This window comes from Colius striatus, chromosome 2, assembly GCF_028858725.1.
Source record: "Colius striatus isolate bColStr4 chromosome 2, bColStr4.1.hap1, whole genome shotgun sequence".
Classification (NCBI taxonomy): Eukaryota; Metazoa; Chordata; class Aves; order Coliiformes; family Coliidae; genus Colius; species Colius striatus.
The window spans coordinates 107,604,510-107,726,405 of NC_084760.1; the positions used below are offsets into that span (position 1 = coordinate 107,604,510).

The 121,896-nt window shown below is 37.9% G+C and overlaps 1 protein-coding gene across 4 annotated transcripts; it reads left to right on the plus strand.

The window, feature by feature from the left end:
- The first annotated feature begins 4,663 nt into the window (after nucleotides 1–4,663).
- On the plus strand, nucleotides 4,664–98,806 carry SCAF8 (SR-related CTD associated factor 8). 4 transcript variants are annotated; one of them, XM_061989011.1, is made up of 21 exons: nucleotides 4,664–5,267; nucleotides 25,231–25,314; nucleotides 26,102–26,146; nucleotides 29,622–29,783; nucleotides 32,779–32,935; nucleotides 34,674–34,804; nucleotides 38,118–38,294; nucleotides 41,455–41,534; nucleotides 41,942–42,059; nucleotides 44,417–44,548; nucleotides 44,706–44,818; nucleotides 45,304–45,497; nucleotides 47,807–47,907; nucleotides 49,693–49,806; nucleotides 50,456–50,612; nucleotides 51,766–51,896; nucleotides 53,497–53,641; nucleotides 54,277–54,357; nucleotides 54,877–55,098; nucleotides 55,705–57,418; nucleotides 98,551–98,806. In XM_061989011.1, the coding sequence occupies exons 1-20, from the start codon at nucleotides 5,238–5,240 to the stop codon at nucleotides 57,402–57,404; spliced, it is 4,074 nt and encodes a 1,357-aa protein (XP_061844995.1). In that variant the 5' UTR covers nucleotides 4,664–5,237; the 3' UTR covers nucleotides 57,405–57,418; nucleotides 98,551–98,806. The 4 variants fall into 4 exon arrangements, 3 of the variants coding, with proteins under 3 accessions (XP_061844995.1, XP_061844996.1, XP_061844997.1); XR_009818102.1 differs by having other exon boundaries at nucleotides 4,665–5,267; nucleotides 55,705–58,841; XM_061989012.1 differs by lacking the exon at nucleotides 98,551–98,806 and having other exon boundaries at nucleotides 4,665–5,267; nucleotides 41,458–41,534; nucleotides 55,705–63,816.
- The last annotated feature ends 23,090 nt before the right edge of the window (nucleotides 98,807–121,896 follow it).

Consider the following 121,896-nt stretch of genomic DNA (forward strand, 5'->3'; position numbering starts at 1 on the left):
TGAGATTGTCATAGTTGATTGGGAGAAAGAACTCTGGTTTTGCAGACTTATCGTTACAAGTTGGAGATTTGGTATGTGTGGGCAGGATCAAGAAGGTAACATAATGTGAAAGAATGATCTCAATTGCTGCTCAAGGTCTTTTCTCCTCGCTGTCAGCCTGTACATCAAAAGGGATGTGAGCCAGTTGGTAAACACTGTTTTCCTTTTTATTAATTAAAAAAAATTCTCAGCCCATTTCTTGTGTATTCACCTGAGGCTTTTTGACTTTAGGTTTGCTTGTTGCTCTACAAACAGCACCATCTCAAATAAGTAGCCTTTTGTTATTTATAATATCTGAAATTTACCAATGAATTGTCCTTGCATTTTCCTTGAAATATTTAAATATAATTTTAAAAGCTTTATGTTTTAGTGCTGGAATTAAACTATTGAAGATTTCGATACATATATTTATACATCTATTGAAAAACTGCCTATAGTTTGTCTTAGTTTGAGCTTCCCTAAGCAAAAAAAGGGATATGCTTGTAGTTGGAATTTGCTGTAAAAAATTAGTTACATCTTTTACAGTATTTCAAGCTGAGGCTATAAGGATGTTCTATCCTTGTAGTTCTGCTGTTACATTAAAATGAGATAAGCATGTTATAATTGCTGTTGCAAAACCGTTGTCTGACCTTTATGTTAAAAGAACTGTCTTGTTAGAAGCAGAACTAGATGGTGACTGCGCAGCTATAGGAAACAATGATTACTCTACCTTGTAATTGTACACTATAATCAGAAAAAGGATGGCACAAAGTTCAAACTTCAAGACTAGAACCCCGTACAGGAAATGCTTCCAGGCTGAGCTTATTTTAGCAATGTTGGAAAAGACAGGGATGTCACTTGCATTGCCAGCACACTTGCATCAGGTTATCCAAACTTCTTACAAGAAAGTCTGAGTCATGTAACTTGAAGGTAATTTCTAAGTCTCTTTCTTATGCTTTCCTGATAAAAGCACTTCTCTTTGAAATCAACACAGCCTTACAGAGCAGCATGTGAGAGCAGAAGCTGGCCTGTAAATTAAAGCTTCAGTTGCATTTGAATGTGTTTTTCCAATTTCTGTGGTGGTGTGCTGACAGTGTCTAACATCAGCATGCTAGGGCAAGCACAAGATATTCAGAGTAAGTCAAGCTTGACCAGAAGGAGTAGCATAGAAAACTAACTAGAGTTTCCAATTATCAGGTCATCACGAGCAACATGTAGTTACAAATACAATGGCTCAAAATTCCTCTTACAGTCTCCAAAATGCATAAGCACTTGAAAAAAAGAGCTCCTTATGTGAACATATGTAATAAAATCAGGAACAGCTCAATAGAAGACTTCCTTCTATACTTTTATTTACAAATTAAGAGCTTTTATAATGGTTATAGTGAAGAAGGAAGGACAACTGAAAATGTAAATGGCAGTGGAAGTAGAGTTAGCATAGAAGGACAGAAGACAGAAATGGGCTAAAGCTCAGTCTAAAATGTAAATAGCTCTTTGAAAACACACTGAAAGAACAAGTAGAGACTGGTGGTGTGTATGGAAGAGAACATATATCTGTGCATTCAAAAAAAAAAGTGTAGAAAGAGTTATTGTGAAGAAAACAGCAACATCCTCTTACTTGAAGCTACAAGTGGCTAGTAACAGATCTAGTTGCCTCTGTGCTTACTGGAACACCAGCTCTCTCTCCTGACACAAGTGGTTTTGAATCTAACTCTTGCATGTGGTTTCCTCTGCTAAGAGGAAGCAATAGGCAATTGCTCACTTGGATGATTTCTTAAGGGCATTTGTCAGTATGATACCTGTTAGATTGAGTCTATATTTGGACTTCACAGAAGTAGGAAACAGACATATCTTTGCCTTCTCTTATGGAATAAATCTCTAAATAGCAGATTAAAGATCTATTCAGTCTTAATATTCTCTCAGAATTGTAAAGCTAAGTGTTTGCATCCACACAGGAAGTGTGCCCTATCATTGCAAATTCCAAATACAATACATTGACATGTTGGAGATCTTTTCTGCAAAACTCAAGTTTCTGTTATGAATTTCAGCAGTTGTGAAGAGCACTGGAACTGTAGAAAGCTTGTGTTGCACACCAAACTGTCACTTATTCTGCCTCACAACACAATGGGAAATATCCCAGCTTTGGTATGAGTAGTAGTGCAAGTCATTGAATTAGACAGCCTCATTGGAGCAAAGTGGCCTTGCCCCAGAAGGAGGCAATGTTTCTGCATTAATACTGTTTTGATATTACTTCATTTGTATGCTTGCTTAATTTAGAACATTTAGTTATAATCAGAGATGTATTACAGTATTAATTCTGTAGCCTATTCTTCGAGTAGAGCTGATATGAGATGTACCACAATCATATGCTTTTTTTTTTCTACTGCTGGAATTAAATAAGGTTGTTAAAAGTCTTTGTGTTTGTTTAAATGTTTATTACAGATCTACAGGAAACTGGAAAAATATAGCAGAACGAGAACAACTTTGTTACAAATTAAGGCTCTGTGCTTTTGAGGTTAAGGCTTTGTAAATATATCTCTAAGTGTAAATCCTACCTTTCTTCCTTTGTTTTCTCATTTATTCACTCTTCCCCTTCCTTCACTGGAATAACTTACGATTCTGGAATAAATATTCTGGAAAAGCAACTGTGTGGGAGTTTTGTGGTCACTTCAAGGTCAGTATCAAAATAATCTCTGCAAAACTTTTTATTGTGCAGTGTGGTATTCCATCCATTTTAAGAAGGAAAACTAGACTTGCTTCAATTTCACCTAAAATGAAAGCTATCAGATTCTAGAGAACTGTAACTAAGAGTATTTTGATAAGTTTTCCAAAGGAGTACAAAGCCAATAGTTTTATTGATTACTCTCATACTACAATGAATCCCATGTAAAGCCTCCACAATAATTTGAATAGAATTGTCACTTCTTGTTTTATTTACTCCTAATGCGAACAGGAAAGTAAAAAACAAAAGAGAGTCAAAGGCCTTGACCATCTTAGTAAGCACAATGTGCTTCTCGTAAATCGTCTATGAAAGGAGACCACTTCTGGCAGAAAACTGCCAGAAGGTTGCACTTAACTAAGCAGTTCACACAGTAACAGTGTTACTCAGCTTGGAAGGGACCTCAGGAGCTCTTTAGTCTAACCTCTGGCTCAAAGTGCGAACAACTGTGAGCTCTGAGTGGGTTTCTAAGGTGGTTATCCCATGGGGCCTTGGAAAGAGATGGAGACTGCACAGCTTCTCTGGGGAACCTGTTCCATTGTTTAGCCATCTTCACAATGAAAAAGGTTTTCTTTCAGAGCCTTCACTGCTTCAGTTAAAGACCATTGTCTTTTGACCTCCCACTGCGTACTTCTGTTAAAGAGCCTTATTCAATTGTTTCAGAATGATAAAGTGTTAAGGAGTCTATTTCAGTCATTTTACTGGGTGCCCTCCCTACCCCATGGCCATCTTTTTTTTCAATCTGAAGGATCTAATCCTCTTACCTTCTAACAGTGCATTTGCTCTAGCCTACTGACTCCCTTAGTGGCCTGATACTGCAACAGCAGCAGTTGCTAGAGATGGTTTTTCTCTCTCAGCACGTTGGAGGTGAGAAACTTCCAATTCTGATTGTAACAAGACTAAATACTATCTTGTCTTTCTGTAAGAATGGAGCTGTAGGACTCCAGGTCTGTGTCAAATACTAGGTTTATCTTATGTTACCTTGTGTAAAGCCACTTTAGGTCATAAGTCCCTGACTCCATCTAGCTTGTGGTGGGAGTATCCATGAAGAGGTCTCGTGGCTCCAGTTAGAGCGGCATTTGTGAGGATATGAGGGTATAGTCTATCCAGAGCGTGGCCTAGTCTTGACTGGAAAATGATGAAATGAAATTCAAGTCACAGATTAATTCATACTGCCATAGCTCTACTGTGTCGATAGAGTTTAAAAAACCTAACAAAGCTCTTGAAAAACAGCAGCTAAAGGCAGTCCCAAGGTTCCATCCTCAGTGCCTCAGTCCTCATCCTTCTGAGTTCTTTGAGCTTGCCCTGATGGCGAGTCACATGAGAGTCTTTGTGTTTGAGAGAATGAAAATCTATGTCCTGAGAGCAAGTTTACCTGTTAGATACAGCTGCTGTGATTTCTCAGCTGAATGAGGTTTTTGTGCTTCAGGGAGAGGCAGGTGCTCTGCTGGGCTGGCACAGGGGTGTGAGATGTGGGTAGCACCACTGTTCACAGAGAAATAGAACCTGCCAGAAACTGAACTTAGCTGAATATACCCTGGGTACTGAAAATGGTAATGTCTAGTTCTGGATTTGGAGTCTTTGCTGTCAGACTGTCAAGTTATGTTCATGTAGTAAGTACATGGGGCTAGATTGACTTGCAATATGATTTTGGTTTTGTTGGGTTTTTTTTCCTTTTCTCTTGATAAATAATAGCCTTTGGTAAATGCTTGTGATTCTTTTTTGTTGGAATTTTCTTTTTCCCCTTTCTCTGTCCGTCTGACTGTTTTACCTGTTGTTTTCCCTCAGTACTGCATGCTGTTTGCGGTGTCCCCGGCGGGCTTTGCTATGAGGTGCGGTTCTGCAGGCAAGGTGTGAGGAGAAAAACGGCCGCCTCCCTCCGAGGATCCGGCCTTCGGCTGCAAAGGGCGACAAGGGCGTCTCCAGCTCCTGGATTCGTCCTCGGTGATGGAACACCGCGGCATTTAACACCTTGCTCCCGTAACCCTTCGCTGGGCCGAGTCGGGCGCGGAGCAGGGAGCACAGGCGTACAGGGCGGGGCGGGCCTGACCGGGCCGCCATCCCGACAGCGCCTCAGTGGCGAGGTCCGGCGGGCGGGCGCTGCCCGGCAGGCGGCGCTGTGGCCGCCTGCGCGCCTCTCGGCTCCTCTCGGAGCTGCGCTGCGAGGAGCCTCCGTGTGACCGCCATATTGGTGCCCGCGCCGCAGCCTCTGCGCGTTGTTCCTCCATCTCCTGCCGGCGCAGCCGAGCGGGGGAGGGGACGTCGGCGCCGCCGGGCGGGAAGCGGGGCGAGGAGGCCGCGCGCTGCCGGGAGGAGACGGAAACAAGTAGGGCTCGCGTCTCTCCACGCCCGCCTCCTGCGCCACCCGCCATGGCGAGGAGGCCCGGCGGCCCCTGAGCGAGGCGCACACGCACACACAGACCGAGACTCGCTGTCTCCTGGCTGCGGCCCGGCCGCCATCAGCGGAGAGAAGCCGCCCGGCTCCCGCCTCTGCCGCGACATGGAGGCCGTGAAAGCCTTTAATAGCGAGGTGTGTAACCCTACCCCCCACCGCCCCGCTTCTTCCCCTCGGGGTCGGGATGCGGACAGGCCCTCGGGGCTCGGCGCCTTCCCTGCCCCCTCCTGCTGCGCGCGCCTCAGGGAGGGAGCGGGCGTGGGGGGGAGTGGGGGGGTGGTGCTTGGCGCGGCCGAGATCGGGGAGCGCTCCCGCAGGTAGCCCCGGGACCCGGGGAGCACTCCCTTAGGCAGGCCCGGGGACTTCCCCCAATGTCGGGTGAGAGCGGGCCGTTGTCATCGTCCCTGGGAAACAGGAGTGGGGAGAGGGTAGTAGAGACACCCCCCCACCACCCCCATTCCTCTTCCTTCCGCCCCGAGCCTGAGGCTGGGGGAGATTGAACGGAGAAGAATAGATCCGGCGGCGGGCTGAGGGGGGAGCAAGAGGAGGCCGAGGAGGAGGCCTTCTTCCCTGCGCCTGGCGGGCAGTAGGGCGGGTGATGCCCGGCCAACTTCACGCAGCTGCCGGAGGGTTTCCTAGCGCGGGGTCTAGACTCTTCACTCATCTCTTCTGCCACCTTCTTCCTCCTCGCTTGTTAAATGCGTGCCTGCACCCCGCCAGCGTGCACTTCGGCACCTCGTGGATCTATGTTTTAAATCTAGGCATGGGACTACAAAGGCCCGGAGGCTTGTGTCTGTGTTTGAGAATACTATATTCGCAGTAGTCAAGATGGAAACAGACGTTCCCTGCGTGCTGCACAGACCTCAGGTCCTGCACCAAAGCTCTGTGCCGAGGGTACTGCACCCACAAACACACGTTTACAGGCTCAGGCATTGCTATGGCACCTGGCTTCTCTTTTGTGCTGATAAGTTAATGGTTATTTTATTGCAAGATAATTCATCTGGTAATACCACTTTATTCCTCATTGTGGGAATTTGTATCTTTTATATTTTGAAGTTAATGTAAGAGCAAGGGAAATAAATACATGTTGCTTAGGAAGCAGTCTGTCTTAAAAATGTTTTTTTACTTAATGACTATAGAAAGTATCAGCTCTGGTCACAATGTATGCTTCTACAGACAGCTCATGTATTGGAGCTCCACGTTGCCCTGTTGTTACCCCCACTGGGGATGTAATATGTTTTTAACGATTTTAGGTGAGAACTGTACTGAAGACAAAAGCTTTATAGAGTATGCCCTGTATCATCTCAGTGCTTAAACACCAGTAAACTTTGACATGTCAGAAAATGCAGAAGATCAGTCAATGACATTTTAACCAACTTATCTCCTGCGGTATAAATAGTATGTATGAATAGACCTGTTTTTATGACTTCTCATTCAGTTTTGTTTTAACTTACATCTGTATTTGAATGCAGGGCTATACAAATGGGAAAGTTTTAAAGATGTTATGACTATCCCCCTGATCCTGGAAGTTAAATGATACAAAAGTTGCCATGTTTAGAGAATCCTGAGTGTCATTACAAGCCCCTCTTAAGACCTCTGTACCCAGTACAGAACTTGACTTGTCTCTGATCTAGCCAATCTGTACATGTTTTATATTTTTAGAACTGTGAAATGATTAATAAATATTTAAAATTGCTAAAATTTATGAGTCCATAAATTGTAGATGTGCTGTGCCTAAATGCTTTTGGTTAACTTACAGAATATTTGTACTTCACTCCTAAAAATCCTTTTCTTTGTTTATGTTATGTTTTAAGGTCATGTTATAATCCAGAAATGACGTCAGAGTTCTGTTCTAGAGCATTGACTTTGCATTTAATTAGTAATTTTACAACAGTTTATATAACTTCCTGGTGAAATCCAGATTAGAAGGAATATTCCAAATAAATTTAAACACTTAAGTCTGAAGGTTGGGTATTTCTGAAGTTGATTGTTTCGGGTTGGTTGGTTGATTGGTTCTATTTTTAAATAAAAGAGTTGTGTTTGGATTCTGCAGTGAAGGTAAAATAAAGTTAGCTGCCCAACTAGATAGTATAGCATATTCTAAAGGTACACGAGCTAAGCAGTATCTTGTGTTACGGCTATCCTGTCTGATAGTCTGAATTTAAGTGATTAACATAGACTTGTTATTAATTTGATTAGAAAGAAATAGCTCAAGATTATTTGAACTCTGACTTCTGGAAATAATGCTGGCTAATAGGAGAAAGCTGTTCCATGTCTAGCGAGAACACTCGGCATTATCAGTTCTATACCTAATCGTATATATAAGATTACCTCTAATATTTTGAAGTCTTGGGAAAAAGAAATTTGAAGATGAGAAATAGCGATACTTCTAAACAAAACATGCTCAGTATTGTTTTCATGTAATAGTTGAAGTTTTACTATTTGATTAAAACTGTTTGGTCACTGAAAAATAAATATTATCCAGGTGACTTAGTATACCATTGAGGTAACTAGCGATACCATTCTGTGATTCTGTGCCTGCTTTATTGCACATAGTTTATTATTTGCTACAGTCGACATCATGAAGGCCAACCATTGCAGAATCATTTTCCTGTAGATCTCAGTTCAGGCATGAAGTTTTTTTCTGAAAAGCACATCAAAGTCAAGAACAGGTCTTGACAGAAGAAAGTGTCTGAAATGTTTCAAATTCTTTTTATACGTCCTGTACAATGTATTTTGTTAAAAAAGAATTAAAATGACTAGAGGCAAGCACATGTATTATCATAGTTCCAGCACTCATGTTAATGTTTTAATTGCAGAGTTATATAATAAAAATTCAATATTTATTATATAGTCATATCAGAGTTAAAGTCTTGCTGTCAACTTCAAATCTAGCCATTGTACCTGAACTTAACTGTATATGCTATACTCTCCAGAGTTGTTTTTTTAATAATACTTGTGCTTTTTATAGTGCCAAGCTTTGTATTTCCAAATTGTTTTTCATTTCATGACGTGAAGAATGCACATAAACAATTTTGAAAGGAGACCAACAGATGCTTTAATTCTCAAGCACAAATTATTTTGTAATTTATTTTTGTATGAACCTGTGCAATGCAAGTAAATTGTTTTACAGCTGTGTAAGTACTCATAGGGCTGGAATGTATTTTCAAGGAAATGGAGATCACAAATGAGTTTTCTCAAGTATTACACAAATATGATATTTGAATGAAGTAAAACTTTGTTTAGCCATGTTAACTACATCTTTAAGTGTAGAATAACAGGAATCTTGAACAGATGTTTTAAGTTTTAAAGGGCAAATTCAGCTTAGATGCTTATGTCTTTAAAAACTGCAATAGTAATTTACTGATCTAGTTCAATTAAACATAGCATTTCTAGTAATTTAGAAGTTTAACAATGTTTTTAGTCACATACAGATACATATGTCTTCATGTATGAGCTTCATTATGCTGTCCCTAGTGCTCTTTGCATACTCTTTTACTTAAAAACAAAACAAACATATTTCATGTATAAGCTGTGCACGCTTCAGTCGGATCACTTCTACTTCGTGAGTTACTGAGACTGGCACCTGAAGTTTTGAACTACAGCCGGATTAACAGTGGTGTAAAACCTGTTTGAGGCAGTTTGATAGTTTGAAGAGATCTGAAGACATACCTAGTGGTAGAATTTGCATTGTTGAATCCAGTGAATAACAGTTTTTATCATCCAATGCTGCAAAGTTGAGCTCAAATGTAGTGGGGAAATTGCAGTTTTTGTATTTGTCAGGCAACACAGTATATTGTGATATTGGAGAGGCAATGTGAAAAGGGCAATTCTTATTATTTTTAAAAAATATATAATAAGTCAAAGCTACTCTTGGAGCATAGGAATGAGAAAGTCACATATCTTCTTATTCCTTTCAAAAATGCCATTTTCATTTGTGTATGTTTTGTATAAAAATTCCCGTTCTCTGTACAATTGAGTGTTGATCTTTTCATATACAAGGGAATTGAGTGGAAAGCCAAGTGTCATCATGGAGATGTGGAATATGCTCCATGTGAAAGTGTTTCAAGATGAGGATAAAACACTGTTAGGTTAAGGTAGTGATTACAGTTCGCTTGAAGTGTGATGTGGATTCCTGTGCCTTTTCTCTTGTTAATTTAAATGTCTTCTAGGATGTGAGAGTCACAATTAAATCTTGGGTTTAATAGCTGAGTTTAGTAACAATGAAAATTATTTTCCTCACATAGCTCATCATAAAGCGGAGTCCCTGTGAGCATTTAGTTGAGCCATGTTAGATGATGAGAAATGATACGTTGTCATTGCTACTTCTGGGTTAACTGTTTTTTCTGAAATTTGTTAGTGGTAGGGACATAACAGTCACTGTTTGCTGGCACTGTGGTTGTCTACGTACTGTTTGTGCTTCATTGTTTCTGGGTCACCTTTATCATGGTGTTTCTTTAGAAGATACGTTTTAAGTGGCAGTGGGGAGCAGTTCAGTTGACTACAGTTTCAGAGATGTGACTCTTGGAAATGACCCACATTTTAATTACTGAGCATTGGAGTACAGATGTACAAAAGTATAGAAATGTAAATCAAATATTCTGTTTCGGACTACTTTATTTAAATGGTGTATTCTGAGTTGTCAAGGCAGCTTTTTCATGAAAGAGTGCCGATAGATGCTAAAAAAAGTTAAATTATATGCCTTATGAAGTTGCTAAATAGAGATTGATGCTGAATGACTGGGAAGAGTTAAACAAAATTAAAAAAGGATGCATTTTGAAGTTAAGAGCCAGGGCAGTTGAGTATGAGGAACAGTGAAAGGGCATGTAAGCTACTCTGTGTCACTAATATATTAACAGTTACCAAAAAAATGCAACCTTCTTTCATATCCTGTGCTTTTTTGAAGGATTCTGCAACCATGACAGATTTAAGCATTCTTTTTTGTTTATCTGATACCACACTTATAGCCTGATACTCGCAAATTTTGTTGTAGCAAACTGGGATGAAAGCTTTTGATTTACCTCTAATCTTGTTTTTCAAAAGAAAGAATTAACGCGGTGGTATTTGTGAGTGCTTGTGGACACACATAGATCATCTGAAAAGTTGTCTCTATCATTCTTAACCTCTGGGGTGGATGCAAAAAAAGTCTTTCGTTTTATTTTGCTTTATAATTCCTCAGTGCTCCACAGAGAAAGCACACTGAGTCTTTATAAATGGCACAAATTCCCTTAAGATACAGCAAAATATATAAGAATTTGTTAATTTCCCTTTTGCTGTCAGGAACATTAAGAGTAGTATCTGTGAAATGTAAATATTTCACTCTGCTGCATCCCTGCAAGACTTGAACTTTACTGACTCTTAACTATTTGCTTTCTGTTGAAAGGGCATAGGGAAAGAAAGTTCTTTCCTCTTCAAGATACAGTAAATATTAAATAGATGTTCACCTGATTAAATGTCTCTGTGCGTGCTGGATAAATATTTACAGTTGTAATATTACATTTTCAAAGACTGATCTGACCTTCTACTAGCCACAGAATCTTGACTTCTGGCCTGGTAAAGAGATGATCAGGCAAGGCTGTGTTAAGGGCACAAAATGTTAGGGGATTTTTTGTGCATGTCTTGTTCAAGGACCTACTTTCTTTCACAAAGTAGAATAGGACAGACGTTGACTATTTTTCTGACTTTGATATGTACACTGTAAATTTCTTCTTAAACTGTGTTCTTGATCAGATCCCTGTGAACCTGGAAGAGTAATGTAGATCTCTGGATTCTGCTAACACTCTTGAATTGTAACTGGATAGTTACGAGTATTGATCATGCTTACCACTCATTTAGAGAGCAATGGACCATTTTGTAGTTGAAAACAAAAGCACTTCTGAACTCTCATGGCTTCAAATCCTTTGATTTTTCACCTGCCCAGTACGACTATGCCTGGGGCTACAATCTTTGGCAAAGTACTTGAAGTTATCTTAACAAATCTTATTTGAGTTTGCCATCAGCAGTCTGTTTTCCTGTGACAGTTGTAGAAGTGGAGTCTAGTAATCCACATGGCTTTCTTGCAGCAAAAACCAAAAAAGGCATTCAGGGCAAAATAGTTGATAAAGCAGGTCTTAAAATATAGTCTAGACACTTGACTAGTTTCATGAGGATTTTTTTTTTTTTTTTTTACCTTGGGAAGAGGCCCACTCTTTTATTCTTTGTTAAATTGGTCCACCCTTCTACCCTCAGATAGCCACAAAAATTTTATCCTGAGTGGCTCATCCAGCCTCTATTAGAGCTGATGTTCCTGGCATCAGAAACAGCTGGTGTAACTCAATTGTGAGGCCTGGGACAATGGTTCATAATTGTCTGTTAACTTGTGTATCCAGAGCTTAGCAAGTTTGGCTTTGAACTCAATAAATAATATTAATCCTTGTTCTCCCATCAGAACTTTTCATGAATTGCCTGTGAATTATTTGGAGCTACTATTCTGCAGTATTTTTCAGGGAGCACTGACAGCAGCAGCAATGAGATAGGTAGATTTATTAACTTTGTGCAGCAGTTTCTTCTACATTGTAGCATACATGCTCTTTAAAAGAAAAAAGATCTTCAGCTACAGCTGTGCTAGTGCTTGTCTTCCATCTGTTCTTGCCAGTTGTACTGACAAAAAAAAAGACATAAAAAAAATTAAAGGAATTGTTAAAATTTAGAGAAAGTAAGAGGAAATGAGTGCATTGCCACCATAACCATCCTCACCATCAACATGTCTTTTTTGTAATAGGATGCTCTTTGTACTGTTGTGCTTTTGTCAAGTGAGCTACTCTTTGTACAAAAAAATGGCAACTATGGATGTACAACAATTTATCATTTTTCTTTCCACCTTTTCCTCAAGCGTTTTCCTACAGAGTTTGTCTTACTGAGTAGTTTTTGATTGTATGAGACTTTAAAATAAATAAAAAAAAAGAATAATACTGGATTGGTGTATTTTCTCCTGGCTTTGTAATTAAACAAACGGGTAGTAAATGAGCATTTTTCTGATGCTTTGACTTTTGGAAATATAGTGCATTTGTTTAATAAAATCCAACACATTTGAAAGGTAAGGCTTGCTAGCTTTGTTACTGTGTTTACTGTTGATGGTTTTTGATTGTCAGAGAGTGCTCTGATTCTTGTTTATAATGAGAGCACAAAAGATGATGTGTAGAAGTGGAGGGGGCAGAACTGAGATCCAGGAGGCAGTAGTAGCAAGAAGTGGTGGTTTGGGTGAATGGTGACTGAGCAATAAAACAGTGTAGGGTAGCAATGCCGGAGAGATTGAAGGCATCTGTTTTGATTGCCTTAATCTTGTTTATTGTGAAGTTCTGTCTATAACATTTATTTTGAAAGACTAAATATTCTTTTATAAACACAACTGTACAAGGTGTTTGATGCAAGGCAGTGAACAACTATTTTACATGTTTGAATTGGAATTTATAATTGAAATAGCATGCATTTAAAAAAGAAGAATCTCAGACCCATCTTACTATGTTATTTCCAAATACTTATTCACCTGGAGTTGAATGTTAAGGTTTTCCTTGTATTTTTGGTTTCTGTTGTCAGTATTTATTAGTTACTTTCAAAAACTGAAGATTAATTTATTACATGCACACTTTGCTTTCCATCCCTGTTATTCTATAGCTTGTTTTTTTTTCTTTAAATGAGTACAAAATATTGTCAATTGCACCTCAATATAAAACTTGGTTTAAAAGTCTTGGTCTCATGACATGACTTTATGGAGCTCTCTTAACAAGTAATTTAGAATTTACATGGTAGAAAAAAACTGCAGTTCCATGTTTTGCTCTTATGTGATGGCAGTTTTAAAAAGAGAAATAATTATACTTAGAATTGCCTTTGGATTTTCCAGAGGTTAAGTCCAAAGAGCTTAGAACCTATTAACCAAATTGTTGGAAGCCTATGGAAAGATCTGATTGATCAGACTGAAGATTTTCAGAATATCAAATATCCTATAAATATTACCAAAACAAAACTGGTTCAAATGAAAAGGAATAGGTTATTCTCTGAATCTGCTCTAAATTACAGCTTCAGATAACATGTTGATCTTCGTAACTTGGTTACCAGGTATGTTGTAGTAGCACCTGCTGCTCGTTTTTCAGGAAACTGTAGTGGAACACTTCACAGGAAAGGAGGAACTTTTATGTAACATGTATATTGATTGGAGAAATGCAACCTACTATAAACCATGATTTAAAAGAAATTTTAAATCCTGAAATTTCATTGCAAATGCAGAGGGTTTTTAAACCATATCTAAGGAGAAAAGATTTTGAAATCACTATGACAGGACAGTTTTTGTTGTGAGCCCCAGAAACAGTTGGCAGAGAACATGTGTGAGTCTTTGATTTCATAATGTTTAGGATCTGTCCCTATATTTCAAATCTCACATTTGTAGAGGTGAGATTGTATTTAGACTTCTCAAAGGCATTTAAACTCCATACTGCGCCTCATTTTGCCACACTGCTGCATTGCAACTAGAACAAAGGGCACTTCTGCAGTGCAGACAGCCCACAGGCTCACCTCTGGAAATCTACAGGGGCTGTTGGTGATCTAGGATTAGTGAGAAAATCATGGTAAAATGTTAAAGGTGAAAATTAGTGATATGGAAGGAACGATGAGAAAATTGCAGAAAGTTAAATACCCTAGTTGTATTTCTTGTTTTCTTGTGTAATATTCTTTCAAAGATCCCCTTGGACTTTTTGATGCCTTTCCTTTCCGTTGTTGGGAGTTTGGGCTTTGGTAAAGTGCTCAGTCTTGCCTAAGCTGTTTTATGATGTCCATTTAGATTTTTCTAAGCTTTTTGTTTCCATACAGTAAACATTTTAAGTTATTAGGAAGATAAAAAGGGGGATTCTTTTTGTAAAGGGCTTTTTCTTTTATTTACAATTCTATTTGTAAAGGGTAAGAATTGAAAATTCTATTTAAAAGGCTGGGAGCAAACGAAGTGTGTTCTAGAGACTATTCTGAACTACGCATCTGTTTCCTAGGTGCATGCTGTTCAGGACACTAGAGTTGAATCTGGGTGATTACTTTAAATTCCAGATCTGTGTACATAGTCTTATTTGTAGAAAGCAGGCTGTACCATCAGAAGTTGGAAGCTTGCTTTGAAGGTAGTAATGAAGAGGATTTAAAGGAAATTGTAAGTAGGTAGTAATATGCCTATTGGCTCAAATATGCAGGAACTAAAATAGAATTTTGGCATTCCATCTCATTGTTCAGGTTCAGTAAATCTAAAGTTGTGATTGTGCCTCAAAATGGAAGGAGTAGGAGAAGGACTGAGCAAAGACAGTGATGGTAACACCTAACTTCTTTACGCTATGAAATGTAATAGGCTGGAGAGATTGATGTATTACCTTTGTATCTCATTTCACTTAATTGCTTATACAGTCAGGATGAATATTCACATGTCCTCTTTAACCATAAATATGTGAAGAGTGATGTATAATACAAATGACATGGAGGGGGTAAGCTTTTCATGTGAATGTTCTTGGGTTTTATATTTTTTTTAGATCAATGAAGTGCAACAGTAAAAGAAAGGCACAGACTAGGATATCAAACATACCAACCTTGTGAATTTAAACTATATATCGTGCATTGTAAATGTTTGAAAATATTTATATTAAGATTGTTGCAACCTTTCTTGTCATGTGCTTTTCTTAATTTTGAATAAGAGTGATAAAAGATCTTGGAATTAAGTACTGGGCTTTTTAGAAGTATATGCTGTTGCCTTCCATGGAGATGCAGTAACTTGTTCTGTAAGTGACAGAACTGGCCATCCACAGAGGATGTGGTTCACGTGTGTGTTACCTGGTCTTTACTTGAGAAACTTGAGACTGTAGCTTAGCATTGTGTAGTATACTGCCTTGCAGATTACAGTGGAATTAAGTTTTAACAAAGATTTTTCAATAGAACTAACTTCTTAAGCACTTTCTGAATTACAGTTAATTTACAATGATAAAAATGTTGTTTGCATTACTGAACAATCAAAATTTGAAATGCCCTGGTGAATTCCCAGACTTTCAGTAATCCTTCTCCTGAAAACTACTTTTTTTTAAACAGAATAAAAGAAAAAAATACAGAGCAGAAATTCAGTGCATTATCGGCAGCATCAACCTGACCTTTTGTCTTTCCTCTATTCCTGAAGTATAATTTATATAGCTCATTAAGTCTTTGAGCAAGCCCATGTTTTTTTCCGCAAAGGTTGGGGTTTCTTAAGGTTGTTTTTTTTTTTTAATTTGGTTTTGTTTTCACAAATGTAAGAAAAAAAGATTCCTCAATTGGAAATGAGAAGTTGCAGAATTTGAGTTTAATTGAAACAACATACAGGTGAATATTACAAAATGAGGAAGGATTGGTGGTACTTTTATGAAAGAAAACACTATGTCACTGTGTAGTTAGAGAGAATTAGGAGGGGCATGAACAGGGAAGAACTGGATGATGTAACTTAAATTTGCAAAAAGTAGTTGGGAAGATTCATCCCCAAAAGCTTGAAAAGAGGTTGAGTTGTCATGGAGAGTGCATTGATAGATGACAACTAGAAGGGAAATGGGTGAAAAGTCTGTGTGTAGAAATAAATTGTCTTTTTTTTAATGATGGATTCTTACATGGGCATGTTCTAGGAGTCTGTGCATTTCAATGTATCTTATCAATGCTATGTAAAAGGAGTAGAACAATGAGGAAAAAAAAAAAATTGTTGACAGTATTAAGTTATTCAGGATGTTGATATTGAAGGGGTAGCCGTGATGGATTGCAAAGGGGCAATGCTATACTGATTCGTAGATGGCATCCTGCAATTTCCTAAAGTTAAATATGGTAATGCAGGTTGGGTAGATAGTACAGAAAAGGCAACCATTGCTTTGTGAACAGTGATAGGCACTGAAATTGTTTTATTTGGTCATAATTAAAATCTTGCAACTGAAATGAAAAGGCTTTTTCAAAGTTCTGTGGTAGTCAAAATAGCAGTCGGGGTCCTGGAAATTAGGAAAGAAATGAAGACTCATTACACTGCTGTTACATCTTTATCTTATACCGTGTGCAGTCTACTTTGCACCTCACGGGACCATCTTGGCAGAAGTGCATGCAGGGCAGAAAGGACAGTGAAAGGAGTGGAACAGATCTGTGTGATAAATTACTAAATTTTCGGTCTAGAAAAAAGATGAGTGGAAGATGGTGAGATGAGAATCGATAGTACTGGGGATACAAAAGAGGTAAGTCTGTTTTTTCCAAAGCAGAAGCTAGGTAAACCTAGTGCCGCCGATGAGCATGGGTTCAAATGAAGAAAAAGGTGTCTCTTTACACAAGTTTCGCTTAAGCTATGTACTTTTGCCAAAAAATGTTAGGTAAGCTAAAGATTTACATGTATTAATAAGTAAATAAATTTGAATTCCCTATATAGAAGGAATTCAGAGATTTTGTGAAAAGATCAGTTGGTGCTGGCTCAGGAATTAATGAGCTGTGGGTTGCTGGTGGCTAAAATAATATGCAGAGAAAGTATCACTAAAAAGGCAACTGAATACCTTCTGCAAATATCAACTGTTGAATGCCGTTTCTACTGGTTTTCTCAGACCATGTGGTATGCATCAGTAAGTAACACATATTGAACCATGCCTTAGCTCAAACAAAAGGGGAAGAGGTAAGGAGGAAAAAAAAACCCCAAAAGAATAGGAGAAAAGGAGGACATAACAATGAATTATTAAGAGAAGGTAGAAAGATGTTGGAATAAAAACAATTTTAAAAGAGTGAACCAGAAAAGGACAGAATAATCCTGACAGTAACCATCACTTATTGATGGGGTTTAAGTAGGAGTGGTTGCGCCTTGGTGATGATCAGCTTGGAGGCATGATTAGTTGGTGAGCTTGAAATGGCTGTCAGATGTCTGTTGTCTAACTTATTGATCTTCCTGCCACTTGAAAGGGCCAAACTGGCTACAGTTGGGTTCAGTTTGACAAGATCACGCCAGAATTTGGTGAGGCTTTAGATGTGGAGAGTGAATTAAAAAAGGGTGTGTATATGCGATTTCAGGAGATTCTGGAGGAACTGGAAAAGGAACGTGGCACATCTGTATGGGATGGGGGGGTCTTCCTATCACCATTAAATGGGCATCAGTCAAAGTCTCATGAGCATACCTGAGTCTATTGCTCAAGTCCTCCACTGAGACTTTTCTAACTTGCATTCCTGTTAAGCAGTAGACTTGCTTAACAATATAACCAACCACACTGGAGTTTTTTACCTTCCTATGGGAATAAGTCATGCTACTGAATGTTTTGGTGTGATAAAAGGTCAACAATTTAGAGGAATGAGGTGCAGTTGGATAAGGATGATTTTTGAGATGTGATTTCAAGGTGAATTGGTTAGCTGTTACCCTACCGAAGAGATGTGGTGTAATTGCAAATGGGTTTGGAAATGTGGTTTGACCCTCTGTGTGTCTGTTACATTTCTATACGGTTGAGTTATAAAATAACAACATTATTTTTACAACTTTGTAACTGAACAGGTTTAGAGATAGTCTTATAAAACCAGGAAAAAAATCCAGACTTAAAACTACCTCCTTTCAATACTATCTGTCTAATAACTGTTATGTGCTTACATGGCCTTTTAGTTAGCATGTGATTCTTATTTTGCCAAGATCATTACCCTGGGAGTTGCTTTCATTGAGACAGATCAGGCTTTGGTTGTAAGCTTATCTTTGTGGACTGATTTTTGTCCCTGGAGTGGCATTCAGATTCCAACCTCCCCATTCAGGTTTTTCTATGATTTATATTAAATGTTTAATAAGACATGCATGCTTACATCAAAGGCTTATTAATTTTCCCCACCTCATTATGAAAGTGGGGATGTCTTTTAGGGAAGGACTGGATGGAATCATCACACAGAAAAGCAGTAAAAGAACTTAACCTGCAAGCAAATTCACTTCAAATTGGTTTCATGTTTTCTGAAGCTATACATGGCATAGGAAGATTAAGGTTCATTTGTATTTTGTAGCTTCCAGTATTGTTTGTAATATATTTGGGGCTGAGCATGTTCAGTCATCTAGAATATTTGAGATAAGCAGTTATCTTTGCTTCTTCTATGCTTGTTCTCATAGAGGGAAATTAAATTATTCCCAAAAGGTCATATGGGAAGTCTGCATTTAATGTTCTAACTTGATTATTTAACACTTCCCCCTCCCCATTATGTAAAAGTTGAATGTTTGTTCCTTCTTAATATTTATGTCTTTTGGAAGTCATGAATTTTGTTTTCTTCAGCATCAAATATACAGTTTATTTCTGTTGCTTTGTTCATTTTATATGTGGTAATGCCATCTGCCTTTATAGAAGGAATGTCTCACCTTTAGTTTTCTGAGTGATGTGCCATTCAAGAATGGACATTACAAACTAAAGCTTTTTATCATTTTGTAATGGACTTTTATAGACTTTTTTTTTTTTTAAATCAGGCTTTAACCTTTAAATTTATTCAAGTCCTTGGGTCTTACTGAGGCAGCACTCACCAAAATGCTGCATTTGTGGCGATGTGATTTTGCTCATTAAAGCCTGTGTCAGAATGAGCCTTGGGTGAATACAGAGCTCTTTGTAGCACTGCTGTTTTCAGGGCAAGTATCAGGATATTGTTTTTCCCTCTTAGATATTAGGAGAGCTGGGATATGAATATTGGTTTTGTTTCAATAAGCACATTCTTTTTAGTTTCTTGTGCAAAGTAAATTGCTAAATGAATGGAAAAAATAAATTGATCCGACAACATGTATCATTGTTTTGAGTTGAACTTGGATATGTGTTACAAACTGGTGAAAGATGTACATGTGTTTGGAGAGAAATTTTGAGTATATTTGAAAAAGAGACTCCAATCTGTGGTGCTTAGTACAGCAGCGCCTCAGATTACAGCAGCAAGTTTCTGTACTTACTGATTTTTTTCACATAAGAAAAGATGCAAATGCTTTCACTATACAAGTGCTTTCAACTGTGAACTTACAAAAATAACTAGAGAAAACGGATTTGGTGTGTGGTCAGATACCTATCAATAGTGATCAGACTCTTAAAGAACTACTGATCAGTTTTTGGGCAAGTGTTTTGTATGAGTTGATATTTATCCAGAAAAGCAGGCAAATGGCTAATGAAGAGGATTAGGCATATTTTCTTTATCATTTGCAGAATTGGGGATAGCTCAACTCTAAAGCATGTTTTTTGAAATTTGCATAATAGTTCATGTGCTTGCTTTTTTATGTTTCTCTTTCGACTTGTATTATACACCTTACTAGTGTACTGTGAAAACCACTGAAACTTCTGGTTTTGTCTGCCACTTGAAGATTACAGTGTTTCACTTGACCCTCTTAAATGAGCTGTATTTCTGTTGTGGAAAAAATCCATCTACCCAATGTGATAAAGCTCAAAATTAATTTGAATAAGTTCTTTTAAACTGAGGATCTGCATTTTATACTAGCATACAGATAGCTAACTGAATTTCATGAAGTTACTTAAAAGAATAGGTGTGTTTCATTATGATATCGGGGCATAGACTTAGCCTGATTGGTGATAACAGTTCAAAAGTGAGTAAGGTTGCTCCAAGGCACAACAGAACTGCACAGCTCTGAATCTAAAGGAAACCACATCAGGCAGTCTAGAGCCTCATCTACCAGCCTGGCTCTCACTCCCTGCTGAATGGATTTGATGTTCTTCTCCAGTCCTATACTTCCCAGTTATCTCCACTACTCAGAATGTATTGACATGTGCCATCTTGTTAGTAATCCCGTTTGCAGGCTGAAGAGTCCTAGCCAACTTTGTTTTTCACTTAAAAGCTTCTCCATAGGTTTAATTATCCCTAATGATTTCCTGACAGCCCTGGACATTAAAGGGGAGGTCAGAAATTCCAGAAGGATGGAGAGGTTGAGAATGGCCTGTAGATTAGTGCAGTTGCCGAAATGATGTTGAGCTTCTAAAAGTCCATTTGCTGCATTTACTACTGAGATTTTTCTGGTTTACTGTTGAGTCGATGCTTTCAAAGAAATGTGTCATGTATCAGCACATCCCATTGCTGAATGGCAGTAGTCAGCTTCAAAGCCAATGTCCACTACTTCATGTGTACTCATGCTCAATTTGTCTGGCTTTTAGTACTTGTTAGTATCACAGATATTCCTTTGCAGTTTTTTAATAGTCTGACTTTGTCCTATCTGGAATATACATGATGGCACAAGTGTGGTCCCTAGCTTAAGGACTTGTTTAGGACAGCTTAGTTTCTGTGGAGCTGTTTGAGAGTGCTGTGTTAAATGTCTTTAGGTAGTCCTGGTGTATCACCGATTTCTTAGTGTGCTCACTGAAACCTTCACTGTGGTATCTGCGCATAGACAAAGGCATGGCTTTTCCTAACAATAAAAACATGGAATTGCCTGTGTGCCTACTTCTTCTCTTCTTTCAAGTAATTTCTATTTTTTTTTCTGCTACAAATACTGAAGCTAACTCCTCCATTGTTTCCTGATTTTCCTCTTGAACCTATGTCAGAAATTCATGTTGCTTTTCCCATCTCTTAGAGCTACAAGATTGAGAGTGTTTCAAGTGGGAATTTGTGAATCACACATAGTAGGTCTTTCTTGTATTCTAGCTCTTCAGTGATTTTCACATTGTGAGCTTGTTCTTTACCTTCTTATAAACACACTTGGGAAGGATTCTGGTGTGGGAAGTCTCCACAGTTTTTCCTCAGTTGTATAGATCTAAAAAGAGAAAGGGAATGTGGTTCTCTTTCTGTAGGACTTTTTCTCCTGTGAGTCCTTTATGTGCTTACTGTCTTCTGGTCCTAGAGGAGTACTGTAACAGAGCTACTGTTTGTTTTCTTTTCTGAAAAGGATTTATATTCTTGCTTTCTCCTGTTTCTATAACTTGTTTGCTGTGTTTTTTTACATGTATATTACCTGTTAAAGCTTATGGTCACTTTTTTTCCCCCTCCCTCTTTACATACTACTTCTGATTTTCTGAAATGTATCACAAAATCACAGAGTGATAGTGGTTGGAAGGAACCTCTAGTGATCATCTAGTCGGACCTCTTCCTAAAGCAGGTTCACCTACATCAGGTCACACGGGAACACGTCCAGGTGGGTTTGGAAAACCTCCTGAGAGGAAGACTCCATGCCATCCCTGGGCAGTCTATGCCAGGGCTCCATCACCCTCACAGGAGAGAAGTTTCTCCTCATGTTCAAGGGGAACTTCCTGTGTTTCAGGTTGTGCCCATTACTCCATGTCCTGTCACTTGGCACTACCAAAAAAAGACTCACCCTGTCTTCTCAACACTGGCCCTTTAGGTATTTTAAAGTGTTGATAAAGTCCCTTCTCAGTTTTCTCCAGGCTACTGTCTCAGATGTCTCAGCCTTTACCTGTAAGAGGGATGTTCCAATGCAGCCTTGTCATTTTACTTCAGGTAGTTTTCCTGACTTTACTATGTAGCCATATTGCCATTTTTTCCTACTGTTTTTAAAAGACTTCTTTTATGTGAGAACAGGCGGTTATCTTCTGTCACTGTGGATGAATGCCTTTCAAAAGTAGAATCAGGAAATAAATATAGCAAACTTCTCTGGTGAAGCATTTGTACAAAAGAGTATACAGGAAAAAATGAGCTAGAACATAAGCACAAATTTAAAAGGATTTTTTTTTAACTCTTTAATTTCATTGCTTATAATACTAAATAAATAGTGATTATTTTGCTGTAACTGGATTTGAAGAATATCTGAGGGATAACAGTTTTAAACTAAAGGGGAGTAGATGTAGAGTGATTTAAGGAACAAATTATTTACAGTGAAAGTGAGGCAGTGTAACAGGTTGCCAGAGAAGTTGTGGATGTCTCATCCCTGGAAGTGTTCAAGGCCAGATTGGATAGGGCTCTTGGCATCCTAATCTAGTGAAAGATGCCCTTGTGAATGGCAGGGGGCTTGGAACTAGGTGATTTTTAAAGGTCACTCTGACCCAAACCCTTTTAGGATTCTAAGACAGAGAGGTTCTTGGTTGTCCATTAATAAAAATAATGTGAGAATTTGCTGAAGATAGAGCAAAGAACTTGTGTGCAGTCAGTAGATATTTGGATATTTGTACATGTTAGCATGTCTATTCAGAAGAGTGGATTGGTGTGTTTTTTTTAGCCCTCTGTGTGCTGGAGATGCCTATGTTTTATGTAGTTAAATACGAAAAAAAGATTGAGCTAAGAAATTTTTAATAATGTCACATTTCTTAATTTTATAAGCAAAACTTAGTATTAATTTTTCCCAAAGCAAATGTGGCATTAAACATTGCTAAATTACTAGTAGATATGTCATACCAGGCCCTCGCTTTGTCCCTAGTACATATGCTGCTGCTTTGGGCTGACAGACCTATATATATCACTAGTTTTCCAAGTGAATGTTCTTTTCTAAATAAAATGTATTTATACACAATTAAAAGCTTCTTAAAGACAATTAAGGAAAAATAATTCAGGAGATTATTTTTCCCCTTGGTTTCTTCCAGGTACAAACACTGGGATTTGTGTTTTCCTTTATGTAGCTGTTAAAATCTGCAACAACTGTATCCATTGTCCAAAAAGCCTATCTCTACAGAAGTATGTTCAGAATTTTGCCATTTCTTGTGGTTCATTTTTTCTTTTTCTCAGTTAAATTATCTGTCTTTAATGCTAAATTTGTCTCTCTGCTACCTGGAATAAAGTAATGGGATGTTAGCCACAACCCATATAATCATACTGGGTTTTGGCATACTCCAGGTGTGTGGTGCTAGAATACATAACTGCATGCAGTTGATGCTTCAGAATCAGTTGTGTGCAACTTTTCTGTGTTTCCTAGCACTGAGTTTGTAGCTTTCGTGATGCTTTGAACCACACCAGCATTGTTTTACCCCGATCATTTAAAAGCTGATGATGCTGGTCAGGAGTGGTCCCAGCATGTCTGTGTGAGTCAGGAGTTCTGCCCCCTAATAACTGTGCATGTCATAGGTAAAGGAGCTACTCTTCCTGTCTATTCTGGGACTATTTTCGGATTGATAAGATGGCTTCTTGAATCTAGGCTGATTTCACATTCACTTACATACCTGTGAATTGGTTTTAACATGTTTTGAGCTTTGACAGTGCTGACCAGGAATACCCAAACTGACTTTGCCGAGGCACTGCCTGAATGTAAGCAGAATGTTTAAGGCACTGTAATGGCCCCAGAAGTAGTTTAGCTTCAGTTGCACGCCATGGAGTGAAACCAATAGGCAGGATGAATGATACATAATCACCTATGAGTAACTGGAAGTTGAGCAGCGAACTGTTGAGTATAAAACAGAGAAGAAGCTTCTGGGAGACTCTTGATTTTCTGCCTCTTCTCCCTTTACCTGATGGTGGTGAAGAACATTTATGTATTTCAATTGTAGAAGCATATTTCTTTTTGTTGTGTTAGAAGCATGCAAGTAATTCAGAGTGTTCTGCAACAGCAATTAGCATTAGTGAGAAGTAGTAACAGTTGTCTAGCTGTGAAACTGGTTATAATTTCATTGTTTTAATGGAAACCTTTTCAAGGTGAGAAGACTGATACTTATGTTTGGATAAACCAATTTTTAGTCAATTTGTCTTTTGACTGCTAGGCAAGTTTTAGTTAAAACTGGTTTTGACAGGAAAGGATAGGAAAAAAACTTCTTCCATTTCAGGTAGAAGAAATCCTTGTCTAGTGGAAACACAAATCTGGAGAATACCTGCATGTTGGCTTCAGAGCAATAAATTATTGTAAGCAACTTCAGGAGCATGACCTATATTTAAGATGTCTAATCCTTTCCACTGTGTGTTCCTTTTTACTGTTGCATTTTACTTTGTTAAATGTAAACAATTCTGAATTATGTTTTCTGACCTAGTAGTTTACTGAAAGTTGAATGAATCTTTGAAACTTAAAGATGTTTTTAATATCTTGATGGATATGAATCTAGTTCAATATATTACAGAGTGTAGTAGGAGAGAAGAAGGATCTTTTAGTTTTTTTTTGAGCTAACACGCACCTAAGCATGTTATAAACTAAAAAACCAGTATGAGTCAAGAATATCCTTAGAAGTGGTTTGGCATTTTGGTCTTTTTATGTATGGAACCAGCAAATATTGTCTGTTAACACCTAGAGTTGAAGGAGAAAAGAGCAGCATTTTGTTCAAAGACATATATTGTGAAATAATCAGAGGTTTTCACAGCAAGTAAATATTCTTGAATGATAGAGTCCTGACTCATAATGTGAAAGAAGTTGTTTCCAATTATCATATATCAATCATAGCTATGAAGTTAGTTAAAGTACAATTCTCTCTGTGCAGCAAATTTCTGACAAATATCTGTGATGCTGGATTGCTGCTGCTGGGAGATGTATGGATAAGTAAAAGGAACAGTTGTTACTATGTCTTGGGGGAAAACTGTTGCAGAGTTCTGCTCCTTGCTTATCATGGCTGCTTTGGTGATCAGATAGTAATGAAGTTACAAAGCTGTGTTAAAATTGAGAACCCAGATGGATTTTTGCTTAAGTGTTTGTAGTACTTCTGATGCACTATTTCTCTTGAGTTAACACAGGGAATTAAGGAAGTCTGTGCTTCTTCCAAATCTGCTGTTTTAAGTGGCAAAATCACTAGATGTTTTCTCGCTGGGTTGGATTTTTTTTTGTTTGTTTAATGGAGAATAAAAAGAAATTGATTCAGCAGGCATATGATGATGAATATAGTAAGTATGGGGATAAGCATGTTATGCTTCCATAAATGTAGTTTTCCTCAGAAAGAAGAGCTTAGTAAGAACTATGATTTTTTGCATATTGTATGCATTTCCTTTGTAACTTCTCCTGCAGGCATCTGCTGTATTTAGTAGTAGTAAAGCTAGGTATATAGTGACCATTGCAAAGAGTAACCTGTTATCTTTTAAGCATTGTGGATCTTACATTATGTTTTATTGGGCTTTTTAATTTTTTCTTAAATGAAGATGTCTTTTCTGGTTTAATATGTACTTACAATTCAATGAACAGTAAAAGTGGCATTTTCTTATGGAAAAAGGATGTATTTTTATACTACTTGAAACTTCAGAATGTATTTTTGAGAACTTTTTTTTTTTTTGGCAGCTGTACTCGCTAAATGATTATAAGCCACCCATTTCTAAAGCTAAAATGACACAGATCACCAAGGCAGCAATCAAGGCTATAAAGGTAAGAAATGGTTAAGTTCTTTTGACTTCTTTTCAGTTTCTTTGTCAAAATAACTGAGAACTTGCTGCAGAAATTTCCACCTCCCTTACTCTGTCTACAATTTCCAAGTTGTGATCAAATGTTACAGCTATGGGATTTTGCAGAGTGTAACAGAAGGTTTAATTTGTTGTGTGACTTCCATTTGCTGGTTGTCATAGGTAAGAGAGAATTATAACAGTTGTAACTTGAATCTTCAGTCAGATCTGAAAGGTAGATTTTTTTTTTTCCCTACTTCCACTCTTATCATTTCAATAACAACATTAATTGTTTAGGGCAGTTATTAAGATTATATAAAGCCATTGTGAAGCAGATGAATTTTAAATAAAAAGTGTACAGTAGATGTTATAATGTCTTCATATACTCTTGTTTTTAGGTTAGTAAAGTGATCACTTGGAAAGTACTTGAAATACAGGAACTTGCTTGGTAACTTTAGGCTAACATCTTCAGTCAACTACAATGAAATGCTATTGTATTGTTGAAGGAGTAATTATAGTATTCTCTTAGCTCTTCCTAAATAAATGCATGTTGTTTAGAAAAATTCAATGTAGAAAACCTTTGTAAGGCAAGAAAAAGTGGGATAGCGTGTTAAATATTTGAAGGAAGACAGTATTTCAGCTGTACCTATTGGATTGCTGATTAATCAACCAAAGTTTTTCTAATTGTGATTTTATTGTCAGTATTGCATGACTTGAACAAGTATAAAACCTTCAGATTTTCTTCTCTATTGAAATATTATTTTATTTTCTAGTTCTACAAGCACGTTGTACAGAGTGTTGAGAAATTCATTCAAAAGGTAAGTCAATCGTGGGTATTTTGTTAGCACTGATAAAAATGTCCTCATTTTGAATTAGATTATTGAAGACCATAAGGTTTTAGATACACATACAGATTAATGTTTTTTTCACACACTAGTTCATTTCGATTTTTAGTCACATTCGATTTCTGTGAATAATCAGTAGCTGATTGTAACCCATGTTTCAGAAAACAGGTATTTTGTCCCCATTTTGTAGTTACAATAAATTTGATGTGAATGGCTGTGAATAATACCTTCTTAGGACTTACTTCTCTGTATGTAATCATTAAAGGTTAGAGTAGGCTGTCAGTGTAGCCTATGTGAACAGCTAACAGCGAAAGAATTGACAATGGTGATCCCTGCTAGTAATTTAAACCAAAAAATATTTATGTGGCTAGACTTGAATTATTTTTGGGGAAGATACAGTATTAATTTAAAGATTTTGAACAACAAAGAATTTTATTGCGTTTTGTTTTCTTGCAACAGTTATTTTTTCTTGGGTAAAACTGCATTTTATCTCCAGTTGGAAATTCATGGGATTTCCAATTTGTGAGTCTTACCTCCTTGTCTGCATTGCACTTGATTGTTCAATTGATCGTTTTGGTACTGGATTTCTTCTGCTTTTGTAAATAGGAGTAAATTATTATGAAACTATCTTTCTATTTTGACAAATAATCTAAAGGAGTTAGTTCTTAAATTGCATCCAACACTGAAAAATTATTCTTCTGTTGTCCGTTTTACAAAGCAGTCTAGATTGCTCTACGTCAGTAACCTATCATCTTCATTATCTTCGTTGATACCTTTTCTTTGTTGGTGACTCGATGGTGTAAATGTGGTTCAGCTTCAGCCTATTTTTTTTTAACTGTCTCAGAACAGTTAATGAACAAATTATTTAGGTATTAGAACATTAATCTTATGTGAAAAAGGTGTCATATGTATGTTTCACAACACTAGTAAAGATTAGTAGTATGCTTTTATCATCACTGCTGGTGTTTTGTCAAGCAATTGTCATTTGGGGCATTGCCTCTGACTTATTGCAGCATCTAACAAACATGATCAGTATCTTCTGATCCCTGTTTAATACTGCAGGTGGACATCTTATCGGTATGATCAGTAGCATTCTGCTGTTTCATGTCCTGAAATTAATCCTGAATTGCCTGAGTTCCAACTACTGCTTTTTTTTAGTTGCAGTGACTGTAATGGGCAATTCTGTGTTCAGAGGCATAAGAGAAGGTTTTTACTCTGAATGACAGTGTGGTAGTTTGTCAGGAATTGACCTGCTTGTTTGTGACTCTTCGACAAGCGGCTAAGAGTATGGACTGTCTTTGCACATTTAAGTTCCATGTCCAGTACGACTTGATAAGGGTGTTCTGTGCTGTTCATTGCTGGTTGGAGAAGGTAGATGTATATTGCGTAGATATGCTTTTGTTAAGTATTTCATGAAATAATTTGTGTGTTTGACTACATCTTAATAACATGAAATAGTAAGTTCTTACTTCAGTAGAATAAGAGATAAGCAGATGAAAGCTCTTTTCTAGCCATTTGATATTTTTGGACTTAAATTGTATGTTTGGAAGATAATTGGATAATTTTTCTGAAAGCAGTCACTTCCAATTAAAGCTCAAAACTACTGAATCTTCCTTTAAAATATGCCATAGACTTGTCCAGAATTCTGTTAGTGTCATCTCAATTGGTTTACTGTTGGTTCTTTCCTACTTCAATATTTTCTTACTTCAAAATTAATCTCAGGAGGTTACTGAAACTTCAGGTGAACTAATTGTCCATGACATTCTTTGTTTTGTGACAACTCACTGGTCATTGTTTTGATTGATTGTTTTATTCTCTGGCAAAACATCACTTCAGGGATAAATGATCACATGCCATTTATGTAAGGATATTCCACTGTGAAGGCAAGACTTGAATAATTTCTTTGAGTAATCTAATTATCCTATTGCTTAGAGTCAATAGGAAAATAAGTGAATATTTTTTTGTATAAAAACTTACCTCATCTCAGGTTTGAGATACAGTGGCTTACTACCTTAGCTGTCATTCTTCTTTATTTTTTTAATTTATATTTTATTATATTTTCCTTTTTTATCATGTTTATTATATTAAATTATAACCTTTTATTGCTTTCTTTATGTGCCCTGTTTTTACATATCCCACTTAGCATATTTGCTGAATTTTTTATTAAACATATGTAGCAGTTTATTAATTTCAATGTTGTGAAAAGTCATCTATCTGTTCTATATATACAATACACTTTAATAATTTAGCTAAAGTTTGAGTAGTTACAATATATTGAAGTAATTTTCTGTAGATAGTGTATGACATGAAATCAGATTTAATTTTGTAATTGTAATAATGCACATTTATGTTTAAAAGGATGCTACACACATTCTTAAAAATAAAGAATGCCATACTTAAAAACACTGGATCATGTTTAGAGCCTAAATAAATGCTTTATTGAGTTTGCAAATGTTAGCACTTTTCAAAATTTGAAGTTTGTATCTAATCTATGATGAAATTAGTAGTCTGAACAGTTCTGAAGAGTTTTGCTTGGGACTGTATTAGACATGATGAATTTAGTGTGTTACATAGTTAGCCTCTCTGGTCCAAATAATCTATAAGCAGTGGGTGTACGTTCCCATGTTTTCCATAGTACCTTGTGTGATAAGTGTGTACAACTAATACTCATTAATTGCATCCATGTCATAGTATATTCCAGTGATTACTTCATTATACTTTTGTACCAATTTTCATTATGTCTTAAAACTGATTGGACTAGTCTGGTACAATTATTTTGCAATAAAAAGGCAAAAAATGTAGCTTTTATTGCTAAGTTGGTGAAATTACCTAAATAATTAGTATTGTAGTTGTCAGACATGCTTTATAAATACAACACTATTTGTAAATTATGCAAATTTTCCAATTTTAAAATGAGTATCACTGATACTTTCAACCAAGCAGATGTCCACTAAATATGCTCTCCTGTCAAGAGCAGGATGTACCACATGGTACATACAAAAATATAAAATAAACAAATGTTAACTTTAATACTGACTTCAACCATAAAGAAGGACAAAACCACTTTGAATTATATTTACAGCTATGCCCAATGTACCATAAAGAATTTGGTCAATGCTTTATGCTGTTCTATTAAAATAGGAATGTGCATTTTAAAAAGATATGTGGTTCATGTAGTACCTATATTCTAAAATGTTTTTTTTAGTGGTAGTTTACTGATTTTAAAATTATTTGTATATTTACAGGCTACATACAAATGTGATCATTTGAACATCAAAATTTACCCATATTTGAGAGAGTTTCATTTTTCAAGACAATTTGATAAATAGAGAACATTTTGTTAATACTATAACCCATTTAAAAATTAGAGAGGCCTTTTCATGTTTACTCTGCCGTTGTTTTTTGGTATTTTTCACATACACACCTTTAAAATTACTATTCTTTGTAGTGCAAACCGGAATACAAGGTACCCGGGCTGTATGTCATTGACTCCATTGTAAGACAGTCCCGACATCAGTTTGGGCAAGAAAAGGATGTGTTTGCTCCAAGATTCAGCAATAACATCATCAGCACTTTCCAGAACTTGTACCGTTGTCCTGGAGATGACAAGGTAAACCACTTACAGGTTTTTGTTTTGGATTAAAACAATCTTTAGTATGTTATCTCTAAAGAAGAAAGATTCTGATCTCGCTTTTTGCTTGCTACATCTAATTATAGACTTGTGTATTTATATGTACATATTTTAATTGTGCTTGTTTGAGTATAGAGACAGAGGAAGACACATGCAGTTATATTAATTAGAATTTCAAAAAAGTTTTTGGGAAGACTAGGTGGATTTGAGTTAAAGTTTTTTACAGGAGAAAAAATTAAGAATTTGGTAGGACAGGGAATTGTAGTCAGTCTTTTATTGTCATCTTTTCCTCTTCAGTGAGAGGATGATAAGCAGGTTTTGTATACTGTAAAGGAACAAGTATTCTTTCTTGGTAGCAATGTTGTTTTGGACTGAAGGAGCAATAGAAAACCAAAATATCTTAAAAATTACTTGTTTTTTGAAGACTGAATCAACCAGCAGCTGAATAAGGCCTAACTTTTGAGCAGTTGAACCCAATCATTCATCAATTTCCTTTTGCAATAGTAGTAAAGATTACTACTAAATTATTATCAAATAGATTGACTGGAAGTAGTGATGGGTACAGGCAGCTTAATTTCCTTTATGCTTATCACTCATAATAACTGGAGTTCTTATTATTGAATTGAAAAATTACAAAAAAGATGTGAAATGCCATGGGCTTTATCTACACCAGTTTGTGTAATAGAGTCATTAAGTCAAGTAGTAAGTGAGACAGAGTGCTGCAGGAAGAGGATTACAGATTGAATAGTTGCATACTGTCCTATGGCTGCATTGTTCAACAAAAGGTCTGAAAACCTAAGATTCGTGAAAAGTGATTAAGGCAAGTTCAGACGTTGCATGTATTTAGTTGTCTTATAATTCCTGCCTTTTTAGAGAAGTTTGGATCTCTGTGGGAAAATATACTGGGATCTGCAAATTTCAAGTGGCTGAAAACCTATGCCATGCATGTCTGTCTTCTCTTCTGCAACTTAGTTCTGAGGTGCTGCTGAACAAGCTATTTTAAGTTAAATGACATCTTTCCACTCTGGTTTTAGATTCTCTGCATAATCAACTTGTGCGACTTCACAGTGGGTTTTTTTATATATGTAGGCATGATAGTTAACATATTTTTCTTCATGTAGCTGTATTCCTTAGCCAGCATTAGTTTGTATAATCATTTAACTTGCTATTTCTGGAAATACATTAACACAGAAATAGTCTGACTTGAAGAAGGGGAGCTGGCACAAGGATGAGAGCAAATGCTCAGTTTGTGTCTGGCTTTAAAAAAGTATCCTAAATTTGTTGTAGGTTAAGAAGTAGTGCCACTTTCTCTGTGACATTTCAATGCATGGCAGTTAATGTATCACGTTAGACTGGTTTGACGTGAAAGGAGGATAGTAGAACATAGTTTATTTATGATCTGTAGAGCTCCTTTCAGGTTCATTTATAGGATATTTTTCACCTCGGATAAAATGTCAGTCTTGGTGCTGTGTTGCATATGGATTCAGGAAAGTCTTTGTGCTGTGAAAGTAGTTATATCTTACACAAAAAATGTGCTATCAAAGATACCAAGGTTATGTACCCGTTTTCTAGCGTTTTGATGTTTAATCCGATTAAAAGGCATAATGGAGTAATACATCAGGTTTTTGCTTGTTTAAAAGTCAAGCTGAAGTGTAGTAGCATTTCTTTTAATGTAGCAAAAAAACCATTAATGACTCCTTCATCTGGCTGAGCCATGGAAATAATGGAGATAAATATTGAGGAGCATAAATAGTTTTATATTCCTGTTCTGGATAGAGAAAGGAAAGCTGGAGCCTCTGATGGACTTGTGAGGGGCTACCTTACAAAGCAAACTCTCAAAGAAGAAAGGTTCACGTACCATAATGCTGAGTGGAAGCCTTCAGGTATTTCTTTAAAGGAACGCTAAATTACATCTTCTGTCCAGTGAGAAGTCATCACTTCCCTGTATTAAATTTATGTATCCTCTGGAATTCTGGGCAAACAGACATTTTTTTTCTTTGGTTTAAACGTATTGTAGTTAAGCTCTCTATGTTCATGTTTTGTAGAATTTAAATGACTAAACCATCGTTGTGACAGCAAACACAAGATCCTGTGAAGAGCTTTCTGTTCTTTATAACACAACATTTATTTTTTTCAAATAAGCAAGATGTCTTTTTTCATCACATATATTACTATCCAGCATTTCAAGATCAAACAAAGTCGTGATTCTGGGTAGAAGTGAAACTTAGAAAAGACTTGGGAGCAGACGAAAACACTGGAGTAGAAATGGATTTGCAAGCTGAACAATGAGTTACATCTGATGGAATTTACTAAGTCTTAATTTCCCCCCCCCCCCGTGATCCACATTTATAATATTACAATTATAAATAATAGATCTAATTATAATGCTATGTGATCTTAGTAGGCAGGGAATTATGTTCCAGTTTGAACACCTCAACTCATCAAGAGAGCTTGCAGATTATTTATCTACTTTCCTAATAAAGTATTTAGCAGTTTTATTAGTATATGCCCATTTTTTAATAGACATAAGTAATTTTGATCCATAGGAAGATCAGAATTGCATTAATATATTTTTGACTATAAAATATAGAGGGCTAATAATTCCTTGCTTCACTCATTCTTAATATTTTAAAATGTTTCCTGAAAAATAGTTTTCCTTCTATACTGTCTTCCAAGAGTCTGAAAGTGTTAGATATATTTGTTTGATTTTATTTTACTATTTTTCATTTTCTATTGAAACAGTGCTGTTACTATGTGGATAATATGTCTTTACTGTTGTGTAGACATCTTACATAGCTCAGCCTCAGGTTTATAAGTTAGATTTCCTCTGTGTGATGTAGGGTTCTTACTGTTTGTAAATCTAAAAGGGCTTTATTCTAGATGGAATGACATTGCTTTTTAAGAATTTCGTAATCGAAAATAACAAGAAAGTTACACATGACTTGGGTCTTCTATTACCTTTTCTTCATTTTAGAGTAAAATTGTTAGAGTGCTAAATTTATGGCAGAAGAATAATGTATTCAAGAGTGAAATTATTCAGCCTCTCCTGGATATGGCAGCAGGAATTCCTCCTCCAGTTGTGACCCCTGTCTTGCCCGGCACTACAGCTGCTATGAGCAACAATACACCAGGTAAACAAAAATAGGTTAAAATCTTGCTTGAATCAAAACACTTGTGTGGACTTTCATATGTTGGTTATTAAATCTCACAGGTTTTCTTTAGACAGATGAAATGAATGCTGAAAAGAAATATAGCCAGCATCCAAATACGGGGAATGACAAAACCAAGAAACAGCTTGTTGTGTTTACTGTCCAAGTGTATACTATAAATATATTTACATTGACTAATAGTGCATTAAGACCTAGTTTTGCAACGAGCAGTCAAGACAGTAAATCACTGACAATTAAAAATTGAATGCAGGACTTAATGCCGTGGTTGAGAGAAATGATACAGCAGTATCATTTTGCTATCCATAGAACTGACTTATGTCAGATAGTGAGACAGTGATTTGGAAGGGGAGAAAAAAGAACACATTGACAAATTAGCTGCAGCTAGTGACATACTACCCTCTAATTCAGGACTGAATTATGTGGGCCAGAAATCATACTGGAGAATCACATGGACAAAAAATTGCTGGTAGGGTATTTCCCAAGTTAACAAACACTAATGTTGTAAACTCATTGACCACTTTGTGCTCTAAAGCATTTTTGTTACTTATGTAGGTAGATGATGAGGAAGTGTATTTTCAACTTTTTTTTAAGTGGAGATTTTTCCATTCAATATTGGCATGTATGGAATGTATATTTTACATATAGAAATTGTTTTTTGACAACATGGTAACCTGCTTCGGTCACTCATCTTTTGCTGATCCTGTGCTGAAAAGCAGTGAAGTGGACAAATCCATCTTATTTTTTACTGATGTCTGTAAACATGTAAAAGTTCCAGCTCTTAGATTGGACGTACTGCATCTTCTAGATTCATATTTTTTTATTTTCATTGTTTAATTACTTTAGATTGTTGAAACCATAGCTTTACTATAATGCTTTTTTGAATTCTGATGCAAATAGTGTTTTAAAACAGTAGTCATTTACGTTTGGTCTTCGTTGGTATATCTCTACTTCTGAACAAAAACTTAGGAGTATTTTGGAAGTTGGATGGTTCTTATGGATTATGGCATAAAACTAGTTCTCAGATTGCTGGTTTAGTCCTAGTGTTTCTTGGGGGCAATGGGGAAGGAATATTAAAATAGACAATCCTCATGAATCCAACTCCTACAGGTTGAAATCTTTAATAAATCCTTAAGGTTCCTGCTGGGGATAAAGAGCAATTCCAGTAAGTTCTGGACGATCAGACATTTATGAGTCGCTTGTAATTATAATTTGATATATATTACTTCTACTAAATGTTTTGGATTACTGTGTGAAATCTATTTATTTTGCAACCCCTACCATTCTATGATTCTATGATTTGTTTTTGTTAGTAATTCCCATAAGTCAATAGTAGGAAGAGCTGTGTACTACACTTACAAAGAGCAATCCTGCTACTTGAGTACTGTTGATGTGAGTCTGTGTTATTTCTGTGTGCTCTATGTCTATGTTAGAAACTTTAAATTGATGTTAATACAGTGCTTCCTCAGCATTTAATAACTGGTTTTGATGTCCTAGGAGTAGGACATATATATAGTCTTTATGATTTGAGTTCTTGCAGTCCATAAATCTTTGCTGTAGGAAATAAGCAGGAAAGTTCATGTCTGGTTTCTATTTTTTTTTTTTTGTTTGCAACAGGATGGGGGTTTTTTCCTTTCTTTAGCACTATTTCTATGTTTGTATGTTAAAAGTATTTTGGCATATCAGAGTTTCTCTTTTTTAGGAACACCTGTGACTCCAGTTACTCCAGCCAATGTGGTGCAGAGTTTACCTGATCCTTGGGTATCTCAGATTGCTAATACAGATACCCTTGCTGCTGTTGCCCAGATTTTACAGAGTCCTCAAGGCCAACAGGTAAATATTTTGAGGACAACTACACTGTACACTATTTGATATTTTGTGTCTTTAAGGCACACTTACTTTATTAATGAATACTACTTTCCTGAGTATCTCTTTTGTGTCTGTTATCCATCCATGTTAACTATCCTAGTGAAGTTGTTCATCACAAGTAAGTTCCAGGTAAACTAAAATTTACTGTTAACTTATAAGCAACCCTGTTTGTTTCTTAAAAGTATTGCAGTATGTCACCAGATAAGGTGGTCTTTTATATAGACTTTTCTGTATAGCATTACAGATCATTAAATCAAGAGTTGACGTTAAGATTTCATGGATACAGGTATGAAATAGAATACCAGTTTAAACATATTTCTCTGCAGGATGGCCCAAGAAGCTAAATACTATACAGAATTATGAAATGGGCATGTACTTATTCTGGGAATTGTATGTTGATTCTTTATCTTTTCATCAGCTAAATATAGTCTTTATTTTGCAACATTCAAAAATAAAGTCTTAGAAGTGACTTTGTTCTTCAGTTTCTAAATACTCAACTCCTAAAAAGTAGTTCGATACTCAGACAGCCCCATAAGTTGAGCACATACAAGCAACTTTCTGTAAAAATGTAGGTCATTGGTTTTCAGTTTATGGTAGAGCTCTAGCACCAGCATAACCAACGTTAGGATTTTTTATTTGGACTGAAGAATAGGATGCTTTGGCATGCAAATGAATGAAAAGTAGGCACCAGTAAGCTTTTACAAAGCACTGATGCTGACAGTAACAACAGCTTTACTTACTAAGATTATTTTACAGTATTCAGCCAAGCAGAGGCATTTGTAATTGTTCATAAGTCTAATGACACTCAAAGAAATTGGTGCAAAATGAGTTTGTGGGATACTTTGTGAAATGTGGAGAAAAGATAGTGGAATAGCTTTTAAGCAAGGAAAAGATGTGAAAAAAAGAGAGGAAATAAACAAAAGAAAAATACTATGAAGATGAGAAAGGAATTAAAGTCTTAAAGACAGCAGATTCAAAGAAATAGCATTTAGATCTTTATCTCAAAATGGTAAAATGAGGAAGAGAATGGATTCTGGAAGAGAGAAAAGGTAGCCTAAGACAGAAGTATGGAGATAGGCTGGATATGCAATAAATATGTACATACAGATCTCTAGGATTGGTAGATGAAATGCAACAGTTGCTTCTGTCCTGTGTATCTCTTTTCTTCCTGTTCTCCAAGCCACTCCACCCACTCCCCACCCCACAAGCTCTAAAGTCCTTGATTTCATCCTGTGTTTTATGAGTGAGAATGTGTGCAGGTAATTGTGACCCGAGACATAGGAGAGGGCAGAGTAAAAAAGATGTGACCAACAATAAATATGAATGAAGAAGCTAGAATGATGACCACGCAGGACATTCTCACTCTAGGGTTTCCATCTCTGCTTCTTCAGTTTCATAATCAGAGCAACACACAGGGTGGAGCAGCTGTGTTTGCTCATCATTTGTCGACTGGTCTAGAAGGAATGGGGGTGCTTTGTCTATGGCAACAATCAGTGAAAGATCTTGGTGAGGTAGAACAATAACTGAAATATTTTCAGAGGCTGTAGTGTATATAAAATCTATATAACTGTTTTTAAACAGTAAAAAGAGTTGGTTTACATCATCAGAAGGTAACTCTAAAACAATCTCGAAAAAGGAGCATACGTTTTTGATGCATTGTGCAAAAGAAGATCAACTTAATCAGCTTATGCAGAATTTCTAGTGTGTCCTAGTAAGAAGAGAGGAGTTGAAATTTGTAAGAGTTTAGTGGTGAATTCCAGATGAAGGTAGACTATGAAAGTAAAGATAACTAGAGACATATATCAGCATAATTTCAACTACCTGATGAAAGTAAAGATAACTAGAGACATATATCAGCATAATTTCAACTACCTGGATTTGTTCAACCTTTTTTCCAGAAATAGCCAAAGATAACACTCCAGAAGTTTACATCATGGAAGGTAAAAGTATTGCTTCCTTTAATTCCTTGGTACTTTGGAAGGACTTCTTTCCATAGGGATAGTATTTTTTCTTTTTATGTTAGAGTTTCATGGGCGCATTTCTATTTAACAGATGAGTAGATCTGCACATGAGAAAGCTTTTTATTATTAACTTTTATTTTTACTTTAAAAAAATTATAGACAAATAGGAAGTTGGAGTAAAAAAACTAAGATACACCAGCCAACTGAATTGTGCATTTGTGCTAAACAAAACAAGGAAGCTGCTGTATTTTTATTTGTCTCTAAATTTGAAGGAGGAGATTCGTAGGATATCCTGATACACTTTGATTAAATGTCGTTGGTCTGTTTATCACACTTCTAAAGGTTCTTTGTCTGATAGTATTTAGTACTCATACCATTATGTTCTAGTCTTCTCCTGGGTTGTAAAGTGGAATTGTTTAAAAAAAACCAACCAACCCAACAACCACCTTGCCTCTCCAAACTGTATCAAAATAATATTTGAAATGCCCAACACTGTTTTCAAATAATACTTTTTAACATCTGTCTTTTGGCTTTACTCATACTTTGTTTTTACTGTAACATACTTTGTTGTTACTGTACGTCTGTTGCCTCAGAACTGCAGCTTCTGGCTCAACCTTGCATCTATACAATTTTTATCCTAAGATTGTGCTATAAAGAGCCCAGAGTCTGGGCCATTAAAGAAAACCGAATTATATTCCCAGTTCCTAGTTAATTTGCTCATTATATTTCATTAACATGGCAAGGGAATTGCATTCTGTTGGCATGTAGCTGTGTTCAGCATGAGATTTTCCTTGTGGCTAATTCAGAGACACTAGTTCAAGCTTTTTATATAGACAAGTTGATTCAGCTTCAAGTAGAGTTTGCAACAGTGCAGTTATTTTCTCTACACATACATTGTCATAGAACATACAGATTTTCCGAATATAGATGGGCTCTTAAGAAGCTGGAGTAGGCTAACAGACTTTTTTCAAGTCAGAAGGAATCAAACTGGAGAATCAGAAGAGAGGGAACCCTAGAAAGCAGGAAATCCTGAGTGGTGACTGGTCATCATGCAACTTGTCAGAGTAAGTTAGGAGGAAGAAGCATCTACATGTCTTGTCAGCCACAGAAAACAAATTAGCTCATTAAGTGGGAGCAAAATTTGTTGTAAATAAAAACAAATTAAGATGAAACTATAGCCATAGGTTAGATGATACTGCATTCTTGAGGTTGGTTGGCTTTGTTTTTCCTAGTTGGAAGGGGAAAAGAATATTTAGGTTTTTGCTTTTTAAATAAATTTTCTTTTTTTAATGCAATTATTATCTTTTCTCTTTTAGCTTCAGCAGTTGATACAGACACTGCAGATACAGCAGCAGAAACCTCAGCCTTCACTTCTTCAAGCCCTGGATGCTGGTCTTGTCGTTCAGTTACAGGCCCTCACAGCACAACTTACAGCTGCAGCTGCTGCTGCTAACACACTTAATCCACTGGAACAGAGTGTCTCTTTTAATAAGGTAGAAGGAAAATAATAGAAATTTGAAGAATTGTTTATTGTCTTCTTTTGGATTTTACTGTTTGACTTTAGAGATTTAAAAAACATACCACTATCTCATGAAGTGCTTTATCTTGAACATTTTAAAAAATGTCCAGAGAGAGCAGTATAAATAAAAATACTAGCCTTGTATGAGTTTTGAGCTAAGTGGCATTTCATAGAATATCTTGTGTTGGAAAAGGCACATAGGGGTCATCAAGGGTGAAGATGGATTTGATTTAGCAAAGTTAAGCCATTGTCCTATGGTTTTCTTCACCTTCTGTAACACAGCAGTAAGACTCAACTGGATAAATCCCTGAGTAACCTGATACGAGCTCACAGCTAAACTTGCTTTGAGCAAGAAGTTGGAGTGAGACCTGTTGGTAGATCCTTTTCAACCTGGACTGTCTTGTGATTTTGGAAGAATATGGCAGAAGAGATATTGTCATCTAGTGAAAATTTATGGAGTGTTCTTACCTGAAATCCAGTAACAAATCCTGAATGTCTTAAGCCACAGCAGCAAAATTGGAGAATCTAGCAATTCCTGAAAGCAATAATTATAAATATTGAGTAGTTTCTGTAGAAGGTAGTAAACAGCCTTGTGATGGAGTTCAGAGAATGGAGGATAGGGCCATGATGTGGGTATAGAAATACAAGGCTGAAGACAGTGTCCAAAAGGCAAATGTTCTGAGTTGGCAGACATGAAAATGAAAAGACAGCTTTTATGATAAACAGTAAGCATGATATAATGATGGTGAATAGGATAACAAATATAAAAAGCACGAGAGAATTTTTTCTCATGAATACATAACTATCCACAGTTTTCTAAAAAAATCACTATTTAAAATAAATTTGACCAATCTTCCAATTCTTTGTTTTCAAAATCTTTAGTTTCCACAGCATCTTGTGCTAGTAAGTTATGGAAATGAATATGCATTATCTGAAAGGTTTATTTCCTTTGTCAGCATCAAATGTGCTTGTTTTGTAATTTTACTACATGACCATATCCTTGTGCTATGACAAAGAAAGATTTTCTTTTTTATCAACATTTCTGGTTTCCTGTGGAATAAAAAGTTTTCTTCATGTCTTATATCATTCCCATTCCTAGGTGGATTAACCTAGAAATCCTGATATCTAATTTGTTGTAATTTCTTTTGTTATGGAGAGTATTCTACTACTTTTAATATAAAAGTCACAGAATCACAGATTCTTCAGGGTTGGAAGGGACCTCGGAAGATCATCCAGTCCAACCCCACTGCCAGAGCAGGACCACCTAGAGTAGGTCACACAGGAAATTGTCCAGGTGGGTTTTGAATGTCCCCAGAGAAGGAGACTCCACGACCTATCTGGGCAGCCTGTTCCAGTGCTCCATCACCCTCACAGTGAAGAAATTATACCCTGTATTTCTTTGGAACCTCATATGTTTCTGCTATGTTTTTGTAGAGATACAATCAGTCTTGCTTTCATATATATTAGGTTGTTGCATTTTGAAAAAAGTCCTTGATCCTTCAGTTACTGAAGTCACCTGCTGGAGAGCAGCTCTGCAGAGAGAGACCTGGGACTCCTGGTTGACAGTAAACTAAATGTGAGCCAGCAGTGTGCCAGTGGCATTCTGGGATACATCAAGAAGAGTGTGGTCAGCAAGTCAAGGGAGGTTCTGCTCCTCCTCTACTCTGCCTTGATGAGACCTCATCTGGAGTCCTGTATCCAGTTTTGTGCTCCCCAGCTCAAGAGGGACAGGGAACTGCTGGAGAGAGTCCAGCACAGGGCCAACCAAGATGATCAAGGGACTGGAGCATCTTCCTGATGAGGAAAGGCTGTGGGAACTGGAGCTGTTTAGTCTAGAGGAGACTTAGGGGGGATCTCATTAATATTTATAAGTATATAAATGGTGGATATCAGGAGGTTGGGACATCCCTGTTTTCTGTTGTATCTAGCAACAGGACAAGGGATAATGGGATGGAACTGGAACACAAAAAGGAAAAACTATTTCACCATGAGGATGAGGGAGCCCTGGCACAGGCTGCCCAGAGGGGTTGTAGAATGTCCTTCCTTGGAGGTCTTCAAGATCCAGCTGGATACGTTCTTGTGCAACCTGGTCTAGGTGGACCTGCTTCTGCATGGGGGTTGGACTACATGATGTCTATCCAACCCCTTCCATTCTATAATTCTGGGAGACTAAAAAGAGCACACTGAGAAAGAAAACATGCTTCTGAGTCATCATGGCTTGTAACTGGAGACATTTTTTTCCTTGGTATTTTGAAATTACTGTTGTATGTTCTCATCCTCTTCCTTTTTTCTCCTGAGACTGGGGCTTGAGATGGAGTTATGGCAGTTTGTAGTACAGGATTAACTCTATTTTACAGAAATCTTCCAAGTGTCAAGATGCATGAATGTGGGTTTCATAGCACTGCACTATCGATGATTAGTTACTGAAAAAAGACAATTTCAGCAACAAATAATGTTTGTTGTATATCTTCCTGCTTGTTCTTTAGTTTTATCTTCAAGACAATATAATACTACTGAAATGCTTCTGAGCTGTTTAAATAAACAAACTAAACCTTTTTATATTCAGCAGAACTACAGCATAAACATCTTTTGAAAGTTTTATTTTTCCTTCTGATACATTTCTTTTTATCTCTCTGGTGGTTTATTCCTGCTTGATTTGATTTTTTTGAGAAATTATTTTCAAGGAACAGTGTATTTAAAGGAATTCAGGGTGTCTAAATGACATGTGTGAAAATACAGTACTTCTTTGCAAAGTTATGAAGCTGTAGGTCCTCTTTATACGAACAGAGCGGTTTGCTGATTGCCAAGGGATTGAAGAGTTGGCTTCTTTGTAGTAATTTCTTCTAATTAAAGGTACCATCACATAAAATTTACTTAAGCCAAATTATCTGTTATTCACTCTGCAAATAACACGTGGTTATATTTCTAATGACAGTCAGAGCTATAGAAAACCATGCCCAAAATTTTGCATTTGATATATAGGAATAGCAGTATGACATGTAATTTTCAATTCAGGTTATTTGACAAACTTTTATTTTAAGTTTAGAAATCAGGGCATTTCTATTTTGAGAAGTAAGTATACATAAAAGGACATATGAGAAGCACTCAATAATGCTTATTTTGCTTTCTCCTAGAAGCTGATGGACAGATTTGAATTTGGTGAAGAGTCTGAACAAAATGAAGAGCCTAAAAAGGAAACTCCCACTTCTCAACTGTAAGATGAAGCTATGTTTCTTATGGAAAATGATAAAATTTGCCTGATACTAGTTGTACATTAGGATTAACTAGTAAGGAAAATGTTTCATTCAGAGCACAAGTATACTAGAACAGTACGAAGAGAAAAGACAGTTTATTAAATTAATAAAACATACATTTAGTAAATATTTAATAACATTCTGGTGGCATAAGTTTTGTTGACTTAAAGTTGTCATGTTCTTTGCTTTATTAATCATATTCATAGCAATAATGTGATGATGATAACAGAAGGTGGAACTAGCTAGGTAGTCTTTATTATTTTGCGTTTGTAGTTAAACTTGAAACTCAGTTGTGAAGACCTATTTATCACTGTTTAAACCAAGAGAAGAACGGTTGTGGGTTTTAATGTAAATTATTTCATTCTAGGCCTTTAGTACCAGAATCTGTGAACAACTCACTTTTTCATCAACTAGCTGAACAGCTACAGCAACAAAATTTAGAACATCTCAGACAACAGCTTCTGGAGCAACAGCAGCCTCAAAAAGTAAGAACTCCACCTTGTGGCTGTTACAGTAATTATATTTTCCACTGATTTAAAAAATTCATACTCCAAGACAAAAGAATTGTCTTCTTACTGACACCTCTCTTTTTAATTAAAGTCTTTGTGACTAGCTGATCACCTAACAGAAGCTTGCAGTGTAAGTGGAATAAGTGGAAGAAAGGGCTTAAAGCAGGGGGAAAAAAAGTACCCAATGTGTGGGGTATACATTTTGCTTCTCTTAGGAAACAATTCCCTTTAGTGGAGTTACAGACTGATTGTGCTTGGGTGTTTAGCTCTATATGGGGAGTAAAAGCATTTTCCTTGCTGTCAGAGGGAAGGTGTTGAGCAATGAAGTGATTATGCTCCTATCTGTGATGGGAGAGCAACATGCAAGCTACTGCTGCAGAAGCATCAAGAGGACAGAATAGAGATTGCATAAAACTTAATTTACCCTACCAAGCTTTAAATCTTGGCTAATAAACCTCTAATTCTGTTGAAGAATCTAAGCTAAAGAATAGTCACATATGTCCTGGGAAATAATTAATTAAGAACTGATACACGAGACAATCGATATTCTTTCTTAACTATGTGAACTGAATCCTCTGTACTCTACATAGAAGTAAATGGTCTATTCTTCAGAGATTAGTCTGTGGTATTTAGCTGTTCTTTTCACCTCTGGATCCCAGTTCCTGATCACATCAGAAAAAGAAATCCAAATGTTTGTTCTGTCTTGATACTGAGCAGATATAAATGGGCTTTCTGTGAAGTATCTCATTCTAGTTTCACAGTAAACCAGAAATCTTAGATTGACAGAACACAAACTTAACAAATATGTTGGGGATTTTGGTTTAACCTGTTCAAAGGTGCAGTTACACAATTTTCCATCAAGAATATCACTTGCATTTTGAATTTATGACTTTTCATTGTTTAGAAAAATAATAACATATTTTTACTAGATATTATTTTCTTATTCTACAGCTTTATTTTACTGTGATTTACCTTCATTTCTCATTTAAGTGCAGTAACTGAGGAAGTTTGTACCACATATTTACAGACTAAATAGCTTTGTATGTTAGTGGATATCTAGCAATTTCTGGCTTTAATCACTGAAAAATGTTGTAAGAGAATATAACTTTGAAGAGCACCTCTGTTTTAGGAACTTTTGATGTGATGCATCTCAAAGCAACTTTCTAATTTGAAAATAAAGATGCTGAATAACTTATTGTAAAATAAGCAGAATTAAAGTTTCATTTCATCTCTGAAATTGAATTACCGTACATTTATGCATAGAATGTTCAGATGACTCATCCTTGATTATTCGATCTTCTGTTCAAAGTCCAGGAGGTTTTTCCTCTGAGGTCTGCTCAGCTTCTTGTCTTATCAGTAAGAAAGGAATTTTCATTTTCACCTTAAAGCAGCTAAAAGAGATAAAATTCTACTGGAACTACTTTGTAATGATTGCAGTGTATTATGAAGATGATTTTCTTTAATTCCTCGTTTAAGCATCAGTGAGAAAGATTGAGGCAAGAGAAGGAAAGATCGAATACCACACAAAATTATCAAGCATCTGATTAGAGCAGAGAGAGAAAAGACAGAGACAGAAGGAGCGACAAGAAATATAGGAATTGATATCAAGAAACAGACTGATGAAGAATAATTAAATAAAAGGAAAATGATATGAAACAGATAATGTTAGAAGGAAGATACATTAACTCAATTACAGTAGAATTTTTTTTCCTGCAAACTGTCATGATAAGCTGTTTAAGAATGTGAAGGTAAGACAAAAAATGTCATTTTGCTAACTTTCTACCATTCTCCTGGCAGATAGATTAGCTAGGATTTGTTTTATTAAAGTGAAAATGTAATGAGAATCACTGAAATGTTTACCTGCTATATTGGATTACAGGTTTAAAATTACTTTATAAAAATTGACCTGATGAGATTTCTGAGGACTATACATTGCATTTCCTGAATTTCTAAAATTTCTTTCATATCTTACAGGTATTTATTCCAAATCTGTACTTTCAGTCCAATGTACAGGCCATTATAGTTTTTCCCCTAGCAAGTCAGCAATTTGTTTGATTGTTTATGGTTTTGAATTTTGAAATTTTTTCAGAACTTCAGAAATAATACTCAAGAATATTGTTTCAAAGTTTTGCAATTGAGAGCTATATAAAAAATGAATCAAGTATAGTTTCATCTAGTTAAACTTTCTCATTAATGGGAAGTGGGAAAATAAGAGAAACTTGGTAAAGAGTTTTTCAGAGAGACTCAAACAATTGTTTTGCGTAGTACTACATTTTGACACAGTTAGCATTTTGAATTATGAAGCTTTTAATGATATATTATTTGTTATTTAGGCAAGCCCTGAGGAGAATCAAGAAGGAAATTTTGGTTCAGAACACTCTGCCTCACCATCACAAGGGAGTAGTCAGCAGCAGTTTTTAGAAGTGGAAGCAAATGTAGATGATTCAATGGATATTCAACAGCAGGTAAAACTTATTTTGAATTTAATTACAGAAGTTGAACAGAAAATGGATACTAAAATAATTTCAAAATGAGCAATATGGATATATGCTTTAATATACACAAATATATTTTATAATTGTATTTATTGACTGTTACTGAACATGTTATATCTCACCTCAGGACATGGATATAGATGAAGGACAGGATGTTGCCGAAGAGGAGATTTTTGAACAAGAAGAAAAGAAATCAGCTGTTCGTTCAAGATCAAGAACTCGTTCAAGATCTCGTTCAAGGTTTCATAATTAACTTGTATTAAGTAAATGAAGGTTTTCTCAAACAATGTTGCAATTTATTGTCATTCTCAATTCTGTATTTTCCAAAATTAGCGTAAACAGTTTTTGCCAATGAAAAGAAATCATTTAATGTGTGTGTGTTAGATGCAGACTTTCTGCATGGCAGTTCATTTTTACATGGCTATGGTCTACTTCAAATTTTTTTAAGACCTGTTCAGGAAACGAAAATAACTAACACTAGCAGCTAGTCAGGTTTTCTATGCCAGAAAAAATAGATACTGTTACAGAACTTAGAAAATATTGAGGTCTTTTCGATTTAAGTTTGAAGTGTATTTTCTACTCCTGACACTACTGGCATTTATTTCCTGAAACAGTTTGAGTGATATAACAGGAATGTCTGTATCATGCTTAGAGTTTGTAGTTAAAAGGTAACTATATTAGAGGGAATTCTTTAACTCAGTGTACTGAAATTAAGTATTTTGTAGGTCACCAAGAAAACGAAGGTCTAGATCACGGTCTGGTTCTCGTAAGCGTAAACACAGAAAACGTTCACGCTCAAGATCGAGAGAAAGGAAGAGAAAGTCGTCTCGGTCATATTCCAGTGAAAGAAGGGCTAGGGAAAGGGAAAAAGAACGTCAGAAAAAGGGATTACCTCCTATACGGTCAAAAACACTAAGTGGTAAGTCACAGCTGCTTACTATTTTAATAATATAGGCTTCAAGGGAAAAAAGGCTTTGTTTTCATTGAAAGAAGAAGAAGTTAAGTACTTTTAGAAAATATATTCAACATAATAGTTTTTTAATAAGTTTCATTTTTGACGTTTCTTACAACTTCACTCTGTTTTTTCATTATAGAGGAAAGCAAATATCCTACCATTCATTTTACTCGTACTGTTGCACCAATGATTTTTGCCTCTGAACAGAGAGTAGCAATGGCTGTCCTTAAGTTACAATCTGCTTTCTCTTTAATGCTGTCTTCTTTGGGGCATTTGAAGATGATCAGCGCTTGATCTGAAAATTGGTATGCTGATAAGATTTAAATTTGTGGTACACACTTCAGACACTTTTCTGAATACCTTAAATAGAGGCCAGTTTTGTTAAACTCTTAGCTTTTTAAATAACTTTTCACAGGAACATAGAGCCAAAGCAGGTGGAAACATGAAAAAAGTAATTTGCTATTATAAGGTAGACAGTAATAACTGTGTCTTAAGAAGATATCCGAAACTTGAATGGATTTCAGCTTCTGCAAAATACTGCTATGCACTGCTGTCATTTCTATGGAGAATTTACATACTAAAAAGAAGGGAGATAGCAGAGGAGAACATTCTCTGCACATTTGCTTAGATAAAAGGAAATGTATTTTGAGATGAGTGCTTAAAAACAGTGAAGTTGGATGTAGTCATCTGCTTCTGTATCACTATATCACGTTATTGTTGTTAGCAGGACTCTAGATTCTCTGGATACTTATTTTTACTTGATATTTGTAATTAATTTGTAGTTCCAAATTTAATTTAATTTAGATAGTTTATACACAATTTCTGATATAATTTTACGTTTAGTTTGTGTTTTAAAATTTGTCTGACAAGTTGAGTAGTTCAAAATCAATTTTTACAAAGAAAAGTGTATTCTATTACATTAATATTTTACATAATTCCAAGATGGCTTTAAACTCAGGACTGTACTACAGATGAGAGACGTATTTTTTCTTGTCTAGATTCTCACATGATTTTTATAGTGGAGCTTTCTCCCATTATTCCATAAAGCAGGGAGCTATAATCAGAATGGATTGGAACTGGGAGGCAGGGATGTTAAGTAACCTGATGAACAGCAACTGAGGTCCTATAAAGTGACACAGCTCATGGAAAGGAGATATTAAGAAGGCTAAGTGAAGTGTGGAAACTTAGGAGGATGTATAAATAAATAAATAGGTAATTCACCTGCCAGGCATTTTGCTTTGTAACCTTTTTTCAATGACAGCCACTGTTCTTATTTGCTGAGTTCTGAAGAATGGTTTTGTAGAGTTTAATATTGTAAGAGACAAAAAGGCTGTTTACAAAGCATGTGAGGAACAAGTTTTGTTCAAGAGAAATCTTAAAGCTAGTTATTCTCAGTACTGCTGTCAGTTGTAAATGTCAGTTGACAGAGGAACACACACGGCTAGTTTCCATTTTGGTGCACCAAGATTGATTTGGGAAGGTTATGAATTCCCAAAAAAAAAGCACCATATTGACCTAATCTGTTGCTGATTTAGATCACTCTGTTAAGTGGAAACAACCGCTATGAGTTACACACATAGATTGAGTAATATTTAGGAGATAAAAGATTTGAAACCACAAACATATGGGGGAGGGAAGTTTTAGTTCACATGTCAGTGAGTGTTTATACTGGGCGAGGGGGATAGAGTAAGGCATTTGGGAGACAATCCCAGGCATCTGGGCTTGTGGTGGAATTGATAAGAATTAGAAGCCTCATGGATGTCTTTAGCTCAGTAGTGGGCGTCAGCCAAGTTTTTCTTTCTGGGATATTCCCCAAGTTCAAGTATAGTTTCCATTTCTTTCAGATGAAAATGCAGTGTGTAATAGTGCAATTAAGTTCTTTCTGTAATACACTTCTAACTGGCTTTGTTAAATCTGACTTTAAATCCTAGAGGCATGTTTTTCATGGAATATGAAGTAGAAATGACTTTCTACTGCAGTGTGTCTTGACTAATCATTACAGATTTTTTTTCATTTCTTTTAAAAACTATTTTGTTTGAAAAAATGGAACAAGAAGAATGAACACTTGTACTGAATATCTGTTTGATGTCTTTCAACCCTTTAACATTTTTGTTAATATATTTAGTTTCTGTATAGTAAGTAATAGGTTTAGTATCCTTACGTTTTGATCAGTGATTTCTGTGTAATTGTGAAGCCTTTTATACCCATGCTATAGAGCATTTTATAAGGTAACATTGCAGTATTTTGATTGATGTGAATGTGTCTCTTGACAGTTTGCAGTACTACTCTTTGGGTAGGTCAAGTAGACAAGAAGGCTACGCAGCAAGATTTAACTAACTTGTTTGAAGAATTTGGACAAATAGAGTCAATTAATGTAAGTAAGCATGTTTTCATGCATTTTCAGGGATGACAGACCAACAACTTAAACATGCTTATGCCTCTGAATTCCATTTAGCAGATTAAGGTTGTATTTCGGAGACTAGTTTTCATAACTGTTTGAATATTCTGTTTGACGTTTGACGTACTGTCTTTTAAAATTGTAAAGACACTACACTTCGTGGTAAAATGACTTTTGCCAAGCACTAACAATTTACACGGTTTTTTAAGCCACAATATCTTAATAAACAAGAAGTTATGTTTTTCTCTTTCTGTGATGTGGCATGGGACAGGTATCAATTTTCCTTGAACTAATTAACAGACTGATGTGTATCCATATTGGTCTTGGTTATGTTCCACACACAGGATTTCTTATCAATGTGGATGAAACATTTAGAATATGTTGTACTGTAAACAAGTGTTTATTCTAAAACATGACAAAAAGATACTTAAGATCCGAAGATAAATTTCTCATGATTTAGAATAATTTAGAATTAGATATTTTGAGTTGTACTTCAGTGTTACTTAGAATTCAGCTTCAAGAGAAACTATTTTTCTCCTAAAATAACATGTCTACATGAGAGAAATTTGGATTTTTGTCTTTTGCTCGAGCACTTTTGTAGTGGGTCTGGGACGGTAGTGATTTTCCACAGCAGCTCCTGCAGTGCTGTGCTTACTGTTGATATCAATATTATGACTACCGCTTGCACAACATCAGGGCACCTGGCATCCAGCCAGGCTCAAACTACCACAACTTTTAAAATGCTTCTTGTGCAATTGTTTCCAGTTAATATTTTTTACTATTTTTCCTATCACCTTAATATATTAAAATATATAATAAGGAATAGTTTTAATGACATTACAGAACCTAAAGACTTCACAAGTCAAAAAACCCCAGAACTTTGCATATAAGCCTTCTTTTGATTTGCAAAGACTAGCATTTGAGACACCTTACTTTCCTTAAAGCTAACAACCATGATGTCCCAGTGCCTTTTACATTTGAGGCAAACCTTGTTGCAGAACATTCATTCTCCACATTCCACAAAGCCTTAAGTACCTAGAGTAACATTGCTGTATGTCTTAAATATGTTTTTATAAGATTTTTTTAAATGGTGTTATTATTATTACAGCTGTATATTTTCATAAGCATTAAAATAATAAAAATATTTCTTTTTGTACATAATGCGTAATGTAACTGTGTGCTCCTAAACAGCATTAAAAACACACCCATATTTTTGACTAAAACTAAAATAAGCAGTTGTCATGTATGATTTGCAAACTTTCAAAAATTACTTTGCACATCATACTTCTGTTTCCTAAATAAAACATGAAGGCTGGTGAAAATGACACTTCAGGAGTGAGGATTCTTCTAAAATGCAAGATACTTTTCATCACTAGTTTACACCTCTCTGAAAGATTGTTGCTCAGCTCACAGTGAATTTGGAGCTTAATAAGAGGTAGCAACTTCTGCTTTTCTGAAGTTGTTGTAGTATAATTCCCAGTTCTCAGCTGCTCCATGTTGTTCAGATCTTTCATGTAATTTTTAGCACCCATTCTTCAACTTGTTGCTGCTGCTTGAAAATGATAGAACTGAAGTACCAATATCACTCCTGCCAATAAAATTCTTTTAAGTTTTGCTGATGCTCAAACTTGTTAATATTGCTGATTAATATGATGATTGTTTACCATGTAAGTCTTTCCTATTTTAGTATTAATAGTGTAGTTATATAATTTGAAGTGCTGGTTTTTCAACTTTGTTATATCCCATCGCTTTTTTCAATAGATGATTCCCCCAAGAGGTTGTGCTTACGTCTGTATGGTTCATAGACAAGATGCGTATCGTGCTCTTCAGAAACTTAGTTCTGGGTCCTATAAGATTGGATCTAAAATTATTAAGGTAAGTTGATTTTAATCTAAGGATGGTGTCCATTTCAAATACATTACAGTTTTAGTATGATGACTTTACATTTAGCAATTGTTCATTCAAATGTACGATATGACGAATAAGAATGAAGCGATAAGGTGCAAATTGCTTCCTCTCTGTGTCAAATGCAGCTTTTAACAGGCATTGTGAAAGACAGTAGAATGAAATTATGACTTGATACTTAGGAAATACTTGGAGTATGTGCTAGCGGTAAGAGTGCAAGACTGTAAACAGCCTAAGCCTTGTGCATGACCATGTGGATCCCTTAATATTAAATTTGATAGTAGTATTATAGAGTTAAGTATACAATTAAATGTTGTGGGATTTTGTCTGTCTTCAAAACTTTAGGTTGAGTCCTTGAAATACTGCATTTTTATTTTCCCTGTATAAATGTTAGAATTAATGTAGAGCAAATTTAAGCTTTCTGATGTCATTAATCTTGCACATACTTGTTGCAGAAGACAAGTAAACTTCCTACAGGTTCATTTAAAATTAAAAACTTGTTGAAACTTTAATAAGTAGATGCATCTTCAGTGACAGAAACATAAAGGAAATTATTTGAAATATTCTGTTCACAGGTTATATGTTATAACCAGATTATCTGGTTGGGTTTTATTTTCAGATTGCCTGGGCTTTGAATAAAGGTGTGAAAACAGAATACAAGCAATTCTGGGATGTGGATCTGGGAGTTTCATATATTCCTTGGGAGAAAGTAAAATTGGATGATTTAGAGGGCTTTGCTGAAGGTGGCATGATTGATCAGGAAACAGTAAATACAGGTACAGACATTAACAGTGATTTTGATAGTTAGAAAATGCATTTATTTTGGTAATTGCAAATTCTCAAAAAGTTTGTTGTTTTAGGTAATATATGTTCTTTTTAAGTTTACATAAGTTTTGCTAGTTACTTCTTTACAATATAAATGGCGCTGTCATGAAATCTAGATTGTCTTTGTAGATGAGAAACTAATTGATTCTGATGACAGTGAGGAATTGGTGACAAAGGGGAGTTAATTACTTAATAAAGGTTAACATTTTGAATAACAGTTATGAATTTGCTGTGTTCTTGTTTCCAAGTATATAAAATACTAATCTGTGTAGAAGTTCTACTTTTGGTTGTGGAAAGCCTCGTATTCAGGTAGAAGGCTTCACTTGGAACTTGTCCAAATAGGCACAGCTTAACTGACCCTTAAGGTATTTCCTTCATAAAGTTGGAGAGTATGGAAAGCCAGTAATCTTAGACCTTGCTCTGAAACCCAGTTAGTTGAGAGGTTTGTTAGGTCTGTAAAAGATTCATGAGTACTGTGTTTTCTTGAAACGAATCTAGCACCAAGTGACTGGACTATACTAAACAGTAGATTAAGACTGTTTTATAACAGTGACAATAATTTTTCAGGTCAAAATGCTGTCTTGCTTTCAATAAAAACTTAATATAAATGACAGAAAAATTAAAACATAAACCTTTATTGAAATATATTCACTATTTTCTACATAAACTACAAAACTTTTTGAGGAAGTGGCGAAACGAAGAAATGGGGATTGGGTTGAGGATTGTTTAACATGAGGTTTCTTTGTCATTGTACAGTAGGCAGTGGATAAAACTGGTAAGTAGACAACAGCAATTTTTGAAAAAATGGAGTATACTCCATCTTACAAGTTATTAGCATAATAATTGGTGAAAAACTTGACAAGTTCTGAAAAATCATACAGCTGTAATTAAAAAGAGTATTGCAGGTCATTAAATATATTTTACATTCTTTAAAACATGTAATAATAAATAATTACACTTTTTTAATCATAAGTTTTGGGGCTATTTGTAGTGAATCTATATAGATACCAGATGAAAATTTGTTTAAGAGGTCTTTGTAGTATTTAAACAAAAATAACATATTTATTATCTTTCTATATTAAAAGTATACCTTTTCTTTTTAAGAATGGGAAACAGCCAGAAGCTCTGAAGCTGCTAAAGAGAGTACTCAAACTACACAGAGTGCAGCAGTTGATAAGAGTACTGTTATTACAACACAGACAGAAGCTTACACGCAACCAGTCACTATGCTGCAGGTTTGTATTGATCTGAGGTTGCAAAAATACCACAGAACTGGAGGACAAACTTCTTATTCAATACAGATTAATGCTGAGTTAAAGTACCTAAAAAATACTTAAGTCCTTCATCCATGTGTGTTTATCTCTGAAGTATCTTAGAGTAGAATCAGTTGCTGAGGGCGAACAAAGCCTTTAGTTTCATGCACAACATTTTGAAATGCTGTGTTGTTCAAATGAAGGCTTAAATGTTAAAGACGGGAGTAGTTTTCAATGAAAAATAAATAATGGCACATTAGTTTTTTAAGGAGTAATTAAAATAATAGAATCATAGAATGGTAGGTGTTGGAAGGGACCTTTACAGATCATGTAGTCCATCCCCCCTGCAGAAGCAGCTCAATCTAGATAGGTCGCATAGGAACATGTCCAGGTGGGTCTTGAAGACCTCCAAGGAAGGAGACTCCACAACCCCTCTGAGCAGCCTGTTCCACTGCTCCATCACCCACACAGTAAAATAGTATTTTCTTATACAGCAAGTATTTTGCCTATAAAGCAATGCATCTTTCTGTAAGCTAAGCAATGCAATAATCTTTCACCTGCACTTGTTTTTTTCTCTACCTATGTGCTTTTCCCTATATGAGCTTTGAATATAAGTTTGATTACTTTCTCTGTAATTTTTGGCAGGATTTCATAGGGACAGTCTCATCTTTGAAAGATCTAATTATTAAATAGTGTGCAGTTGCACTTCTATATACAGTAATTCTTTGATCCTCTGTTTTATTTTTGTTCCTTCTACTAAACCAGAGATGTTTTATTAACATCCAGTCACTAGCAAAGTGTATAAGACTAGAAGAACGCAATGCGATTTTTCTTGAGTATACTACACTAAACATATTTATCAAGTATAAATACAATTGCTTTTTGTCAAACTCTTTAAATCCTTTTAATGACAACTATATGAAATTGTAAAATGAGAATCAGTTGCTTAGTATCATATTTTGTTGGTATTCATGTTATTACTACCTTATCTTTCCTAATATGAGACATTTCCAACATTTGAGCTGACCTACAGGTACTATGAAAGTTAATGTATTTGCATTTACTTCCATTGAATTTTGAACTGTCTTCAAAAACATAATCTTCAGTCTTCTTACGTCAACTGCCTCCTAGTGTATGCTGTGATTGGTGTATATTTCAATATATATATGTATATTACTTTTATTCTAATTGCCTGTAATTATGCTGCACTGTATCAAAACATGTAGGTCAAACAAAAGTTTGAGAAAATTAAAGTGATTTTCAGGGTTTCACAAGGATTATTAGCCTTACAGTTACATAAACTAAAGTCAACTTCCTCGTACTGTGTTAAAAAATGTAATTTTTTCTAATGGGAATAGAATCACTGTTTTCTAAGTGCTCTCAAATTGCCACACTGCCTATATTTTCCTTTCTTTTCTGTGTCCATTTCTGCATTCACCTCTTCAGGCTGTTCACAATATGTATGAAGCCTTTGGTATATTAAGTGCTTAACATGAATTACAGTCATAATTTCATCTCTCTTTAGTGTAGTTGAATACTATTAAGTATTGAAGTTGCTTGTTTTTTATTTCCATGAAAAAAGATTCCAGTAGCTCCAGCTGTGCCTGCTGTTAGCTTGGTTCCACCTGCATTTCCTGTCACAATGTCTGTCCCTCCTCCTGGTTATAGTGCAATTCCTCCTCCACCCTTCTTGCGAGCAAGTTTCAACCCTTCACAGCCACCTCCAGGTAAGTTAGTAAAAACAAGGTTGGGTATGTAATGAGTATACTCAGTTTTTTGCTTCTGTGTACATCATGCTGTATAATAGTTTTCCATCAACTGCTGGTTGCTGTTTGAGCCAGTTGACTTTTGAATCTTTAATTTTAATCTAGTATGAATTTTCTTATGTATATGTCTTAGTTTTGACTGGGATAGAGTTATTTTTTACCCTAGTGTACCCACTGGTGGGGTGGGGAGAGATTGAGAGTCTGTGTGGTGCTCAGTTGCTGGCTGGGGATAAAGCACCAGAGTCTAATTTACCAGTGTGCTCTCTCAAGAATAGGAATTACAGCAGAATTTTTTCTGAACTTTGATAAAAATGAAAATTCAGAAATCCTCAAGGTTAGTCTTTATTTGGAAAATTTTGAAACACATTTCTTTGAATATTGCTGGTAGAAAACAGTTTTCAAGGTGCACATCCAGATCATCTACAGTAAAGATGGGGTTGGTTTTGAAAACAATAATCACTGATGCCTCTTTCCATATATTTGTTGTTTACTGGTCTTCAGTGATGTAGCTTTTCAGGATGAATAACGTAGGCAAGCTTTTACTGCAAAATTTTATTTACTTGCCTGGTAGTAATTTATCATTTCTACCTGTCTAGGTTATATGCCTCCCCCAGTTCCACCTGTGGTCCCGCCACCTGTGGTCCCACCACCTGTTGTCCCACCAGTTGTTCCAACACGTAAGTTTGATTGTTCTAATAGTTGTTTGTGTGTTAGTGTATCATCATCAGCTTAATTGTTTGATACACAACTTGTTATTTAATGAAAATTAAGTTAATCCTGTGTAAGGGAAGATAACAACACAGAATTTATTGCTTACATAGTTTAAGCAGGTATTGAGAAAAACATTTATTTACTCTAGACAAGGAAATAATTATTTTTTATTTGTATGTATAGTTAAAAATATAAACCTGCCTATAACAGATGTATCTGTTACTTGAGCTCTTTAATGATTGAATAATTTATTTTTTTGTTTAGCCTTTTAAATGTATTCATTTAATGATTCAAAAAAGAGTACTGATTGCTTAGGTTGCCTGCAGTTCATGGTCTGTACAAAACTATATTACAGCACTGATATCGAAACTGGTAACATTTAGAGTAATTGACTTATTTTAATTTATCAACCTGACCTCTGCCAAACTAATCTTGAAGGCTTGACTATGTGATTACTGTGGTACACTTCTGTTATTTCTCTACAGCTTTAGTACAGCCTCCATTACCAATTGCACAAGAGACGATGAAGGATGTTCCTTTTACTAGCCTTGTTCTACCAGTTGGCACAGTGGCTAGCAATCTAGTTACTCCAACGTTATCTGCTGGAAGTGTTTTTAATCCTCTGCCAATCAGCAAACCAGAATCAGATGAAAAGGGATCACATCTTGCAGACCTTCAGATTTCTTCCAGTGAAAACAATAGATCTGGTAAGAAATGTCTTTATTGTCTGATATGATTGCATGCAGGAAACATCGTATTTCTGAGGGTTTTTTTTTTTTCAGATTATAGTTCATTTTGCTAATAACTACAGAGTAGGAAGTTTTAGGCTGGATATCTTATTCAGCTTAAGTTGAAGGAGTGGTGGAAACTGTCTTTGTCATCATCTGATCATTAGTTTCTATCAGCTTATGCTCGGGGATGTTTTGTTTGTAGACTCAAGAAGTAAAGCTGAGACTAGGAGCCATTTAGAAAAGTTCTTAAGTGCACTCTTACTACAAAAGTGGTAACAGAAAGGAGCAGGAGGGTAGGATAGCATAATGTTTACAGAATTATAGAAGAGGTTTTAATTCTTCCCTTGCATAAATGGAGTGATGGCCATACGTCCTTTACTGTGTAGAGATATTAATTTCTGTGGCACGTCTGTTTATCACAAATGTGATTAAAACAATGTATGTTCATTATAGACACAGACCTTACCAATGGTGTCATCACTGAATGTGTTAACTGAATATGGACTAAACTGCATTTTATTTTGAATGCCACGTTTACGTGGGCATTTTCTGTTAACTGTTGTTCTTGTTGCTGCATTTTAGTGCAAAATGATGTCTCAAGCAGCTCTGGACTTGTTGGAGGAGTTCAACCGCCCAATGTCTCAAGCAGTTCTGGACTTACTGGAGAAGGGCAACCACCTAGTGTCTCAAGTAACTCTGGACTTGCAGGGGGAGTACAGCCACCCAATGTTTCAAGCAGCTCTGGACTTGTAGGAGGAGTGCAACCGCCAACTGTTTCAAGCAGTTCTGGTCTTGCAGGAGGAGTACAGCTGCCTACTGTCTCCAGTAACACTTCTCTTGCTGGTGGAGTTCAGCCAGCCAGTGTCTCAAGTAGTTCTGGACTTATTGCTGGAGTGCAACCACCAAATGTCTCAAGTAGCTCAGGACTTCTAGCTGGAGTGCATCCACCAAGTGTCTCAAGCAGCCCTGGCCTTTTGACGGGAATGCAGCCACCCATTGTCTCAAGCAGCTCAGGAGTTCTGTCAGGAGTACAGCCACCTAGTGTCTCAAGCAACTCTGGGCTTCTTATAATGCCACCTCCCAATGTTTCAAATAATTCTGGACTTATGGGAGTGCCACCACCAAATATTTCAAGTAGTTCTGGACTTCTGGCAATGCAGCATCCAGCTGGGGTTCAAAACATGCCTCATTTGAATATTAATAGTCAAAGGATGCCAGGGATGCCTCTCATAGATATCCGTCCAGGTCTAATACCTCATTCACCTGGACCAAGGTTTCCATTAATGCAACCAGGAATGCCACCACAGCGTAGTATTCCTCCTCCAACCATCCTCGATCCATCTCTGCACCCACCGCCTCGAGGCCCTTTTCCTCCAGGAGATATTTTTAATCAAACAGAAAGACCATTTGGAACACCAGGAAGACAGAATATCGATAGCATTTCTAACCCGGAGAAAAGACTACAACTTGGAGGTGATAATATTCAGCAGGAAGGAGACAGAGATTATCGCTTTCCTCCAGTGGAAAATAGAGATAATCTTAACAGACCACCTTCAGTGGATGTCAGAGATTCTGTTGGACGACCCCCAGTTGATCCAAGAGAGGGTATAGGAAGGTCTCCAGTAGACGGAAGAGAACATTTTGCAAGACCACATGTAGACATGAGAGAAAATTTTGGAAGACCAGGTATAGATAACCTTGGTCGAAGAGAGCATTTTGGTTTCAATTCAGACAAGCACTGGGGACAGAGAGGGGATTATGATGAAAGAGAGCATCATCCCTTCCCTATTTACAGTGGCCCTAAAGGCTTCCAGGAAGACAGAGAGAGGTTTCGGCATGTAAACTATAGGTTTGATAGCAGAAGTGGTCCCAATTGGAACAGAGGATTTGAACAAGATACTCACAGAGATTTTGATGACCGCAGAAGACCTTGGGAAAGACAGAGGGATAGGGATGACAGAGATTTTAACTTTTGCAGAGAAATTAACGGGAACAGGTTTGGGAGAGACAGAATGTCAAACAACTGGATCCCCCCTCCACATCCACGGGTTTTTGAATATTTTGATGGGGCCACTTCCCAACGCAAAGCTGATAATATGCCCCAGGTAAACGGTGAAAATGCAGAGACAGAAGGTCAGCCACCAACTGCACAAGTGCAGGACGATCCAGAACTTTATGAAAAACTGACATCTTCCGTCGAGATAAACAAAGAGAAGAGTGACACAGAAGCTGATATAGAAAGTGAACCAGTGGTAGAAAGCACAGAAACTGAGGGGACATAATCATCACTCAGTAGGTAAAAGATACCTTTTGTAAAGTTGTCATCTCTCTGTAATAGATAAATGGCTGACTGGACCGTAGCAGTTCACTTTTGTCTGCCAGAATTAAGTTAATCTGACGTTCATCTTCATCTTTCACTTAAATAACTGTACAACTGACTTGTATAGAACACTGTTCTTAATTTGAAGATGGTAGGTAAACTTTTTTTTTAATTTCTCTGGTAAAGCATAAACTTTCCCCCACTTGCTTTTAATTTCACAAAGATAAAACAACAGCTTGTCAAACAAAGACTTCCTATGGAAGAAAATGGAATTTTTTTAGATACTACCCTTAGGCTGGCTATTGAAATTGTTATACTTGAAAACAGGTGCTGGTGTATCTTGTCCATGTTTTTAGGCTGCTGCAGATTTTAAAGTACAGACAAAGCTGTGATATTTTATGTTCCTACAATTCGGCAGAAAAAGAAATGGCCCATGTTATTTAAGGAGCATAACACAGAGATTAAAAGTGATTTTGTAAAATCTACACTATAGTCTCTGTTTTCTCTAAAATAAGTGTTTGTGATTTGTTCCTCGTACTGCAGTGGGTTTAAAAAAAACTGAAAAAGTACATTTTAATGTTGGGTGCATTTTGTTTTTAGATGCCAATAAAGCATATTTGTTTGATAACAGTGTTCTAGGTATTGTATTTTTTTAAAAAACCTGCAAGCTCTAAAAACTTGGAATCGGCAATGAAATGTTCTTAGCTAGTTGTTGCAAAAGGTTTCTATTACTTTTGTAAGACCAATGCAACAATTACATGTGCAAGAAGCATATGGTTTTTACATTGAAAATCATGCAGTCATACTAGTTGATGTAAATAACATATGTATGTAAATATTTGTGTAAACTGTTTTGTAGATACCACTTTTTCTGTGCGTGCCTGTGTATGTGCACACACTCACAGAATACTGTAGACAGTTCAATAAAATTGAAATGAAATTAGGTTGCAAAAATTTGTCTTTCACCTTCATTAGGTAGTAAGATAACAAAACTTAATTCACTGCAGTACTGTCCAGCTTATATGTACCTTCTCATGCTCATTGTTTTGATATTCTTACTACTTCTGGAAGGTGGAACGTGATATACTGTAAGAATGTACAGTTGGATTTTAGCTTACTTTTAAGAATGCAGATATGCATGAAACCAAAACTTAAGCAAATTGTCTTATTTTGTAATATAATTGATATTCTTGCTAGATAGTGGTAGTATTCCAGTACTTCGTGGTTATTTGTTTTTAGTGACTCAAATCCAGAAGTGTTGCACGAAAAGTAAAAAGCTGTTGTTGGTCTAAAAACCCCTATGTGTTTTTAACAGAAATAAGGAGGAGCTTCGTGTTTTGATGGCTTAATATTGAAGTAGAACCTCTTGTTAAATTGCCGAGATGAATTGGCTGTTTAGGTAAATTAATAGTGCTATTCTTTTCTGTTTCACCTACTTTGCTGCTTATGTGTCTTTTAAATCAGTGGTGAAAGATTTGGCTATAGGGTAATGCCAGTTTTTCAATTTGTTCAGCTCCAGTGCATTTCACCAACTTCTTTCAACGTAACTTTTGTTAAAATTCTGTCTGAAATCATCTTTTCACTCAGTTTTGAGAAAATTGTTTTGCATATGGCACCCGGGGTAGATTCTGTTACATGAATGCCCCTTTGATAGAAGAAACATTTTTGCTCAGTTTTGATCTTCAACATTAAAGTGTTAATATGCAAGTTTTGATTCCCTTTCTGCTTCCCCCAAAAGGATGAAAGTATGAGAATGTCACATGAGTGAAAAGCTTAAGCATGCCTTTGAACGTAGAGGCAGGTTACGCATGGGTGTGTTGCCCTTACCCTCTGAGAGGTAGGGTGTTTTTTCATGCTGTATCATGGTTCAGTTTTCCAATTGCAGGGACTTTTATTCTGGAGAGTAAACAAACTGTCAGCTTAATGAAGGTAGCCCTTTGAAAGAGTGGACTTGAATGACTGATTCTTCACTGTGCTAGTAGTAGTCATTAGGATGTAGTGAGGTATGCATTAAATAACTATTGCTTTGTAATAGACCTTCCTGATGTGTTTATTACTAGAACGTGTCTCAGGGGATTGAGATGAACAATGTTTAAAGTAGAAGAACCTTCATGAGCAGACTCTGGCTCAAAGAACTTGATTGATGCTGCTGCACCACCTAATAGTAGTATTTGGGTCTGGCAGATATGGTTGCGTGAACATCTAAATGCACAGAATAGCTATCAAGGATACTTTATGAACCAGAAGAATTTTCTTTATTTCATTTCAATATATGCAGTTTGAAAAGGCTTCAGTCATAGACCACATAAATACTAGGAATCCCAACACATATGGCAGTAGCTGTTCTTGCAAACATTTTGTTAAATGTCTCTAAAACTGAAAGTTAACCTGCGTTTGTTTTTCTAAACTGAGACTGGCAGTATGCTAAATTGCTCATAAGTGACAGTTTTAGCTAAATTAGCAGGTGATAAATGTTAAGCAATTTGGTTGGTAGTGGTATAAAACAATGTATTTTTGATTTTTGATCTTTGTTAATCTTTTTGAAGCATTAATAAATTGGCTACTGTGCATATGTGTTACACCATCACTTCCTAACAGGTATTTTATTTTTTTTGTAGAATAAAATTTTGTTGACAGTCTTCAGTTGCATCATGGTTATAGCTAGAACTGTTCCACTTTTTATGTTATTAATGTAGTGTGCAGACAAATATTACCAAAATAACTGTATTCAGAAACTCAGAAGGGGACTGGGTTACCAAAAGAGTATGGTTTCTTTATCTTGCCAGTAGGAATGTTTAAATCTTTCAGAGTTTGAATGCAGACTCTCTTTCTCACTGTACATTAAGTCATTGTAAGCCAACAGGTGCACTGAAAGGAGCTGTTTTGAGATCCAGATCAGTTCTCTGATGCAAATCACGGTAGTGACATGTGACTTGGCGGATGCAAAGGAAAGAGTGAGAATTGGATAGAAGGAAGATAGAGGCCAGGCATTTGGGCAGCAGTTCTGGCTTATGCCTGTTTAAAGCTTTGTCTAGTGATGAAATGTGTTGATTCTAGCAACTGGAGAAGCTGATCTACTACTTACATAAGTAACATACATATTGAAAAATACTTCAAGTAGCTTTGCAGGCAACAGTATATTTAGGCATGTACATATACTTGAAAACCTTATGCATTAGTAAGTTATTTGATGTATTTAAACAGACTGTGATTCTGATCTTCCACTGTACTGTATTTGAGCAGAATGCTACATCCACAAAAATAACAAAGGTTGAAACATAGCCTTTGTTTGCTATAAGGATATGATTTCTTTGCTGAAGCCTTGTTCTATGACATACTGGCACACTTTCCTTTTTATATGTAGTACTTCATATTATTATTACAAACTAAGGAATAGATACTGTTTGATTCCTTTGCTTCAGTAGAGTACTATAGCAATCTTCAAGCCATTTCACTGATTTTTAAATGGCTTTATTTATGAAGTTAAGGTACTCTTACCCTGAATAAGGCAAGACTGAATACTATAATCAAGCCTGTAGTGTGGCATGCACAGACACTACTTAAACACAGTTGGAAGATTATAAAATAAATGGTCCATAGGATGTATTTATAAAATAAGCCAATTTATTGCAGAATTGTCTCAAAATACAACGTCAGCAGTTTTGAACACATGCAAGGAGACATTATGCCAGTCAACACTTAAAGTAGCTCTTTTCTTGATTTATATTTTGCTAACTCAAATCTTTAAGTCATTTCACAGAATCACAGAATCTTGAGGGTTGGAAGAGACCTTGAAAGATCATCTAGGTTTGAGTTGAAACTGGTAAAAATGGATCCCAAATTTCATTATTTGTGCTTTCAGTAATGCATTTTAAAATAACTTAATAATAAGGGTGACTTTTTTTGTCTCTTAATGGGAGCTGAACAGATTTAATTTTTATACATGTTCAAAGTATCGGAAATCATCAAGATTAACTAGGAAAATTTTTTATTATTATTAACTCAGGTAATGAGAGGATCTTTCTGTCAACAGCTGTTGGCTGCTTCTTGGAATTTTGCATTAGTCACATTTTCCTTTCAAGTGCTGAGTGTCCACAAGTAAGCATGTTCTGCAGAGCGATCTACTCATGTAGATAAGAAATTGATTTAAAAGACATAATGACAGGATAGTCTTTTTTAATTTGAAGCTGTTTGTTTGAAGAATGGCAAAAGTATCTTTCCACCATGTCATTTTACGATATCCATTTGCACCAGCAGAAACTTTGCAGGGGCAGAGAACATCATATTGGAAAGGTTTCTTAGTTGTAACTAGTCTTAACGTTTCTCCTTGAAGGGTCTTCCTCATGGTGTTTTTCACTGCACCTAGTCTTTGTATGTGTTCTTTAGGTACTCAGTAAACATTTTGATTTTTATTAAGATATGTACATGATACTTTAGAGTAAAAACAAGTCGAGGAGAGCTACCTAAAAGAAAATTCGTGACATCTCTTTGAGAGTAGTAACTTCCAGCAAAACGGTATAGCATCTAAAAAGTGGTTCCTGTCAGGATGGTGTGAAAGTCTGTTAGTAGCATTTTTATTGAAGTTCTTGTATTCATTTGTTATGCACAAACTTGGTGAAAAAGAGTGGTCTCATTGAATATCCTGCTCTTACTGTCTTTTAGATGCTCTGCTGCAAAAGTTAGAGAGATTGTTAAGATAGGTTTTACAGTTGAATATATTTTTCTCTCTAAGAAGTTTAAAATGCATGTTTCAGCACTTGCATAGTAACAGGGATATTAGTGGTGTCCCCAGTTTACTAATCTTATTCTGTACTTCATCATTTTTCTTTTAAAGTTAACTCACTAATCCTAATTTCACATTTTCTCCTCTTCCTCTCAGATGAAATCATACTAGTGCCTTCAAACAAGGACTATTTTGAACTTTAAAAGAAAAAATCTGGTGATAGAGTATCTCAAGCTGTCAATGAGATAGTTGAACATTTATTCTTTCCTGATCCCATGATTTAATGCTGCGATCTTCCTCTTGAATATTCTCCTATATGCATATCTCTGTTATAGTGTGTATGTGTTCACTTTAACATGTATCAATCTCTCTCTTGATATGAGGAAAAAATGTGAGTGTTTCCAAATGCAATTGTGTGCAAGCCAGTGCAAAAAATCATTAATAGGTGAAAAATACCGAGTGGATAAAGAATTAGTTACTCAGACATAGGTTAGTAGAATTCACGTAGGCCACAGACCCAGGGAATTTGGATCTCTAAGGGAAAGGTTATATTATAGAAACGTAGAATGATTTGGGTTGGAAAAGACCTGAAAGATCATCTACTTCCAACCTGCCTACTACGAGCAGAGACACCTTCCACAGGACTAAGTTGGTCAAAGCCCCATCCAGCCAGGCCTTGAACATTGCCAGGTATGGGGCATCCACAGCCTGTCTGGGCAGCCTGAGCCAGTGCCATGCCACCCTCACAGGGAAGAACTTCTTCCTTACATCTAATCTAAGTCTACTGTCTTTCAGATTAAAGCCATTTCCCTATGCTGTATCTCTACATGCCCTTGTAAAAAGTCCCTCTCTGACTTTCTTGTAGACTCTCTAAGTACTGGAAGGCTGTAATTACAATTCTATCTGGGAAAATAAGAAATACAGCCTTTTCTTGATGACAACAGGATTTAAATGGAAATCATCTTAGTGTTTAAACTCCTTTTAAAAAACCCATTTGCCTTCATGTAATCAAAGGAAGTTCTGTCATTGTCATTTTTCTTGATCATAGGAAACAGCATAAATCTAATAAAATCTTATTCAGCAATGCAGTGAAATGCAGTTTTAAGTGTGCCTTAAGTTTTTCCATCTGAGAAGGAGCATTTATTTCAAACTGAAGACAAAAATGTCTGAAGACATGCATTTTTTCCATTGCAGGCAATACATTTTTGTCTGTAGAATTTGAAATGTAATTTTGGGTTCAGTGATTTTGTTCAAGAAAATCTTTTTAATTTCAGTAAGTACAGAAATACTAAATGGACACTTAGCTTTGAAAATGTTTACTGGAAGTTATGCTAGTCTGTCCATTTCCTCCTTCATTTATTTTCACCTGCTTGCAATACATTACTTTGTCAAGTGGTGCCATCACGGAATTCCTCTTACCACAAGTTAGAAATACCTTTGAAATAAGCAATTCAATTGCATGATGGAGTTATTTAAATGAAGGACAATCATAAGGCTTTCTTTTGAAACTCATGGATTTCTTGTGCAGTATGACTACCAATGTAGGAATTTCATGACTCAGAACCTTACTTTTCCAGCTATTTGTGATTAAAAAGTCAAATACTGAAAACAAATTTAAATGCTTACTGACTAATTTGGAAATTTGTTATTTATTAAAAGCAAAATAGTGACATCTTCTCAGATTCCATGTTGATTTTTAAAATCACCATATCAAAAATATGAAATTGATGAGATGTAGTTCTATGAACTGACCAAATAAGTGGGGCATACATTATTTCTACTAGAGTTTGAAATCCTAAAGTGATCAAGGATGCAAAATATTTAAATGCATTTTCAAGTTTTTGGTACATACTGTGTGCAGTTTCTGTGTGTACACTTTATTTGTCCTTTACACCTGCAGTCCTTGTTGCATAATCAGAACCACTGTGGAAAACGGGAAAGTGGCATGAAATGATAAATTCTAGCAGACACTAAAAATTCTGTACAAATGGGATCTATATGCTAAAACAATGGATAGGTAATGTTTCAGAGGCAATAGCTTGTTAGCCTAATTTGAAGTAGGGTAAAACCTTGGTTACAAAGCATGAATAATCTTGTTTTTAATCTAATAAAAGTTACTGCACACATTAAGTATTTGCTAAGAAACATCCAAAGAATTTAAGTATCCTGAGCATTTTTCTTAATATTGTTTGTACCTTAATTAAAAACAAACAAAAAAAACCCCAACAACAAAGCACTAGACCCCAAAATCCAGGAAGGTGTGTTTGTAAGATTATAAGGTTCTTGGAGAAGTAACTTGATACAAATGTTAATATATTTACTTTGGTGTTTTTAATTGAGTATTAGGTACTGCAGAACCCAGGTAAAAGCATGATAAAGGACTGTCTCGCAAGGAATGTGTCGAACTGAAATGTCAGAGTAAATCCGTTTTTTTTTTTTTTTTGTTCTTCATTTATCCTGTCTCCTACTCTGAATCTGGCCTTGTTCAGGGTTCCACTCTGTGAACACTGATTAGAGGATCATCTGATTAATGCATATATATATTTTCCCTAGTATTCAATACATCATATGTGTTACATCACTGTAACACACAGAATGCTACCAAGAAGTTGCAAGTGATGTTTTTTGGGGCAAAACCATCAGAGAAATCAGGACATAACTGAATTGTTTGAACCACCAGTTTGAAACATCTCTGTCGAGGAGTGTCTACTTAGTGCAGAGTTAATTACTGATTACTTTTAAGTATCTTGGTAGTTAAAACAGTAGTAGCCCTCTCAATAGCTACAATATCGTTTGCTTCCTGCTATCTGTAGAAAATGATGAAATGTATTACATTTACCTTTCATGTTGTTTCTAGAGACTTTTAAATTAAAAGTCTCAAATGCTGGTCAGTCTTAGTACTAAAACTGTGTGTGATATACAGCCTCACTTGTTTAGCACTGGGATATTGCCACTGACTTCATTGGATCCAGAATTTCAAATCCTTTGTCTTGTGTGTCACAGTTTCTCCAGCAGCTTTTAGAAACGTAGATGGTAGAAGATTACCTGGTTCTAGTTTCGTTGATTTTTTTTTTCTCTACTGCTTTTAAGCCTAAAACCTTCAAGGGGATTTTTTTTGTTTTCTTTCAAATCCTGTTCCCCTGCGTAAGTATTTATGAGCAGGCAGCCCTAATAAAGATTGTATGGAGATTCTGAGAGTATGATGTAATAGATGGCACAAAATGGCTGAAAAATATTGCTAGTGCTGTACTTGTGTAGTCCTATACTAGGAAATCCATGGAGTGAAAGAAAGCAAGCAAACTCAAACTACTCAAATGCATTGACCTTATCTTCTGACTCTTCTAAAATTATCATACTTTCTAAGTAGGTCTTTTCAATACAGCATGTAGAACAGCCCTGTAATCCATGATCACTGTTCATTGTTGAGAATCTGCTATGTCCTCTATCTTTCTTTTCCCCATCTGCTTCTGCTTCTTTAAAAGGTTGTGTTGAACTTAAATAGGATTTTTTTTTTCTTTGAACGATTTAAAGAAAAATGAATACACTAGTTTAATAAAGCTTTCTTACTTCATTTTAGAATGTGCTGCCTAACTCTCCTCAATAAATTTCCTTCTGCAACAAAAAGTTTTGACATTTGTGTATTAACTAGAATAGAAGAATGGATGACATGTAAAACAAACAAAAAAAAGAAATAAAACTTTTATCCAAAATTATATATTTGTCATGATAGTCTGGTTCCAGCATATTCAAGAACATAACTAAAATAGCATTTTTCACACCACTCAGCAGTTCATGCTGTTTCTGATACGCAACTTGAGAAGTTAATCACAAGTTAGAGTGGCATGAGAAGTTCTGCTGCATAATGCTCGCTCACTGTAGTGAATGCCATCGTCTTACATTTCACTTGTCCATTCTGTACCTTGTTACTGGATATTTTAGACTTGCTTATGGAGAAGAAATTTAACCAGGAAATTGTCTGGAAATGATGAAGAATTTCACTTTTCCCAACTCTGAGAATTAATTTGTTTTAAATGTTAAATCTTGTGGCATGAAGGCCAGCAAACATACGTCCCAAAGGACCAAATATGCCAAAGCCATTAGTTTCAGCATTTTTGTGGGTAAGAAAAGGAAAGTCTGCTAGAGAACTGGAAAGATTTTTGTTCCTGGTTTGTTTTGCCAACTGATTATCTTTTTTTGAAAGCCTTCTCTTTGAAAATCATATTTTCTTAGAGGTCATTCCCAAGAAACTTCATTGTTGTCCTTTTATCTCATTAACATTTTTCATAACTGGGACCTATTAAGCATCATAACACAGCTTTGAAATTACACATCTTGTCTTTCAGTAATTACCCAACATTGCTTAGAGGTACATACCACAAGATACCAAATACATCAGAATTTTTTTATTGTTCAACTTGATGTGTGTATATCCATTTTCTAGAAGCTCCTGGAAAGCTTAGCCATGGTATTTACAGTCTATACCATACGAAACTAAACACACAGTGTACAGTATGAACTCTTCCTCTTGCTGTACATGTTAACAGTTGTGTTTTCCTAGCTGAAGCGTCTTTGTTTTGTCTTCACTCTTACTGTGTTAAAGGAGTCAGATACAGGTGTGTTCACATACATACTGAAGTGCACATCATCTCTGATAATCAGATGAATATTTAAAATTCTTAGGGATCTAAATTTAGCTTCCTATAAAATACTTGATTCCATCTGGTTTTTACACCATTTGATGGCTAGGATCTTGTTTTTCAAAGTAAAATAAAGGAAAATACAGTTGCATATGTAGGAAAGGTTAAGTATTGTTGGTGATCGATTTTATTATGTGTAAGTCTAAAGTTCCCAGCCCTATACTATAGAAAATGGTGCTCTGGTGGACTGCAAGAAGCAAAGCCTTCAGACTGTGGCACTTGTCTGGAAGAAAAACCTACTAGTTTTCATCTCAGACCAGGCAAGCAAACCACTGTGCCTCACAGATAATGCAGGCGTTGAGAGTGGACTAGTGTTGATAAAAACATATAGACACAAGGCTGTCAGTCACCTGGGGATCAAGGTTTTCTTTTCTGCCTGAGCCACAGTAATGGCATTACTACAGCAGGCAGCAGAATCTACTTTTTATACTGAACTTTGCCATGTGATTAAAATTTATAAATAGGAGAGGTATTTAAAGTTAGCTAATAAATTTTTCAAGCTAATCATTGCTAGCAAGTTGGATTTGTGAACCACATGCTCCAAACAAGAACAATGAGAGAGGATTAAAGTATCGTAGGTACTTGTTTGGATGGTTCTGAAGTAGAATTGTATCTGAAGATGTTATAGGCTTGTGATCTGTACTTCCAGGTCCCACTTTGTGGGAAAAGACCCAGGGTCTTTTCAGGATTTTGCTGTTCTGAAATATTAGTATTATGCAGATGCCTCAAATATACCATTCACTTACATTTGCTTTCCCATTCCTCATGTAGTCTTGACCATGCTTGGTAACAGCTGGCACAAGTGCTACCTTGTCATCACTGTTCCTAATCAATGTTCTCAAGTCTCCTCCAGCGGATTTTTGTCTCCTTCTGATGCCATTGTTGTCCATTTCTAAAGAGTTTGACATAAGAAATGTGTGTTTTGGCACAAAATCTCTACTGGAGTGACAAAACACTTCCGTAGTTTGCATTTTCACCCTCGTTTCTTTGGCAAAAGGTCTTTACAGTAAGCATTTCAAAGCTGGTTATTACAGCATGGTTTCCAGCCATTGTCTCCACTCTGGAAGTAGTAGTTTTTATGAGTTTTGAAGGAACCGTTTCCATACAGTCTCACTGTTCCTTTGTTTTCCCCACCTCCATAAAGCAGTGGTGTTCAGACAGCCACTGCAGCCTACTTTCTCAATAGGGAAGGTCCAGTGCATCCCCAAAAGATATTTGCAGCTTCTGTGAAGAGCAGCTCCTCAGGGATGTGGAGTGAAAGGACTATGCAAAAAGAGTGAGCCTGCCTTGTCAGAACACCGTGTCTATCTTAAAACCTTTTTTTGCAGCAAGACTTTGGATATTGGAAGAAAGGAATGGCAGCTGGATGTTTTGCTCCCCTAATTAAATCTACTATTACCAATGAATTATGTAGATAATGAGTATTGTTAGGTCTTGGCTGTGGTATGAGGCAAATACTCCTTTCAACATGTACCTTTCTCTGTTTCTTCTTCAAAAACAAAACTATTGCTCTTCCTTAGTAATCCTTCTCTGCATAAAATAAAGCTAGTGGCAAGAAGAGTGGCATATCCCTGCTCTCAGAAGTAATGCTTGTTTTCAGGTAGTGGTTAAATCTTCTATAGATCACAAAAGTGTTCCTATAAATGAGCGTATATGTTCTGGCTCTTTAGATTGGAGTATAAGAATATTGAATTAGTTTTTGTTCTTTTGCTTTTTATCCTTTATTCTTTATATCCTGTGTCCCTGTACATTGTTTCTATGTACAGTTTTGCTCCTTGAAAAAAAGAAATAATTTAACTTTCCTCTCAAGAATGATGTTTTCTTTATGTATTTCCATCTGAGCGTATCACAGCATCATGAAGGGAGGATGCAAAAATGAGCAGCCAGGCAACATCAGAATAGAACAGAGAAGTATATTCTATCTAGCAGCACTGAGGAGCAAGTTGTGTGTAGGAACAGGAGAGATCTTTGAAGCTCAGTCACAATTCCTGCTGTTAACAATGTAGTATTTTATTCTGTGCTATGAACTGATGAGTGCCTTCATAATGAAATCTATAGGCAGTAGTAAGCTGTCATGTATCATGGGATTTTTCTTTCAAGAGATCCTAGTTTTGTGAAAATTATACAGTATAGAAGCTCTTCTCACAAAAGTGCTGATTTTGTTAGCGATGCAATGGAGTTGATTTGATATTCCTTTTTTGAGAGTTTTTGTACTGATTAAATACATTTTTAGAAGTGGCAGCAGTGACCAAAAGGAGATTACTGTGGTTCTGAAGAATTGTGAAATTAACAGTTGGGAGAGATATTAAGTGAAGTTGTCAGAGCGTATCTATGTTCTCACTCAGTTATAAAGTAGAATTGATGCCTAACTAGCTGGCTGCTCTTGAGACTTAACACTGCTATGCTTTGGCATTTTGCTTTGCTTTAGATTTTGATAATTTCAGGCATGCAAGGTTTGAGTTATGTCAGCTTGACAGACCGTGGAGATTCAGTTGTATCCCTGTGAACAGGCAAGAGGAGTCTTGTAAACCTAGGAGAAATTATCGTTGCAAGCCATCACGTTTGTAAAAGCTATGTTAAAGGGAAAACCAAAGTGATTCTGAAAACAAGACATGCTGAATCCTGTGAGAGTAGTGTCAATCTCAGTTTGATAGATGCTATAATGAAAAACAGATGAAATAGCTGGTAGGAAAATATCTACCTTCAAAAAAATAAAATGTAATTACAGACTTCAGTTTCTTTGTGAAGACCTTTAAGATTAGTCTATTTGACTTGTTCTTTTGAAAATAAGCAGAGTACTGAAATCTATAACCAAATACTCATTTTAGAGTCTTTTTGAAAAATGCAAGTGAACTTAAGCAACTATTAAGAAGTGACAGTAGAAACATAGGGCCAGTAATTTGCAACCTGTAACAAATGTCTTTGAGAAAGGGACAAAATCTAGAAGTAACTTTTTTTTTTTTGTAGTTTCAAGATAAAAAGATTTTGCATTTTGTTTTACTTCTTTTAAATTTTGAAAGTAATTTTAGTATCTCCTCTTCCTGTTGCTTGCAGTTAAGATGTCTTTTTTCCCCCAGATTTTGCTTTTACTTTATCAAATTTCTTTCCCGAGACAGGGTTGCTTCCTGTTGTGATACCAGCAGAGGGGGCACAGCACACACATAGTCGTAGCTGTTTCTTCTCAGTCCACTATGGTGTTGATACATGGGAACCAAATAGCTGCCCTCTTAAGCCCCAGTCAAGTGAGATACCACATGACTTGAATACAGTTCTCAAAATTATTTACTGTTGTGCTTCGATGCACTGTTTTCTATTCAATTTGTGTATGTATGTGGTAACTGGCCATAGCTCCTCTGTTGTATGCCAGGTTCAAGTTCCTACACACCTGTCTTTAAACACCTGCTATAATTAATAGGGATTAATTTTCATAGTCATCATTTTCACAGATCAAAGCCTGCCTTAAAAATGTTGCTGGATCTTGGTTCTTTATCACCGTGATATTTTATTAGATATTTCTCTGTTTTCTTCACTGACCATAACATAAGGTACTCCTGACACTAACCTGTGTTAGCACAGAGGCTCTGCTGGTGGCTGCTGCCCTCCCTCCCCACTCCCACCATCTAGCATTGCCTACTAACTCTTTTTCTATCTCAGCTGGCCTGTTACAAGGACTTGGATAACTTTTAAAAGTTGGTTTCCTTTTACAAGTCCCAGATTCCTTTTGCTCTGAGTGCTTCTGCTCTGCTTGATCCTGAAGGGGTTTTTTTTACTTCATTTGTCAGAGAAGCACGGTGAGAGGAGCTCAGTTAAGAAATGAAGCTGAGGGAATCTTCTTTTCATTAGATTTTTTTTCCCCCCACATGTAGAAGTGCTGTATTTAATTCCTGTTTAGTAGGTTTCATTATGTTGAATGCTCTTTTTTTTTTCCATGTGGTGTCTGGAAGGGGACCTGCCAAGTACATCTCTGGAAAGAACTGGTTAAAGACTTCTTACTTAAAACTATCTGCTCTAGTGCTGGAGGTTATGGTTTGAGGTGCTTTGTAGGTTTATCATCTACTTCTAATAGGATTATTTTGACCCTTACATCTTTTGTATTTTGTTACATAGACTCTCAATGAAATCAGTTTTCTTCATAGAGTAACTTCCATGGGCTTGCATGTATTTAAAGTGATCATAGTATCATTTAGGTTCGGAAAAGACCTTTAATATCAGAGTCCAACTGTAGTGTATCTGATCCTTCTCTGACACAATTATAGGAATGTTCTAACCCAGTAAAATACTGAAAAAATTTGTTTCCAGACTAGGAACGTTGTAAGTGTGTTCATACATTTTTTATATTTCTCGATGACTCTGGTGAATTACACGTTTCAGTAGATGAGCACTTCCATCATTTTTAGACTGCTTATATTGTTCTGTTATCAGTTGTGTAAGAAAGTGAGTGTGCTGGCAGATAATCAAATACAACTCCAGAGGAGACTGGCAGCTCTCAGAAGCAGCCCCCTTTCAAGTCCTGTCTCTCCGACAGGGATTCTCTTTCTCCTACAGCCATCTCCTGCATCCTGACAGGACTGTGGGTGTCTCAACATTCTTCAAGAGCTGTTGCAGCACTTGTTTTTGCAGTCACATTTATGTCTTCAATTTTTATATCCATCTACATATCCTACCAATTGCAGCAGTTAAAAAATAGGAAACCAGCCATCATCTTCCATTTTCACCTCTAAACCAGTCTCTAACATCAGTCCTGTCAAAAATGCTGTGAATGCTTAAGAAATTTTATTGCATAGTGTTTGGTCATTTATGTGATGAAATCTAATGAATAAGACAGTCCTTTGGCTTTCATCAGTTACAAATTTGCCCAACATGGATAGTTTTTATTTTACTACACTCATCTGAAAGATTTCTTAATGAAACCATTGCCATTATACACTCTATTTTAATAAATAATGAATGTATCATGATAGTGGATATATCATACAGTGTGAAAAGTATATATGTATTAGTATTTAATAATATTAAATACTTCGAGTTTATTGAAAACATAATCACATTTTATATACAGTTTCATAGAGTCATAGAATTGTTATAGTTGGAAAAGACCTTTAAGATCATCAAGTCCAACTGCTGAGCTCACACTGCCAAGCCTGTCGCTAAACTAAACCATATCCTTCAGCATCTTATCTACACATCTTTTAAATACCTCCACCACCTTCCTGGGCAGCCCATTGCAATGCTTAGTAAGCATTTTGGTGAAAATGTTCTTCCTAATGTCCAATCTAAACTTCCTGTGGTGCAACTTGAGCCCATTTTCTTGTGTTCTGTCATTCATTACTGGAGAGAAGAGATCAACACCTCACTACAACTGCCCTTCTTATAGTTGTAAAAAGTGATTGTATCTCCTCTCAGACCCTTCTTCTCTAGGCTAAACATCCACAGCTCCCTCATCTGCTCCTTGTCAGACCTGTTCTCTAGACTATTCACCAGCTTTGTTGCTCATCTCTGGACATGCTCCAGCACCTCAGTGTCCTTCTTGTAGTGAGAGGCCCAAAACTGAACATAGTATTCAAGGTGCAGCCTCAGCAGACCTAAGTACAAGGACACAATCACCTCCTAGGTCCTGCTGGACACACTGTTTCTAATACCAACCAGGATGTCATTGGCCTTCTTGGCTACCTGGGTACACTGCTGTCTGAGATTCAGATGGCTGTCAGTTAACACCCCAAGTTCCTTTTCCTCCAGGCAGATTTCTCCCCATACATCCCCAAGCCTGTGTCATTGCATGGGATTGTTGTGGCCTAAGTGCAGGACCCAGCATCTTGCCTTTTTGAAACTCTTGCAATTGGCCTTTGCCCATCACTCCAGCCTGTCCATGTCCCTCTGAAGAGCCTTGATTTAGTAGCTTGACATAAAAATATAGCTTAATGTAAAATATGACATAGGTACTATTTGCTAAGACATAAAAGAGTCTTTACAAGTTTAACATGTAGCTGTGGCACTAGGTGGCCCTAATGTAAGGACCATCTTAAGGAAGGGAAGGGAAAAAATCTAGTTGAATTTCAAAATGTAAACATTAATATACATTTATCATTAGTATGATACAGTTCCATAATACCACTTTGAAGGATACTTTTTGTGTCCCATAGTCAAGTACTTTTATCCTATGTTTGATTTTACTCTTATATCTGGCTATCGGGGTTTCTTGTACTTGTTTGTTAGAGTAAGTGCCTAATTCTGTGACTTAGCCTGCCATAAATCACTGAAATACAGTTATTAGCTCAATTTCCTATTAACATGTTTCTGCTTTGTAATTTCTCCTATTTGTAACTTCTTTCAAGAACATGTTTTTCCAGCATCTTGTTGGAATCAAGATCATTGTATCAAATGTAACTTGATTTTCGCTTATTTGTAGCAGGCCAAGCTCATTTCTAGCTGAGTTACATTGTAATTAAATTTCTTACTTTGGATCATAAGGATTTAAAAGAATGAATCTTTGTATTATTACTTGTAAGAAAAATCTTTCATCATTCTAGCTGAGTCTTATTTTCGTAGGTCTTGGGTAAAATCAGAAACCCAAAACTGCAGTTGCTGTAAAAACCTTTTCTTGCGGATTTACAGGCATTGTCCTATGCTCTTCCTTTCACCCCTCAGCTGATTGTCCTTGTAGAGATAGGAAAACATCAAACCAGCCCTAGAGAACCTTGATTTTGATAGCTGGTGTAGACTCAAGTTTTGAAGCCTCTTCAGCCCAGTGAGATCACTCTAAATATTTTTAAGTTAATTGTTCTCTTTAATGCCAGACAGCATATTTCAGTCTACTTGTGGTGATGTTCACTTCCCTTAGATGCTTTCTTCCTCACTCTAAATCATAATCCACTGGTGTCTGAGATGCACAAGGTGGAAACGAATGACTTAGGTAGCTCATGAGCTATGTAATGCTGTCTGCTTTTTGCCTTCCCCCCCCCCCCCCGATAAACACCTTTTCAGCCTCAAAGAAGGCTCTGATGCTGGTAAGGTAGCTGAAGCCCATGATGTCTTTAACTGGGGGATATTCTCACAGAACAACGTGACTTCTGCAAGGAAATGCAACATCTAGTTGCAAGTACACTGCATTTAACATGTAATGTTATTTCTACCAACTTACTGTTAGTCTCATTTTTACCAGCCTGCAGTGGTTGGGAGGAGGGGTGATAGAAGGGGGTGATTGCATCTAAGGGGGCAAGTGATTTGAGGTCTGCTATCATATAATCATAGAATGGTAGGGATTGGAAGGGACCTTTAGAGATCATCTAGTCCAATCCCCCTGCAGAAGCAGGTCCACCTAGATCAGGTCTCACAGGAACGCATCCAGGTGACTCTTGAAAACCTCCAGGGAAGGAGGCTCCACATCCTCCCTGGGAAGCCTGTACCAGGACTCTGTCACCCTCACAGTGAAATAGATTTTTCTTATGTTTAAGTGGAACTTTTTGTGTTCCAGCTTCATCCCATTACCCCTTGCTAGATACCATAGAAAAGGGGGATGCCCCAACCTCCTGACATTCGCTGTTTAGATATTTGTAAATATTAATAAGATCCCCCCTCAGTCTTCTCTTCTGTATACTAAACAGCCCCAGTTCCCGCAGCCTCTCCTCATAAGGAAGATGCTCATTGCTTTGCTTTACTAAAATCTTAATCTCATTTGTAATGAAATCAATATGAGTAGAGTTTGAGTCAGTTGAGATTTGCCTTCATAAGAGTGTTGTTATCAACACTAGTTTGCTTATTCCAGTGTTACTGGAGTGCTATTTGGATTTTGTATTTCTGTTTTTCACAGTGTGTTGTATTCAGTGCATCAAGAGCAACTCATAGTTTGACTCTTACAATATTGAAATGTGAAAGAGATTTTCATATTATAATCTTAGTTGTGACTAATTTCTTATTTATCTTTTTATCAAGACATTTCACTGTTCTTCCCTAAAGCTTTAGTTGTTTCTGTTCCTACTGCTCCCCACCCCCCCAATACTGCAGTGAATGTCTTCTCAGTCTGTTCAAGAACAAAGTAGTTATAATATTCTCTGCAGCTACACAGTAGGGATTAAATTATGTTTTTTACTATGAATGTAAGGAAGGAAGTAAAAGAGACTCTGGTTTTACACCTCTTTGGACTTTTAAACACACTTTCAGTTTGGTCAAATATACATTCAATAAGATATATTTTACAACTGTTGCTTAAAAAAAACCCAAATTAGTAGACTTTTTTTTCAGTGAATCTATTAACAGAAATCCTAATTTATCCTTAACAATAGGAGAAAGACATTTTTTCAGTTTTATTTATATTGGCAGAAGAGGAAACTTATGTAAGTCCTTTTACTCTTGCTAGAATCACTTATGTGAAAGATGCAAAGAGTACTTCCCACGCAGCAATGCCCAGTTTTGATCTGGTAGAGGTTATGCTATTTGATTGCTGCTTGAATTACCTGTATCAGAGTAATGCAGTATGTCCAGCATGCACATCTGGATAGGTCTCCCTGTGTGTAGAGCTGAAGGTGGCAGCTGTGCCATTTGTAACTTTACAGTGTCACTTGTCTGTGTGGGATTCTTCTACACCTTTACAGTCTTACCACTGTGTTACTGAAGGCATGTCAGTGTGGTGAAATCTCACATGATCCCTTCCTCCTGTCAAGAGCTATACTTCCACACTCCTCTTGTAGCCGAGAGAAGGAAAAGTCTCTCAACTTCGTATTTCCTAGATCAGGTTATCCAGCTCCTGTTGTGACAAAACAGAAGCAGCAGTTGAATATTTAGTGAATAGTAGCTGGAAAGGTGGCAAGTGGGATGACTTCAGAGACAGCTTGGGTGGAGAAGCACAGCAGCAACATATGTAACAGGAGAGCATAAAGGCCACTCTGCACAACAGAGTCAGGGGAATAAAGAGATGGATGCACTTTTTTACAGTTACTTTGTTCATATGGCAGAGGAAGGAATACTTACAGATGTACCAAAGGAAAACTCTGTTACCTGTGTGAAGCAAAAGGAAAACTTCATTGCATAGATGACTACAAAGCAAATAGAAATTTGATTGGGTCTTCCAATATCATTTGCAAATAATGACTGTACAGCAATGCAAAGTCTGAGACTTGAAGGTAACTAAAAATTAACATCTTGAAAATCAGATACATGGTATTTATAATTCTCTTGGATATATAAAATCAGTTTCTGAATATGTATTAAACTTGTATCATTGCTAAACAAATTTATGTTGATATACCAGCAATGATTCTATTTAATTCCAAATCAGGATGTTTAGGTGGTTATTTTAGTAAGAGTAAGCCTGGCTACAGAGGGGGGGGAAAAAAAAAAAGCCAAAACCAACAAAGACAAATGGAAAAAAAAGTTCAAAAATAATAAAAATACTCTTCTGATTTGCTGATTTAAACAGTTTAACTTAAAAACTAAAGAAATTTCAACCTAAACAGTGTTGCTAAAAGTAGTTTTACTTCATTATGTTTTACGTTGCTGTTGTAAGTGCTAGACCTGAGGTTCCCATGTCCCTGTGTCAGGTCACAGCACCAGAGGAGCACTTTCAACACAGTGACTCCTTTCCTGCTCCATGTGCCTATGCTGTGGGTGTGGCAGCTCAGCAGCTCTGTCACCCATATTTGATATGTGGGCTATCGCGGGAAAGTCGCAGGTTGCCATATTGGCAGGGTGGGAAGGAACGAGGAAGTCATCTGTCTACCTCTTTGCTCACCAAGTAAATGTGAGTACAGGAAGTTCTCATTCATGTTAGAATAAATGGCAAGTTTTCCCTGGGGTTTTCCAGGGGAGGGTGTACTTCTAACTGAGCAATATCAGTTTTCAAAGGTCAACTTACTTAAAAAATACTTCAAGTATCAAGAAAATACTTCTTCACATGCTTGTGTCATGTGGTTACAAGCCACTGCCCCTACTGCTGTTCATGGCCAGTGGGCATGCCTGTAACAAAAGCCCCGGCAAGGCTGTGTTTCTCAAAGGAGTTTCAAAGAAACACAAAATCCCAGAGTGGTCCTGCTGAGAAACAGCTCTCCTGGCAATTGACGAACCTTGAAAAAACTACGGCTTCTCATTTTATTTTACAGCCCTTCTATCTTTCTTTTAAGATGCTTATAAAAATCTGACAGACCCAGGAGAAATCATACTATCATTCGGAAGGAGTCAACAAAATTACTCATTGTTGTATCCAATTCTCAATCTCCAACATGGCGAACTTTTTACTGCCTAGAAAAGGAATGAGATTTTGAGAGCAGGAGCAATGTATGTCTTCTATAAAATGTGTGTATTTTATACTGCTAATCTGAAAATGTGATCTTGTATTTGTATTTTGAAAGTACAAAAGCAACTTACACAGAAAAGGATCTGCATTACTTGTTGTGGCTATCAGGGCACTGTGGCTCCCTATTGTTGCTCCAGGCTTGTTCTATATCCCTAACCACAACAACAAAAACTATTCTAAAGTTAGTTTAAATACTTAATACCAACATGACTGGAGACACTAACTTAAAAAAAAAAGGCACTCAGTAATCTCCTGTGATGAACTGGCCTGTCAGCACTACTCTCAGGAGCAGATGCTTATGCAGCCCCTCAGGACAGTGAGGAAGGCACTTTTTAAACTGCCCAGGGAGCTGAGTCTAAGCTGTTGCCTCTGCCTCATGATCAGCATCCATCCATACTCACTTCAAGAGAGTTTGTTTCAATAACTGGAAAAAGGCTATACTGCCCAAGTATATGAACAGGTAGATAAGGAAATAACCTTGGGGTAGAATTTAGTCTAAGTGAAGTATTTACAGTTAGATTAGATTCTCCCCTAGTAATGATGGTTTAAAAATTATTAGTACATTCCCTGTCAAAGGGCACGTCAATGAACTGAAGATAATTTATTGCTCGTTCCTGTGAGTTCAAATTATGCTACTGTTGTAGAGCAGGTAGTATGTTTTTTCCTTCATTCTTATGTGTTAAGCTGATGGTGGATGGGATGGATATTGTTGTGGTAGCTATTGATTGCACAGTTGCTTTCTGCATCTAATGTTTCAGTAATGACCATCTGAAAACAATGATTATGTATTACTTAAATACTGTATGTAATTTAAAGCTGTCCTGCCTTCTTTTCTACATTTTTATTTCATCCTTGGTTGTTTCCAAGATCAAATCACATTTGAAAAGGTTATAGAACAATGCTGACAAAAAGAGAGAGCATAAAAATAATGCAGTAGAATATGTCCATTGGAAACATGATCAGCTGCGAGAGTGCTCATTTAGACATAGAATCACAGAATGGTAGGGGTTGGAAGGGACCTTTAGAGATCATCTAGACCACCCCCCCTGCAGAGGCAGGTCAGCCTAGATCAGGTCACATAGGAACATGTCCAAGCGGGTCTTGAAGACCTCCAAGAAAGGAGACTCTACAACCTCTCTGGGCAGCCTGTGCCGCTACTCCATCACCCTCACAGTAATGCATTTGATTTCTCATTAATACTTTGAAAAGTGCTTTGGACTGCTTTCGTCACTGATTGTGTTGTTTGCTTTAACCACTCCTTTTTACGATTCCTATGAAATTTAAGCATCTGGATACTAATCCAGCAGAGCACATGAAAATATGACTTGTCTGATTAGAATAACTGGAATTTCTTACGTGCCTAAATTTAAACAAATGTGAGGGTATGGTTGCAGTTGTAGCTACATGAAAAGGTATAAATAAGGTAAATATGGAGAAACAGAAAATAATGTAAACAACAGTTGTAAAGATAATGAGTTTAAAAACCATACGTAAACTCAATAATTTACTTACTTGATGTAAGCATGATTGATAAAGCTAGTTTAATCAAGTTTTAACGCTAGTGTGTTAAAATACAGCACTAGTTTGTCCTTTTGTTCAGTTCGTGCTTCTGCTTCCCAGGTTTCTGTTTTCCTGACATTGTGGTTCAAAGTAGATGAGCTTGTGAGACTTCTTGTTTGGTTTTGTTTTTCTAATGAAATAATTTTTTTCATGCTATAATGAGCAATGCTGTTCTCATTTTTAAAAAGCCTGACAATTCATGAAACTGGGTTGGTTTCCCAGAGTCTGATGTTAAAAGTTAGGAAAATGTTACACAGAAGCCACCCTCTCACCAGCGAGCTTATATTTGATGGAGTTACCTTTGGTGAATTTTGAAGTATTTCACATAAAGGAGTTAAATCCTCTGAAATATTCTGTGCGTTATCTTTCAAAAATCATTCCTTGAGATTCTCCTTCCTCCCATCAGCAGCACTTCAAATTTTAGATAGAAGCATTAAGGCAGATTTTTCATTAGTGAAATATAAGAACTTGCTGGGCTTTTAATTAGGTTTTCATAAGACAAGTATGTATTCTAGGCTACAAGATTTTTAACTGAGACAGGTTTTAGGTTTTTTTAGTTATTTTTGTGTATTAAACCATCTTTTATTACCTATAAATGAGTGTTTATCAGCTCGGGTTACTACCCAGATCCTGAACTTTTAATTACAGTTTTCCTAGTGTCTGACTGCTTTTAGTTCAGTATGATACATAGCTTGACTCCTTTAAACAGAGTAAAATTTACAGCACTTTTAAGTGTCTATTGGACATTCAGGATTTAGATGTAAGTAGCTACGCATCCTTAATTTGTCTCCTTATCTGATTTTATTTTATATGAACTTTGAAACTATTATTGAATTACTGCACTGTTTAAGCAAAAGAGGACGCAAAGAAAGACATGGTTTGTATGGAAGTTGCTACACAAAATAAAGCTGCATTGTAATTGTCTCCAAAAATCAATGTGTCATCACATTAAAAAAGGACTCTTCTGCCGTAATAGTTTAATTTTGCCTTGCAGGATATGAAAATGGCTTTGTATTCTTCACTCTTGACAAATCTTTTTTTCAGCACAGGAAAAAAAAAATGCTCCTACCTTTATCAAGTTTCTTTAGTTTATAATTGTATAACTATGAAAAGTAATGAATTACAAGACATGGCAATCTGGCCTTCAGTACTAAAAATAATAATTTCAGTCTCAGAGGTTATGCAAGTCCATTTTTCCTGTCCTTTGAGGCATCTCTTCATCCGGAGTGTGATACAGAACACAGTATAAAACCACAAGTTTTGTTCACCATCTGGTGGGTGTAAATCCTGATGGAATTGCACCTGGGAAGTAAAGCAGTTTTGAATCAAAATGTTTGATAGCTCCTGGTATATATGCCCCTCAGTTCAAGAAGGACAAGGAGCTGCTGGAGAGAGTTCAGTGCAGGGCCACCAAGATGAAGAAGGGAGTGGAGTGTCTCCCCTATGATGAAAGGCTGAGGGAGCTGGGGCTCTTCAGCTTGGAGAAGAGGAGATTAGGGGCTTATCTCATTAATATTTACAAATATGTAAAGGGTGGGTGTCAGGAGGATGGAACCAGCCTGTTCTCAATGATTTCCAATGATAGGTCAAGGGGCAATAGGTATAAGCTGGAACACAAGAGGTTCCAAAGAAATACAAGGAAGAATTTTTTTCCCTGTGAGGGTGGTGGACCACTGGCACAGGCTGCCCAGATGGATTATTGAGTCTCCTTCTCTGAAGACATTCAAAACCCACCTGGACGAGTTCCTCTGTGACCTACTCTAGGTGGTCCTGCTCTGGCAGGGGTTTGGACTGGGTGATCTTTCAAATTCCCTTCCAGCCCTTGAGATTCTGTGTAATTCTGTGTAAGATTCTGTGTATTTGGGCTGAAATCAGCCTATATATGATTAGATTATCACAGAATAAGCATTCCATGTGTGCCTATAAATATGCACTTACATAACCTTTCATATTGGATTTTCCTGTCTCTTCCCACAAAGTATAATGTCTCTTATGTTCAAGCTTCTCTTTCTTCTAGAACTGCCCAACTGTTTCGCACACCATCACCTCAGTTCTCAGGGCATTTAAGCCAGTACTTAACTGTATGTCGAAAGATTTTCACTTGAAATAGTTGAAGTACAATGCTAAAAAAGGCTGCGTTTGAATCATGGCCAGTTATACAAATGTACTATTTCAAGCTGTCATGCTAATATATTTGTAAAATAAACCAGCAAAAATAATGGATTTTATGGTGATGGTTAGAATGTTATGCCTGCTGAGTTTTTGCAGATTCCTTCTTTCTCCTTGGTTTGCAGAGATCAGGGTAAAGTACATTAACTTCCATAAATCTTGATCCCCTGTGGCATCTTTTTTTTCTCCTTCCTACTATATCTCATCACCTGGGTATTTTGACTAATGTGCTCTTGTTTCTATGCTATACACTTCACATGTTAGATGAGAATCATTCCCACTATATTTCTTGTTAGAAAGGATCTCAGGCTCTCTTTTAAACACATCAATGACATTATTTCAGAAAAGTCAGGGGATTCACACATTTCTCCCTGTGTTGACACCCTGTCATATATATCACTAATTCACAGGAAAATATCCATTATATGAGTTGTAGTTGAATGTCAGCTGGATTGAGTACTCTGAAGTTCTTCAGAGATCTCGTGTGCCTCACTGTAGGCTTTTGGTGCTATAGCAAACTGACTGCATCTTGTCTCAGTGCCTTGGGTTTCCATTCATGATAAAGGACTAATGGTAGTATTTCCTTTTTAAAAATTCTTTCTCTTACCTGTTTTGAGTGTGATCTTTTAGCTGAAGAATGCGTATATTAGATTTCATAACAGAAATGCTAGGAACAGACCTGGGCCCTGCTACCACTGTTTTTAATGGGAAGCTTTGTAATGCCTTCTCGTTTAACATCTGTGCTTTCAGAGAGATTTTCACTGAACCGTTTAAGAAAGACAAGGATGTAATTTGGAAAGTTACAGGCAACTTTTCTGTCCTTGGAAGCTCATGTTTCTTTTCTGTATTCTCAGTCCCTAGTTAGCGTAGTTTCTTCTGTGTTTATGCCTCCATAAAGTCTGTAGTAATTGCTCAACTTGCAGCAATCTAAAAGTGACATGATACATAGCAGAAAGAGGAATATTTGCTACTTTGACAGCATTTAGCTGGTGCCAGCATTCAGTGATGAGGCTGAAGTGGATGCCCAGTAGGGCAATCTTACAAAATGAAGAAAAGGAGATATTTTCTGGAAATTGACAATGGCTCACTTGGCTACATCATTTTATAGATAACTCACCTTCAGATTTATTGTTGTTAATGAGTCATCGTTACCCATGCAAACGTGATCCATAGAGGCTCTAGAGTGACTGAGGAATCAAAGGAGGAAATAAATTCTTAGGAGTGTTGTTTTGCTGGTGTTTCTAGAATTAAAGTGCATCTCTCAGAAGGGAATTAGGCAATCAAATGTTAATGTGCCTCAGTACATTTGAAAAGGAATAGAAGGTAATCAGGATGTTGTGTTACAAACATTTCTGTATCAATATTGTACTATTTCTTTTACATTGTGTTATTTTGGGTTTTTTTTTCCATGCAGAGACAATTAAAACACTCAAATCTGATTCTGTAAACTATATAGTCTGCTTAGTTATCTGCATTTGTAAGTGAAAACTAATGTTAATTACAGTTATTTTGGTGTCATACCAGGAATTTCATGTAAATCATCATTAAAAGTACTTAAAGTATGAACTTATTTATTCTAACCTGAGGAAGTTTTTCAGAAAGTTGTTAGAGTGGACAGAAAAGGAGAAAGAACAGTTAAGTAATTGACAGCATCTGTTAAAGCCCATTTATCTATGAATTTGATTTTCCCAGGGCAAGAGCTATAGTCTGTGTTGTCATGTGAGAAGAAAATTTCAGTGTACACAGCACATCATCCAGTCTTTACAAGCAGTCAAGCATAAGAGCAGACCTTTGTCTATGTTTGCATTGATCTCCGTTTTATTTTATTTTTTAATGGAGATTAATTTGGTTTTATAGATAATTTTCTTTGAGGTTAAGATACTGACAAGAAAAGTGGATATGTTTCACTCTGCACTTTGATTTCACATGCTGTAGTTTGGAAAAGGGATTTGCTCCACTAGGAAAGCTTCAAGTTCATGTCCTGTTGTCACTGCACAAGGCTTCTGTACACATACACCAATGGCACCTTCTGACCCTGAGGCCTCTTCCTCTGTGAATCAATGAGTCCTGCTCACTAGCTTATGTCTGGAATTCTTTTGGAAAATCCCTGTTAACTTCAGTTGAATTTTACACTTCTTAACAAAAAAACATTAATAGTAATAAGAGACATGTGAATCCACCAGCACACTGGGTGGTGAAGCTGCTTTGAGGGTCTGTGTGCTCAGACTCGCCATTCTGTGAGCAGATAGGACCTTTTGTGCCCCATTTCCCTGATCATTGCTTCTCAGATTCCTCTAGAGGCCACGAAACTGAAGGACTTCACCCTTATGTTCCCCCAATAAAGGCTGTCCTTCCATCTTCCTATCATACTGAAGATTCTGGCCTTATTTTCCCAAGCAGCCATGAACAGGTCCTGCTGGTGGCCAGGGCGGCTGGCCCGTGCCAGCCTTGCGCTGCAGAACAGCTCACCCACCCTGGTGCAAATTCGACACGTGTGGCTGCCTACTGTCCCTGCGTAGTGGGACTCTCCATGGCACAAGCTCGTGGTTTATCACCCTTTTGCCTCTGCAAACCATTTGCCTATGTAGCTATCACCTTCATGACCAGCCTGATCCCTGCCAGGCATCACTAGGGCCTCAGCACTGTGTATTTTAGAGCTTGTTCAACTCATTTCTCTAATGGCTACACAGGGATGTTTACCTAATTACTCTGTAACAGTGCCTGTAAACCAGTGAAAAGGGCTGTTGGCAGCAAAAGTGGAGCAAATAAAGGTAGAACTGATCCATAAGCATGTTAAACAAGTAAAAGAGGATGCAGCAGTAACTGAGCTGATGCGCTCTGCTGCTTCCAGACAATTAAGTTAATTAGCTAAATGGATTTCGGAGATCCATCCCTTGTCCTGCAGGCTCCATCCTTCCTGGCAAGCGTCTCAAGACAAATGACAGTTGTGTGTGTATCATTGTATTTAGTCTCTTTGATGGAAAGCTCTGATCTGTGCCTTGTTTCTGTGTCTAAGCATGAGATGTAAGGCTGGATGGGATCACCTGGGCTGTTCACCTACACTCAGGGAGAATCAAGGATACCTCTCCTCATCTTGACAGGTGTCGAAATTTCAAGTGTTTCCACCGCTTCTTCATAGAATCATAGAATGGTGGGGTTGGAAGGGAACTTTAGAGATCATCTAGTCCAACCACTCTGCAGAAGCAGAGCCACCTAGATAAAGTTGCATAGGAACAAGTCCAGGTGAGTCTTGAAGACCTCCAAGGAAGGAGACTCCACAACCCCTCTGGGCAGCCTGTGCCACTGCTCCGTCACCCTCACAGTAAAATAGTTTTTTCTTATATTTAAGTGGAACTTTTTATGTTCCAGCTTCATCCCATTACCCCTTGTCCTGTTGCTAGCTGCCATAGAAAAAAGGGATGTCCCAACCTCCTGACACCCACCCTTTAGGTATTTGTAAATATTAATAAGATCCCCCCTCAGTCTCCTCTTCTCCAGACTGAACAGCCCCAGTTCCTGCAGCCTTTCCTTATATGAAAAATGCTCACATTCCCTGATCATCTTGGTGGCCCTGGGCTGGACTCTCTCCAGCAGTTCTCTGTCCCTCTTGAGCTGAGGAGCCCAGAACTGAACACAGGACTCCAGATGAGGCCTCATCAGGGCAGAGTAGAGGGGGAGAAGAACCTCCCTTGACCTGCTGGCCACACTCTTCTTGATGCATCCCAGGATGCCATTGACCTTCTTGGCCACGAGGGCACGTTGCTGGCTCATGGTTAGTTTATTATCAAGCCGGACTCCCAGGTGTCTCTCTGCAGAGCTGTTCCCCAGCAGGTCAATCCCCAGCCTGTACTGGTGCATGGGGTTGTTCCTCCTCAGATGCAGGACTCTGCACTTGTCCTTGTTGAACCTCATGAGGTTCCTCTCTGCCCAACTCTCAAGCTGGTCGAGATCCCGCTGAATGGCAGCTCAGCCTTCTGGGGAATCAGCCAGTCCTCCCAGTTTGGTGTCATCAGCCAACTTGCTGAGGGTACACTCTGTCCCCTCATCCAGGTTGTTGATGAAGATGTTGAACAAGACTGGCCCCAGAATTGATCCCTGTGGAACTCCACTGGCCACAGGCCTCCAACTCGATTCTGTGCCATTGATCACCACCCTCTGGGCTCTGTCATTCAGCCAGCTCTTGATCCACCTCACTGTCCACTCATCCAAGCCACACTGCCTGAGCTTTCTGATGAGGATGTTATGGGAGACAGTGTTAAAAGCCTTGCTGAAGACAAGGTAGATGACATCCACTGCTCTCCCCTCATCTAGCCAGTCGGTTATGCACTCACAGAAGGCTGTCAGGTTGGTCAAACAGGATTTCTTATGGCAGCATTAGATGTAATACTTGTAGATAACCTGCTTCTGGGCTGATTTTCCTTGCATTAGAAAGCTTTTCTACACAACTGCATAAGTCTTGTCTTACACATGGTAGACATGGAGAACAATTAGTCACTGTCCTTTACTCATAACAAACTTTTACATATTTTAAATATGTTATCATGTCGTCTCTTAGTCTTTGCTTTTTCTAGACTAAACTGTCTTATTCTTTCAACCTTCTCTTGTTATACATCTGTTGTCATTTTTTGTGGCTTTTACCTGGACTCCCTCCAACAGTCTTCTTCCTCCAACAGCCTGGTTGGCAGAACTGGACACAGTAATGCAGTCAAGTCCTTACCACTGCTGGTAGGGGAGAAGGAATTACTTCATTGCTTATAGTATTACTATGAATATATATCAGGCTGCCTTTTTTTTTGCAGCTGGATCTCATCCTGATTTATAATTTGCTTACAGACAGCTTCTAACTCCCCTGCAGATCCTCTTCTGCAGTACAGCTGCCTAGCAAGTCTCTTTTCTGTACTTGTGCACTTGAGTTATCCTTCTATGGTAATTTACACTGAATTTCAGAACTTTCATCCAAGTTAATGCGATCATGGTGAATTCTAATCCAGTCTTGTAAAGTGCATGCAACCTCAACTAGTTTCATATCACATCAGATTTTACAAATCTCTTATCATCAAAGTACCAGATGCTTAAAGACATGAGAATTACAACTAGCTTGTTTTGAGAAAGGTCTTTGGTTGTGCTCACCTATCTGGTGAGCAAGCAGCAGTTAAGTTGTAAGATCTAGCCAAACTTTTCTCTGCTTGTCCTTGTGGCAGCCTACAATTCAAGGTAGCCAACATTTCAGCCACCAAATGCAACACTCAGATGCTAAATTGGCCTGCAAAGAGCTGCAGGCCGCAGGAACAGTTCTCTCAGGCAGAGCATATTTTGAACTGGCAAGGTTTTTCTGTGCTGCATTTCTTTTTCTGACACACTTCCAGGGTTTTTTCTTACATTTCATATTCTTTCATTTCCCCATGTCTTTTCATAGTGAGTTCTTTGCAGTTCTCCCAACATGCTAAGCCATTTGTACTTACTGATGTTTTAAACTACTCCTTTGGGATTTTAAGATAATTAAATATCTCCTGGTATAGTGTGCTCCTTACTTACTCTGCACTGGATTAATTTCCAACTGTGCCTTCAACACTGCCCTTTTGTAAACTTGTCCTTTCTTCTGAACTTTTCACCCCTTAGATTGTCTTTGCCTGGGGGCATCCTGGATTATTCCCTGGAGCTGGCTGTGGCTGCATTCCCTGCACTCCCCTAGAATTTACTGTTCTTTGTTTTCTAGGAATCATAAAATCTGTTGGATTGTAATCACTTTCATTTACTTTTCACCACTACATTAACAGTTCCACAAAACTGAAGTTAAAGCTAGAACACCACTAGGTCTGTAGTGTCCTTTATCACCTTATGGTCTGCCAAATTGCTTCTTCAGCAGATAACTGACTACCTTTTTCTCCAGGAGAAGTAAAATACCACACTTTGTCCGTATTCTAATTTTGAAAGCCTTTTGAATTTTTGTGTGCTTTCGTAGAGGAGTTCTTCCAACCAGGAAGTCACCAGAAGACTATTTCAGAGGTTGCCTTTGCTTCTTGAAGTAGCTAGGGAAATATTTTTATGAGCTAGTAATCTAATCCTTTTTGCAAAGCAATTGCAACTCCAAAGCACAACCTTTGCTCACTTCAGAAGCCTAACATTCTTTTAAATGCATTCTGCCACTTTAAAAAATACATCTGAAAGAAACTTCCTGATGAAACTTCAAGGAGTCCTGTGTCTCATCAGTATAATGGCAAACACAAAGAAATGAGGCACTACCAGCTACCATGTCACCCTTGTGACAAGTAGTCAATATGCAGTGTTAATAAATATAATCTTCCCTGAGCAGCAAACAAAGCAGAGCTAAGTCTCACAGGGACTTCTACAACCTATATGGATGTAAAAAAAAAGAGGTTAACGTGATAAATCCAATATTGGTAGAGCACCCAATGAAAGCGTTGTTTTCAGAGTGAAAACTTTATGGTTGATCTGTCTCTTATGAGCCAAACTGCAACTCTACTTCTGCAGCATTTTTTTCCTTTAGGAAAAAAAATTGCATGTGTGCAGTTCAGCTGTTTGAGCTTGTTTCTTGTTTTCCTTGTTTAAAAAAAGAGTCCTGTAGTAGTTATTTCAGACCTCTGTAAATGGATGACAAATGGCCACATTTTAGTTAAACCAGAACTTTATAGCCATTTCTTACTCTGCTATCACTGCTATTTCCGTAGTTCTGTGGGTAACAACCACGTTTTTCTTTCTTTGGAGGCTCCAAGTATTAGAATTACTTTAGGATAGTGGTTTTGGATTCGGTTTGTATTCGTACTGATGCGTTATATATCATGGATATTATATAATGGCTGAAATTTCAGAGTCCGTAAAGAAAACAAATCATTTATTATATTCTCAGGCATTTCCAGGGAGTGAATAACTATGATTAACTGAATAGGCCATTAGCTACCACTATTACTCTGCTCAAATGCAGCTGAAATAGCATTTCTTTAGTGGTAAAAATATTTGGCAGCACTTGAACTCACCAAAAAAAACCCAAAAAACCTTTACAAATGACATTTTTGGAAATTCTTCTATGCTCTTAAGAATCTCCAAAGTCATTGTATTTAAAGGCACCAGACTCAATTTTCCTGTTTAAGAAATATAATAAGTATATATTTTAGGTGAATATTATATCTCACCAGCCTTATGCCCACATATGTAGGAACTCAACAATTAAAGTAACTATGGTTATAAAGTTCTCTTTGGATTGATTAAGCCTTGTCACTGAAGAATCTCCATTATTTTGTATGTATTTACTTCTGGTCAGATGCATTTTTCTCTGCAGTATATGTATTTTTCCAGCTGTTTGGATCGCTGCAGAAACATCTTCTGCAATTAGAAAAAAGATATATAATGGTTCCTTTTCTAAAAGCAGAATTACTAATGAAGTACAGATAGCAAGATTTTTCTATCCCATTTGTTTTTTGAAAAATGTTATTTTGTCACTGAGATTGTTCTTTTTAATACATCCTAAAAAAATGCCTTGTTTTGTTTACTAAAAGCTTTGCTTACATTAAAGGAATTTTCCTTTTTGCTGAATTTTTGTTCAAAAGAAGAAATAGAATACGTCTTCAGGGTAAAATTTAGGTCCTTCAGCTTCTTTTTGAATTTAATATTCTTGACATCTTAATCTAATTAGAAACCAACTATTCTCCAAAGTTTATCTGCCTCAAACAACTTGTTAATATATTTGCATGCTTTGCATAAGGTCAGATCTCTTCAGAAATGCTGGTGGTAGTTACAGTAAGAAAAGATTATAGTAATTAACGAGAATATTTCTGGTTTCAATCCTTCGGTGAACAGGAATTATATGAATTTGGCTGTGTTGCTCTCTGGAGAAATTTGGCATCCAGAGCAGGCTGCGTTCCTTTGCTGACTGGAGCTGATAGATAACTTTCTGTAGATTGGGTGGTCTGTTATGGAGCAGAGGAACAAAGACTGTAGCTCTTGTGATTGTCTTTTTTAGGAAAAAAAAATGTCTTCGGACAACTGTCATTCAGTTTACTTTACTTTCACATTTCTTGAAAAAATGGTGTCGACTGATAATAGTATGTTTGAAAAAGATGAAGATTTTTAAGGACCTATTATTGAATGCCTGACGACTTTGGAACTTCACAAGATTTTAGAAGTGAGCATGCACAAAAGGGATCATTTTAAAAGCAGTGATATCAAGTGAATGCAACTACCATTGTTTGAAAACACATCAAAGTCTTTAGCAGAGTTAATGCAAAAGAATAGCGGTGATGAAGATGTTTCTGTGTTGACATGAAGAGTGCCTGGGTCTGTATTTCAGAAAAATGGGCTCAGTAGCTGATAAAATAATAAATTCTCTTGCCTTTCCCATTAATATTTCTTTCGGTTCTTGCAGTAGTATGAATCATACTGCTTATTTAAGTATTTTTCTAATTATCATAATTATTTATACAGAAGGTATTTCAATTGTTTTTTAAGAAGGATATTAAAGATTTGGGTGTTTTCTTAAGAGCTACATTTAGGTGTTATAAGATGTAATATAAGTGAATGTAAAAACAAAACTGATTCAACAGTTCATCCACTTAAACCTCCAGTGTGGATTTAATAGTAAATTGCTGAGAGATGGTAGGTGACATAAAAGCAGCCGATAGTCTTCAACAAGTGCAAGAGCTTTGCCTATGCCCTGAGACTCTGTTGCATCATAATGATTATCTGAGGCATTTGTAATGTGTTGTGGTATTTGATTGGAATAACTGCAATGGATGCGTGGTAACACCAATAGAGAGTCAATCAGTGCTTTTAAAATTTGCAGAGACAGCTGACTGGAAAATGGAGTTAATGATCTGAAAGATCTGAAAAGATCTACAGAAAGAATGTCTTTTGCTTATTTTAGTTCTGGATGGATCTACCATCAATACAGAGATATTTATAGAATAACAAGAGTATGGGAGTAAGAGACGTTCTGTTTACGTAATTTCTGAATTGTAATTAGAGTTGCCAGAATATTTTTAGTGCCAGGCCTGACACAGAATCAGTGCTGGAATTGGCTTTCTGATCACTAGCAGCTAAGGTCACAGAGAAACCACAAGTAACGACAGATTGTAACTTGGACCTAAAATAAAGTTGTTTAAAGATAAATGTAAGGAATGACATTTAAATGTAGACTAGTGTTTTCAAGCAATTTTCAGGATCTTTGAGAGAAGCTCTAGGCTGCGAAGTTCACTTTTCATAGTTATTAATACAAATCTAATTGACTAGGGAAGCAATTCCTGCACTGCAGCTGTTGGAAGTTGTACTTCCACTTAAGAGTGGCAACTGCAAAGGGCACGTGGAAAGGAAGGTGATGGTCTCCACAACATGGCTGAAGCCAAGTAGAAGACACAATTCTTAAACACTAGGAGGGCATGTAGACACCACAAACACATTGGTTCTGCAGACTGGTAAAACTCTAGCGGGTAGCTGTAGATGAGTACCTTTCCACATCAAGCAAGGTATTTCTGGTAGATATAGTGAAGTTATCAGTGCCTTTATCATTAAAGAGAACAGGCCCCAGCACCGTGCCCTGGGGAACACCACTGGTGACTACCCACCAATTGGATTTAACTTCATTGACTACGACTCTCTGGGCTCGGCCATGCAGCTATGGTCCATTCAAGCCATGGACAGCCAGTTTCTCCAGGAGGATGCTGTGGGAGACAGTGTTGAAGGTTTAAGTTCAGGAAGACCACATCCACAGCCTTTCCCTCATCCACTGATGGGTCACCTTGTTGTAGAAGTCCCAGTGCAACTAATTATGGGAACACACCAGCCTCACAGCTAGGAGACAGCAGCACCTGACCTGCTTGTCATAGAACTCATAGAATTGTTTTGGTTGGAAAAGACCTTTAAGATCATTGAGTCCAACCACTAACCTAACATTACCAAGCCCACCATTAAATCACATCCCTTGGCACCTTATCTACACATCTTTTAAATATCTCCAGGGATAGTTACTCCAACACCTCCCTGGGCAGCCTGTTCCAGTGACTTAACAACCGTCTCAGTGAAAAAGGTCTTCCTAATCTCCAATCAAAACCTCCAGCTACAATGAGTGATCGTGTTTCCCCTCAGCCTCCTCCAGGCTAAATAACCCCAGTTCCCTCAGCCACTAGTTATAAGACTTGTGCTCTAGACCTTTCACCAGCTTCATTGCCAGGCTCTGGACATGCTCCAGCACCTCAATGTCCTTCTTGTAGACAGGGGCCCAAAACTGAACACATATTGAGATGCACTAGCGCTTAGTACAAGGTGACAATCACTTCCCTGGTCCTGCTAGCCACACTATTTCTGATATAAGCCAGGATGTTAATGGCCTTGTTGGCCACCTGGGCACACAACTGGCTCACATTCAGCTGGCTGTCAACCAATACCCCAAGATCCTTTCTCACCAGGAAAAGACATAATCTCTTTCTCAGGCAAGAGAGATGCCAGCAGAGAGTGCTCGTGCCCCCCCTCCCCTCTGACTCATAGAGGGAAAGCAGCAGTTTGGGACAAATTACATTCACCTCAACCCTGGTGGTAAACAGCTCCCTAAATCAGTCACAATCACCTGTAGGCTGCTCCAACTCCTGCAAGGCAAAGAGGTCCAGGTTGGTTTAAGGATGTCCCACAGGCCTGATGCAGGAGCAGTCGTGCTATTGAATCCCAGCTCTCCTCCAGACACATGTGGCTGTGTGGTGAGGATGCTCTCACCATGTACGCCAGCTCTTGACACCATCCTCACTGCTTCAGTGCAGTGCAAAAGCATTCGACTGAACTGCCCCTGCTGTCTTCATGGATATGCCTTTGACTTGAAGCAAACCAGAAGCATTCCCATAGTCAAGCACAGCTGAGGAGAGATTAAGGCTGCTCTTCATTAACACCTTGAAGGGTTGTTTGCAGTTTCCAACTCACATACTCTGCCATATTGTAGCCACTCCGATGAGCACTGTTTGGCTTGAACATAGATGAAGTATTCTAGCAAGTATGTCAAAAGTTGGCTCGTGGTCAAAATGTAGTCACGTAACTGTGCAGACATACCCTAAAATGAACATAAATCTCTGTCTCACTCATGGCAAGGCAGAGCAGGATAACTGCTTCAGCATGCAAGGCTGGAAAACATCAGATTTGGATGTTTCCTGCCTTGCAAATGTCAAACATTCAAAAATTCTGGGTTCAAAAATTCTGAGACTGGCTTTAAAATCTTAAAATTAAGGCTCTGGAAATCTCTTTTATTTTGCCTTCTGTTTTTGTCAGCCTCTTCTTAGCCTGTCAGCACCTAAAATCATAATTTACACCTTTTCTTCGTGTCTGTGAGCATATGAAAATAAACTAAAAGATGAAAACTCAGATTCCTGCATGAGCAGCTCTCTTCAGAAGGAACAGCTTTACAGAAAAACACCACATCATGGAGCTCACAAGAAACTCTCCAGAGTTGACAACGCTGGATTTGATAAAGCCAAGGACTGAGTTTGGCTGGAGTTTGCACAGCTGCAATGAGGATATTGTTTGGATTACAGAATTCTTGCTGAAGGAAGGTTGTATAGAGTGAAAAAGTACAGGCACAGATTACCTGAAAGCAGGGAAAGAAAGTGGTCAGAGGTGGCTACAGTTGTTGGTTTATGCAGTGCAATACATACCATTTCAGTCACACACCAGGGAAACCAGCTGCAAGGTTGTGAAATTCACTTTCCAGTGCAGAACTCGCACCACTCCCTTAAAACTTTTCTGGGTCTCAGCCTGTATTTTGCAGGACTGGCAACTGGATTATCACTTTGTACCCTTTACTACACTTGGTATCTTTAAAGATACTTGGTATCTTTACTACAGAGCGCAGTGTACCACTGGATTCGTCATTTGTAATTGGTACCACACGCAACACCACATTCAATGCAGCAAAGGTTTTAAAGTTAAGCAAATTTGAAAAACATGTTATATAGGATTGCTTCTAATGACTGAAAATTGTTTTAAAGAATAGTATATACTACTATTTCTGTCTAGTCTAGAGTTTTCTCATATTTTAAGCTGTTTCATGTAATTGTTAAACTGGCAGATCCTTGATAGTTATTTCAAAATATAGAATCATAGAATGGTAGGGGCTGGAAGGGACCTTTAGAGATCATCTAGTCCAACAACCCTGCCAAAGCAGGTGCACCTAGATCAGGTCACACTATATATTTCTAAATAAATTCTTTGAAAGTGTAGAGATTTTGTTATCCATTGTAATTAAGTGTCACATGAATTTGGCACATAGTAACTTCCCTTTATCCTTATATCCCTGATATCTTTATGATATCAGCACTCTTTCTTAGGTGTATTCTTATACTTAATGTTCACCTATTGATTTGCTTTTATAAATTAACAATAATACAGAAATTCAGAAATGGAACATCACTGCTCACTTTTTCACAAAAAAAACAACCCGTTAGATTGAGTCATATAAAACACCATCATAATTTTCAGATTTCCTACTGCTTCTTTAGATATGACACCAACATATATAACTTCACATGAAATTCCAAATATTATTATTACCTTGATCATGTCTTCTCTAACATCAGGGACAGGAGCTACATAATTTAATGCAGGTATATGCAATCATCAGCATTTCCTTACTGTAAAGGCTAAGACATTTGACTTCAAGGAACTGAGGTATTTAATTATCAATCATCTACTCTCTACCCATAAACTTTCACTGAAATTTAAAGGCCGTTAAATTATGTAGGTTTTATGCTGCTTGCTGACATCAGGAAAAGTTTTGCATTTGTGATTAATCTCTGTTCAGTAACTTCAGTCTTAATTACACAGAGTGTTACCAGTTTTCCTTCTGTCAATCAACGCACTAATGTTACACTGTTTTATATACAGACTCCTATTTCTGCTTTTGAAAAAAAAAAAAACCCACAAAAAAAGCTGGGACTCTTCTTACTTAACTTTACCCTTGCAAAACACACTGCAAAGCTGACTGGTTTGTTTCTATAATACAGAACAAGTGCTAAATAGTGGGAGTGGGACACCCACACACCTCTTATGGCTGCTCCTGCTGCTTGTGTTAGATACCTAGGCGAGCATGGCATAAATTCTCCTTCCATCATTGACTGGCTCTAGATGACTCCAGCTAGGTACATGACAGTTATTGCAGGTTTCCTTGCCTGAACAGTTGTGTCTAGTGCTGTTAAAGATGTCCTGATGGTTCCCATGCTAGGGCATCTGAAAAAGCACTAGACAGCTATACATAGATACCGAGTCCAATCCTTGGGTATGGAAGCCAGGTAAAGTGAGTGACCCCTCACCACATTCCAGATGACTGGAATGACTAACATTCCACACATCTGAAGTGCAAGAAGAGATTTTCTGTGCATTGGAACCGCATCTCTGTATACAACTTCAGCTACTGTAGAAAAGCAGCAGTCACTCAGGAAAAAAATGTTTCAAAACCATGCAGCGGTTTTGTACAAGGGTTTGGACCACTGTAGAATTACTGCAGAGGAATTGTCTTGATTTCCAGCCTAGATGGTTTTGTGTCCCAGTAATATCAACTCATCCTCTTCATCTCTTTTACTCGCAGGTGGGATGTACCTCTGATATCACGTGTACAGCTTTCCCTCACACATTGCAGACTTTGGCTGTGCTCGGCCTGGCCTACATTTGGGCCTCTGAGATGCCTCTCACTCTGTTTGCAGGACCAAGACAGTGCCAACAGGCCAATGCCTCTCCCCTCCCTCCCTTTTCCACAGAAGGATATCATCAGATCTGTGTCTCTGATTTGGGAAGCTCTCTCAGATGACCTCATATACAGATTTCAGTGGTCTTGAAGGAACAAAGCAGTATGCCTTCCACGTGTTAGAGCTCAGGGCTTTTCGAAGCACATGCTTCTCATTCCCATATCATAGAACAGATTTGCTTATCCACACGGAGATGAGACAGCTCAACCACCAAGAGGGACAATACAGTCCCTTTTGTCCTCTTTTCTCTACCAGGGAATGACCATGTCATGATGCCAATGCACAGAAAGCAGAGTCCTATTCTTGGCAGTTCGTCTTTCCTTGCCTACAAAGTAGACAAGCTGAGCAGATTTTATTTCTGGACTGCAAAGAGAACGATGACCTTTCAAGAGAGAAGTTGCCATGGCATGTCTATCTTTCCATGTCAACAGGGTATCAGTTTTCTGCTCCTAAGCAAGCTGCTGCCTGGGTTTTCTCTCAGCTATGTTTCTGACTAAGCATTTGTCTTTCTTTTTCATTGTTAGCAAAAGTCTTGATCCCAGAAAAGGTTGGAAATCCTAACCCTGACTCTGACGAAAAGACAAAGGTAATGCTGGCATCTGGATGTCTGTGTATCTCAGTGAAGTCTCTTAGATTTTTGTAATTTAAAATCCCTAGAGGTGTTCTCAGAGAGGCACAGACATCTGGTTTATCTCAGCCTCAGGACTTTCGACTTCCTGTAACATGAGAGTTTTTTGTGGGAGTACTTCTCTGCCTCAGTAATTGGACAACAAGCTGTACGTCACAGGCGGTCCTAGGTCAGGGTGGATCATCCGTCTTTCCTTCTCCCGTTTCCTTCTCTTCCACTGGAGAAAGTCAAAAGTATTTGTGTGTTCTTTTTATTCTGCTATCTCTCTGTAACTGTGTATTTTTCAGAAGTCAGCTTCTCTCTTCTTTTCACTGCAAATCCAATCAGATACTTCCCTAAATATTAATCAAATAATATTCTTGTTAACTGAAGGAGAGCTTTGTGTTTTATTTACTGACTAAGCTTGTATTTCAGCTTCTGCTGGCCTCCAATTCTTCCAGTCCAGAACTGAAAAGACAGTATTGCATATCACTGGAAGGAACTGGAGGCTCTGTCTTCACCTCCAGAAACAAGTTATTTCACATTTGTGAGTAGTTCAGATAAAATAAACAGAATATATCATAGAGTGAGGAGTAGATAATGTCTGCCAAATAACCCAAATTAGGTAAGAAGAGTCATCTGTGCCTCTTGTGTTTGTCAACTTCTCTTGTATCTTGATAAAGATTAATGGAAATGGTAATTCTTTCTTTGAAAGGCTCAGTACGGTCAGTCCTGTTTGTGTCAGCAGTCCTCATTCAGTTTCTGATCAAGAACTTATGCAAGATAAATAGTAAACAGCAGTTTTCTAGCTTGGAGTGTTGTGAAGCTGTGCAAATTATTTATTTCCAAAGGAGGTATTGTAGTGGTATGTCTTTATTACTTTGTCAGTATTGCTTTGTTACTGAAAAAAACCACAATTTTAAGAGGCTGCAAAAGGCTTCCATTAAGCCTAAATGGAAGACTTCCACTGGCCTAAATTGACCAATATTCCAGTAGAAAACATACTTCATAAAAGTAGCCATATGGATGTAAAATAGATTGTCAGCAAGACTCTGTTCTCACTGGAAATCTTTCTCCATAATGCTTTCATTTTCAAAGTGTATACAATACTTCAAAAGATATTTACTAGAATTATCTGCTTTATTTGAACAAGACTGTATGACAAAGTATTTTGTTTGTTGCTATTCTCATGTGTACTGGGAAAACTGAGCTGGCATAAATTATTATTATGTGAGGGCATAAATGATTTGGAAACCATATGCAGAGAGCAGCTCTTAATGATACACCATTAAGCGCCATTCTGCAAGTGTTTTTCCTTGTTCTAGTATTATTCAGTATTCTCACTGACAGCTTGGATGAAAAGTTAGAAAGCACACTTAATAAATACACAGAGCAGAATAAGCATGTTGGAAGCAAGGCAGTTGAAAAACGACCTTGATAAAGTAATGGAGTAGTCTAAAAAATACTAGCTTTCCAGCAGTTAAATCACAGCAAGTGCAGAGTTGTACATACAGCCCAACATAATCTGCTGCACCTAAGCACAGATGGAAAGAAACTGGCCAAGCAGAAGTTCTGCAAAGACCTGGTGTCATAGTGATCCCAAGCTGAGCATGCACCAGTGGTGTTCTGCTGCTGCAAATAAGGCCAATACTATTGTAAGCTACAGAAAGCAGAGTAATAAAGCATAGAATGTAATTATTTTACTCCGCTCAGCACTGATAAGGCCTATTTGAAAGAGCTTTACTCATTTGCAGAAGCTACAGTTCAACAAGTATCCAACAAGAGAGCAAACTGGACTCAAAGATCTGAAACACATGGGCCTTCAGGGAAAGGTTGAAAGGTTATTTAGTCTAGAGATGGGAGGAAAAATGGAAGACATGATAACAGCCTTCACATAGCAATGGATGACTAAAGAGGAAGGGATTTTGCTGCCATGAATGCTGTCGGTAAAGGAAAGCAGTAATAGGCTTAGATCTCAGCAAGGATGATTATGTATAAGTGTCAGGAAGAAAATGGAAGTGTCAAGGAAAGTTGAGTCCTGGAATAGGTTGTTTAGGAAGAATTAATGGAAACTTCATCCTTGCAGATGTTTAAAAACAGGTTAGACAAACATCAGCAGGCATGACATAGGTCAGGCACAGGTGAAGCGATCTCTCGAATTAGCTGCTAACCCTGTTCCTTTAATGATTTCCAGCTATGTGGTAGTGACAGGGATAATAATTCTACATACAAAAAGTACTTTGGATAGTGCCACAAAATGTTACAGTATGTAACAAAACCCATAACATTAGTTCTGGAATTTATTGCGTGACTCCTGTAGTTACATTAGATCAAAGCAATTAGAGGTTTTCTAATTTTACCCATGTCAGTATTGATTGAACCTTACTAAAACGTGTTGGCTTTGTGAATGGCCTTGGTGAAACAAATAGGTGAACATAGTCAGATACCTGTGGTAGAATACAAAGCACTAAATTCCAGCAATAAGATGACTTTGGTCTTTACTTCTAGTCCTTGAGAAAAAAAACAATAGACACCATTTAGAGATTACTTGAGGAGGAGATGAATCACCCTCCAGAGATACCTCTGCTTCTCTTTCTACCTATTCTGCAGCAAATATTTCTAGAAGGCATATTCTTGATCTTTCTTTTTCTCAGTCTGTGATACTAAAAGTTTGGTTTTCTAGAAACTGAAGTGGCTGGACTTCACAGAGGAAAACTTGTAATTGGCAGGAAATCAGAGTAGATAATCCAATGGTCTTTTCTGACCCTCAGTTCCGTGAAGCCCATTCAGTGAGTCATTTATGAAGAGTTTTTAGTTGTCATGATTAATAATTATTATCAATACATAATGGACAGGACCAATATGTGTTAGAGAGATTTCTACACCAAACTTACGTGATTTACTAATCTTTTGGATTCTTGCTCGTTAGTTGTTTATTATTTCTCTAAATTGTTTACCACTGTATCTTGTGTACAGTGTGTGTGAGAGACAATACAGCACTTTTAGCCAGAAAATATGCTATAAAAAGTTATTCTTTTCAGAGATAATATTTTAATGAAGATTTTAAAGTAATGAGATCCTGGACATTGAAAAGGAAAATTGGTGGTCTGTGTCTGGATAACATTTTAGGAACTATGCATTATAAGACAACTTTCTCCCTCATAAGCATTCAGTAGCTAACAGAGAGACTGCAAACTTTATCCCACATCTATTATTTGTGAAGCATTTTTTATTACCCAGTAAAAAAAAATTGAAAAAATCTAATTTTTAGGGCTTTTTAAAAGTTGGAATTACGCTCTAGCAACTAGTGATGACTAGCTATTGTTCCTTTTGTCAACAGGCAAGATGAAGGAGGTTGTGGCAGCTTACCTTGTCGCGGGCTCTGCAGAGTTAAGTGAGGAGTGCGCCCACGTTCTCGCATGCATCACCTCGCATCTCGGGTCTGATGTGCCAGGAGGATCCCAGCGCTGCAGACTGAGACGGCTCTGAGCACCTCAGTACCCCGTGTCTGACAGAACCCAGGGATGGCAAACTTACATACCAGTATTACCTGTCTGGGGCAGGTTTAATTTTATAAATTAAAACCATAAACTCTATGAGTTTCTTGACCATATTTGTGCTGTTAAGGATGATCTGCTCACATGAACAGTTTCGCATCCGTCGGAGAGACAGGTTCTTCTGCTGGACCAGAAGATGACAGTGGACTGTATATTGTAACTAATACCATTTGTAGCATCTCCTAGTGCAAATAATTGAAGAAGGGGTTGCAAGAAAACCCTGTAGGGAATAAGACATGCTTTGTTTTGATCTACAGATTTTAAAAAATGGTTTGTTTTTTTAAAGATATCCACTTTTACATAACACTATGTGTGCAGTCTGTGTGCAGCTCTTCACTGTGGCTGTCTGTACTCCAGAGGTGATGAATTCTTTGTGAGACACTGGAACCTTTTTAGATTTGTGATGAGTCCTTAAATTATGAAAAGCTAGAAGGGAAAGGTTCCAGGGCTTTTATTTGAATAGATGTCTCAAATTGCGTCCTGTTTGTGTCCTGAAAGGAGGAAGAAAGAGCAGGAAATAGAAATGAAATACAAATTAAAAACCCCATTGCATTTCTTTTTTGGCATATATGCACCTATTCAAATGTGTATTTGATCTAATAGCCAAGGGGGGAGAAACAGCTAAGTTAGCTGAGCCCTCACATGGAAAGTCTGCGTTTTCGGGCAGTATTTGCTAATTTTGTCTCTTGAATAGCTTTAGAAAAGAAGGAATTATGTATATGCCCCACCATATATGAAAAGGACATACTTGCCATTCCTTTATTTATTTTTGCTCTTTCAAAAATTAAAGTGCCATTTATTTGGAATGCTATAGTCTTTGGTCTCTTTACATTTGTTTGGTGAGATCCTTTCAGCAAGATCATTCCCATTACAGTGTAACTGCATGGTGACCACAGCTTTGGGCCTGTATAATAAAGATCTAAATTCAACATTTTGTTTCTCATCTTTTTCTCTACTTTTATGTTGTAACTGCAAGTCTTTGATCGGAATCCTGCTTCTTGCTAATCCCTGTTTAGAAGCAGATTTGGCAAAAAATGTTAGAGATGAAGATATTTGTACCGTTGGACCTTGTTCTCTTTTGTATTGTTATTTACAACAGGTTAAAGGGCAGAGGAATACAAAATGTTAGCAAATCAATAGTGATGCTTAAATTCAATTTGCATACGAGGCCCCGGGGCAATAAGGAGATCAGTCTCTTGTATCCTGGATTTAAGGCTATACTAAAGTATTTGACATCTGGTCTCTATTAATTAGTAATCCTGGAAAGGTATGGGAGGAAAAAGATGCAGAAAAGCTGAGTCTAAGCTGGCTTTGATTTGCTGTGTGTGTGATATATTGTACTGAACATATGTACAGCAGAGTTTAAAAGCCAATTAGACTCTTTTTCCTTCCTCATTATTATTTTCTTCTTTGAAGACAAAATGTTAAACTGTAAAGCTTCTTCATCTAGCAATTCAGTTTGTGTGAGAAAAGACCAGGCATTGCATTTCAAAAATTAATGTGGTCTTGACAAGGCTACCTTAGCCATGCTGCCTTATTGTCAGTTTTATCCCACTGACACTGTGGTTAGTTTATAGCAAACATCTGAGTTCAACAGAGCATATCTAACCTTTGAAAACTTTGTTGGTTTATTATCCTGCATCTTCTGTAGTTGCATATGGGTGGCAGAGTGCTCATCGCTGTTAGGTCTGTATCAGTCCATTGAAGTGTGAATGGGGACAGACAACTTCTCAGTGCAGTTTCTGATGAACTGAAGCTAATCCAAGGCTGTGATTCTGCTCACAAGGAGAAGTCCTGTCTTCCCCTTCTGCCCTGCACACACCTTACCACTACCACCTTCAAAGAGTTGGACACCTGTGACGCCTCCTGATCTGACTGAGAACATCCCCATCTAAGAGTTTAGCTCTCGTGCCAGCTCTGACACCAGGCAGAGGCTGGGAATAAACAGCATTGTTTACCAGCAGTTTAGTTTTAGGTTAGCTCGCACTGATGGAGAAACCATGTATTCAAATGTCTCTGTCTGTCAGTTAATGAGTTACTACTCATTATTAATTAATGAGTAGTAATTATTAATTAAGTTACTACTGAAACTTTTTTTTAGCACGTTCTTATGACTAAGAATTATTCCTTGATTCAGTAATGCTTCAAAAATAGAGAAAAAAATATAAAGCACTGGAAGTGAATTAAATCCATAGAAAAAGGAAACTAATAATAACCTTTACCAAAACTTTTCCAGGAAAACAGAAGTGAAAGTTGCGTGTCGTAGCAGTACCAGGGCAGTGTAAATCTCCCGTGCTAGCAGACCTTTAGCTATTAGTGAAGTATATGCTCAGTATGTGGCCAGCTGGACCCACTAGAGCTGTAAATGCTTGAGCTTGATCATGGCACCATACCAATTTGAATGTCAAAATGAATTACTTGTTTCGGAGAAATGGCTTTTTGTCTGTGGGACTGCGGGAAATTTGACTGTCCTGTTGGGTGAACTTTTCGGAGGAGATGTATGTGTTGCCCATCTGTTGAAGGAGTGATTAAAAAGCAAATCTCAGCAAAACAGGCAAACCTCCTGGCACTCCAGTAAGGGCAGAGGTTGGAGCTTTTTGTTCTTTGGATGAATCCCCCTTTGAGAAGCCTCCCAGCACTTTCCCTCGGCATCTGGACAAGCCCTCTTTTGTGAAGGGACATGAATATGGAGAGACCTGCAGTGCACCTGTCTCTTCAGTCAGCTTCAAAGGAAAGTTTCTAAAGTCATTTTTTTCTGGCAACCTTAAAAATCTGAATGGGAGTAGTGCTGACTTTACTAAGAGTATTAAACTGGCTTTGATGACTTGGAGCAATTCAGTAGTTGCACAATAGAATACAAATACTTAATGTGGACTGTGTGGCTTAGAAGGCAAGAGTGTTGGTTTTGCTGACTGAATGTAATATGTGAATATGTAGCTCCCATTCAAATAAGATCGTCTTAAGTAATTTCCTTAGCAGACAATAATCCATTCCAAGAATAAGAACATCTGTTTGGGGCCCAGGCCTGTTATAAATAGTAGGTTTAGAGACAGGTCTTTTGTCCAGCATTGTTTGGGTTTTAGACATCTAAGAAACAGTTGACTCCTCGGGTCACAGCTGGGATTTTGGTGACAAAGCACAAGCATGTCTCTGCTACAGCTGGCTGCACTAAACCTTACCTGCAACTGCAGTTCCTACTGCTAGTCTGCACTGCTGTGATAGCAGGGACTTTTGCAAATACCAGCTTGCTTTAAATCCCTTACAGTCACATTCACTCAGTTTTGAACTCTCTCTGTGTGTGTACGTACTACTGTTGATTCTTTCAGTTCAGACAAAGGAAATTCCAACAGCAGGCTGTCAAATAGTCATTTATTTGGTAGTTTTCACTCCAAATCCCCCCCCCCCCCCACCCCATTTTTGAGAAACTATGACTGTATTTGACAAGCAATTGTCTGGTTTACTTTTAAAGTTCTCTTTTGCAACCTTTATCGATAAATCTCTAAATACTTATCAAATACTAAATAAAGGAATCTCACAGAAGTTTCCAGGCAGCATACATTCTATTATAATGGATAAGCAGATAAGCCAAGTCACCTGAGAGCTAAGTAACTTCACTGGTGTTTCACAAGGAGTTGCTGTACTGCAGTCAACGATAAACAAAACTAATGTAACCCTGTAAGGAAGCCAACGTCTCAAAAAGTTATTAGCATGGTTTTTCTCGCTGCTTGTTGCAGCGTTTCTATGCAAAGAGAGAACTCCTCTGTCAGGAGCTTTACTTAACCTTAGCTTATCCAAGAGCTTGTGCCCATCTGTTCTCTATCTTGCAAGAAACAATTAGGTTGTATTACTCCATATGACAACCTTGACTGCTCTTGGGAGTCACTGTGAATTTCTGTACTTTGTGTTGAGTCAGTTCTTGGCTGATTTCAAGGCTATCTTACTCTCTGACTTGACTGGCACCTTTCCCTCCTAACAATAAATTATGCTCTTGAGGTCATGCCTGGTCTTGAAGCTAGTCTTTGCTGATGATGTCAGGAGAGAGCATGCTCCTTGTTATGTTATAAAGGAGAGTTTCTGTGGCCACAAAGCCCTTCACAGGCAGCGATGTACATCCACTCTGGGTGTCAGATATGAGGTGTAGAGTACATTAAATAGTCACTGTTGGTTATGAGTTTATTTCCCAGATGTTGTCAGTGTTTTCTTAAACCCCACACCATTGCTGGAAATTGAAGCAATTGGCAGAATTAATGGCGTTCATATAGGCCAGTAACAAACCTGACTGGGAAAACTCCATCCATACGAAGAACTTCACATGCAATTACTTAGGTTAAAAGAGGAAAGGTAGCCAAGTAATCTCTCACAAACAAACTTAAACAATGAACTGATGAAGTCAGAAAATTGCAAAGCAGCACAAAAATGGAGAATACGCTGTTCACAGAGCACACGGATGTTAGAAAAGCAGCAATTTCATTTGTACCTGCAGTAGTCAGCCAAAGAGTGACATTTTCCTTAAATCCCAAATAGCAAAGCTTAGATTGAATGAAATAAAGCCTCAGACTCTTATTTAGGCACAAAATCCAGTTAAACAAGAACATTTAAAAGGAATGTTCAAAACTGTGTTACCTATCACCCTCAGTAAAATTTTGGAAGCTAGCTAAAACCAGAAGAGTTTGTGTACAAGATGTGTTGTTTTGAAATATATCAAAAAATACATCTGATATCAAGATCTAATTCTTATCAGAAAAGAACTATAGTAAATGTCTGTTTGCCTTGCCTTTGCAATAGAGAACCCTGAAGTGTCCCTTGAGGTATCGTTTTGGACAGTTTCAGGACTTCTCCTCCCTTATTTTAGCAGATTTTATCAGGTGGATTGCTGTTCAATAGCTTTCATGAAGCCCAGACTAGGATTTGCTGTTTGGTCTGTTTTGGTTTTGTTGTTATTGTTTGTCAAAGAACTGCAGAATAGAATTTAGAACAAAAAAGAGAGTCTAAGTAAGCTAAGGCGGAGACTTTCATGGTTTCCAGATGGGAGACCCTGTCTGATGTTACACATACTCCCCAGTTCCCAGCAGCAGGTATATTTAGCAACTGATGAGTGCTGTTCTGAAGTTTATCTGACAAAAGCCCTGTATTGCACAAAATCGTGCTTTCTGTGACATGGCTGATGTGAGATGCTCAGCACCTTGGCTTTCTTTAGCTTGGGTAGGAACTGAAGCACTTACAGACCTGGAGGAATAGGCTTTCTGAAGCAGTCAAGCTACAAGTTAGCAGAGATGAGACCTGCCATTTATTTTTGCTGAAAGAGCTCCTTTGCGCAGCAGGGGAAGCAAGGAACAGCTTCCAGCATAGGTAAAACCATCCCTGAAAAGTCTGAGCAGTGATCATCATCTGTATCTGGAAGACACTCGAAGAAATAAACCTTTTTTTAGAGTGCATATTCTGTACATCAGCCAGTACTTTTTCTGTGGGCATTCTCACAGCATCCCTGTGTTTACCACAGTGACACACCAAGAGAAGGGCTTGTGTCCATAGAATCATAGAATGGTAGAGGTTGGAAGGGACCTTTAGAGATCATCTAGTCCAACCCCCCCTGCCAATGCAGGTCCACCTTGAAGTTTTCATCATTTCTTCACTCAGTACTGCAGCTTAACTTCACATAGCTGATTTCAAGTACTTTTACAATCAAGAAAACATAGAATTTACTTAACTGTAAAGGCAGTCTCCAAAGAGAAGGAAATTCATTCCTACTCCAGCTACACTTCTCAGGCAGTTTTACAACCCTCTTCTACACGGAATACCAGAGCAGTGACTCATCCTTAAGGGCAGTCCATCCCATACCAGCTCCAGGACAGATTTCCCTTTGTCAGTGATGAAGCTCCATTTTATTTGTGCTGTCATTGTTCATTTCTGTGTTTGTTTTTAAGATTTTTCCAACCTAGAGACAGAGTGTTTTTTTGTTTTCTCTTTATTTGTAGGCATAAATTCAGGAGCTCCAAGAGCAGTAAGCAGCATATATTGGATGATGACTCAAAGCAGTCTTGGAAAGCATCACATGCCATGGCAGAGGCAATCAATAAGAGAACACATACATAGCCAATTAGTTCTGCAATGAATTGCTTTTCAGGTCCTGGGCCATTATTGTATGTAATCACTTCATTATCTCTTCCTGTAACAGCACAGAGTATGTACCTACACTGTTTTGTAGGATACAGTTGTGCCAAGAATTTCTGACCGAATTCCTGTAATTCAATTGCCTCTCAAAGTTCATAGCTAAACCTGCACAAACTTCTGAGGGAACAAGTTTTGGTTCAGGATGGTAAATCTATGACAGCGCCCAGCAGACACACAAACTGCTATGCAGAAAATCATGGCTCTTTGCCACATAAGGAAGCTCTTGTCTACACCATGATGTACACCCTGTGTAGCTGAACTTGCTATGAGCCGGTGTAGACACAGAAATTCAAGGCAGAAAAGAATGTCCTGAATGATAAAGATATTCATCATTTCAGTAATGTAGCAGGTTCTTTCCTGTTAATTAAGTCAAAGGGATTTGATTAGCCCTAAATATTCAAGGCTAGCAACAGCTGAACCTAAAATAAATGAAGAGCAGACATGGAAACACAGAATAGCATAGTGCATTTTTTTTTTTCTGAAATAGTTACATTTTGATCCTTTCAGAACCTCAAAAGGAAAATTTAGTTACCATTTCCAGTGGTTCCAGGGGCACACTCAGCTTGGAGACCAATCAAGAGCTTTCTTGTCCGTAAGATTCCTGGTCTTTAGAACAGTGAAAAATAATTGAAGCACGTGAAGACCAGTTGAGAGATGAAGCCTCTTCAGCAGCGTTAGCACTGCAAATGATAAATGCTGCCATTTGAGTTTGGAAAGGCAACTTCAAAGTCAGTAACATGTTTACCTTGGGCTTGGTCCCCTGTAGGTCCTTCCTTCTGTCCTTGCTGTGTTTCTGTTTGTGTACAGGAAAGGTAAAACCATGCTCTGAGTCATGCTCACGCAATGAAGTTGAAGCCAATGACTACTTTTGCCTCATTAAAACTATAATGAGTGTTGCTGGTTGGGGAAATTTTGGTCACTGGTTTGTGGCAAAACTGTGTACATCCTTTCAGGGTGATTGGCCACAGCAGAGACAAGATCACTCTATGTCCACCTTTGATATTTTGAGGCACATTCCTAGCAAAACAGCTGCCATGTTCCAGGGTAAATCAAGGAGGAACATCTAAATCAGAGCTCCAGAAGCACAGCAAAGTGTTCTGATGTAGACACCTGGGAAGCATGGGTCATACAACTTTCAACTGCAGATGAACAGGTCCTTGTAACAAAGCTTAACTTCAGTTTTAGACTTTTCAGGTTGCTAAACTGGATTTAAAAAAAAATAGATTCTTTTCTGTTCCCTTCTCTACCTCATGCCCAGTCACTTACAGTTTCAGTCAGCCTAACTCTTTTCATCCATCTCCTTACACAGTGCAGGTTGTTAGGACCCATTTCATATTTATTACAGATCATCTTTTTAAGCATCACATGTGCTTTGAGCATACTTTTCAATAGCAGTTTTATGTTCTTAGGGGTGAAGACTGTCACCCAGCTGGGTTTAAGAGCAGTACTCTGCCATGTTTGGCACTTTGTATCCACAAGGTCTTTCCAGGGCAGCTTGTCTTTTCCCCCTGCTCCTTTCCCAGCTGGAGCACTTGCCAAACCCTCTTCACTGCGGTGCATGGGCTGGGGTGGCAGGTCCAACTGCCAGGCCCAGGAGCAGGCAACGTGTCCTGAGGGGCTTGCCAAGAGTTAAAGGGCTGGCTGAAGCCGAGCACGAGAGCTGGGTTGTTGCCAGTGCAGGCTCCAGACGGGAGGGATCTTTGGCAGCATTCCTGGGGCTCTGCATGAAGGCAAAGGGAGCCAATTACTAGCTAAATGAAATTATATATTCAGTCGAAGTTTAGACAAGACAGAGTAACTGATTGCATTCCTTGAGAGACTTGAATAAAAACACCTCTCAAAAGAGCTCTTACTCAAAAGCAAGGGCTGTTTGCCCAAGTACATTTTCCTTCTGGCTGATGGAAATCCAGTACTTTTTTTTTTTCCCCCATGTGCTGTTAAATCTTTTCAGCCTTTCAGAATCAAAATGATTTCAGGCTTGTTTGCTTTCCCTTTACTTTGCTCCAGGCTCCCTTCCCCATATTTGCAGAGCGGCCGAGGGTGTCCAGCGCCACTTACTAGAGGGTCATTTACCCTAACCACTAGCAGGGCTCCTGCCCTTCTCCTGGCCCGGGCGTGGGTGGCCCACGGCATAGATTTCGGCAACTGCCGGTAGTTTTTCGCGGCAAGTACCACGGGAGGGAGCCCTTGGCCAGCTCGCCAAACCTGCCGCCGCCCGGGTCACCGGGAAAGGCCCGGGGAGGAGGTGTGCGATACAATGGTCATTCTCGGTCGTTTCTGTCCGTCCTCGCACAGCTGTGCTTTCCCACTCGAAATCCTATGAAATGAAAGACAAAAGACAATCTGCGTGGATGGATGGCGGGAAGGGGGGGAGAGGGAGGACTCAGGTGTTGGTGTGTGTGTGTGGTGGGGGCGGGTGTTTTTTAAGCGATTTTGAGCTTCAGAGGGCTGGAGTGGACACAGGCACAGGCTTACTGCTTTCGTGGTCCAGTCCAATCACCCCTTTCCCTAATATTTGAGGAAGCCTTTCACACAGCAACCAGGAGGGGGGAAAAATGAAGAAATAAACAGAAAAAAAAGAGTCATTTTGACTCTAGTCCTATGTTTTACAGCCCATTCTATCATTGCTTCCATGGGAAATGACATGTTCTCCTGCAATGACCATTATCAGCTTTATTGCAGAAATTTTCTACATTCCTCAGGATTCAGCTGCAGTTGAGCCCATCTGCCGCCTGCCCAGCAGAAAGCAAACACCCGCACATGTCTCTGCACACTGAAGCTGGGTCTGGGGATTAGCAACTAAGAAATTAGCTTTTATGTCTAGGTGCTGGGGTGTTCACAGCACTTGCTACTTCAACTAGAGTGTGTGGCTGGCCGTGGAGGAATGGCCAAGCCAAAAAAGAGGCAGATAAATTAGCCCCCAGCTTTCTGTAGCTGTATCTGGGAGCTCTGTCAGCTGATTTCAAGCTCTGTCTCTATTTCAGCATCAAGCCCACAGGAGCTTGCTGGTATGAGTAGAAAACGAAGATGCTTTCTAACTGGACGGCTTAACAGGCCAAGCAGAGCTGATCAGGAGCATGTCTGCAATCGTTTCCTTTGACTCTGAGCAGCATGGTCAGAATTGGCATCATGCTGTGGAGATGTAGCTTTACAGAAGAGCCTATTTTGACTCTACCTTCATATGGCAAGAAACTGAAATGTAGCTGGCTAACAGAGTTTAAATGACCTTTGAGACAATTTGTAAAGGAAGGCTGAGAAGGGATATAAACCCAAATCTTTCACCCATCAGCTCTCTGAAATGTCACAAAATTATTCAGATCATTTGAGAATGAGAAAAGATTTTTCCTGAGGTGAGGGATATGGATGTGTATAGAGAACTTTTGTTGTCTCCTTGCTGTCTGCATGAAGAATCCGAGGTAGGGAACTGGGAGGGGAGTTACTGCACACTGCTGTCTGCACTCCACAAGGGAAAAGCAACTTACCTAAAAGAGAAGGCTCACCTTATCTTCAGAGCCTTAGGACCTTCATGCTTGGAGAAGTAGAAGTCAAAACCAGCAGGCTGTAATGTGAGCAGTGAAAGAAAGTGCTGCAGCCAGGCAGAGACTGAGGAATGTAGGTCCCTGGCATACTGGTTCGCAAATGTCTCTGTTTTCAGGCAAGATTCAATCAAAAAATGGATTGAAATAACAGACTATCCAATTTGATGGTAGCAAGAGATGAGAGAGACATAGAAAGCAAACAAGGAGATCTATTATAACTCAGCCAGAACAGAAGGAAATATTGAGACCTTCTCTATCAGATAAAGTGTTTCTTGTCCCAGATGCATGAAACCTGAAAGACTCAGAAATATCAAGCTGCTGGAGCCAAAGCAACCAAACTTAGGTTAAGTAGCTAGCAGAAATGCCTAGTTGGAGCAGAGGTGGCAGCCAGGGTAGTAATACTCATTCACTTGGACAGATTTGTCTTTTCTTCCATTTAATCAGTGGCTCTGTCTGCTTTGCTTTATGTTCCTCAGCAGCTGTAGCACTCACTTTCCATGCCAAGCAGCCAGGAACAGGCTGAGGAGAAAGAAACACCATGGTCTCTATGCGTTAGAAAGAATAAGACCTTGTCTTGTGTTCCTTCCTCTCTGCCCATTTCAACACACTTCTCCTTGCAGCTTATTGTACCATCTTCTGTCATGCTCCTGTTACTCCATCTTTGTACCTGATCCTCACATTTAAAGCATTTTGAATTTAAATTGTCCTTCCTCTCTCTCCAGAAACAGCTTTGCTTAGTCCCTATTTGTGGGCCCATGGGTCAGGTCCAAGGAGACCTCAAAAGTATGAACTCTTTGTTAGCTTTCTGTGGCTTTTGTAAAACAAGAGAGCCATCAGCATACACGTGTATTGTAGTCAGTGTAAAAAATCATCTCTTTCTTCAGTGAAAACACAGCCCCTTCCAGACCAACTCTGTGGCTTTTATGGGTCATAACAGTGGGATGGCTGCAAGCAAATAGGCATGAAGGCAGGTTCAATGGATTTTCAGCTGTGAAAATACAACAGCAGTTTCCCCCAGGCCCAGGAAGATTGAGTACAGCCACAGAAAACCCTCTAGCTCTCCAGAACTCAGCCTGATGATGCAGGAGCACCCTAGGGCTGGAGGTTTCCTGCAGTTCTGCAGGCCCACTGCTGATCTGCAGCCAGCATGGCTGGACTTTACCAGGCCTCACATGGACTTTCTCAGAGAGTTGCTGGGAGGTGCCCGCAACCCCCTTCCAGGCAGAAGCAAAGGGTTACATGCGTCATTAGCAGGCCGTGTTTACACAGAAAAAGCACAGCTCCTCAAAGAACCTGACGTATGCACACAGGGAGGCCAGTTGCTTTTTTTAAAACACAGTGACACACTTGAAGGGTGCCAGATTCTGCAGCTCTTACACACTACATGGACGGTGAAGTTCTTCATTCTATTCAACATTTGCCTGGGTCTGATTTTAATTAAAAACAGATTGAGAAGCTGGAAGGAAAACAAAAAAAAAGAAAGAAAGAAAGAGGAATGAGAATTAGGAATTACAAAAGCCAAAGACAAACCCTCTGATAATTGTCACTGCTTGGAGTTACAACATATGCAGAAGATGGCAAAATTGCTGTCAGTGAATCACCGTGGAATGCGTTGATTTGTTTTAACTCCTCGGAAGTCGTGACGTGACTCATTCCCAACTTGGAGACCAAAGAGAGGTTTTGAAGGGAATATATCGGATAAAATGGGCTCCTTGCAAAAGAATGAGGACAGTTTTAATTCTAGCCTTTGAGATTCATTAATGCTCTGCAACATGATTGCATAGAGTGGCTGTCTCTGGTAACATTGGGTGCTCCTATTTAGTGGCGCAAATTGGCTGCATATGGGCTGGACAACATTGAGCTGGACCTTGTTTACTGTCTCTGACAAGTGCTTTCTAACATTTTGATGTGTTTTTTGGTATGGTTTTGAAATCAAAGCAGCAATTTGCAGGCAGGGTCCTGAAGCCGTTAGGTGCTGTAAAAGATATTACTCAAAAGACACCATCCTTCTTTTCCAGTGGAGATTTGTCAAGCTTTGCATCTGATTCACAAGGGAAAAGAAATTTTGACTGTATGAGTCACTTTAGTCTTTGGATACTTAACAAAATGTACGGTGTGATTTGGTACATGACTCATATGTTTGTGTACTTAAAAGTCTGTGGATGCTAATGGAAGTTACAGAGCTGTATCTAGAGGAGAAGTCGCTTCAGAGTACACTGGTTCATTAACTTTCATCTATACAAAATCAGCTGCTGTTTTATAGATCTAAAAAAAATATAATCCTTAGTGCTCTGCAACTTTTAGGATTGCATTTTAAAAGTCCCCTGCATTAAGTCTTTGTTTAAACATCCCACTTATCTACCATTAACCATCTCATTGTACTTTATTTCAGCTCGTTTGTGCGGGCTCTATCTAATTAACACAAATTTTGAGGCTTGCTGGGAGCTTCCCTTCTCTGACTTGTCACTGCCAAATGTGTTTACGAGAAATTTCAGCCTTCCTTTGTTAATAGCTTTTGCAAAGTGACCTTTATTCTCTCTGGATACCTTCATTATCCACAGGTAGTTACTTAGTAACCGGTCTAGATGCTGCAGGCGATACATCTCTCATTAAGAGTTGCACTCTCTGGTTATTCAGTGTTGGCGCTGTGGGACTGAAGGCCTGAACCCTCTGGTATTGGCTCTACCCTCTGTTTGAAAAGGATGCTCATGAACCAAATCTCCTGAAATATTTTAATTGACAGGGGTTTTCTAATGAGAAACTGGGCTTGCAATGGCAAGAAAAAATGTAGAGAAAAGTCCTTACATGATTGTTATTCTAAGTAACAGTTTGCAAGACATAAGTGAAATATGTTTCTTGATGGAGATATTTCCATTTCTTACCAATTAGCATATTATCTATATTCCTATGGGCTTTCTTTTCTAATGGATGAAAAGTAATAAAAAGATCTTTAGAAAAAGGAGTAAATAAGTTTTGAAAATATACACATGATACATATCTATAATATATACATATAATATATTAATATTTCATACAGAAACTGAAGTTTATAATTTAAATGAAATAATTAGTCGCATTTTTAATTAATACAACCATGAAAATTGGCATTCAACGATTTCAGTCCACCCTAACCATGTATTTCCTTTGTGAGAATCCTTACTCTGAATGGCTCATATTAATTAAACCTTGTGAATATTTTGATTTAAAACTGGTAGCAGGCTGAAACACATTGCTATTAAATGTTCTTATTCTTTGAATAAGAGTTTATCGCTACTATTTAAGACCTTTTTTTTTTTTTGTTTACTTTTAAAATACACACATTTTTTCATCTCTCTGATGTATATTCTCTAGAATAATTTCCTTTCCTTCCCTTCTTTTGGCTGTGCTTTGCACAGGCACTGTTGGGATGTTCGAACACTCATCACATTACTTTGACACTGTGCTATAGTGAGGTACATGTGCATAATGGACTAGGAGTTGACATAGGTAACATTATCTTTGTCTCATCCATCTACTGTTACTATTGAGCAGAGTCATCAGAACATGAAGGAGCCAGGAGAACCAAAAATACTTGCTGACTCTGTCTCAGGTCAAATATAGTGTCACCCCAGTGCTTTGCTGAATTTAAAGCAGTCCCAGCAGTGGTGCCAGGCAGGGGCTCCAGTACCTAATTATACACCAAACAGAGAAATGACATAATAGAAAAAGAAACTTTCAACCAGTCTGCCTCAGGGCAGTAGGACCAGAAAGCATTTTCAATGATCATCCCCAATGATCCCTAGCTTTAGACTCAAAGGGAAGGAATGAGGACTCCCTGTCAAATCTGCAGCATTGTGTTCCTAGCTTGCAAAAGTCACTTCTCAATCAATGATAACCCCTTTAGGTAGTCAGCATTAATGCATTAATGGAAAGATTTGCCAGTCACAGTTGTTTAAGCCAGTCAAAAACTTTTGCTTGTGGATCTGTTTGCCTTCAAACAAGAATGAATGCCAAATGTATGTATCAAAGGAGGCACTGAGCCCATTCTGATCTGAAAATACACGTGCAGTAAACACAAACTGCTGCCTCAGCTCATGACACTGTCTTAGCACTAAAGCCTCCTTGGTAATAGTGAAAAAAACCCCTCTTGCTTTCACATTTGATTCATCGTGCTATTACAATTGTTGCTCCATGGAGAAGCGCTGGAACATTGCCCTTCCTTTCCCAGAAACGCTGTAGATCTGTACATTGCTGTTGCAACTGCATCAGTCATAAATTGGCTGCTAGGCAGCATTGCAAATGCCAGGTGTATAATAGTGCAAGGCAGCACAATTATCAGACACCAATTTGGGATTATCCTGTTTCCCCACGAGGGGTGGCATCTGTGCTACCCAGCACTCACCAGGGTTGTGCCATCCCCTTGTCCCTAGCCCCCTGGTGCCATGCCCTGCCATGCCATCAGCTCCTGCAGCACATGCAGGAGGGCTGACATGGCTACAGGTCCTGCTGGAATCCAACTCTCCAACAGCAGTCTTGGACTGCTGAGCCTAGCCTAAAGGAAAGACCTGATGGTTTAGAAACAGGGTAGGCAATGTTGCATTTTGAGGAGCTCTTAAACACGCAGTCTTTGGGGAGCCAGCTGTGGTGCTGTGGTCTGGATATGGGTCCTGGCACACTGTGGACATTAACTAGGGTTACTCTGTGCTAGTATCTGTTTACACCTGGCAAAAAGTTCCAGCAGATTTTATGTTTCTTGTTTGTTTTGTTGCAAACATCTTTCAGGAAAGTAAATTTATTCACATACCCATGCTCTGGCTTTATTTGACATCTTAACTGGCAGTTTTCATGTTGCTCAAGCTACACCCACTACTATATTGTTTGAAATAAATGGGGGGGGGGGGGGGAGGCAGAAACATGTATTGAGAAAAGAGGGGAAATTGTGGTTGCTTCAGTGAGGTGGCAAAGCCTATCTGAAATGAAGGGAATCTCTTGCTGCTGCACCAGTTCTGCTGGAAAGACACAAAAGCGTTTCATACCAAGAAGACTTGAGTGCAAATCTGAGCTGTTAGCCTACAGATTCTCTGGCAACAGGGGTTTATTTTTTTCCTGAAATCAGTCTGGTGTCCAAATCCACAACTGGCTGCTGTGACAGTACTCTGTCCTGTTTCTTATTTTAAAATATACCACTTGGCACCCTGCAGATAGACCAGGGGAGGGAGCTGAGGATGCCCACAGCAGGGCTCACTACAGGGACAGTAACCCCAGGTGCTCAGGGGACATCTCTGAATCTATGAACATTAATTTCTTTGCAGTGACCAGTACTGCCAGGTAGAAGGTCAGAAGGTATGTCGTTGCAACATTGTGTTTGCAAGATTGCTCTGGGCTGTGCTTCATCTTGGTTAAAAAGAAGGTCAACTTTTTGTCAAAGGACACAACTGAATGTCACATGAGACATCTGAATAACTAACAGAGTAACATGGTAACCAGAGTAAAAGTCCAGACAGGAGGTCGTAGTTATGAGCTCTCCATCTTGCAGAAGAAACCTCATTGAGCTTTCCCTTCACCATAGGCTGATCAGTTGTCACAGTAGCTCTCTACTTCTCAGTCTAAAGTGGTTTAGAAACTCTTACATCCTTACCGTGGACTGATACAGAAGCAGGAATACTTTCCTTGCATGTAATCCTAAAGTGCGTCACTATATGATGCAGAACCACCCTATTACTTCACTTGGTGAATCTTGCAAAATGTTGGACTTTTGGTATGTGACTCATTCATTACACCTCTAAGGCTGCTCTAGCACAGGCAGGGGGTATATGAGAGGCTAATTGAAAACCAGAGTTTTTAATTGTCGAGGTTTAAAATGCAGAGTCAAAAGGTGCTGTCAGTGGTGAAACACTGTATTTGTGTCATCATGCCAGTATGCTGACCCATCAGTGCTGGAGCATGTGGGATACCTGTGTGACAGCTTTCACAAAGATATACATCAAATTATGGGCATACATGAGTGCCTTGGGAAAAATGGCTCTTGTAAAACTCATTTTCCACATTCAGAATCTCTGAATGGATGACTGTAGATAAAAAAATAAAGAAATTTGGGTAGAGTTGCATAAAATTGGAGAAAGTACTGTATAGTATACTTGGGGTGATGGTTTATAGCACAGGAGGCAGACAAACACTTCTCCTCACTCTCTTTCTCTCCTATTCACCATTATAGTGCTGTGGCATGGTAAGGAGCAGTGACAATCTGGTCATTTCTAAAATGTTTTCAAGAGAACACAACTGCATCTGTCAGGGGAAGCAAGTTGGTCAAGCAGGATTTTGTCAAAAGCAAAGATTATTTTTTGAGGAAAACGCTAGGGTTAGGCTTTGAGTCAGGTTCTAAAGCCTTATAGGAGGAGAAAAAGAGATTTTTGCTTTCTTCCACCTCCAACCAAAAAGGATGGTGAGGAGCACAGATGTATCTGTCCTGGAGAAGCCATTGGCTCCTGTTCAGCAGACCTAAACAGCCAAGGCAGAGGAACAGCATATGAACATTATACCAGTGAAGTCCTTGAGAAGAGACACTGCCAAAAGGACCTGAGGCCAGCCTGATGTACTTCCATCTCCTGTTTTAAATTAACACAGTTGCTGAGAACATGAATTTCAAGTGTGTTCTAAACCAAAGAGAGATGAGTAGTAAAAAAATTCCACATAGCAAGTGCAACTTGAGAAGTCCAGTGACCAAGCAGTGAAGCTGTCTAATCATAAAACCAGAGTTAGTCACTTGAGCCTTGCTAGCCAAGTGTGTAAGGTTTCCCAATAAGCCCTGATATGGGTAACTAGGCTAGATACAGTGCTTTGGCAGTACCAGGTTTTTATGTATTGTGAGATACAAAGCATGTTCCTTGACTATGAGGGTCTGGAAAGCAAATAGGTGAGAGTGGACATCCATTTCTTACGGTGTGAAAAATGTGTCTGCGTAAAGCTTACAGCCTCTATTTGTTCTCCTGCCATGAGATTTTGAGAGGTTTGGAGACTTTGGTTTGCACGTGTGCTTCGGATAACTCTGAATCCAAATGTGAATCTGCTCCTGATATAAATACGATAGTACAGAACTGATCCTTATTCTCATATCAAATACTGCAAAGTCAGTGTCTGTGAATGTGTCTATTTTCTGACATATCCTATAGCAACAGCCAGAGTGTTCCAGTGATCCAAACTGATGGAAGAGCATTAATTTGCACTTCCTGAAGAGGCAGCCCACCAAACAAGAAGAATGTCAGTAACGACAGAATTTGTATCAATCCAATATATAAACAGGTCATTGTTTCAGATAACAGGTAACTATGGGCTAAAATAGTTGTACTGGTCCATTACTAAACCATGTAGACCTTTCCTCATAATCTATGTGTGTTGAAAACTTCAGCTGTCAACAACATCAAATGACCTTCAAGCTTTACAGGATAGTATTTGGGAAAGACTATGTATCAGCAAAGGGCTACTAAATTGCAGAATCATAACAATTTATCTCTCTCACATTCTCTTGACTCTTTCTCTACCATTTGCTAGTCCATCAGTACTCTTTATGTCTTAGTCCTTTCTATTGCTGCAAATGATCTCTGTCTAAAAATACAAGAAGTCTTCCTTCATTTGATCACTACTCTTCTGAATGTGATTTTTCTCTCCTAGTGGGTGGTTCTGTAGCACCAAATCTATGCTGGTGAAACGTGCATACATGTAATGTCCTGAGCTCATTCATGGTGGTAGGACTCAGAGACCCAAGCAGGATAAGGGGCCTTTCATATCTAGGTCACCAGTGTGCAAATAAGTAGGTCAGTAAGGAGTGGAAGTAGGTTATCCAATGGTTTTGTGGGGTGAGGGGTGCCGATCCGCTTCTTGGGTATGTTTCCAGAACACAATAAAATCACATCACAACTGACATTGACATTGACTGGTATCCCCCCTGGCAATCTCCACAGCGATGCTATGAAATAACTGGACAAAGAAACAAAACTACTCTGTCACACAGGAGACAACACACCCGGGGGCTGGGTACAGGCATATTGGGGGAGCAGCATGTAGCCTGGCTGGTGAAGCATTTGCTTTTCCATCCATTCTGTGCCTTATTAATGGACAGAAAAAGGACTCCACTTTTCAGGGTTTTATTCTGACACATTTCATCAGCCTTATCGCTTGAGAATATATGTAAGACAAATAGTTTTGTCCCATTATGTCAGAGCAAATTGCAGCCTGCAGGCCTGATTCTCTGCTCCATTATGCCAGTTTTACACTGGTGCACTTTTACTGACCACTGATGAGCTCCACTAGACTAAAACCAGCATGACAGCATGAAGATGCAGAATCTTCATCTTCCAGAGAATGGAAGATAAAGCTCCAAGGCTCTGCTGCATTAGTAGCCGTGCTCCTAAGTACAGTCTCAATGAAAAGTAGAGTCAGATACTGTGCTTTGAAGCTGGGTGATTTCAATGACAAGGAACAGAAAGACATAGTCATGGTATTTGTGCAGTAGTTGTGTTGTAGAAGGTCCTGGGTTGTCTCTCTCAGCTTTCTATGGCATTGCCCTGAGAAGCACAGGTTACAGGAGGAACTGATGACTTGCTCCCAGAGCTGTGCTGGGCTGATGGAAATTTAGAGCAATGTCCCCCTGCAGCTCTGGGTGTTTAGCTCTCAGCCATAGATAACAGGACTTCAAAAAGTGTTTGGAAGAAGGCTTCTGCAGTATCCATTTTATGGTTTCCTTGTAAAGGAATAGCTGCTCAGAGTGAGGGGGAGAAGAGGCATGAGAACGTAAGACAAATACCATGTCGTGTTTTGTAAGAGCAGAGACTCTTGCAAACTACTACCACTTGGGGTTTTTATTAGGGTCTTGACAAGCACCTGAGGGTGAAGAATGTATGGATTTGCAAAGCTGGTCCAGAGTTTGTCTTGGTTTCCCAAGTTCCTCCAAGCTGGCCCCATGCAGCTGGAGCGCTTGAAGAGGGAGGAAATGGTCACCACTGTTTCCCATCCAGCTGGCTTATGTAGTTTCTTTGCTTACTTTCCCATGTGCTCTTTCCTTATCCTAACTGATTTGGACAAAATCAAAGTGAAATGGGAGGAAGAGAGTGACGCCATACATTAAATCAGTAAATCAGACAACTATATGTGTTCCCTTTGCCTATCTTTGAGAATAAATTCGGTGTTGGAATGCCAGCTTTTAAGTAAGTTACTTTGAAGTAGAAATGCATGTGACCCCTATGCCTTTCAACACCTGCAATGAGCCCCAGCTCACCCACACCTGTGACAGTTTGACAACAGAAATAAGAGAGTAACACATGAAGAAGGGGGCAATGACAGATGGATGCCATGTTAAGTGAAGACAAAATATAAGCAACTACAGTGATCTCAGCTGTAATAAAAAAAAGACTGAAAAGAAACTAGTGTGCTTGTAGGTATTTTTTTGATAGAAATTTCTTTAGTACCCACCCCCATAATATCTGATTACTCCACTCAGTAGTCTTTGCCTTGCTCTCTCTGATTTGTCCTAGCCCTATCTTAGGGCTGCAGAGCCCCTGCAAATGTGAGCATTACTATTATCTGCAGTTTTACTGGGTGCAGCATGTGATTCAAGAATATCCTTTCTCTCCACATCTCTCTAGATAAGAGCACCCTGTCGAATTCACTTCAGTTACTATTCAGTGCTTTCAAAGCCCCTGCTTTTTTCTTTGCTGGAAGCTGGAGACTGCTGGTATGTGTAACTTACTTGAGGTTCCCTTCAATTTGGTGAGTTATCTGTTAGCTTTGTTGTGCACAGTTCTTGTACGGTAAGGAAAAAAAAAAAAGAATCAAATGTGAGATAAGAGAGTAACTGAGAATGACTGTTTGGAAATGACTTGATTTGTATCAGGGAAATAAGCTTTCTTAGGAACCTTAGTTAAGCCTGTGTCATTTCCTTTAAGGCTTTTTCTTAGAAATAGACATTGTAGTCTACATGACATATGTATATGAAATAGATTTGAGGACAAATTGTTCCAAATAGAAAATTTCAGAGCACTTAACTAGGTAATGTTCTCAAATTCACTGTAAGTAGGTAAGCAAGATGAAACTCACCACTTCTTTACTCTTCATTTGCTATGTGCCCACTGACTCAGGGAGGCATATACTAGGCATATATTAGGCATATATTAGGCTATACTAATAAATTAATATTCAGGATCACTGCCTCAATTGAAACCAACTGTATCTCATTTCTTAAACTTTCCTGCCTTCCAAAACAACATGACTGCATCCAAAATGTTTAGGGAGGTGCTTACTTGGCTTGCCCTAACTGTGACCAGAGATAGTTTGGGAGGCAAAACTGTGCTGATCAGGGCTCAAAAGCTTCAACAAATTCAATCATCTTAAGTCCCAGCAACCAACAGCAGACACCCTTTAACTTAACTGCCTAAATACAGCTAGAAGGAGCTTGTGCCACAAGGTAGACAACAGCTCTTGAAGCCCATTTCTTCTTTTGCATGGCCCAAGATTTCACGTCCAGTGTAGATTTTAGGACATCATTGCTGCACACTGCAGATCTTGGTGTCTACTCAGAGCCAGGGAAGCTGTTCTTAGGAAAAGACAGTAAGCCAAACTATGCTGCCCCATAATCTAACAAGTTGTATATATGTGTCTTTAGCTGTAAACTATATTATTCTTGTACTTAAGCAGCTAAATTCACCATCACTAATGTATAAAAAGGACATTGTGTTGACATGTTTGTGACTGTGAGTCACATTTCACCTACACTTGCATTTCTATATAGCCCTTTTACAGGACTCCTGTTCTAGACAAAACTTCCTATGATTAGTTATCTAATTCAAACTAATTACCATGGCAAGAGAAGATTTCTGAGTGCTTACAGAGAAAGCAATGACTTTTCATGGGCTGTTGTCATGACATTTCAGGAGAGAGAATTAAATGAAGAGGAAAAAGGGACTGACTGTAAGGAGACAAAATTAGAGAAATATTTTGATTACAGAGGAAGTTGACTAGTCAGAATCCTTATCTGTGTACTATACTATTTATTTTCCAGTTAATTTTGCATATTGGATAGCAAGACAATTGTGGAGAAGGCTTCCTAGCAGGTGGGAGTGTTTTTATGGACAATTAAGCTGTTGCAGAATAACCATAATGAGTGCATTATATCAGTGCTTTCAGCAAAGCTCTGAAAGGCAGAGTTGCAACCTCACATGTACATATTTCACACCTACCGCACCCTTTTGCATTAAAAGCATTTGTGCATGCAATTTCCTTCTACTGAAGAAAGAGTATATATTAAGCATGCACTGAACCAAGGGAAGGGCAGCAATATTGCAAGTCAGCACAGTGGGAACCTCAAGTAGGTAAGGGAGATTTTGAACTTCCAACAACCATTTCAAATCAGAATTATGGGAAAAAAAGGGAAAAAGAAAGAAAGAAAAAAGACTTTGGGCAGTCTTTATGCAGTTTTACAAGGAGAGAGGCTCAGCAAGGTGTCCGACACACACACACACATACACAAACACACACACAATCCCACCTACACGTTTGTCTACCATCACGCAATAGATATTTCATTGAAAACCCATGGATTTATTTTTTTTAACTATTGTTATCTGTAATGAGGATTGACCAAGAATAATGATATTACTGAACTAGCATGTGCATACCAGGACAACAGAAAAAATTCCTAGCCAAGCAAAGAATATTTTTTATTTGGTTTTCGTTAAAGTCTATTTTTCTACATGCTTCTGGTGGGCTATGCAGTATATTGCTTGGACAAGCCTCCCAAGGTCAGTAATACTAGGTATCAGTTTCTCTTCACACCTGAGTTTCTGAGTTAGCTCCATCTCTGTCCAATCACATATTAGCGTGATTTTTTTATACCAGTTATGGTGGTAAATTATACATTTAGAAAGGATCTTCCCTGTTATTGACAAGGCAAAACCCTTTCTCAGAAACCTACTGTGTAATCACAAATTGCACATAAATCTTGGAGGTCTTTATTTGTGGGTAATCTTGAGCTTAGATAACACTTCACAACACTGTCATCTTGATGCTTGAAGAAATCCCAATCAGTCTCAGCAGCTGCATTTGTAAAGAAAGGTTGATTGTATTCACTTAGTAGCTTCTAGTGTCATGACAACTGGTTTTTCCATGCTTGCAAAAGGATCTGTTAATGAAATATGCTCCAGGCTGCTTGTGTCCTGTGCATAAAGCATTAGATTATCTTGATACAGTGCTAAAAGGCTGCCTATCTTCAGGGACTGTTCCCCTTAGATGTAATACACACCTGTAAAATGAATTCCCAGAAAGCAAAATTAGACTCCCTGGTTTTCATAATTGTTTTTAAAGCAAGCGGTGCCTCACCAGTGAGATAAACCAAAGGCTCTCAGCAGGCAGAAATAGGTAGGGTTGTCATATATTTGTTTCCAACTCCTTGAAAGAGGTGGGTGCCTTGGTGACAGAGGATATAGAGAAAGCAGAGTCACTGAATGCCTTCTTTGCCTCTGTCTATACTGCTGGAGTCTGTCCTCAGGAGCCCCAGACTCTGAAGGAAGTCAGGTTAAAGAAGGAGTTTTGTTTGGTTGATGAGGACTAGGTTAAGGATCAGTTGAGCAACCTGGATGTACATAAATCCATGGGGCCTGATGGGATGCACCCGTGGGTGCTGAGGGAGCTGGTGGAAGTGATTACTAAACCACTCTCCATCATCTTCCGTAAGTTGTGGAAAACAGGAGAGGTGCCTGAGCACTGAAGGAAGCAAATGTCACTCCAGTCTTCAAAAAGGGTAAGAAGGAGGACCTGGAGAACTACAGACCGGTCAGCCCTGGAAAGGCTGATGGAACAACTCATCCTGGATGCTGTCTGAAGGTATTTGAAGGACAAGAGGGTCATTAGGAGCAGTCAACATGGCTTTACCAAGGGGAAGTCACATTTGACCAACCTGATAGCTTTTAATGAAAATGTAACCAGATGGATAGATGGTGGTAGTGCAGTGGATGTAGTTCATCTTGATTTCAGCAAAGCATTTGACACGGTCTCCCACAACATCCTTGCAGCAAAATTGAGAAAGTGTGAGACCATACCTGGAATATTGTGTCCAGTTCAGGGCCCCTCAGTTCAAGAAGGACAGAGAGAGAGAGAGAGTTCAGTGCAGGGCTGTCAAGATGATGGAGTGGAGCATCTCCTTTATGATGAAAGGCCGAGGGAGCTGGGGCTCTTCAGCTTGGACAAGAGGAGACTGAGGAGTGATCTCATTACTGTTTACAAATATGTAAAGGATGGGTGTCAGGAGGATGGAGCCAGGCTCTTCTTAATGATGTCCAATAATAGGCAAGGGGCAACAGGTATAAGCTGGAACGTAAGAGATTCCAAAGAAACATAAGGAAAAACTTCTTTACCGTGAGGGTGATGGAGCACTGGAACAGGCTGCCCAGGGTG

Bases quoted from the DNA above. Each gene is read 5' to 3' on its own strand.
- SCAF8 (XM_061989011.1), top strand. From the start codon at position 5,238: ATGGAGGCCGTGAAAGCCTTTAATAGCGAG. The intron at 26,147-29,621 runs GTAAGTCAATCG...TATTCTTTGTAG, and splicing joins TTGAGAAATTCATTCAAAAG to TGCAAACCGGAATACAAGGT. The intron at 42,060-44,416 runs GTAAGAACTCCA...TTTGTTATTTAG, and splicing joins AGCAACAGCAGCCTCAAAAA to GCAAGCCCTGAGGAGAATCA.